The sequence below is a fragment of the Phaenicophaeus curvirostris genome, unplaced genomic scaffold, assembly GCF_032191515.1.
Source record: "Phaenicophaeus curvirostris isolate KB17595 unplaced genomic scaffold, BPBGC_Pcur_1.0 scaffold_73, whole genome shotgun sequence".
Classification (NCBI taxonomy): Eukaryota; Metazoa; Chordata; class Aves; order Cuculiformes; family Cuculidae; genus Phaenicophaeus; species Phaenicophaeus curvirostris.
The window spans coordinates 1-113,536 of NW_027206695.1; the positions used below are offsets into that span (position 1 = coordinate 1).

Consider the following 113,536-nt stretch of genomic DNA (forward strand, 5'->3'; position numbering starts at 1 on the left):
CCCCTCCTCGCGCCCCCCTTTCCCCCCTCCTCGCCCCCTTTCCCCCCCTCCTCGCCCCCCTTTCCCCACCCCCCCTCCTCGCCCTCCTTTCCCCCCCTCCTCGCCCCCATTCCCCCCCCTCCTCGCCCCCCATTTCCCCCCCTCCTCGCCCCCCATTTCCCCCCCTCCTCGCCCCCCATTTCCCCCCCTCCTCGCCCCTCCCCATTTCCCCCCCTCCTCGCCCCCTTTTCCCCCCCTCCTCACCCCTTTCTCCCCCCCTCCAGGCTTACGAAGAAGCCCAGAAACGCCTCAAAATCGCTGAAGAAGACCAAAAATCCATGGTGAGCCCCGAAATCCAGCAAAACCTCCCTCCGGGGGGGCTCTTGTTGCATCCTGAATCCTCCCCTGTGATCTCCCCACCCTTTTTTTTTCTGTTTTTCCCACCTTCCCCGTATCCAGGTCCCGGAACTACGGAAAAAATCGCGGCGCGAGTACCTGGCGAAGCGCGAGCGGGAGAAGCTGGAGGAGCTGGAGGCGGAAATCGCCGACGAGGAGCTGCTCTCGGGAGGAGGCGCTGACGGGCGCCGAGCGCCGCGAGCTCCGCTACAAACGCCGCGTGCGGGACCTGGCGCGCGAGTACAAACGGGCCGGCGAGAAGGAGAAGTTGGAGAAGAGCAACCGCTACCACATCCCCGAGGAGACGCGCGGCAAGGTGGGGACCCCCGAATCCTTCCTGGGGCCTCAAAGCCTTCAACCGCCACCTCCCTGGCCGTTTTATCACCTCTAGAATCCATCCAGCACCCCAAATTCTCCCCCCGGTGCCTTCAAATCCTTCAACAGCACCCTAGTGTTGTCCATCCTATCAGCTCCAGAATCCATCAGCACCCCAAATCCTCCTCCCAGCACCCCAGAAGCTCCCACCAACACCCTAACATCATCCTATCGCCTCAGAATCCATCCAGCACCCCAAATCCTCCTCCCAGCACCCTAGAGCTCCCACCAACGCCCTCATCTCCATCCTATCTCCTCCAGAATCCCATCCAGCACCCCAAATCCTCCCCTGGTTCCTCAAATCCTTCAACCGGCACCCTAACGTCCATCCTATCACCTCCAGAATCCATCTAGCACCCCAAATCCTCCCCCTGGTGCCTCAAATCCTTCAACCAGCACCCCAGTGTCCATCCTGTCACCTCCAGAATCCATCAGCACCCCAAATCCTCCCCCCGGCACCCCAAGACCGAGATAATTACTGCCAAGAGCTACCTTCCAGCCCTCAGATCCCCCCTGTATCCCCCCACGATCCCTCCCATCGCCCCCAGGATCCCCCAAATCCCCCCTTTGTCCCCCCACGATCCTCCCATCGCCCCCAGCATCCCCAAATCCCCCCTTTGTCCCCCCACGATCCCTCCCATCACCCCCAGCATCCCCAAATCCCCCCTTTGTCCCCCCACGATCCCTCCCATCGCCCCCAGCATCCCCCAAATCCCCCCTTTGTCCCCCCAAGATCTCTCCCATCACCCCAGCCCCCCAAATCCCCCCTTTGTCCCCCCAAGATCCCTCCCATCGCCCCAGCATCCCCCAAATCCCCCTTTGTCCCCCCAGGATCCCCGAAATCCCCCCTGTATCCCCCCAAGATCCCTCCATCACCCCCAGCATCCCCCAAATCCTCCCTTTGTCCCCCCAAGATCCCTCCCATCGCCCCCAGCATCCCCCAAATCTCTCATTTATCCCCCCAAGATCCCTCCCATCGCCCCAGCATCCCCCAAATCCCCTTTTTGGGGGTTGTGGGGCCCCCCAGAGCGGTTTCACTGTTCTTGCTGCCTGCCCTTGCCCCCCCGTAGAAGATTCCGGAGCGCGAGGAGGCGACGGGAGGGGAGGAAGAGCGGCTGGCGCCCGCGGGACGAGCAGCGGCGATGGGAGGAGGAGCGCATCGGGGCGGCTTCGCTGCGGTTCGGGGCGCGAGACGCCGCGCGCCGTCAGCCCTCCAAGGAGTACGACTATGTGCTGGAGGAGGACGAGTGATCCAGTTCGTTAGCGCCGTGCAGATGAAGGGCACCGAGCCGGGAGAAGGTTTTTGGGGGGCCGGCTGAGGGGGTGCTGGGGGCGATGGGAGGGATCGTGGGGGGCTGGAGGAGGGAGTTGGGGGGCTGGAGGGGGTCCTGGAGGATGGGGGGGGGATTTAGGGAGGTTGGAGGGGGGTCCTGAGGGGCTGGAGGGGGTTCTGTGGTTGATGGGATTGGATCCTGGGGGGCTGGAGAGGGATTTTGGGGGCTGGTGGAGGGCGTTCTGAGGTGATGGGAGGGATCCTGGGGGCTGGAGGAGGGATTTTGGGGGGCTGGAGGGGGTTCTGGGGGTGATGGGAGGGATTTTGGGGGCTGGAGGGGGTCGTGAGGGTGATGGAGGGATTTTGGGGGCCTGGAGGGGGTTCTGAGGGTGATGGGAGGGATCTTGGGGGGCTGGAGGGGGTTCTGAGGGCGATGGGAGGGATCTTGGGGGGCTGGAGGAGGGAGTTGAGGGGCTGGAGGGGGTTCAGAGGGTGAAGGGAGGATTCTGGGGGTCTAGAGGGGGTCCTGAGGGTGATGAGAGGATCTTGGGGGGCTGGAGGAAGGATTTGGGGGGCTGGAGGAGGTTCTGAGGGGACCTGAGGGGACGATGAGGGCTCAGGGGACATTGAGGGACCTGAGGGGGACAATGACGGCTCGGGGACACTGAGGGGACCTGAGGGGACGATGGGGGCTCAGGGGACACTGAGGGGACCTGAGGGGACGATGAGGGCTCAGGGGACCCTGAGGGGACGATGAGGGCTCTGGGGACACTGAGGGGGCCTGAGGGACGATGAGGGCTCGGGGGACACTGAGGGGGCCCGAGGGGACGATGAGGGCTCGGGGGGACACCGAGGGGGCCTAGAGGGGACGATGAGGGCTCGGGGGACACCGAGGGGGCCTAGAGGGGACGATGATGGCTCGGGGGACACCAGAGGGGGCCCGAGGGGACGATGAGGGGCTCGGGGGACACTGAGGGGACCTGAGGGGACGATGAGGGCTGAAGGGACCTTGAGGGGACAATGAGGCTCTGGGGACACTGAGGGGGCCCGAAGGGACGATGAGGGCTTAGGGGACACTGAGGGGACCTGAGGGGACGATGAGGGCTCTGGGGACACCGAGGGGGCCTGAGGGGACGATGAGGGCTCGGGGGACACCGAGTGGGCCTAGAGGGACGATGAGGGCTCGGGGACACTGAGGGGGCCCGAGGGGACGATGAGGGCTCGGGGGACACTGAGGGGGCCCGAGGGGACGATGAGGGCTCTGGGGACACTGAGGGGACCTGAGGGGACGATGAGGGTTCAAGGGACCCTGAGGGGACGATGAGGGCTCTGGGGACACCGAGGGGGCCTGAGGGACGATGAGGCTCAGGGGACACTGAGGGGACGATGAGAGCTCGGGGGACACTGAGGGGACCTGAGGGGACGATGAGGGCTCGGGGGACACTGAGGGTACCTGAGGGGACGATGAGGGTTCAAGGGACCCTGAGGGGACGATGAGGGCTCAGGGGACACCGAGGGGACGATGAGGGCTCAGGGGACACTGAGGGGACCTGAGAGGACGATGAGGGCTCAGGGGACACTGAGGGTACCTGAGGGACGATGAGGGCTCGGGGGACACTTCTGGGACCTGAGGGGACGATGAGGGCTCGGGGGACACTGAGGGGACCTGAGGGACGATGGGGGCTCAAGGGACACTGAGGGACCTGAGGGGACGATGAGGGCTCAAGGGACCCTGAGGGGACAATGAGGGCTCAGGGGACACTGAGGGGACCTGAGGGGACGATGAGGGTTCTGGGGACACTGAGGGGACCTGAGGGGACGATGAGGGTTCTGGGGACACTGAGGGACCCTGAGGGGACGATGAGGGCTCGGGGGACACTGAGGGGACCTGAGGGGACGATGAGGGTTCTGGGGACACTGAGGGGGCTGAGGGGACGATGAGGGTTCTGGGGACACTGAGGGACCCTGAGGGGACAATGAGGGCTCGGGGGACACTGAGGGGACCTGAGGGGACGATGAGGGCTCAGGGGACCACTGAGGGGACCTGAGGGGAGGATGAGGGCTCTGGGGACACTGAGAGGCCCTGAGGGGACGATGAGGGCTCAGGGGACACTGAGGGTACCTGAGGGGACGATGAGGGTTCAAGGGACCCTGAGGGGACGATGAGGGCTCTGGGGACACCGAGGGGGCTGAGGGGACGATGAGGGCTCAGGGGACACTGAGGGGGCCCGAGGGATGCTGGGGGGCTCTGGGGACCCCTGGGGGGTGACAGGGGGTGCCGGTCCCCGCAGGAGGTGCCGGCGCCGGTGCCCGAGGCGGAGCGGCGGCGTCAGACGGCACAGGAGGTTCGCCGCAGCCTCCCCATCTTCCCGTACCGCGACGAGCTGGTGGCCGCCATCGCCCAGCACCAGATCCTCGTCATCGAGGGCGAAACCGGCTCCGGGAAAACCACCCAGATCCCCCAGTACCTGCACGAGGAGGTGGGGGGGGCAGGGAAAGGGGCGGGGGGGGGGGCAAATGAGGGGGGGCTGGGGGTATTACGGGGCTGATGGGGGTAGGTATGGGGGCTGAGGGCATGGAGGGGGCAGATAAGGGGGCCTGGGGCAGGTAGGGGGGCAAATGAGGGGGTGCTGGGGGTAAATAGGAGGATTAGAGGAGGGTGATGGGGGCAAATATGGGGTCTGAGGGCATGGAGGGGGGCAAATGAGGGGGTGCTGGGGGTAGATAGGGGGGTTAGAGGGCGTGAGGGGGGTGATGGGGGCAGGTAAGGGGGTCTGGGGCAGGTAGGGGGGCAAATGAGGGGGTGCAGGGGGTAGATAGGGGGATTAGAGGTGGGGGATGGGGGCAGATAAGGGGGCTGAGGGCATGGAGGGGGCAGATAAGGGGGCCTGGGGCAGGTAGGGGGGCAAATGAGGGGGGGCTGGGGGTATTAGAGGGCACGAGGGGGGTACTGGGGGCAGGTAAGGGGGTCTGGGGCAGGTAGGGGGGCAAATGAGGGGGTGCAGGGGGTAGTTAGGGGGTCGGGGGGGCAGTTGGCTCAGCGTGCCCCCCCTCTCGCCCCCAGGGGTACACGCGGCAGGGGCTGAAGATCGGGGTGACCCAGCCGCGCCGCGTGGCCGCCATGAGCGTGGCCGCCCGCGTCGCCGTGGAGATGGGCACCAAGCTGGGCAACGAGGTGACGCGGGGGGACACCGGGGGGGACACCGGGGGGGACACGGGGACCCTGGGGTGGAGGGGAACGTGTCCCATGGAGCCCTGAGGAGCTCGGGGACCTTAATGCCACCACCCCCGACCCTGTCGTGGGGACCCTGGGGACACGTCCCCGTCCCAGGACATCAGAGGATAAGCAAATGTGACCTTGGGGACACGTCTCCGTCCCAGGAGACATCAGGGGACAAGCAAAGGTGACCCTGGGGACACGTGCCCACCCCAGGAGACCTCAGGAGGACATCAGGGGACAAGCAAAGGTGACCCTGGGGACACGTGCCCACCCCAGGACACCTCAGGGGGACATCAGGGGACAAGCAAGGGTGACCCTGGGGACACGTCCCCATCCCAGGACATTAGGAGACAAGCAAAAGTGACCCTGGGGACACGTCCCTGTCCCAGGACATCTCAGGGGGACATTAGGGGATGAGCAAGGGTGACCCTGGGGACACGTCCCCACCCCAGGACACCTCAGGGGGACATCAGGGGACAAACAAGGGTGACCCTGGGGACACGTCCCCATCCCAGGACACCTCAGGGGGGGACATCAGGGGACAAGCAAGGGTGACCCTGGGGACACGTCCCCATCCCAGGTCATCTCGGGGGGGGACATCAGGGGACAAGCAAGGGTGACTCTAGAGGGAATGAAGGATCTTGGGGACCACAACAAGGTGGGTTGGGGGGGGTTGGGGGGTTGGGGACCCCGGGGGGTGCCGGGTGACCCCGGGCCGCTCAGGTGACGTGTCCCCTTGTCCCCAGGTCGGGTACAGCATCCGCTTCGAGGACTGCACCTCGGAGCGCACGGTGCTCAAGTACATGACGGACGGGATGCTGCTGCGGGAGTTCCTCACCGAGCCCGACCTCGCCTCCTACAGGTGACACTGGGGACACTGGGGACAGCGGGGGACACCAGGGGGCTCGGGGACATTGGGGATGTTGGGGGACACCAGGGGGTTGGGGACATTGGGGATGTTGGGGGACACCAGGGGGTTGGGGATGATGGAGGTGTTGGGGGACACCAGGGGCTTGGGGACATTGGAGATGTTGGGGGACACCAGGGGGTTGGGGACATTGGGGATGTTGGGGGACACCAGGGGGCTCGGGGACATTGGAGATGTTGGGGGACACCAGGGGGTTGGGGACATTGGGGATGTTGGGGGACACCAGGGGGTTGGGGATGATGGAGACATGGGGGACACCAGGGGGTTGGGGACATTGGGGATGTTGGGGGACACCTGGGGGCTGGGACATTGGGGATGTTGGGGGACACCAGGGGGTTGGGGATGATGGAGACATGGGGGACACCAGGGGGGTTGGGGACAATGGAGATGTTGGGGGACACCAGGGGGGTTGGGGACAATGGAGACATGGGGGACACCAGGGGTTGGGGACAATGGGGACATGGGGGACTCCAGGGGGTTGGGGACATTGGGGATGTTGGGGGACACCAGGGGGTTGGGGATGATGGAGACATGGGGGACACCAGGGGGGTTGGGACAATGGGGATGTTGGGGGACACCAGGGGGTTGGGGATGATGGAGGTGTTGGGGGACACCAGGGGCTTGGGGACATTGGAGATGTTGGGGACACCAGGGGGTTGGGGACATTGGAGATGTTGGGGGACACCAGGGGGTTGGGACATTGGGGATGTTGGGGGACACCAGGGGGTTGGGGATGATGGAGACATGGGGACACCAGGGGGTTGGGGACATTGGGGATGTTGGGGGACACCTGGGGGCTGGGGACATTGGGGATGTTGGGGACTCCAGGGGGTTGGGGACATTGGGGATGTTGGGGGACACCAGGGGTTGGGGACATTGGGATGTTGGGGGACACCAGGGGGCTCGGGGACATTGGGGATGTTGGGGACACCAGGAGGCTTGGGACATTGGGGATGTTGGGGGACACCAGGGGGTTGGGGATGATGGAGACATGGGGGACACCAGGGGGGTTGGGGACAATGGAGACATGGGGGACACCAGGGGGGTTGGGGACAATGGAGATGTTGGGGGACACCAGGGGGGTTGGGGACAATGGAGACATGGGGGACACCAGGGGTTGGGGACAATGGGGACATGGGGGACACCAGGGGGGTTGGGGACAATGGAGACATGGGGGACACCAGGGGTTGGGGACAATGGAGACATGGGGGACACCAGGGGTTGGGGACAATGGGGACATGGGGGACACCAGGGGGGTTGGGGACAATGGAGATGTTGGGGGACACCAGGGGGGTTGGGGACAATGGAGACATGGGGGACACCAGGGGTTGGGGACAATGGGGACATGGGGGACACCAGGGGGGTTGGGGACAATGGAGATGTTGGGGGACACCAGGGGGGTTGGGGACAATGGAGATGTTGGGGGACACCGGGGGTGTTGGGGACATCAGGGACCCCGGGGGTGAGGGGGACTCGGTGGGGAGGGGACAGTGGGGACACAGCGGGGGCTGCGTGTCCCCTGTGCTCCCCTCGTCCTGAGACTCCTTGGTGTCACCTTGATGTCCCCCTGTCTGTCTCCGTGTCCCTGTGTCCCTCCCTGTCCCCATGTCCCTGTGTCACCTGTCCGTCCTCACGTCCGTGTGTCCTTCCCTGTCCCCATATCCCCGTGTCCCCCCTTGTCTCCATGTCCCTGTGTCCCTTGTCTGTCCTCATGTCCCTGTGTCCCTCCTTGTCCCTGTGTCCCCTGCCCATTCTCACGTCCCTGTGTCCTTCCCTGTCCCCGTGTCCCTGTGTCCCCTGTCGGTTCTCACGTCCCCGTGTCCCTCCCTGTCCCCTGTCCATCCCCATGTCCCTGTGTCCCTCCGTGTCCCCTGTCCATCCCTGTGTCCCTCCTTCCCCCTGTCTGTCCCCATGTCCCTGTGTCCCTTGTCCATCCCCGTGTCCCTGTGTCCTCTGTCCATCCCTGGGTCCTTGTGTCCCTCCCTGTCCCCTGTCCATCCCTGTGTCCTCTGTCCATCCCTGTGTCCCTGTGTCCCTCCGTGTCCCCTGACCATCCCCATGTCCCCGTGTCTCTCCCTGTCCCCATGTCCCTCCCTGTCCCTTGTCCATCCCCATGTCCTCGTGTCCCTCCCTGTCCGTCCCCGTGTCCCTCTGTGTCCCCTGACCATCCCCATGTCCCCGTGTCCTTCCCTGTCCCTCCCCGTGTCCCTGTGTCCCTCCCCGTGTCCCTGTGTCCATCCCCGTATCCCCGTGTCCCTCCATGTCCATCCCCGTGTCCCTGTGTCCCTCTGTGTCCCCTGTCTGTCCTCATGTCCCCGTGTCCCTCCCTGTCCCCTGTCCATCCCTGTGTCCCGTGTCCCTCCTTCCCTCTGTCCATCCCCGTGTCCCTGTGTCCCTCCCTGTCCCCTGTCCATCCCCGTGTCCCCTGTCCATCCCCATGTCCCTCTGTCCCTCCGTGTCCCCTGTCCATCCCCATGTCCCTGTGTCCCTCCGTGTCCCCTGTCCATCCCCGTGTCCCTGTGTCCCTCCCTGTCCCCTGTCCATCCCTGTGTCCCCTGTCCATCCCTGTGTCCCCTGTCCATCTCCGTGTCCCTGTGTCCCTCCCTGTCCCTTGTCTGTCCTTGTGTCCCTCTGTGTCCCCTGTCCATCCCCGTGTCCCTGTGTCCCTCTGTGTCCCCTGTCCATCCCTGTGTCCCTCCCTGTCCCTGTGTCCCCTGTCCATCCCCGTGTCCCTGTGTCCCTCCCTGTCCCCTGTCCATCCCCGTGTCCCCTGTCCATCCCCATGTCCCTCTGTCCCTCCGTGTCCCCTGTCCATCCCCATGTCCCTGTGTCCCTCCCTGTCCCTGTGTCCCTCTGTGTCCCCTGTCCCTCCCTGTGTCCCTCCCTGTCCCCATATCCCCGTGTCCTTCCTTGTCACCATGTCCCTGCATGCCCTATCTGTCCTCATGTCCCTGTGTCCCTCTCTGTCCCTGTGTCCCCTGTCCATCCCCGTGTCCCTGTGTCCCCTGTCCCTCCCCGTGTCCCCGTGTCCCCCGGTGTCCCCCGGTGTCCCCTCAGCGTGGTGATGGTGGACGAGGCTCACGAGCGGACGCTGCACACGGACGTGCTCTTCGGGCTCATCAAGGACATCGCGCGGTTCCGGCCGGAGCTGAAGGTGCTGGTGGCCTCGGCCACGCTCGACACCCAGCGCTTCTCGGCCTTCTTCGACCACGCGCCCGTCTTCCGCATCCCCGGGCGCCGCTTCCCCGTCGACATCTACTACACCAAGGTGGGACACGGGGACGCCTCGGGGACATGGGGATAAGGACACGGGGACAGGGACGCCTGAGGGACGTGGGGATAGGGACACGGGGACAGGGACATGGGGACTGGGACGCCTGAGGGGCACGGGACACGGGGATAGGGACGCCTGAGGGACACGGGACACAGGGACAGGGACACCTCAGGGACATGGGGATAGGGACACGGGGACAGGGACATGGGGACACGGGGACAGGGACGCCTGAGGGACATGGGGACAGGGAGGCCTGAGGGACACGGGACACAGGGACAGGGACGCCTGAGGGACATGGTGGCAGGGACATGGGGACAGGGATGCCTGAGGGACACAGGACATGGGGACAGGGACGCCTGAGGGACACGGGACATGGGGACTGGGATGCCTGAGGGACATGGGGACAGGGACACGGGGACAGGGACGCCTGAGGGACACGGGGACAGGGACATGGGGACAGGGAGGCCTGAGGGACATAGGGACAGGGACACGGGGACAGGGACGCCTGAGGGACACGGGACATGGGGACAGGGACACCTGAGGGACACGGGGACAGGGACATGGGGACATGGGGACAGGGAGGCCTGAGGGACATGGGGACAGGGACAGGGGGACAGGGACACGGACACCTGAGGGACACGGGACATGGGGACAGGGACGCCTCAGGGACATGGGGACAGGGATGCCTGAGGGACATGGTGACAGGGACACCTGAGGGCCATGGGGACTGGGATGCCTGAGGTGACAGGGACACGGGATATGGGGACAGAGACACCTGAGGGACACGGGGACAGGGACACGGGGACAGGGACACCTGAGGGACACAGGACATGGGGACAGGGATGCCTGAGGGACATGGGACACGGGGACAGGGACGCCTGAGGGACATGGGACACGGGGACAGGGATGCCTGAGGGACATGGGACACGGGACACAGGGACAGGGACGCCTCAGGGACACGGGACACAGGGACAGGGACGCCTGAGGGACATGGTGGCAGGGACACGGGGACAGGGAGGCCTGAGGGACATGGTGGCAGGGACACGGGGACAGGGACGCCTGAGGGACATGGTGGCAGGGACACGGGGACAGGGACGCCTCAGGGACACGGGGACAGGGACGCCTGAGGGACATGGGACACGGGGACAGGGACACGGGACACAGGGACAGGGACGCCTGAGGGACATAGTGGCAGGGACATGGGGACAGGGACGCCTCAGGGACACGGGGACAGGGACGCCTGAGGGACATGGGGACAGGGACACGGGGACAGGGACGCCTGAGGGACACGGGGACAGGGACACGGGGACAGGGACGCCTGAGGGACACGGGGACAGGGACACGGGGACAGGGACGCCTGAGGGACACGGGGACAGGGACACAGGGACAGGGACGCCTGAGGGACATAGTGGCAGGGACATGGGGACAGGGACGCCTCAGGGACACGGGGACAGGGACGCCTGAGGGACATGGGGACAGGGACACGGGGACAGGGACGCCTGAGGGACACGGGGACAGGGACACGGGGACAGGGACGCCTGAGGGACACGGGGACAGGGACACGGGGACAGGGACGCCTGAGGGACACGGGGACATGGAGACAGGGACATGGGGACAGGGGCACCTGAGGGACACGGGGACAGGGACACGGGGACAGGGACGCCTGAGGGACACGGGGACAGGGACGCCTGAGGGACACAGGACATGGGGACAGGGACGCCTGAGGGACACGGGGACAGGGACAGGGACGCCTGAGGGACACGGGGACAGGGACACGGGGACAGGGACACGGGGACAGGGACGCCTGAGGGACACGGGGACAGGGACACGGGGACAGGGACGCCTGAGGGACACGGGGACATGGAGACAGGGACATGGGGACAGGGACGCCTGAGGGACATGGGACACAGGGACAGGGACGCCTGAGGGACATGGTGGCAGGGACACGGGGACAGGGAGGCCTGAGGGACATGGTGATAGGGTCATGGGGACAGGGACGCCTCAGGGACACAGGACATGGGGACAGGGACGCCTGAGGGACATGGGACACAGGGACAGGGACGCCTGAGGGACATGGTGGCAGGGACACGGGGACAGGGAGGCCTGAGGGACATGGTGATAGGGTCATGGGGACAGGGACGCCTCAGGGACACAGGACATGGGGACAGGGACGCCTGAGGGACATGGGGACAGGGACGCCTGAGGGACATGGGGACTGGGATGCCTGAGGTGACAGGGACACGGGATATGGGGACAGGGACGCCTGAGGGACACGGGGACAGGGACACCTGAGGGACACGGGACATGGGGACAGGGATGCCTGAGGGACGTGGGGACAGGGACGTGGGGACAGGGACACCTGAGGGACATGGGGACAGGGAAAAGCAAGGGGACAGGGACACTTGAGGGACATAGAACAGAGAGACATGGAAGGGCAAGGGGACAGGGCCACCTGAGGGACATGGGGACAGGGGACAGGGACGCCTGAGGGACAGGGGACATGGGGACAGGGGACATGGGGACAGGGGACATGGAAGGGAAGGGGACAGGGCCACCTGAGGGACGCAGGCCATGGGGACAGGGGACATGGAGGACAGGGAGATGGGGACGCTGGGGGGCAAGGGGATGGCAGGGGGACATGGGGACAGAGGGGACGATGTGGGACGCTGCGGGGGGGGCTGGGGGACACTTGGGGACGCCGGGAGCTGATGTCCCCTCTGCTGTCCCCTCTGCTGTCCCCTGGGCAGGCGCCCGAGGCCGATTACCTGGAGGCGTGTGTGGTGTCGGTGCTGCAGATCCACGTCACCCAGCCCCCCGGGGACATCCTCGTCTTCCTCACCGGCCAGGTGGGTGTCCCCTCTGTCCCCTCCCGCCTTCGGGGAACCCCCCCGGTGTCCCCATGTCCCCCCCCCTGCTGTCCCCGTGTCCCCTCTGGGGTCCCCGTGTGCGTCAGGAGGAGATGGAGACGCGTGTGGAGCTTCTGCAGGAGCTGCCTGGGTTCTTGACTGTCCCCGTGTCCCCCGTGTCCCCTGCCTCCTGCCACGTCCCCCCTGCTGTCCCCACGTCCCCTGCTGTCCCTGTGTCCCCTCTGATGTCCCCGTGTCCCTCAGGAGGAGATGGAGGTGCGTGTGGAGCTGCTGCAGGAGTGCTGCTGCTGCCTGGATTCTTGGCTGTCCCCATGTCCCCCCTGTGTCCCCTGCCTCCTGCCACGTGCCCCCTGCTGTCCCTGTGTCCCCTCTGCTGTCCTCATGTTCCCTCTGCTGTCCCCACGTCCCCTCTGGGGTCCCCGTGTGCATCAGGAGGAGATGGAGGCACATGTGGAGCTGCTGCAGGAGCTGCCTGGGTTCTCGCTTGTCCCCGTGTCCCCTCGATGTCCCCACATCCCCTGATGCCCCCGTGTCCCCCCTGCTGTCCCCTAATGTCCCCTGATGTCCCCGTGTGCGTCAGGAGGAGATGGAGGTGCGTGTGGAGCTGCTGCAGGAGCGATGCTGCTGCCTGGGTTCTTGGCTGTCCCTGTGTCCCCCGCGTCCCCTGCTGTCCCCTGACGTCCCCTGATGTCCCAGTGTCCCCCAGGAGGAGATGGAGGCGTGCGTGGAGCTGCTGCAGGAGCGGTGCTGGTGCCTGAGTTTGCAGCTGTCCCTGTGTCCCCCTGTCTCCCCCTGATGTCCCCACGTCCTCTGCTGTCCCTGTGTCCTCCTTGCTGTCCCTGTGTCCCCTGCTGTCCCCTAATGTCCCCTGCTGTCCCCGTGTCCCTGTGTGCGTCAGGAGGAGATGGAGGTGCGTGTGGAGCTGCTGCAGGAGCGATGCTGCTGCCTGGGTTCACGGCTGTCCCCATGTCCCCACGATGTCCCCACATCCCCTGCTGTCCCCTGATGTCCCCGTGTCCCCTCTGATGTCCCCGTGTCCCCCAGGAGGAGATGGAGGTGTGTGTGGAGCTGCTGCAGGAGCGATGCTGCTGCCTGGGTTCTCAGCTGTCCCTGCGTCCCTCTGCGTCCCCCGCGTCCCCTGCCTCCTGCCACGTCCCCTGCTGTCCCCTGCTGTCCCCTAACGTCCCCTGGTGTCCCCCAGGAGGAGATCGAGGCGTGCGTGGAGCTGCTGCAGGAGCGATGCTGCTGCCTGGGTTCTCGGCTGTCCCTGTGTCCCTCTGCGTCCCCTGCGTCCCCTGCCTCCTGCCACGTCCCCTGCTGTCCCCTAACGTCCCCTGCTGTCCCCCGGTGTCCCCCAGGAGGAGATCGAGGCGTGCGTGGAGCTGCTGCAGGAGCGGTGCCGCCGGCTGGGCTCGCGGCTGCCGGAGCTGCTGGTGCTGCCCATCTACGCCAACCTGCCGGCCGACATGCAGGCCCGAATCTTCGAGCCCACGCCGGCCGGCGCCCGCAAGGTGGGCGGGGCCCGAGGGAGGGGGCGGGGCCTGAGGGGGCGGGGCCTGAGGGGATGGGGGCGGGGCCTGAGGGGATGGAGGCGGGGCCTGAGGGGATGGGGGCGGGGCCTGAGGGGATGGGGGCGGGGCCTGAGGGGATGGGGGCGGGGCCTGAGGGGATGGGGGCGGGGCCTGAGGGGATGGGGGCGGGGCCTGAGGGGCTGGGGGCTGGGCCTGAAGGAGGGGGCGGGGCCTGAGGGGGCTGGGGGCGGGGCCTAAGGGGACTGGGGCGGGGCCTGAGGGGCCTGAGGGCGGGGCCTGAGGGATGAGGGGTGGGGCTTGAGGGGGTGAGGCTGAAAGGGGCGGGGCCTAAGGGGCCTATGGGGCCTATGGGGCAGGGGCCTGGGAGCAGGGCTTGAGGGGCCTATAGGGCTAGGGGCGGGGCCTATGGGGCAGGGCTTGAGGGGCCTATAGGGCTAGGGGCGGGGCCTATGGGGCAGGGCTTGAGGGGCCTATAGGGTTGGGGGCAGGGCCTATGGGGGGGGCCTGAGGGGCCTATAGGGCTAGGGGGAGGGCCTGAGGGGCCTATAGGGCTAGGGGCAGGACCTATGGGGCAGGGCTCAGGGCCTGAGGGGTCTATAGGGCTAGGGGCAGGACCTATGGGGCAGAAACTGAGGGGCCTATAGGGCTAGGGGCAGGACCTATGGGGCAGGGCTCAGGGCCTGAGGGGTCTATAGGGTTGGGGGCAGGGCCTATGGGGCAGAAACTGAGGGGCCTATAGGGCTAGGGGCAGGACTTATGGGGCAGGGCTTGAGGGGCCTATAGGGTTGGGGGCAGGGCCTATGGGGGGGGCCTGAGGGGCCTATAGGGTTGGGGGTAGGGCCTATGGAGGGGGCCTGAGGGGCCTATAGGACTAGGGGCAGGACCTATGGGGGGGGCCTGAGGGGCCTATAGGGTTGGGGGCAGGGTCTATGGGGGGGGCCTGAGGGGCCTATAGGGTTGGAGGCGGGGCCTATGGGGGGGGCCTGAGGGGCCTATAGGGTTGGAGGCGGGGCCTATGGGGCAGGGCTTGAGGGGCCTACAGGGTTGGAGGCGGGGCCTGTGGGGCAGGGCCTGAGGGGCCTATAGGGTTGGGGGCAGGGCCTATGGAGGGGGGCCTGAGGGGCCTACAGGGTTGGAGGCGGGGCCTATGGGGCAGGGCCTGAGGGGCCTATAGGGTTGGAGGCGGGGCCTATGGGGGGGGCCTGAGGGGCCTATAGGGTTGGAGGCGGGGCCTATGGGGCAGGGCTTGAGGGGCCTATAGGGTTGGAGGCGGGGCCTATGGGGGGGGCCTGAGGGGCCTATAGGGTTAGGGGTGGGGCCTATGGGGCAGGGCTCAGGGGGCGGGGCCTGAGGGGAGGGGCCAGGGTGCTTGGGGGTGGAGCTTGAGGGGGCTGTGGCTGAAAGGGGCGGGGCCTGAGGGAGGGGGTGGGGCTAAAGTGGGTGTGGCTGAAGGGGCGGGGCCAGAGAGGAGGGGCGGGGCCTGTGGTGGGCGTGGCCTGTACGGAGGGGGCGGGGCTTAGAGGGGATGGAGCCAAATAGGGAAGGGGAGGGGGCTGATGTGGACGTGGCCTGCGAGCTGCCCCTCCCCCAGGTGGTGGTGGCCACCAACATCGCGGAGACGTCGGTGACCATCGACGGCATCGTGTACGTGCTGGACCCCGGCTTCTGCAAGCAGAAGAGCTACAGCGCCCGCACCGGCATGGAGTCCCTCGTCGTCACCCCCTGCTCCCGGGTACCCGCCCCCCCCGGCCCCCCTCGGTCTCCATGGCCCCAGGTCCCTCGGTCTCCATGTCCCCAGGTCCCTCAGTCTCCATGGCCCCAGGTCCCTCTTGCTGTGTCCCCATGTCCCTTGGTCTCCATGTTCTCAGGTCTCCATCATTGTGTCCCCAAGCCCGTTGGTCTCCCTGTCCCCAGGTCCCCATCACTGTGTCCCCAGGTCCTTCAGTCTCCATGTCCCCAAGCCCCTTGGTCTCCATGTCCCCAGGTCCCCATCGCTGTGTCCCCAGGTCCCTTGGTCTCCATGTTCCCATGTCTCCTGGTTTCCATGTTCTCAGGTCTCCATCATTGTGTCCCCAGGTCCCTCGGTCTCCATGTCCCCAGATCTCTTGGTCTCCATGTCCCCAGCTCCCTCAGTCTCCGTGTCCCCAAGCCCCTTGGTCTCCATGTCCCCAGGTCCCCATTGCTGTGTCCCCAGGTCCCTTGGTCTCCATGTTCTCAGGTCTCCATCATTGTGTCCCCAAGCCCCTTGGTCTCCATGTCCCCAGGTCCCCATCACTGTGTCCCCAGGTCTCCATGTCCCCAGGTACCCATCCCTGTGTCCCCAGGTCCCCTGGTCTCCATATTCCCAGGTCCCCATCGCTGTGTCCCCAGGTCCCTTGGTCTCCATGTGCTCAGGTCTCCATCATTGTGTCCCCAGGTCCCCATCCCTGTGTCCCCAGATCCCCATCCCTGTGTCCCCAGGTCTCTTGGTCTCCATGTTCTCAGGTCTCTATTGTTATGTCTCCAGGTCCCTCAGACTCCATGTCCCAAGGTCCCTCAGTCTCCATGTCCCCAGATCTCTTGATCTCCCTGTCCCCATCCCTGTGTCCCCAGGTCCCTCAGTCTCCGTGTCCCCAGGTCCCCATCCCTGTGTCCCCATGTCTCTTGGTCTCCATGTTCTCAGGTCCCCATCCCTGTGTCCCCAGGTCCCCTGGTCTCCATGTCCTCAGATCCCCATCCCTGCGTCCCCACGTCCCTGCATCTCCAGGTCCCCTTGGCCACCGTGTCCTCATGTCCCCCTCCGTGTCCCTTGTCCCCTCCGTGTCCTCGTGTCCCCTGCGCTGTGACCCTGCTGGTGACACGTGGCGGTGCCCCCCCAGGCCTCGGCGAACCAGCGCGCGGGCCGGGCCGGCCGGGTGGCTCCCGGGAAATGTTTCCGCCTCTACACGGCCTGGGCCTTCCAGCACGAGCTGGAGGAGACGCCGGTGCCCGAGATCCAGCGCTCCGACCTGGGCTCCCTCGTCCTGCTCCTCAAGAGCCTCGGTGAGCATCTAGGAGGGCATCTCGGGGAGCTCTGGAGCATCTGGGAGGGCGTTGGAACATCTCAGGAGGCACCTTGAGGGCATCTCGGGGAGCTCTGGAGTATCTGGGAGAGCGTTGGAGCATCTCAGGAGGCACCTTGAGGGCCATGAGGGCGTCTCGGGGAGCTCTGGAGTATCTGGGAGGGCGTTGGAGCATCTCAGGAGGCACCTTGAGGGCCGTTGAGGGTGTCTCGGGGAGCTCTGGAGTATCTAGGAGGGCGTTGGAGCATCTCAGGAGGCACCTTGAGGGCCGTGAGGGCGTCTCGGGGAGCTCTGGAGTATCTAGGAGGGTGTTGGAACATCTCAGGAGGCACCTTGAGGGCATCTCGGGGAGCTCTGGAGCATCTGGGAGGGCATTGGAACATCTCAGGAGGCACCTTGAGGGCTGTGAGGGCATCTTGGGGAGCTCTGGAGTATCTGGGAGGGCATTGGAACATCTCAGGAGACACCTTGAGGGCCATGACGACGTCTCGGGGCGCTCTGGAGTATCTAGGAGGGTGTTGGAACATCTCAGGAGGCACCTTGAGGGCCGTGAGGGTGTCTCGGGGGTGCTTGGGCTTTCTTGGAGGGCACTGGGGGATCTGAAGGGCCCTTGGGGACAGCTTGGGGACATTTTTGGGGTGTCGTCATCTCCCAGGGATCAACGACCTCATCCACTTCGACTTCTTGGACCCCCCGCCCCACGAGACGCTGGTGCTGGCGCTGGAGCAGCTCTACGCGCTGGGGGCCCTCAACCACCTCGGGGAGCTCACCACGGTACTGGGAGCACTGGGAGGGACTGGGGAGGTGGTGGGGGGTGGACCTCTTGGCTGAGCTTCCCGTGGGACTGGGAGCACTGGGGTTACTGGGAGCACCAGGAGGAACTGAGAAGGTGGTGGTGGTGGTGGTGGTGGGGGACTGGACCTCATGATTGAGCTTCCTGGGGGACTGGGAGGGCCTGGGAGGGACTGGAGAGGTGGTGGACCTCATGGTTGAGTTGCCCCCGGGCTTACTGGGAGCACTGGTTTCTGCTCTAGCTGGGCCGGCGCATGGCGGAGCTGCCGGTGGAGCCCATGTTGGCCAAGATGATCCTGGCATCCGAGCAGTGAGTGGCCCCTGGGGGTCCCTGGTGTCCCCTGGGTGTCCCCTGGGTGTCCTTGTGTGTCCTCAAACATCTTCAGCTGTGTCCCCATAGCCCTGGGTGGCCCCCGAGTGTCCCCTGGGTGGCCCCAAGTGTCCCTTGGGTGTCCCTGGTGTCCCCTGGATGGCCCTGGGTGTCCTCGTGTGTCCTCAAACATCTCCAGCTGTGTCCCTGGTGTCCCCTGGATGGCCCTGGATGTCCTCGTGTGTCCTCAACCATCTCCAGCTGTGTCCCCATAGCCCTGGGTGTCCCCAAGTGTCCCCTGGGTGTCCCTGGTGTCCCCTGGGTGTCCCCTGGATGGCCCTGGGTGTCCTCGTGTGTCCTCAAACATCTCCAGCTGTGTCCCTGGGTGTCCCCTGGGTGTCCCCAAGTGTCCCTTGGATGGCCCTGGGTGTCCTCAACCATCTCCAGCTGTGTCCCCATAGCCCTGGGTGGCCCCCGAGTGTCCTTGGATGTCCCCGGGTGTCCCCAGGATGTCCCCAGGTGTCCCCAAGTGTCCCCTGGTGTCCCCTGGATGGCCCTGGGTGTCCTCAACCATCTCCAGCTGTGTCCCCATAGCCCTGGGTGGCCCCCGAGTGTCCTTGGATGTCCCCAGGTGTCCTCAGGTGTCCCTGGTGTCCCCTGGATGGCCCTGGGTGTCCTCAAACATCTCCAGCTGTGTCCCCAAGTGTCCCCTGGGTGTCCCTGGTGTCCCCTGGGTGTCCTCGTGTGTCCCCAAACATCTCCAGCTGTGTCCCCATAGCCCTGGGTGGCCCCCGAGTGTCCTTGGATGGCCCCAGGACGGCCCCGGGTGTCCCCGTGTCCCCAGGTACGGCTGCACGGAGGAGGTGCTGACGGTGGCCGCCATGCTCTCGGTCAACAACGCCGTCTTCTACCGGCCCAAGGACAAGGTTCTGCACGCCGACAGCGCCCGCCTGGGCTTCCACCTGCCGGGGGGCGACCACCTCGTGCTGCTCAACGTCTACAACCAGGTGGGGGGACACGGGGACACGGGGGGGACACGGGGACGTGGGGGGGACACGGGGACACGGGGGCGACCACCTCGTGCTGCTCAACGTCTACAACCAGGTGGGGGGACACGGGGACACGGGGGGGACACGGGGACGTGGGGGGGACACGGGGACACGGGGGCGACCACCTCGTGCTGCTCAACGTCTACAACCAGGTGGGGGGACACGGGGACACGGGGGGGACACGGGGACGTGGGGGGGACACGGGGACACGGGGGCGACCACCTCGTGCTGCTCAACGTCTACAACCAGGTGGGGGGACACGGGGACACGGGGGGGACACGGGGACGTGGGGGGGACACGGGGACATGGGGGGGACCAGCTCGTGCTGCTCAACGTCTACAACCAGGTGGGGGGACACGGGGACACGGGGGGGACACGGGGACGTGGGGGGGACATGGGGGGGACTACCTCGTGCTGCTCAACGTCTGCAAGCAGGTGGGGGGACACGGGGACACGGGGGGGACATGGGGACATGGGGGGGACACGGGGACATCAGGGGGACACGGGGACATGGGGGGGACCACCTCGTGCTGCTCAACGTCTACAAGCAGGTGGGGGGACACGGGGACATCAGGGGGACATGGGGACATGGGGGCGACCACCTCGTGCTGCTCAACGTCTACAAGCAGGTTTGGGGACGGGGGACCAGGAGGGGACAGGGGGCAGGTGCTCAGCGCCAGGCGCTGACTATGTCCCTCCATGTCCCCCTGTCCCTGTGTCCCTTGTCCCCTCGTCTTCCCGTTCTCCCAATGTCCCCGTGCCCCTCATGTCCCCGTGTGCCTCATATCCCATTGTGTCCCCTGTGTCCCTGATGTCCCTGTGTCCCCCTAATGTCCCCATGTCCCTAATATCTTTGTGTCCCTGTGTCCCCCTGCCCCCCTAATGTCCCTGTGTCCCTCCAATGTCCCCTTGTCCCTAATGTCCCCATGTCCTTAATATCTTTGTGTCCTCGTGTCCCTGTGTCCCTCTGATGTCCCCATGTCCCTAATATCTTTGTGTCCCCATGTCCCTCTAATGTCCCCATGTCCCTAATGTCTTTGTGTCCCTCTAATGTCCCCATGTCCCTAATGTCCTTGTGTCCCTCTAATGTCCCCATGTCCGTCCCTAATGTCCCCATGCCCCTCTAATGTCCCCATGTCTCTAATATCTGTGTCCTCGTGTCCCCCTAATGTCCCCGTGTCCCTAATATCTTTGCATTCTCGTGTCCCTTTGTCCTTCTAATGTCCCCCTGTCCCTCTAATGTCCCCATGTCCCTAACATCTTTGTGTCCCCGTGTCCCTCTGATGTCCCCGTGTCCCAATATCTTTGTGTTCTCACGTCCCCGTGTCCCCCTAACGTCCCCATGTCCCTAATATCTGTGTCCTCGTGTCCCCTTGTCCTTCTAATGTCCCCCTGTCCCCCTAATGTCCCCATGTCCCTAATATCTTTGTGTCCCCGTGTCCTCTTGCCCCCCTAATGTTCCTGTGTCCCTAATGTCCTCGTGTCCCTCTAATGTCCCCCTGTCCCTCTAATGTCCCCATGTCCCTAACATCTTTGTGTCCCCGTGTCCCTCTGATGTCCCCGTGTCCCAATATCTTTGTGTTCTCACGTCCCCGTGTCCCCCTAATGTCCCCACATCCCTAATATCTGTGTCCTCGTGTCCCCTTGTCCTTCTAATGTCCCCCTGTCCCTCTAATGTCCCCATGTCCCTAATATCTTTGTGTCCCCGTGTCCTCTTGCCCCCCTAATGTTCCTGTGTCCCTAATGTCCTCGTGTCCCTCTAATGTCCCCCTGTCCCTCTAATGTCCCCATGTCCCTAACATCTTTGTGTCCCCGTGTCCCCCTAATGTCCCCGTGTCCCTAATATCTTTGCATTCTCGTGTCCGTTTGTCCTTCTAATGTCCCCCTGTCCCTCTAATGTCCCCCTGTCCCTCTAATGTCCCCATGTCCCTAACATCTTTGTGTCCCCGTGTCCCTCTGATGTCCCCGTGTCCCAATATCTTTGTGTTCTCACGTCCCCGTGTCCCCCTAATGTCCCCACATCCCTAATATCTGTGTCCTCGTGTCCCCTTGTCCTTCTAACGTCCCCCTGGTGTCCCCGTGTCCCCGTGCCGTGTCCCCGCAGTGGGTGGCGAGCGGGCACTCGGTGCAGTGGTGCTACGAGCACTTCGTGCAGGCTCGCTCGCTGCGGCGGGCGCGGGACGTGCGGGAGCAGCTCGAGGGGCTCCTGGAGCGCGTGGAGGTGACGCCCGCGTCCTGCGCCCCCGACTACGGCCCCGTCCGCAAGGTCGGCCCCCACACACCCCCAAACCACCTCAAACACCCCCGAAACCACCTGAAATACCCCCAAAACCACCTGAAATACCCCCAAACCACCCCAAACACCCCCCAAAACAACCCAAACACCCCCAAAACCACCTGAAATACCCCCCAAACCATCCCAAATACTCCTGAAACCACCCCAAACAGCCCCAAATAACCCCCAAACCACCCCCAAACACCCCCAAACCACCCCAAATAACCCCCAAACACCCCCAAAACCACCTGAAGTATCCCCAAACCACCCCAAATCACCCCCAAACCACCTCAAACACCCCCCAAACCACCCAGAACACCCCCAAAACCACCTGAAATACCCCCAAACCACCCCAAATACCCCCAAATCACCCCAGAAACCACCCCAGAAACCCCCAAACCACCTCAAACACCCCCCAAACCACCCAGAACACCCCCAAAACCACCTGAAATACCCCCAAACCACCCCAAACCACCCCAGAAACCCCCAAACCACCTCAAACACCCCCCAAACCACCCAGAACACCCCCAAAACCACCTGAAATACCCCCAAGCCACCCCAGAAACCCCCAAACCACCTCAAACACCCCCCAACCCCCCCCCCAAACACCCCCAAACTGCCTCAAATACCCCCAAACCGCCTCAAATACCCCCCAAACCAACCCAAATACCCCCCAAACACCCCCCAAACCACCCCAAATAACCCCCAAACCACCCCAAGTAACCCCCAACCCACCCCAAGTAACCCCCAAACCAACCCAAACACCCCCCAAACCACCCTAAACAGCCCCCCAACCACCCCAGCAACCACCCCAAGTAACCCCCAAACCCCCAATCCACCCCAAGTATTCTCAAATACACCCTAAATAACCCCCCAACCGCCCCAAATAGCCTCAAATACCCCCAAATATCCTCAAATACACCCCAAATACCCCCCCAAATTGCCCTAAATACCCCCCAGGCACCCCAAACATCCTGAAATACCCCCCAAACCACCCCCGATACCCTCAAATACACCTCAAATACCCTCCCAACTGTTCTTCCCTCCCCGCCCAGCACCCTCAGAGCCCCCCATTACCCCCCCCAGACCCCCCATTTCACCCCTCAGGACCCATATTTCCCCCCCCAGGACCCCCATTTCACCCCTCAGGACCCATATTTCCCCCCGAGGACCCCCATTTCCCCCCTCGAACACCCCAAAGACTCCTGTTTCCCCCCAGACCGCATATTTCCCCCCTCCAACACCCCCCAGACCCCCATTTCACCCCTCAGGACCCCTATTTCCCCCCCAGGACCCCCATTTCCCCCTCCAACACCCCACAGACCCCCATTTCCCCCCCCGACCCCATATTTCACCCCCCAGACCCCCATTTCCCCCCTCCAACACCCCAAAGACCCCCGTTTCCCCCCCCAGACCCCCCATTTCACCCCTCAGGACCCATATTTCCCCCCTCCAACACCCCAAAGACCCCCGTTTACACCCCCAGACCCCATATTTCACCCCCCAACACCCTCAGAGCCCCCCATTCCCCCTTCCAAGACCCCCGTTTCCCCCCCAGGCCCCCCATTTCCCCCCTCCGACACCCCACAGACCCCCGTTCCCCCCCCAGGCCCCTCCTTTTCCCCCCAAGACCCCCATTTCCCCCCTCCAACACCCCAAAGACCCCCATTTCCCCCCCCAGGCCCCCCATTTCACCCCTCAGGACCCATATTTCCCCCCCAGGCCCCCCATTTCCCCCCTCCAACACCCCACAGAGCCCCGTTTCCCCCCCCCAGGCCCCCCGTTTTCCCCCTCCAACACCCCACAGACCCCCATTTCCCCCCCAGGCCCCCCATTTCCCCCCCCCCCCGGACACCCCACAGACCCCCATTTCCCCCCCGAGGCCCCCCATTTCCCCCCGGACGCCCCACAGAGCCCCGTTTCCCCCCCCCCCAGGCCCCCCATTTCACCCCCTGGGACCCGTATTTCCCCCCACAACACCCTCAGAGCCCCCCATTTCACCCCCCTGACCCCATATTTCCCCCCTAGGTCCCCCATTTTCCCCCTCCAACACCCCACAGACCCCTGTTTCCCCCCCAGGCCCCCCATTTCACCCCGCAGGACCCATATTTCCCCCCTCCAACACCCCGAAGACCCCCGTTTACCCCCCCAGACCCCATATTTCACCCCCCAACACCCTCAGAGCCCCCCATTCCCCCTTCCAAGACCCCCATTTCACCCCCCAGGACTCATATTTCCCCCCCAGGTCCCCCATTTCCCCCCTCCAATACCCCACAGACCCCCATTTCCCCCCTCCAGACCCCCATTTCACCCCTTAGGACTCATATTTCCCCCCAAGACCCCCATTTCCCCCCTCCAACACCCCACAGACCCCTGTTTCCCCCTCCAGGCCCCCCATTTCCCCCCTCCAACCCCCCACAGAGCCCCATTTTCCCCCCCCAGGGCCCCCATTTCACCCCTCAGGACCCATATTTCCCCCCCAGGACCCCCATTTCCTCCCTCCAACACCCCACAGACCCCCATTTCCCCCCCCCGACCCCATATTTCCCCCCCCAGGCCCCCCATTTTACCCCCCGGACACCCCACAGAGCCCCGTTTCCCCCCCCCAGGCCCCCCATTTCCCCCCCAGGCCCCCCATTTCACCCCTCAGAACCCATATTTCCCCCCTCCAACACCCCAAAGACCCCCGTTTACACCCCCAGACCCCATATTTCACCCCCAACACCCTCAGAGTCCCCCATTCCCCCTTCCAAGACCCCTGTTTACCCCCCCAGACCCCATATTTCACCCCCCAACACCCTCAGAGCCCCCCATTCCCCCTTCCAAGACCCCCGTTTCCCCCCCAGGCCCCCCATTTCCCCCCCAGCCCCCCCGTTTTCCCCCCCCGACACCCCACAGACCCCCCTTTCCCCCCCAGGCCATCACCGCCGGGTTCTTCTACCACGCGGCGCGGCTGACGCGGGGCGGGTACCGCACGGTGAAGCACCAGCAGACGGTGTTCGTCCACCCCAACAGCTCCCTCTTCGAGGAGCAGCCGCGCTGGGTGCTCTACCACGAGCTCGTCTTCACCACCAAGGAGTTCATGCGCCAGGTGGGGACGCGGGGACACGGGGACAGAGGGGACACGGGGACAGAGGGGACACGGGGACAGAGAGACAGGGATGTAGTGACATGGGGACAGGGATGTAGGGACACAGGGACAGGGACAGAGGGGGGACAGGGACAGAGGGGACACAGGGATGTGGGGACATGGGGACAGGGACAGAGGGGACAGGGACAGAAGGGACACAGAGACAGATGGGACAGGGACGTAGAGACACAGGGACAGAGAGGACACGGGGACAGGAGGATAGAGGGGACACAGGGATGTGGGGACATGGGGACAGGGACAGAGGGGACAGAGACAGGGACAGAGGGGACACGGGGACAGAGGGGACACGGGGACAGGGATGTAGGGACACGGGTAAGAGGACAGAGGGGACACGGGGACAGAGGGGACACGGGGACAGAGGGGACAGGGGAGACAGGGACAGGGGAGACAGAGGGGACACAGGGACGTGGGGACACGGGGACAGAGGGGACAGGGACGTAGGGACACAGGGACACAGGGACAGAGGAGACATGGGGACAGGGACATGGGGACAGGGACATGGGGACAGGGATGTAGGGATGCAGGGACAGAGGGGACACAGGGGAGATGGGGACAAAGGGACCAAGCTGGGGACGTGGGAAGAGGGACACAGCAGGGACGGGGATGTGGGGACACGGGGGGGATGGGGACACAGGGACATGGAGGACGGGGATGTGGGGACACCGTGGGGACACTGGGGGCACAGCGATGCGGGGAGACGGGAACGAGGGGCCCGGGCTGGGGACATGGGACCCTTATGGCCACATCTTGAGGAGGAGGAGGAGGAGGAGGAGGAGGAGGGGACGGTGGCCCGGGGGTGGCGTCCCCAGGGGTGACGGCGAGTGTCCCCTGTCCCCAGGTGCTGGAGATCGAGAGCGCGTGGCTGCTGGAGGTGGCCCCCCACTACTACCAGGCCAAGGAGCTGGAGGACGCCGGCGCCCGCAAGATGCCCAAGAAGGTCGGGAAGAGCCGCGAGGAGCTGGGCTGAGCGCCCTGGGGACACTTGGGGACACTTGGGGACACTTGGGGACGCGGGGGACACCCCCCCAATACAGCCAGGCGGGACGAGGAGCGGCTCGGGGGGCGCCTGGCGACGCCCTCGGCTCCTTTCTCGCAGCTTCGTCTTCTCGGTTTATTCTGTACATTAAGTTAAGGGGGTCGGGGACACCGCGGGGACATCGCGGGGACACTCAGGTGTCCCCCGAGGTGGCCGGGGGCTTCAGCGCCAGGCGCACGCCCGGCTCGGCCAAGGCCACCACCGTCACCGCAGCCGCCACCAGCAGCTTCTTGGGCTCGGGGAGCGCCGTGGGGGCCGGCATCACCTGGGGGGGGACACGGAGAGGGACACGAGGGGCCCGCGGTGTCCCCCGGTGTCCCCCCCGGTGTCCCCCGGTGTCCCCGGTGTCCCCAGCCTTACCTTGTCCACGCAGTGGCAGCGGATCAGCCCCTGCGAGTTGAGGAAGAAGGTGGAGAAGGCGTCGTAGGACCTGGGGGGGGATGGAATCAGGGGACGTGGGGACACAGGGGACACTGGGGACATGGAGGGGACGTGGGGACACAGGACATTGGGGACATGGTGGGGGGGATGGAATCAGGGGACATGGGGACACAGGGGACACTGGGGACATGGAGGGGACGTGGGGACACAGGGGACATTGGGGACATGGGGGGGGGATGGAATCGGGGGATGTGGGGACACAGGGGACATTGGGGACATGGAGGGGACATGAGGACACGGGGCACTGGGGACATGGAGGTGGGGGATGGAATCGGGGGATGTGGGGACACAGGGGACATTGGGGACATGGAGGGGACGTGGGGACACAGGGGACATTGGGGACATGGAGGGGGATGGCATCAGGGGATGTGGGGACACAGGGGACATTGGGGACATGGAGGGGGGGGATGGAATCAGGGGACGTGGGGACACAGGGGACATTGGGGACATGGGGAGGGGGTGGAATCGGGGGATGTGGGGACACAGGGGACATTGGGGACATGGGGGGGATGTGGGGACACAGGGGACATTGGGGGGGATGGAATCGGGGGATGTGGGGACACGGGACATGGGGGGGACATTGGGGACATGGAGGGGACGTGGGGACATGGAGGGGACGTGGGGACACGGGACATTGGGGACATTGGGGGGGATGTGGGGACACAGGGGACATTGGGGACATGGGGGGGATGGAATCAGGGGACGTGGGGACACAGGGAACATTGGGGACATGGCGGGGGGATGGAATCGGGGGATGTGGGGACACAGGGGACATGGGGGGGACATGGAGGGGACATGGGGACACGGGGCATTGGGGACATGGAGGGGACATGGGGACACGGGACATTGGGGACATGGTGGGGGGGATGGAATCAGGGGACATGGGGACACAGGGGACATTGGGGACATGGAGGGGACGTGGGGACATGGAGGGGACGTGGGGACACGGGACATTGGGGACATTGGGGGGATGGAATCAGGGGACGTGGGGACACAGGGGACATTGGGGACATGGCACAGGGGACATGGAGACGGGGATGGAATCAGGGGATGTGGGGACACAGGGGACATTGGGGGAGATGGAATCAGGGGACGTGGGGAGACAAGGGACATTGGGGACATGGCGCTGGCTTCCCCCCGGGGCAGACTGGGACATTGGGGACATTAAGGACATTGGGGACAAGAGGCTGGCATCGCCCCCAGGGAGGGACAGGGACATTGAGGACACTGGGGACATGGAGCCACCGCCCTTGGCAGGGGGACAGGGACCCTGGGGACACTGGGGACAAGCGGCTGGCATCGCCCTGGGGGGGACGTGGTGACAAAAAGGGGCAGCAGGGGACAAAAGGGACGATGAGGGTGGCAGGGGGTGACAGAGGGGCCAGCGCCGACTGTAGGAGCTGCCTCTTGTCACAGCGAGGGGGGTGACGGAGGGACAGAGGTGCCAGGAGGTGACACAGGGTGACAGGAGGTGACATGGGGGGGGGTGTCTGACTGGAGCAGCTGCCTCTTGTCACGGTGACACTGCTGGGGGGTTGACAGAGGTGACAGAAGGTGACAGTGGGTGACACAGGGTGCCAGGAGGTGACACGGGGGGGAGGTGTCTGACTGGAGCAGCTGCCTCTTGTCATGGTGACATCGTGTAGGGGGGGTGACAGGGACAGAGGTGACACAGGGTGACAGGAGGTGACACGGGGGGGGGTGTCTGACTGGAGCAGCTGCCTCTTGTCATGGTGACATCGTGTAGGGGGGTGACAGAGGTGCCAGGAGGTGACACAGGGGGGGGGTGACAGAGGGACAGAGGTGCCAGGAGGTGACAGGGAGTGACAGTAGGTGACCCGGGGGGGGTGTCTGACCAGAGCAGCTGCCTCTTGTCACGGTGACACCACAGGGAGGGGGTGACAGAGGTGCCAGGAGGTGGCAGTGTGCCAGGAGGTGGCGGGAGGTGACATTGGGGGGGTGACAGAGGGACAGAGGTGCCAGGAGGTGACAGGGGGTGCCAGGAGGTGACTGTTGGTGCCAAAGGCGGGTGTGTGTTTGACCGGAGCAGCTGCCTCTTGTCACGGTGACACTGGGGGGGGTGACAGAGGGACAGAGGTGACACAGGGTGCCAGGGGGTGACAGTAGGTGACCCGGGGGGGGGTGTCTGACCGGAGCAGCTGCCTCTTGTCGCGGCGGTGCCAGCGCAGCAGCAGCTGGTGCAGGGGCAGCCCCGTGAGGCGCCAGCGGGCGCGGATGCTCCAGTCCTCGCGGTGCCGCGTCAGCGCCAGCACCTCCAGCCTCGCGCTCGCAAAGTAACCCCAGGCCAGGGCCCGGCACAGCGCCAGCGCCACCTGGTACTGGGGACGGCCCCTGGGGACAGGGACACCCGCGTCACCCCCCACAGCCACCCGCTGCGGGGACAGGGACACCCCCTGGGGACAGGGACACCCGCGTCACCCCCCACAGCCACCCGCTGCGGGGACAGGGACACCCCCTGGGGACAGGGACACGCGGGTCACCCCAGAGACACCCGCTGTGGGGACAGAGGGGACGGGGCGGTGACCCCAGGGGACAGAGGGGACAGGGCAGTGACCCCAGGGGACGGGGCAGTGACCCCAGGGGACAGAGAGGACAGGGTGGTGACCCCAGGGGACAGGGCTGTGACCCCAGGGGACAGAGAGGACAGGGCGGTGACCCCAGGGGACAGAGGGGACAGGGCTGTGACCCCAGGGGACAGGGCAGTGACCCCAGGGGACAGAGGGGACAGGGCGGTGACCCCATGGGACAGGGCGGTGACCCCAGGGGACACAGGGGACAGCCCGTGTGACACTCACCGCGTGTGCAGGCGCAGGGGCCGGTGGATGAACTCCACGTCGTGGGCGTAAAGCGCGTAGTCGGGGACCTTCAGGAGGAAATTGGGGAGCTGGGGGGACACGAGGGGACAGGAGGGGACAGCGGCCCCCGTCACACCAGGAACCTCCTCCCGCTGCGCCTTCGGCTCCCCCCAGTTCCACCCAGTTCACCCCAATCCTCCCAGCTCCCCCCAGTCCTCCCAGTCCCCACAGCTCCCCCGGTGCCCCCCAGCTCCCCCTGTGCCCCCTAGTCCTAGCTCCTCCCAGTCCTCCCAGTCCCCCCAGTCCTCCCAGTCCCCCCAGCTCCTCCCAGTCCCCCCAGTGCCCCCAGCTCCCCCAGTGCCCCCCAGCTCCTCCCAGTGCCCCCTAGTCCTAGCTCCTCCCAGTTCCCCCCAGCTCCCCCAGTGCCCCCGAGTCCTCCCAGTTCCCCCCATCTCCTCCCAGTCCCCCCCAGCTCCCCCAGTGCCCCCCAGCTCCTCCCAGTGCCCCCTAGTCCTAGCTCCTCCCAGTGCCCCCCATCTCCTCCCAGTGCCCCCCAGTCCTCCCAGTGCCCCCCAGCTCCTCCCAGTTCCATCTCCTCCCAGTTCCCCCCAGTCCTCCCAGTCCCCCTCAGCTCCTCCCAGTCCCCCCAGCTCCCCCAGTTCCTCCCAGTCCCCACAGCTCCCCCAGTGCCCCCATCTCCTCCCAGTCCCCCCAGCTCCTCCCAGTCCCCCCAGCTTCTCCCAGTGCCCCCATCTCCTCCCAGTGCCCCCGAGTCCTCCCAGTGCCCCTCAGCTTCTCCCAGTCCCCCCAGCTCCTCCCAGTCCTCCCAGCTCCTCCCAGTCACCCCAGTGCCCCCCAGCTCCCCCAGTGCCCCCCGGCTCCTACCAGCTCCTCCCAGTCACCCCAGTGCCCACAGCTCCCCCAGTGCCCCCCAGTCCTCACAGCTCCCCTAGTTCCCCCCAGTGCCCCCCAGCTCCTCCCAGTTCCCCCCAGCTCCTCCCAGTGCCCCCGAGTCCTCCCAGTCCCCCCAGCTCCTCCCAGTCCTCCCAGCTCCTCCCAGTCACCCCAGTGCCCCCCAGCTCCCCCAGTGCCCCCCGGCTCCTACCAGCTCCTCCCAGTCACCCCAGTGCCCACAGCTCCCCCAGTGCCCCCCAGTCCTCACAGCTCCCCTAGTTCCCCCCAGTGCCCCCCAGCTCCTCCCAGTCCCCCCAGCTCCTCCCAGTGCCCCCGAGTCCTCCCAGTCCCCCTCAGCTTCTCCCAGTCCCCCCAGCTCCCCCCAGTCCCCACAGCTCCCCCAGTGCCCCCCAGCTCCCCCAGTGCCCCTAGTCCTCGCTCCTCCCAGTCCTCCCAGTCCCCCCAGTCCCCCCCATCTCCCCCGTCCCCCCCACCTCGTGCTGCAGTTTCTGGTGCATGAGGGCGAGGTGCTGCTCCATGGAGGGGGGCGGCGTGTGGGCCGCGGGGGGGGCGGCTCCGTGAGGCGCCGCGGGGCGCAGCAGCAGCAGCGGGGGGGGCCCCGGCGGCTCCCGCACCGCGATGTCGTCCTCCCGCTCCCCGTCCACCGTCGTCACATCCAGCCCCGCCGGGGGGCTCGGCGGCCGCCCCAGAGCGGGGGCTCGGGGGGGCACCGGGTCCTGGGGGGCGCGGGGGGCGGGGGGTGTGGGGGCTGCCCCATGGCGGGGGGGGACAGCGCCATTTGCGTATCCCCGCCCCTATCCCCGCCCTTTCAGCTCCGCCATTTGCGTATCTCCGCCCCTATCCCTCCCTTTCAGCTCCGCCATTTGCGTATCCCCGCCCCTATCCCCTCCCTTTCAGCTCCGCCATTTGCGTATCCCCGCCCCTATCCCTCCCTTTCAGCTCCGCCATTTGCGTATCTCCGCCCCTATCCCTCCCTTTCAGCTCCGCCATTTGCGTATCCCCGCCCCTATCCCCTCCCTATCAGCTCCGCCATTTGCGTATCCCCGCCCCTATCGCTCCCTTTCAGCTCCATTTGCGTATCCCCGCCCCTATTCCTCCCTTTCAGCCCCGCTATTTCCGTATCCCCGCCTCTATTCCCTCCCTATCAGCTCCGCCATTTCCGTATCCCCGCCCCTATCCCCTCCCATTCAGTTCCGCCATTTGCGTATCTCTCCCCCTATCCCCGCCCTTTCAGCTCCGCCATTTGCGTATCCCCGCCCCTATCGCTCCCATCCGGCTCCATTTCCGTATCCCCGCCCCTATCTCCTCCCATTCAGCCCCTCCATTTGCATATCCCCGCCCCATCCCCCCTTTCAGCCCCGCCATTTCTGTATCCCCGCCCCTATCCCTCCCTTTTAGCTCCATTTGCACATCCCCGCCTCTATTCCCTCCCTATCAGCTCCGCCATTTGCGTATCTCCGCCCCCATCCTTCCCTTTCAGCGCCATTTCCGTATCCCCGCCCCCATCCCTCCCTTTCAGCGCCATTTGCGCATCTCCACCCCTCTCCCTCCCATTCAGCTCCGCCATTTGCGTATCTCCACCTCTATCCCCTCCCTTTCAGCTCCTCCATTTCCGTATCCCCGCCCTTATCCCTCCCTTTCAGCTCCATTTCCGTATCCCCACCTCTATCCCTCCCATTCAGCCCCGCCATTTCCGTATCCCCGCCCCTATCGCGCCCTTTCTGCTCCATTTCCGTATCTCCACCCCTCTCCCTCCCATTCAGCCCCGCTATTTGCGTATCTCGCCTCTATCTCCTCCCATTCAGCCCCGCCATTTGCGTATCCCCGCCTCTATCTCCTCCCATTCAGCCCCGCCATTTGCGTATCCCCGCCTCTATCTCCTCCCATTCAGCCCCGCTATTTGCGTATCCCCGCCTCTATCCCCTCCCATTCAGCCCCGCCATTTGCGTAGCCCCGCCCCGCCCCTCACCTGCGGCCGCGCTCGGTAGCGGCGGCGCGGCTCGCCGGCCGCGGCGGCTCCCCGGGCACCGTGCGAGGCCCAGGCGCGGAGCGGGGCGGCGGGGTGGAGGCGGGCGGCGGCGGCGGCGGCGGCGGCCCGGCCGTGCCGGTACATGGCGGAACCCCCCCCACCTGCCCCCCCCGGCTTCGCCTCGCCTCGGGCCGGCGCTCGCTCGCACTGCGCCTGCGCGGCCGCAACGGGGGCGCGGCGGCTCCGCCTACGCGCATGCGCGGAGCGACGCGGCGGAGCCCCGGGAAGGTGACCGGAACACGGCGCAACGCGCATGCGCGGCGCTTTCCCGCCAAGACGGGGAGCGCGGGAAGGGGCGGAGCCGAGGCGCGAGCAGCCAATGGGAGAGCGGCTAGAGCGCTCGGTGGGCGGGGCATAAACGCGAGGGGCGTGGCTTATGCGGTCAAGTATAAACCAATAGGCGCTGAGTGGGCGTGGCTTAGCGGGATGGGCGTGGCTTATGAGGACTCTGATTGGTCTACAGCGCGGAGTGGGCGCGGCTTGCGCACAAGGGGGCGTGGCTAAAGAGCTCCCATCAATCAAGAGCCCGACAGGCCCCGCCCCCGCGATGACGTCACCCCCGCAGGACCCGGAGCCAGAGCGGAGTCATTGATTTTATTGAAATGTACCCAAAAAAGGGGGGTGGGAGGGGATGGGGACCCCTCCCGGGGTTGTGGGGCAGGGAGAGGCACCCACGGGGGCTGTGGGGTAGCGAGAGGCTCCTGTGGGGCAGGGAGAGGCTCCCACGGGGGCTGTGGGGCATGGAGAGGCTCCTGGGGGGCAGGGAGAGGCCCCCACGGGGGCTGTGGGGCAGGGAGAGGCTCCTATGGGGCAGGGAGAGTCTCCCACGGGGGATGTGGGGCAGGGAGAGGCTCCTGGGGGGCAGGGAGAGGCTCCCACGGGGGCTGTGGGGCAGGGAGAGGCCCCCACAGGGGTTGTGGGGCAGGGAGAGGCCCCCACAGGGGTTGTGGGGCAGGGAGAGGCTCCTGTGGGGCAGGGAGAGGCTCCTGTGGGGCAGAGAGAGGCCCCCACGGGAGCTGTGGGGCAGGGAGAGGCTCCTGTGGGGCAGGGAGAGGCCCCCATGGGGGCTGTGGGGCAGGCAGAGGCTCCTGTGGGGCAGGGAGAGGCACCCATGGGGGCTGTGGGGCGGGGAGAGGCTCCTGTGGGGCAGGGAGAGGCTCCTGTGGGGCAGGGAGAGGCCCCCACGGGGGCTGTGGGGCAGGGAGAGGCTCCTATGGGGCAGGGAGAGTCTCCCACGGGGGATGTGGGGCAGGGAGAGGCTCCTGGGGGGCAGGGAGAGGCCCCCACGGGGGCTGTGGGGCAGGGAGAGGCTCCTATGGGGCAAGGAGAGGCCCCCACGGGGGCTGTGGGGCAGGGAGAGGCTCCTATGGGGCAGAGAGAGGCCCCCACAGGGGCTGTGGGGCAGGGAGAGGCTCCTGTGGGGCAGGGAGAGGCTCCTGGGGGGCAGGGAGAGGCACCCATGGGGGCTGTGGGGCAGGGAGAGGCTCCTGTGGAGCAGGGAGAGGCTCCTGGGGGGCAGGGAGAGGCCCCCACGGGGGCTGTGGGGCAGGGAGAGGCTCCTATGGGGCAGAGAGAGGCCCCCACGGGGGCTGTGGGGCAGGGAGAGGCTCCTGTGGGGCAGGGAGACGCTCCTATGGGGCAGGGAGAGGCACCCACGGGGGCTGTGGGGCAGGGAGAGGCTCCTGGGGGGCAGGGAGAGGCCCCCACGGGTGCTCCCCGTGCCCCGAGGCGCCGTGGGGCTCCGCTGCCGTGGGGCTCAGTGCCCGGCGCGCCTCGAGGGAGCTGTTGAGGTGGGGGGGTAAAGGCACCAATTAAGAAAGGTTAATTGCCCCCACCCCCAGAATAAAAATCTGGAATAAAAATTGAGGCCGGACCTGGCTCGGCGCTGCAGTGGGGGGTCCGTCCGTCCTTCCGTCCGTCCTTCCGTCCGTCCGTCCGGCGCGTCGCGGCGCAGCAGGAAGGGTCGGAGGCTGCCGCGCACCGGGGACCCCCCCGCGCGCCCCGGGGTCAGGTTGAAAGGCCAGGGGGGCTCCTGGTCCTCACGCAGGACTGGGAAGGGGCCCCCCCCCAGGCCTCAGTTTCCCTTCCCCTGTCCCCCATTTCCACCTCCCGTGCCTCAGTTTCCCCTCACGGTGCCCCCATTTCCACCCCTCGTGCCTCAGTTTCCCCTCCCTGTCCCAAATTCTATTCCCCTGCCTCAGTTTCCCCTCACGGTGCCCCCATTTCCACCTCTTGTGCCTCAGTTTCCCCCCCAGCCCCTTGTGCCTCAGTTTCCCCTTCACCTCGTGCCTCAGTTTCCCCTCCCTGTCCCAAATTCCTGTTCCCGTGCCTCAGTTTCCCCTCACGGTGCCCCCATTTCCACCCCTCGTGCCTCAGTTTCCCCCCCCGGCCCCTCGTGCCTCAGTTTCCCCTCACATTCCCGGTCGGACAGCGAGTAGGGTTTGATCTCCTCCTCTTGCCTCTTGGGGGGCGGCCGGCGGGGGGGGGCTGGGACGAATCGGAGAAGGGGGGGGGGGGGGGCAGGATTAGAGCTGGGGGGGGGTCACCCCCAGCCCCCCAAGTGCCCCCCCAGGTGCCCCCTCTAAACTCACCTGGGCGGTTGGAGAAGAACCCCTCGAAGATGACAAAGTTGTTTACCTGGGGGGGGGGAGAAAACAAAGGGGGGGGGGGTGAGGGGCTGCTCTACCCCCCCCAGGGGTAAATCCAGGGGGAATTTGCCCCCCTTGGGGCAGATGAAAGCTCCCGGGGGCAAATATTCCTGCCTTTCAGCCCCCCCCCCCCGGGGCAGTTAGTGAGGCTCCCACCCCCTTGGGGCAAATATTTTTCTTCCCCAAGCGACTGGGCCCCCCAGGGAGGAATTTTGGGGTCGTTCACCCCCCCCCGGGGCAGTTTTTAAGGGCAAATATTACCACGGGGCAAGGATTTGGGGTGATTTACACCCCCAGGGACGTTTCTTAAGAGTCTTTATCTCCCTTAAGATGACTTGTTGGGGTGATTTGCCCCCCCCGGGGCGGTTCTTCAAGCCCTGATGCCCTTTGGGGCAAATATTTAAGGGGATTTGCCCCCCCAGGGCAAATTCTGAGACTTTAGGAGGTTCAGGGGGCATTTTGAAGGGGTTGGGGAGCATTTTGAAGGGGTGAGGGGGCATTTTGAAGGGGTGAGGGGGCATTTCAAGGGGTCAGGGGGCGTTTTACGAGGTTCATGGGGCATTTTAGGAGGTTTGGGGGGCATTTTAAGGGGTGAGAAGGCATTTTGAAGGGGTGAGGGGGCATTTTAAGGGGTGAGGGGGCATTTCGAAGGGGTGAGGGGGCATTTCGAAGGGGTGAGGGGGCATTTTAAAGGGTCGGGGAGCATTTTGAAGGGGTGAGGGGGCATTTTAAGGGGTAAGGAGGCATTTTGAAGGGGTGAGGGGGCATTTTAAGGGGTAAGGAGGCATTTTGAAGGGGTGAGGGGGCATTTTAAGGGGTCAGGGGGCGTTTTAGGAGGTTCAAGGGGCATTTTAGGAGGTTTGGGGGGCATTTTAAGGGGTGAGGGGGCATTTTGAAGGGGTCGGGGAGCATTTTGAAGGGGTGAGGAGGCATTTTGAAGGGGTGAGGGGGCATTCTGAAGGGGTGAGGGGGCATTTTAAGGCGTGAGGGGGCATTTTGAAGGGGTGAGAGGGCATTTTAAGGGGTGAGAGGGCATTTTGAAGGGGTCGGAGAGCATTTTGAAGGGGTGAGGAGTCATTTCTAAGGGGTGAAGAGGCATTTTGAACGTCTGGGGGGGCATTTTAAGGGATCAGGGGGCGTTTTAGGAGGTTTGGGGGCATTTTAAGGGGTCAGGGAGCATTTTGAAGGGGCGAGGGGGCATTTTGAAGGGGTCGGTGAGCATTTTAAGGGGTCGGTGAGCATTTTGAAGGGGTGAGGGGGCATTTTGAAGGGATGAGGGGGCATTTTAAGGGGTCAGGGGGCGTTTTACAAGGTTCATGGGGCATTTTAGGAGGTTCAGGGGCATTTTAGGAGGTTCAGGGGCATTTTAAGGGGTGAGGGGGCATTTTGAAGGGGTCGGGGGGTATTTTGAAGGGGTGAGGGAGCATTTTGAAGGGGTGAGGGAGCATTTTAAGGGGTCAGGGGGCGTTTTAGGAGGTTCAAGGGGCATTTTAGGAGGTTTGGGGGGCATTTTAAGGGGTGAGGGGGCATTTTGAAGGGGTCGGGGAGCATTTTGAAGGGGTGAGGGGGCATTTTAAGGGGTCAGGGGGCGTTTTAGGAGTTTCTGGGGATATTTTAGAAGCTTCAGGGGGAATTTTAAGGGGTGACAGGGCATTTTGAAGGGGTGACAGGGCATTTTGAAGGGGTGATGGGGCATTTTGAAGGAGTGAGGGGGCATTTCGAAGGGGTGAGGGAGCATTTTGAAGGGGTGATGGGGCATTTTGAAGGGGTGAGGGGGCATTTTGAAGGGGTGAGGGGGCATTTCGAAGGGGTGGGGGGCACCCCAGGAGCCGCAGTTGCCCCCCACCTGCGGGATGGCGTCAGCGAGGCCGTAGTGCTTGCGGAGAAAAGCCAGGAGTTTCTCGGAGGGCCGATCGACAGCCAAACGCCGCGGCTCGACTCTCTCGCTCTGCGGGGTCGAATTTAAAGCTGGGGGGGGTGGAGTTTTTGTTGGGGTGTCCCCCTCTCTGCTTTTTTTTTACTGTCTCTTTTTGTCACCTGCAGCATGTGCTGGAAGAGCTCGAGGCCGTAACCGTGTCGCTGCAGAGACTCGTGGATGTAAAAATCCAAGACGCAAAGCGGCTCCGCTTCGATGTGGGCGCCGCTGCGGTCCTGGGGGGGGGAAATTAGGAATTAAAAGGGGGAAAACGGGCACCAAAGGGGGGAAAAGGGGTAATAAAGGGGGGGGAAACGAGCACAAAAGGGGGAAAATGGGTATTTGGGGGGGAAACTGGCACGAAAGGGGGGGAAATGGGCATTAAAGGGGGGAAAATGAGCATGAAGGGGGGAAATTTGGCAATAAAGGGGGGGAAATAGACATTGTGGGGGGGAAACCGGCATGAAAGGAGGAAAAATGGGTATTGGGGTGGGGAAAGCTGGCATTAAAGGAGGAAAAAGGGTATTGGGGGGGGGAAACCAGCATGAAACGGGGGAAAATGGGTATTGGGGGGGGGAAATGGGCATTAAAGTGGGGAAAATGGGTATTGGGAGGGGGGAAGCCGGCACGAAAAGAGGGAAAATGGGTACTGGGGGGGGAAACCAGCACAAAATGGGGGAAATGGGCATTAAAGGGGGGAAATGGGCATTAAAGGGGGGAAAATAGGCATTAAAAGGGGGAAACCGGCATGGAAAGGGGGAAAATGGGTATTGGGGAGGGAAAACCAGCACAAAAGGGGGGGAAATGGGCATTGGGAGGGGGAAATGGGCATTAAAGGGGGAAAACGGGTATTGAAAGGGGGAAAATGGGTATTAAAGGGGGGAAAATGGGTATTGGGAGGGGGAAATTGGGCATTAAAGGGAGGAAAATGGGCATTAAAGGGGGGAAAATGGGCATTAAAGCGGGGAAAATGGGCATTAAAGGGGGGAAAATGGGGCAGGAAAAGGGAAGGGAAGAAAAGGGGCATTAATGGAGGGAAACGGGGTACAGAAAGGGGGATAAAACGGCTCCTGAGGACCCCCAGCCCCTCCAGACCCTTACCAGAAGGAACAGTTTTTTGTAGCCAACCTTGATGAAGCCGATGACGGCGCTTTTGGGGGTCCTGGAAGGGTGGAGAAGGGATTTGGGGGGGGGGGGTTCTGGATGCCTGGGCCCCCCAGGGTGGCTGGTTTAGTACGGGGGGTTTCGGGGGTGTCAGGGTTTTGGGGTCCCCGCTCACCCGCGCCCCTCGCCCCGCAGGATGTACAGCACGTGCCGATTGGTCTCCATGCGCGCGGCGCTGGTCACCGGGGCCGGGAGCCCCTGCGCCTGTGGGAACACCCCCCCGTGACTGCCCCCCATTGCCTAATTGCCCCCCCACTGCCCCCCATTCCCCCCCAATTGCCCCTCATGCCCCCCCACTGCCCCTCATTACCCCCCATTCCCCCTCATTACCTGCCCAATTGCCCCCATTCCCCCTCAGTTGCCCCTCAACTGCCCCCATTACACCCCAATTACCACATTACTCCCTCAATTGCCCCTATTACCCCTCAATTGCCCCCGTTACTCCATCAATCGCCCCATTACTCCCTCAATTGCCCCATTACTCCCCAATTACCCCATTACTCCCTCAACTGCCCCCATTACTCCCCAACTGCCCCATTATCAATTGCCCCATTACTCCCTCAATTGCCCCATCACGCCCTCAATTGCCCCATCACTCCCTCAATTGCCCCCATTACCCCTCAATTGCCCCCATTACTCCCTCAATTGCCCCAGTACTCTCTCAATTGCCCCTGTTACGCCCTCAATTGCCCCATTACACCCTCAATTGCCCCTGTTACCCTCCAATTGCCTCATTACCCCCCAATTGCCCCCATTACCACTCAATTGCCCACATTACTCCCTCAATTGCCCCATCACTCCCCCAATTGCCCCCATTACCCCCTCAATTGCCCCCATTACCCCTCAATTGCCCTCATTACCCCCCCAATTGCCTCCATTACCCCTCAATTGCCCCTCCCGGCCCCACCTTGGCGGAGGCGCGGCCCAGCTCATCGATCACGGTCCTCAGCCGCTGCTCCAGGTCCCCCCTGCGCCGCGGGGACACGGGGGGGGGGCAGCATCACCCCTATTGCCCCCCGACCCCCCCCCCATTGCCCCCCATTTCCCACAATGCCCCGGGCCCCCCCCCCCCCCCCCCCATTGACCGGCCCGGCCCGGGGCCTCCAATTTCCCATCATGCCCCGCGCCCCCTTTCCCGTCGTGCCCCGCGCGCGCGCGGCCTAAGCCGGTACCGGTAGGCGGCGCCGGGTCGGCCTGCGGGGCGGAGGTGCTGATCCACCACGCAGACGCGGTCGCCCAGCACCGGGCTCAGATCGAAAGGGAATTCCATGGCCGTTTTTTACCTCCCCCCCCAACCCCGGCCGACGCCGCCGCGGCCCCGGAGGGCGCCAGCCCCGCCCCTGGCAACCGCGCGGCCAATGGCGGCAGCCGCGGCCCCTAGCAACGACACCCCGCCCCCCCCGCGGGGCGCAAGGCATGATGGGATAGACCGGACCGCTAGGGATATAAAGCACTATGGGATATATACACCCCCCCACCACTGCCGCAAAGCACTATGGGATATATAACCCCACTGCCGCAAAGCACTATGGGATATATAGCCCCCCCCCCCAACTGCCGCAAAGCATCACGGGATACACACACGCTCCCCCTCTTTAACCCCTCGGGCCGCCATTTTGTGGGTGTGGCCGCCACTTTGAGGCGGCGCCCGCGGCCATTTTGTGGGTGTGGCCGCCATTTTGAGACGGCGCCCGCGGCCATTTTGTGGGTGTGGCCGCCATTTTGAGGCGGTGCCCGAGGCCATTTTGTGGGTGTGGCCGCCATTTTGAGGCGGTGCCCGCGGCCATTTTGTGGGTGTGGCCGCCATTTTGAGGCGGCACCCGCGGCCAGTTTGTGGGCGCGGCCGCCATTTTGTCCCCGCCCCACCTCCCTCCCTCCCTCTCCGTGCCTCAGTTTCCCCAGGCGAGAAAGGAGACAAACCCCGCGCCTGAGGGCGCTGTCACCGCTTTATTCCGCGCCGCCCTGGCTGGGGGGCGCGGGGGAACCGTCAGCGGTGGCCCCCGCTGCTGCTGGGGCGGCTTCTTCCCTGAGGGAGCCCTTGTAGAGGCGGCGCAGGCGCGCGAGGGCGGCGGGAGGCGGCGGCTGCCGCTCGTACCAGGGGTACCAGAGCCGGCCCGGCGCCAGCGCGGGAGCCGCGGGCGTCCTGCCCACCGCCGCGTGCCTGTTGGAGAAGTCGTCGCGAGGGACAGGGACGTAGGGGACCTGGAGCCACAGCAGCCCTGGGGGTACATGGGGGGCGGGGGGGGAGGGTTAGGGGGGCACCTGAGGCTCTGGGGGGGCTCCCAGAGGGTGAGGGGGGCATGTATGGGTGCTGGGGGGGCTCCCTTGCGTCTAGGGGGCACCTGTGGGTGCTCCCTTGGGTCTTGGGGGCACAGCTATGGGCGTTGGGGGGGCTCCCTTGTGTCTAGGGGGCACCTGTGGGTGCTCCCTTGGATCTGGGGGGCAGCTATGTGTGCTGGGGGGGCTCCCTTGTGTCTAGGGGGGCAGCTATGGGTGCTGGGGGGGCTCCCATGGGTCTGGGGGGGAAGCTATGGGTGCTGGGGGGGCTCCCATAGGGTGAGGAGGGGCTCCCATAGGGTGAGGGGGGGCTCCCAGAGGGCTGTGGGGGCTCCTATAGGGTGAGAGGGGGCTCCCAGGGGGCTGTGGGGGCTCCTATAGGGTGAGAGGGGGCTCCCAGGGGCCTGTGGGGGCTCCTATAGGGTGAGGGGGGGCTCCCAGAGGGCTGTGGGGGCTCCTATAGGGTGAGGGGGGGCTCCCAGAGGGCTGTGGGGGCTCCTATAGGGTGAGAGGGGGCTCCCAGGGGGCTGTGGGGGCTCCTATAGGGTGAGAGGGGGCTCCTAGGGGGCTGTGGGGGCTCCTATGGGGTGAGACGGGGCTCCCAGGGCGCTGTGGGGGCTCCTATAGGGTGAGACGGGGCTCCCAGAGGGCTGTGGGGGCTCCTATAGGGTGAGAGGGGGCTCCCAGGGCGCTGTGGGGGCTCCTATAGGGTGAGAGGGGGCTCCCAGGGGGCTGGGGGGGCTCCTATAGGGTGAGACGGGGCTCCCAGGGGGCTGTGGGGGCTCCTATAGGGTGAGAGGGGGCTCCCAGAGGGCTGTGGGGGCTCCTATAGGGTGAGAGGGGGCTCCCAGAGGGCTGTGGGGGCTCCTATAGGGTGAGAGGGGGCTCCCAGGGGGCTGTGGGGGCTCCTATAGGGTGAGAGGGGGCTCCCAGAGGGCTGTGGGGGCTCCTATAGGGTGAGAGGGGGCTCCCAGGGGGCTGTGGGGGCTCCTATGGGGTGAGAGGGGGCTCCCAGGGGGCTGGGGGGGCTCCTATAGGGTGAGAGGGGGCTCCCAGAGGGCTGTGGGGGCTCCTATAGGGTGAGGGGGGGCTCCCAGGGCGCTGTGGGGGCTCCTATAGGGTGAGAGGGGGCTCCCAGAGGGCTGTGGGGGCTCCTATAGGGTGAGGGGGGGCTCCCAGGGGGCTGTGGGGGCTCCTATAGGGTGAGGGGGGCCCCCCCAGTTGCCACCCGCCTCACCGTGGTCCTGCGCCTGCTCGATGGCTTTGGTCAGGAGCTTGTGCTGCTTCATGCAGACGCCTGGGGGGGGGAAACAGCGTTAACAGCCGAGGGGGGAGCACCCGGGGGAGCCCCCAGGTAACGCCAGGGCCCCCCAAGTGCCCCTAGAGCCCCCCCAGCCCCCCCGGCCGCCTCCTCCTCACCCGTGTGCGTGGGGTGGAAGATGACGCCGGAGTGAGGGCAAATGAACTGGTCCAGGAGCTTCACGTTCTGGAAGAGGAAAAAAAAAAGAGGGTGTGGGAAGAGGAAAAAGGAGGTGGGGAGAGGAAAAGAAAAGGGGGAAGAAGGGAGAGGAAAAGGGAGAGGAAAAGGAAAAGAGAAGAATAGAATAGGAAAAGTGGAGAGGGTAATGTGGGGCACGAAGAGGAAAGGGGGGATGGGAAGAGGAAGATGGGGTGGGAAGATGAAGAAGAACGGGGGAGGAAGAGCGGGAGAAGGAGTAGAAAAAGGAGGAAAAAGGAGAGAGAAGAACAGGAGAAGAGACGAAAAGAAGAACAGGAAAAGTGGAAAGGGAAAAGCAAGGGATGAGGAAAAGAGGGTGCAGGGCCGAGCCCCCCCAGTCTCCCGCTGCGCCCCCAGCTCACCCGGAAGTGCACGTGGAGGTTGCGGTCGCGGCAGATGGGACAGGGGTTTCCCACCGGCTTCCCCTTGCGCTGGGGGAACAGGGGGGGTCAGAGGGAGCCCCCGGCCCCCCAGTAACCCCCCCAGTAACCCCCCAGTTTCCCGCTCCTCACCACGCAGGCCCTGCGGGTGCGCTGGGGCGGGACGGCGCCTTTGTGGTTGCGGCGATAGCCCTCCCAGACGGGTTTGTCGCCGTACGCCGCGCGATACTCTGAGAGGGGAAAGGGGTCGGTTTTGGAGGGCGTCGGGATCCCTCAGCCCCTCCCGGCCCCCCCAAATCTCTCCCCGACTCCGCACCTTCGCTCTCCAGGTACTCCCAGGGTCGCTCCTGGTAGGGGGACGGGGGCGCTGGGGGAGGTTTGGATGCCGTTTCAGAGCCGCAGAGCCGCGGGGCTTCCTGGAAGGAAGAGAAGCAGCAAATTTGAAGTTAGTATGTCTTCTAGCATCTCAAAAAATGTTTCCTTTCCTAAAGGGGGGACCGATGAGTGGCAAATCTACGATTCTGCGATTCTAGGAAACGTTTGAATTTGTGTCTCGACCTCTAACAACTATCTAAGCTTCTATATCCCACAGCGTCTGGAAGAAGGTTTATCTAAAGGGGGGCCAGCTGCGAAAGGAAAAGGCATCCCAGGCACGTGGCAAGATAAGATAAGGAAGCCTGGAATCCGCACCACCACACCAGCAGAAAAGAGCTGTTTTCCTCAAAATTCGGGCTGTGCCGCCCCCCCTTACTTCTAATCTTCATCTTTGGGCCTCAGGACGGGGTCCTCGGGCCACCCAGTGGACTCTCTGCACGTATAAACACCGTGTGGAGATAAGTTAATGACTCCTTGAAAAGGAATTAATACTTTTTTGGAGATGGGGTGATGAAAAATGCATAGACCTGAACTATAAAAGACACGGTTTTCTTGCTTGGCACGTGTGTTTTTTGAGGATTGATTCCCCGACACGTCCGGCACTGCTAACGAAGAGTCCCTGCTCAATAACGACTCGCTAATTATTGAGTTGTTATATCGGGATCCTCGCCCAACTGCACCTAGCCTCCCACTTTGGTGAGAAAGCAAGGGGGTTTGGAAACTCCGTCCTTCGAATCAAAGAAGGAATGTGGGAATTAATTGATAAGTTTTGCTGCAGCTGGTTTGTATGTTTAGTTATCTTGTCACATAAACCTGTCTTGTATCAACAGACAACGCGCAGACAACCTCCAGGCATGAATGAATAACCTGAAAGAATAAACACTCTCTTAGAGCTGCAAGAATTTACTGATATAGAATCATAGAATCACCAAGTTGGAAAAGACCCCCAGGATCATGGAGTCCAACCATCCCCATCGATCACTGACCCGTGTCCCTCAGCGCCTCGTCCTCCCGGCCCTTAAACTCCTCAGGGAATGGGACTCAACCCCTTCCCTCTTCCAGCTCCCAACGACCCTTTCTGTGAAATATTTTTTCCTAATGTCCATCCTGAGGCTCCCCTGGTGGAGCTTGAGGCCGTTCCCTCTCGTCCTGTCCCCTGGCCCTTGGGAGAAGAGCCCAGCTCCCTCCTCTCCACAACCTCCTCTCAGGGAGTTGGAGAGAGCAACGAGGTCTCCCCTCAGCCTCCTCTTCTCCAGGATGAACCATCCCAGGTCCCTCAGACGTGTCCTCCAGCCCCTTCCCCAGCTCCGTTCCCTTCTCTGGCCTCGCTCCAGCCCCTCCACATCCTCCTTGTGGGGAGGGGCCCAGCGCTGACCCCAGGACTCGAGGTTGGGTCTCCCCAGAGGGAGAAGAACCTCCCTGGCCCTGCTGGCCACGCCGGGGCTGCTCCAAGCCAAGATGCCCTTGGCCTCCTTGGCCCCCTGGGCCCCTGCTGGCTCCTGGTCAACCAACCCCCCCAGCTCCTTCTCCTCCAGGCACTTTCCAGCTCCTTTTCTCCTGGTCTGGAGCTGCTCGGGGTTGTTGTGCCCCAAGTGCCTGGTTGAACCTCCTGCCATTGGTCTCAGCCCATGGATCCAGCCTGTTCCGATCCCTTTGGAGCCTCCCGACCCTCCAGCAGATCCACACTTAGCTCAGTGTCACCTCCAAACTCGCTCAGGGTGCGTTCGATGCCTTCATCCAGATCATTGATAAAGACATCGAAGAGGACCCAACCCTGAGCCCTGGGGACACCACTTGTCACTGGCCTCCAGCTGGAGTTAACTCCATCTCCCACCACCCTCTGGGCCCTCCAGCCAACCAGTTTCCCACCCAGGAGCGTGCACTGAAGACCTGAAGGAAATCTCTAGACGTGGTTGGATAATCAAAAAAAAAAAATAATGACTATTCTTTGAAGATTTACGTGGTTCTTTGTCTAAGAGTAGTCCCTACACTGACTGCTTTTCTAAGAGGTCCTGCCTTTTTTAGAAGGGCATCCAACTCAGTTCTAAGAGTAAAACAAAAATATTACTGCCTTTCCTTTGAAGATTTTGTCTTTTTAAATATATTTATTAATATTTTAATATTTAATAATAATATTTTAGTATTTCTCACAGGGATACGGGGGGGGTGGTGTTTGACCTCACGAAAGCGGCACACGATGTCACTGGCCTCATCCTCGCACCGCACGGAGATGCCCCCCCCCCCAATCGAGGTTATTCACCCCAAAGCGCCCCCCCCTCCCTCGGTGCCCCCCCAGATCCCTCACGCTCCTTGGCTCCCCCCACCCCCATCCCTCACGCTCCTTGCCCCCCCTCCTCCATCGCCGCCCCCCACGCCGCCACATCGCCCCCTTATCCACCTCCCACGCCCCCCACCCCCGTCCCCCCCAGACCCCCTCAAGCCTTACCCTGGCCCAGAGCCGCCGCCCCGCGCCCCTCAGCAGCGCCGCCCCCAGCCTCAGCGCCATCTTGGCTTCACACATGAGGGGGAGGGGGGGAAGCCGCCATCTTGTGATCCGGCGCCTCTCCCCACTGCGCATGCGCGCCGCCTCCCCCACTGCGCACGCGCACGCGCCGTCCCCAATAAAAACTGCGCCACGCGGGCTGCCCATAGACAATAGCGGGCGGCGACCGCGCATGCGCAGGGAGGCCCGGGGTGGGGGGGGGCAGCCACGCAAAGTGACGCACGAGGGAGGGGGGCGGGCCCGGGTATAAAAGACGGCGGCGCGAGCCACAGGCGCCATTCTCAGGGCTGGTGGAGGTGAGTAGAGGCCGGCGGCTCCGGCGTGGGGCTGGGTGGGGGGGGTTGGGCTCCCGAAAAAACCTTTTTCTCCACAAAAACCCCCTTTTTTCCACAAGAAAAACCATTTTCTCCCTCTTTTAACCCTTTGAGAGGGGTTTAGTAGCTCTAAGCCCTCTCTTTTACCCTCCCCGCTGCCGGGGGGGGCCGCGCCCTGCCCTTTCTCCTCAGCGTTGAGGAGAAAACACCCCCCCACCCCCCCGCCAGAAGATTTATTGGCTTTTTATCCTCCCCCTCCCCCTTTAAAACCTCAAATCTCACCGGGGATCACGATTGTTAATCATTTCGTGTCTTTTCTTCTTTGCTTCTGATTTTTTTTTATTCCATTATTTTAATTTATTTATTGTGCCCCCCCCTCCCACCCCGAACCCTCTTTTATTTTATTTTATTTTTGTTCTTTTTTTTTTTTTATTCCTTTTCCCCGCTCCAGGTTTGTGGTCGCTCTTTTCGAGAGAGACGCCGTCGCCTTGGCCACGAGAAAATAACAAAGCAAACAAAACAAAACAATACAAAAACAATACAAAACAAAAAACAATACAAAAATATACAAAAAAAAAAAAAAGAGGGGGAAGGAGACGTTTTCTTCCCCCCCTTTCCCGGTGCCGTGGAAGAGCCGCCAGCGCAGCCTCCGTCCTTTGGACCGTCCTTGCGAAGCCGTTCCAAACTCGAAGGAAACTGCCACTCTCAAAACATATTCTCCCTCTTCTTTTCCCCCCAGAAAACAAAGGCAAAAATCCCTTTTTTTAAAAAAAACAAGCAACTTTTTTTTTTATTCTTTTTTTTCCATCCTTTAGCTCGACAAAAAACACCCTTTTAGGGCAAAAAAAACCAAGCCAACAGAGCCCCTTTAAAAAAAAAAACAAGCCATCAAGCTGCAAAACAAACAAAAAAAAAAGTTGCTGCCTTTTTTTTAAAGCCATGACCAAAAACAAAGCAATTTTTTCGCTCTGACACCACCACCAATGCCAAAATCCAAACCTTGAAGCGCTGTCGGCGAGAAAAATTATTGGATAGTAAGTGTTGAATTTTCAACCAGCTGAATTCCCCTCAAAAAAACAAACCCAACCCCCCCAAAAAAACCCCTTTATTTGTACTCAAAAGAGCAAAAAATGGGAGGAAGAGCCCCGAGTGTGCTTGAGGAGGACGTAGGCTTTGCTGCAAGGTGGTTAAACCGTCGCATTGGGGGGTATTTTGTTCCAAAAAAAGGCGTGGGAGCCGGTGGGCTCGTGAGCTCCCATGCAAAACCCAGAAGGGACCCACAAACAGATCAACAAAATACCCAAAATCGCTTGGTTTTTCGCGGGGAGGGGGGAAGATGGAAAATTTGGGGGTGAGGGCTGGTTTGAGGGGGGTTGTTTGGGGGGGGAGAGAAACCCGAGCGAGCAATCTGTACATAAAGATTGCGGGGCGGCTCTCGAGAAGCAGTGGATCCGGGGCGGTTCGGGGCGATTCGATGTTCAAACAATGATTTATTTTATATTTTTATTTTTTAGGTTTTAGGTGCCATTTTAGGATTGTTTTGCGCAGAGGAAATGCTGGGGAGGGTTGGGGAGTGGGGGGGGGGGGGGGCCTGAAAGGTGGTGGGGTGGGTTAGCAATAAAGCCTGCGAGGCAGGCTTGGCTTTACTCAAAAACCTGCTTTTTTCAAGCAGAAAAAACAGGGTTGGCTTGAAAAGAAACCCCAATTTCCCCCCCCAACCCCTCAAAAAAATAAACCGGACGCGAGAGCTCCGGAGGCCAAGATGGCGCAGCCGCTTGCTGGCGCTTTGTCTTCTATTTTTACGCCTTTAAAACTCATTTTTCTCTCTTCTTTCCCCCCCCAACCCAATTTTTTATGTTTTTTATTTCATTGCAGGTTGGGGAGGGGGGGGCGCAGCCCCTTTTGTGTTTTGTGAGGTTGAAATTTGAGGGGGGGTGTGTGGAATCTTGAATCCCGTCGGATTTAATCGATGTTAATTGGCGTCGAGGTTGCGTGGTGGTGGTGGCGGGGGGGGGTTGTTTGATTTCTCTTTTATGTGTGACCCCCCCCCAATATCATAAAAAAACCCCATTTTGGTTGATTTTTTTTGTTGGCTTCTAAGATGGCGCCGGGGCCTCGCGCCGCAGGCTGATGCAACCGGCAAACCCCTCCCACCGCGCCTCGCTGGGGTCCCCCCCGAACCCCCCGTCCTCATCCCCACGACCCCCCCGAACCCCGCTTTAACCCCCCCCCAAATTGCCTTTCATCCGCAGGCTCCCGCTGCCGGAGAGCGACCCCGCCGCTTCCTTTGGTTCTACCACAAAAATCCCCTTTTTCTCCTCAAAACCCCCACGATTCGCTTGAATTTTGAATTTTGATTAATTTTTCCCCCTTTTCTTTCCCTTTTTCTCTTTTTATTATTTTTTTTCGGGGGGGGGGGGTTTGGTTTGGGCTTAAAAACTCAACATCCGCAAGGAATTTAATCTTGAATTTATCGTGACAGGGCAATGCTATCACTGGGCTTCCCCCCCCCAAAAATCCTCAGCTTTTTGGAGGGGGCACACCCCAAACGCTCGCTATTTAATTTTTTTTTTTACCGATTCACCCTGAATTTGCCCCGTTTTGGCAGTGCGGAGGTGCAGGCTTAGGAAGCGAAGGGAACTTGCTTTTACCTCAGCAAAAGGGAGGGGAACAGCCGCAACCCGCCCGGTAAGCAACAAAACCTTTCTGGTCTTAATTACATTTCACAACCTTCATTTCGATCGGCTTTTTTAATTACCAAAAACCCCCAAAAAACCAAAAAAAACTCCCTTTTTTTTTTTTTTTCTGTTCCCATCCATCTTCCCGGTGCATGCGGAGGCTGCGCTGGGTGGGGAGCCGGGTTATTTTTATCCCCCCCCCACAAGCCTTGTCCTCGCTCCGGCCAACCACTCCACATCCAAATCCGAAGGATTTTGGTTAAAAGCGAAGGAATTCAATCAAAATGATGAATTAGCCATACAATGATTCGGTTTTTAATGAATCCCCCCCCCCCCAATTAAGCCCTTTTGCTTCCCAGCGCTGTGCCCAGTGGTAGCATTTCCCCTTTTTGGGGGGGACACGAGGTGGAGCCCCCCCCTCGGCTGCGGTTTCGGGGTCAGTGACACCCCCCCCTTTGCTGAAAATGGGATTCTCTCCCTAAAAAAGCTGGTTTTGAGGGGGGGGGAATGAGCAAAACTGGTGTCCGAAGGTGTTGGGGGGGGGTCAGGCCTTGCTGGGCCATCGCTGGCAAGGCCGGGCAAGGCTGGGGTGACCCCCCCCTCAAAATTGGGGGTGAGATTTGCTCCCCAGCCCCTCCCAGGTGGTGATTTACCCCCCGGGGGGCTTTATGGCCCCCCCGACACCCCTTTAATCACCCCCCCGTGTGGTATTTGAGCGGCATCACCCCCGCCGTGGGGCTCTTGGGTCGGTGTTTGCTTCTCCGTGAGCCCGGAAAGGGAGGGGAGACCCCAAAAAAGGGGGGGGGACCCTCAAATTTGGGGTGGGGCAGGAGCCCCCCCCCCCCCCTTTCATAGCCAGGTCAGGGTCCCCCCCCAGTGTCCCCCATCAGCCACCAGGCTCATTGCACGGGGGGGTCAAAGGTGACAGGGGACTTTGTGCTTCAGAAAAGGCAGTTGGGGGGTAAAATATTGCCCCCCCTGCTTTTAATTGTGGGTTTTTTTTGGGGAGGGGGGTATTTTTTGGAGGGCTCATGCTGGAATTAACTTGCTCTTGTGTCGTTTCAGAGGGGCGGCTGCTGCCTGGCTCGCTGAACCCCCCCCTCCCCCCAAAAAATACCCCCCCCCCCCGAAAACGGGAGGGGGGGAGGTTGCAGCCTGTATCCTTTACTCGACCTTGAAGGGGGAACTTAACGAAGTCTTGGCTCGTTAAATCTTCACCGTGAGGAGAAAATGGGGGCGGAGTGCTGCCCCCCCCTCAAAAAAAATTGGGTGTTTTAGGGTGGTTTTTCACCCTTCTTCCCCAGAACGGGGTCATTTCAGGGCTGGTTTTATCCCCCACAAAGAAAAAGCAGCTCAGCTTCTCGAAGCCGCCTTCGTTAGCAAAACTGGGGCGTAATTAAGGAGGAGAAGCTTCTAATTAGTAGTAACTAAGAAGCTGATTGACGTCAGGAGGATGAAATCCTCCTTGGCCGGTCAGGCTGGATCAGGGTCAAGGACCTGATGGGTGTCAGGTCGTTAGTGGGCGGTGCCTTTAATTATTAGTCAGCTAATTAATAAGCAATGGTGATTAATTCATGGCTTTAATTGCAGCGTGTACTGGGGTGAGGGGGTTGACACCCCTGAGTCTTGCGCCGTCACCACTGTCCCCCTTGTCCTTGCTCCGCCGGCCTCGCGTTCCTCGTCTCGTTAAGCGCTGACTGGTTAATTAACCCGTGAGGTAGAATTGTGTGTGGTGAAATATGGGGGTGCCGGCCCCCCCACCCCCCCGACCCTCATGCTGCGTCTCCGATGTCACCCAAATCCCTCTCCTTGTCTCCCTAAACACGAGCTGCTTTGTCACCTCGGCTCGGGGAGGGGGGTGACCCCCCCGCTAGTGCCCCTTGGGGGTCCCTGGACCCCCCGTCATGGTGACAGCTGCGTTTTTGGGGTGGTTTCTCCCATTTTGGGGGTCGCAAACGCTCGTGGGGCTGGGTTTGGCGCCGTCGGCCTTCGGAAAGGGCTGGGAATTGGGGGCTGGTGGGGACACGGGGGGATTTGGGGGGGGTGGCAGGGGGATTTGAGGGGGCACAGGGTGTGGTTCTCACAGTCCTAACCCCCCCCTTCTCCTTTTTCCCCCCCCTCCAAGGGCTTTTCTGCCATGGGCTCCGGCCCCATTGACCCCAAGGAGCTCCTGAAGGGCCTGGATTGCTTCCTGGGCCGCGATGGCGAGGTCAAGAACATGGACAGCATCTCCAAAATCTTCAAGTGAGTCCCCAACACGTCCCCTGTGTCACATATTCCACCCCCCTTGCCCTCTCCCGAGCCACCGTGGTGGTCTGGGGGGCGGCTCTGATGCCTCGTTTCTCGTTAACCAGCTTAATGAAAGACTCGCAGAAGCTCGTGAGCCGCTGCATCTACCTGAACATCCTCCTGCAGACGCGGGCGCACGACATCCTGGCCAAGTACGAGCGGGGCGCGCGAGGAAAAGAAAATCCCCCCCCTCCTTCCCCGGGCCTGGCCGCATCCTGATGGCTTTTCCCTCTCTTCTCCCCTCAGATTTATCCGGATCGGAGGCTACAAGCTGCTCAACACCTGGCTCACTGCTTCCAAAGCCTCCAACAACGTCCCCTTCCTGCAGCAGATCCTCCTCACCCTGCAGCACTTGCCCCTCACTGTCGACCACCTCAAACAGGTCGGGGTGGCCTCCCTGTCCCCCCTCGACTGCGCCTTTTGGGTCCCCAGGGGCTCTTGTGTTCGCCTAGATGGGGTTTTGGGCCCCCCCAAGGCCGCTTTTGGATCCTCAGGCTGCTTTTTGAGGCCCTTTGGGTGATTTTTCTCTTCCACCAAGTGGTTTTCGTGTCTTTGAAGTGGCTTTTGTGTCCCTCGAGGGGTTTTTGATCCCCTGAGGGAGCTTTTGGGTCTCCCTGAGGTGGCTTTTGTGTCCCCAGAGGGGCTTTTGGCTCCCCCTGGGTGATTTTTATGTCCTCAGGAGTGGCTTTTGTGTCCCCAACTTGGCTTTTGCCACTTGGTGGCTTTTTGTCTCCGCACCCAGATTGTCTTTGAGTCCCTTTGAGTGATTTTTGTACCTTTCCGCGTGGCGTTTGTGCCCCACAAGATGGCTTTTGGGTCACGTGGGAGCCTTCTCTGTCTGCGCGAGGTGGCTTTTGTGTCCTCGAGGGGGCTTGTGGGTCACTTGGAGCAGCTTTGGCTTCCCTTGGGTGATTTTTGTGTCCTCCCAGCGTGGCTTTTGGGTTTCCAGCAGGGCTGTTGTGTCCCCGAAGGCGGCTTTTGAGTCCCTGGGCCGGCTCGAGTCCCTCCCGAGTAGCTTTTGGGTCCCCTCGGGTGTTTCTTGTGTCCTCCTGGGTGGTTTTTGGATCGTGTGGGGGCCTTTTGTCGCCATGAAGCGGCTTTCGGGTCCTCGTGAGTGGCTTTAAGTCATCTTTGTGTCCTCCCAGGGTGGCTTTTGTCTCCCTGGGATGGTTTTTATGTCCCCTAAGGTGACTCTTGGGTCACCTTGGGTGCTTTCGTCTCCTGGCGGGGCTTTTTATGTCCCCCAGAGTGGCTTTTTAGTCCCTCGTGGGTGGCTTGTGTCCCCACCAGGGTGGCTTCCTCGGTGTTTTTGCGTCCCCAGACTGACTTTTGGGTCCTCTTGGATGACACTCGTGTCCCCCACGATGGCTTTTGGGCCACCCAGGTGGATTTTATGTCCCCTCAAATACCTTTTGGCCTGTCCCCACATCACCCTCACCCGCCTCATCTCTCCCTTTTCCAGAACAACACAGCCAAGCTGGTGAAACAGCTCAGCAAATCGAGCGACGATGAAGGTGAGCACCCCAAAAAAAACCCCTCAGCCCCCCAAAACCCCGCGAAAAAACCTCTCAGCCCCCTTCTTTAACCCCTTCTCTCCCACAGAGCTGCGCCGCCTCGCCTCCATCCTCGTTAGCGACTGGATGGGTGTCATCCGCTCCCAGAGCAGCGCCCAGCCCGCCGGTGAGCCCCCCGCCGCGCCTCTTCTTCTCCCCCACCTCCATCCTCCAGCACCATCTCACCCTCTTCCCTTTTCTTTTTTATCCCCCTGCAGAACGGGACAAAAAGAAACGGAAAGAGGAAAACAAAAGCAAAACCGTCGTCCAAGAGAAACCCCAAGAAGCCAAAGCTGAGGCGAAAACCGAGGAGGTGCCGGAGAAAAAGAGGGAGAAACCCAAATCTCTGCGCACCACCGCGCCCAGCCACGCCAAATTCCGCTCCACTGGTAAGTCCCCCGCGGGGTTTGGGGGGTTTGGGGGAAATCGAGGGGCGCAGTCGCTCCTGGGATGCTGCGAGGGGACAGGCCGACAGCGATTTCCCCCCTCGCAACAGGGCTGGAGATGGAGACGCCTTCGTTAGCGCCCGTGAAGAAAATGAACTCTGCCGCGGGCGCCGATAAATACAGCCTGAAACCGATGCCCATCAAGAGGCAAAAGTGAGTTGGGGGAGGAGATGGGGGGCCTTGAGCTGCTCTTGAGGGGCTTGGAGACTCTTTCGGGGGGCTGGAGGTGGCTTTTGAGGGGCTGGGGGCAGCTTGTTTAGGGCCTTGGAGGCGATTTTGAGGGCTTGACCGCGCTCCTGGGTCATTGAAGCCGCTTTGGGGGGTCTTGGAGCCAATTTTGGGGGCTTGAACACACTCTTGGGCCCTTGGAGCCACTTTTGGGGAGCTGGAGGGAGCTTTGGGGGGCTTCAGAGCAGCTCTTGGGGGCCTTAGAGGTGCCTTTTGGGGGCCTTAGAGGTGTTTTAGGGGATTTGGGGGCTGCTTTTATGGATTTTGGGGTGGCTTTGAGGCATCTTGGAGCCAATTTGGGGGGCTTGACTGCACTCCTGGGTCATTGAAGCCACTTTGGGGGGTCTTGGAGCCAATTTTGGGGGCTTGAACCCACTCTGGGGTCCTTGGAGCCGCTTTTGGGGAGCTGGAGGGAGCTTTGGGGGGCTTCAGAGCAGCTCTTATGGGTCCGGAGGTGCCTTTTGGGGGCCTTAGAGCTGTTTTGTGGGTTTGGGGGCTGCTTTTGTGTGTCTTGGGGTGGCTTTGAGGCATCTTGGAGCCAATTTGGGGGGCTTGACCGCACTCTTGGGTCATTGAAGCCACTTTGGGGGATCTTGGAGCCAATTTTGGGGGCTTTACTGCACTCCTGGGTCATTGAAGCCGGTTTGGGGGGGTCTTGGAGCCAATTTTGGGGGCTTGAACACACTCTCGGGCCCTTGGAGCCACTTTTGGGGAGCTGGAGGGAGCTTTGAGGGGCTTCAGAGCAGCTCTTAGGGGTCCAGAGGTGCCTTTTGGGGGCCTTAGAGCTGTTTTGTGGGTTTGGGGGCTGCTTTTGTGTATCTCGGGGTGGCTTTGAGGCATCTCGGAGCCAATTTTGGGGGCTTGACCACACTCCTGGGTCATTGAAGCTGCTTTGGGGGGTCTTGGAGCCAATTTTGGGGGCTTGACCGCACTCCTGGGTCATTGAAGCCGCTTTGGGGGGTCTTAGAGCCAATTTTGGGGGCTTGACCACACTCTGGGGTCCTTGGAGCCACTTTTGGGGCGCTGGAGGGAGCTTTGGGGCGCTTCAGAGCAGCTCTTAGGGGTCTAGAGGTGCCTTTTGGGGGCCTGCGAGCTGTTTTGTGGGATTTGGGGGCCACTTTTGTTCTTTGGGGGCTGCCTTTCTGGATCTTGAGGTGGCTTTGAGGCATCTTGGAGCCAATCTGGGGGGCTTGACCACACTCTTGGGTCATTGAAGCCGCTTTGGGTGATCTTGGAGCCAATTCTGGGGGCTTGACCACACTCTGGGGTCCTTGGAGCCGCTTTTGGGGAGCTGGAAGGAGCTTTGCGGGGCTTCAGAGCAGCTCTTAGGGGTCCAGAGGTGCCTTTTGGGGGCTTGACCACGCTCTCGGGTCCTTGGAGCCACTTTTGGGGTGCTGGAGGGAGCTTTGAGGGGCTTCGGAGCAGCTCTTAGGGGTCCAGAGGTGCCTTTTGGGGGCTTGACCACACTCTCGGGTCCTTGGAGCCACTTTTGGGGCGCTGGAGGGAGCTTTGGGGCGCTTCAGAGCAGCTCTTAGGGGTCCAGAGGTGCCTTTTGGGGGCTTGACCACGCTCTCGGGTCCTTGGAGCCACTTTTGGGGTGCTGGAGGGAGCTTTGAGGGGCTTCGGAGCAGCTCTTAGGGGTCCAGAGGTGCCTTTTGGGGGCTTGACCACACTCTCGGGTCCTTGGAGCCACTTTTGGGGCGCTGGAGGGAGCTTTGGGGCGCTTCAGAGCAGCTCTTAGGGGTCCAGAGGTGCCTTTTGGGGGCTTGAACCCATTCTCGGGTCCTTGGAGCCACTTTTGGGGCGCTGGAGGGAGCTTTGAGGGGCTTCAGAGCAGCTCTTAGGGGTCTAGAGGTGCCTTTTGGGGGCCTTAGAGCTGTTTTGTGGGATTTGGGGGCCGCTTTTGTTCTTTGGGGGCTGCCTTTGTGGATCTTGAGGTGGCTTTGAGGCATCTTGGAGCCAATTTGGGGGGCTTGACCACACTCTTGGGTCATTGAAGCCACTTTGGGGGGTCTTGGAGCTAATTTTGGGGGCTTGAACCCACTCTGGGGTCCTTGGAGCCGCTTTTGGGGAGCTGGAGGGAGCTTTGGGGGGCTTCAGAGCAGCTCTTAGGGGTCCGGAGGTGCCTTTTGGGGGTTTGGGGGCCCCTTTTCTGGATCTCCAGGTGGCTTTGAGGCATCTCGGAGCCGTTTTGGGGGTCTGGGGGCTGCTTTTGTGGAACTCCGAGCCCCGTTTTGGGGGTGTGGGGTCTGGTTTCGGGGTCCCTCTGACGTGTTCGTGCTCCGCAGCGTCTCGGCGCTGTCCGGGGAGGCTCCTCCGGCCGAGAAGAAATACAAACCGCTCAACACGGCGCCCAACGCCGCCAAGGAGATCAAAGTGAAGATCATCCCCCCGCAGCGTGAGTCGGGCCGTGAGGGGCCTTGGGGACGATTTGGGTGGGTTTGGAGGCCGCGTTGGGGTCGATCTTGGGGGGGTTTTGGTGACGCCTCCCCCGTTCCCGCAGCCATGGAAGGCCTCGGCTTCCTGGACGCCCTCAACTCCGCTCCCATCCCCGGCATCAAGATCAAGAAGAAGAAGAAGGTGCTGTCCCCGACGGCCACCAAGGTGAGGGAGGCGCCTCTCGGGGCGGCGGGGGCCCCACCTCGGGCCTCCGGCGGCCTCCAACAGCCTCTCCTCGCCCTCCAGCCCAGCCCTTTCGAGGAGAAAGCGCCCCCCGAAGCCGCTTCGGCCAAGCCGTCCTCCCCGGAGCCCAGCGCGGCCGCCGAGCCCATGGAGACGGAGCGTCCCGGCACGCCGGTGCCGGCCGTGGAGGTGCCGGAGCCGATGGAGAGCTGTGAGTTTGGGGCGAGGACGAAGAGGGAGGGGGGGAAAACCACGGCGGGGAGGGGGGTTACGGTGGGAGCTGAGCCCTCCGCTTCCTCCCGCAGGCTCCGCCGAGGGCAGCGGGGACTCCAAAACCCCGGAAAACCTATCGGAGAGCGGGCAGCTCACCAAGAAAGGCCGGAAGAAGAAGACGGTGAGCTGGCCCGAAGAGGGGAAGCTGCGCGAGTACTTCTACTTCGAGCTGGATGAGACGGAACGAGGTGAGCCCCTCGCTCCCTTTTCCCCCCGCTCCGTGCCGCCTTCCCGGGATCCGGGGCTGACGCCGCTGCTTCTCCCGGCAGTGAACGTCAACAAGATCAAGGATTTCGGCGAAGCGGCCAAGCGGGAGATGCTGAAGGACCGGGAGGCGTTCGAGACGGCCCGGCGCCTCAGCCACGACGCCATGGAGGAGAAGGTGCCCTGGGTTTATCCCAAGCTCCTGGAGCTCCCCGCGCCCCTCGTGGTGCCGGGCAGCGGCAGCCGCGAGCGCTTCACCCAGGCCGAGCGCGAGAAGGGGATCCTGCAGGAGATCTTCTTGTCCAAGGAGAGGTGAGCGGATCCCGCGGGATTCCCCACCCCGGGGAGAGGGCGATCTCAGTGCTGGATTTGGGAGTCGTAGAGCACCCCCCCCTTGCCTTGCAAGGAGAGGCAGATCCCTCCCGCTTCAGATCCCACTGGGGAGATCCCTTGGAGCAGGGATTGGGGTCCTTAGGGATCCCTTGGATCAGGATGGGAGCTCCTAATGATCTCTTGGGGACCCCTTGGATCAGGGATTGGGGTCCCTTGCATCAGGATTGGGGCCCCTTGGGATCCCTTGGATCAGGGTGGGAGTTCCTAGGGATCCCTTGGGATCCCTTGGATCAGGGATTGGGGTCCCTAGTGATCCCTTGGATCAGGGATTGGGGTCCCTAGGGATCCCTCGGATCAGGATGGGAGTTCCTAGGGATCCCTTGGGGACCCCTTGGATCAGGGATTGGGGTCCCTAGGGATCCCTTGGATCAAGGTGGGAGTTCCTAGTGATCCCCTGGGATCCCTTGGATCAGGGATTGGGGTCCCTAGGGATCCCTTGGATCAAGGTGGGAGTTCCTAGTGATCCCCTGGGGATCCCTAGGATCAGGGATTGGGGCCCCTTGGGATCCCTTGGATCAGGGATTGGGGTCCCTAGTGATCCGTTGGATCAGGGATTGGGGTCCCTAGGGATCCCTCGGATCAGGATGGGAGTTCCTAGGGATCCCTTGGGGACCCCTTGGATCAGGGATTGGGGTCCCTAGGGATCCCTTGGGGGTCCCTTGGATCAGGGATTGGGGTCCCTTGGATCAGGGATTGGGGTCCCTAGGGATCCCTTGGATCAGGGATTGGGGTCCCTAGTGATCCCTTGGGGGTCCTTTGGATCAGGGATTGGGGTCCCTTGGATCAGAGATTGGGGTCCCTTGGGATCCCTTGGATCAGGGTGGGAGTTCCTAGTGATCCCCAGGGATCCCTTGGATCTGGGGGACACACTGATCCGCTTTCCAAGGATCTACGAGGTTGATCCTCCCCGGTGTGAGGTTCCGCAGGGGTGTCCTGGGTGGGCAGCTGGGATCCCCGAGGATCCAGAGCTTCTGGATCCACTCAGCGGGGTCAGGGGGTTCCCTCGGATCAGGGACAGGTGATCCTCGGGCTGAGGGATGAGTCCGGAGCCCGGATCCTCTGGGATCTTGGGAGGTTGGAAAGGGGGGAGCTGATCCCTGAGGATTTGGAGGAGGAGTTCAGGGATCCCCTGAGATCACTATGGATCCAGAAATAGGGCAGGAGGTTTCCGAAGCCCGGATCTCCTGGGATCTTTGAGAATCCAGAGCTGAGGGGGGGAATTTCGGGAGCCAGCTCCCCCTCGCATCCAGAGTCGAGTGTGTGGAGCGGATCGCTGGGGCCCAAGCCCCCTGGGATCCGTAAGGATCTGGAGGCAGTGGGATCCCTAGGGATCCAGAGAGCACACCCAGGATCCTCAGGGAGTTTTGGGGGGAGCGAATGCTCAGGCTTCGAAGATCTAGAGTTGGCGGAGGTCGCTGCTTGGGCTCCCTAAGGATCCCCTGGAAGAAGGCACCAGATCCTAGGGATCCACTGAGCCCCCCCCTTTTTCTCTTTGCCCCGCAACAGCGTTCCTGACAGCCCCCACGAACCCGATCCAGAATCCTACGAGCCTCTGCCTCCCAAACTGATCCCCTTGGATGAGGTAAGTGCCGTTCCGGGGCCTTCGGAGGCCATCCCGGAGCCTTTTGGGGCCGTTGCGAGCCGCTCTGCCCCCACCAACCCCCCTAAATCACCTCCCCGTGCCCCCCCCCACCCCAGGATTGCTCGTCCGAGGAGGTGCCGTACCCCGATGCGCTGGAGGCCGGAGCCGCCTCTCCCGCGCCCGACGCCGGGGCCGGGGCCAAGCTGCCGCCCGTGCTCGCCAACCTCATGGGCAGCGTCGGGGCCGGCAAGAGCCCGCAGGGCCCCGCGCCCGCCACCCCCATCAACGTCCAGGAGATCCTCACCTCCATCATGGTAACGGACACCCCGCAACGGGGATCTTGCCCCCCCAAACCCCGGAACTGGGGACCCCCACCCCCCCCCCCCCCCCAATCCAGAGAACCCGAAATGGGGACCCTCTACCTCCCCCAGAGACTCTGGGACTAGGGAACCCCCCGACGCCTCCCCCAGACACCCCAGAACTGGAGACCCCCCCCTGCCCAGAGACCCCAAAATATGGGGACCCTCCACCTCCCCCAGAGACCCTGGGAGTCAGGGACCCCAGAACTGGGGAACCCCCCCCCACCTCACCCAAGAGACCCCGGAAATGGGGAACCCTCTCGCCTAGAGACCCCAAAATGGGGACCCTCCACCTCCCCCAGGGACCTTGGGAATGGGGAACCCTCCTCCAGAGACCCCAGAACTGGGGAACCCCCCCCACCTCACCCAAGAGACCCCGAAACGGGGCCCCCCCCTTCCCAGAGACCCTAGAACTGGGGAACCCCTGTTACTCCCAGAGATCCTGGGACTGGGGAACCCCCCCACCTCACCCAGAGACCCCAAAACTGGGGAACCTCCCTACCCAGAGACCCCGAAACGGGGACCCCACCTGCCCAGAGACCCCAGAACTGGGGAACCCTCCCCCAGGGACCCCGAAACGGGAACTTCCCTTCCTAGAGACCCTAGAACTGGGGAACCCCTGTCACTCCCAGAGAACCCAGGACCCCCCCCCCCCCACCTCACCCAAGAGACCCCAAAACCGGGGAACCCCACTGCCCAGGGACCCCAAAACGGGGACCCCTCTGCCTAGAGACCCCAGAACTGGGGAACCCCCCTGCCCAGAGACCCCAAAACGGGGACTCCCCTTCCCAGAGACCCCCAGAACTGGGGAACCCCCCCCACCTCACCCAAGAGACCCCAAAACCGGGGAACCCCCCTGCCCAGAGACCCCAAGAACCGGGAAACACCCCCCAGGGACCTTGGAATGGGGGAGATCCCGACCTAGAGACCCCAGAACTGGGGACCCCCCACTTCCTGCCTCCCCCAGAGACCCTGGAATGGGGGAACCCCCCCAGAGACCCCAGAACCGGGGACCCCCCCCTTCCTGCCTCCCCCAGAGACCCTGGAATGGGGGAACCCCCCACCAGAGACCCCAGAATCGGGAAGACACGACACCCCCCCCCCGTTCCAACCTCCCAACGCGACTGGAACTGGGGACCCTCCACCCGGGGAGCCCAGACCCTTCCCCCATGGGGTCCCCCCCTGTCCCCGGTGTCCCCCCCTGACCGCTGTCGCTGTCCCCAGGGCGGGCCCAGCCCCCACAAGGCCGAGGAGCTGCTCAAACAACCCGATTATTCGGATAAAATCAAGCACCTGCTGGGGAACCTGCAGGCGCAGCCCCCGGGGCCCAGCGGAGGTGAGCAGGGGACCCCGGGGGGGGATACCGGGGGGGCTTGGGGACCGTGTCCCCTGCCCCGTGGGGACGTGGAGGCGCTCAGGGCGTGGGGACAGAGCGGTGACACCATCCTTAGCACGAGTGTCCTGGTCGTGGCTCGGGGACAGCTCAGGGGGACGCTTGGGGACAACGGTGCGGAGCTCTGGGTGCTCACAGCATGGAGGGGACACGCGGGGACACTGTCCCCTGCCCCATGGCACCCAGGGGGGGCAGCTCCCGGCTTGGGGACGGGTCAGGGGACACGGGGACGCTGGCCTGTGGCCTCGCAGGGACGGGGTGGGGGTGTTTGGGGCTTGGGGACACCCTGGGGACAGTGTCGCCTGCCCTAGCAGGGACCGTCCCTTGTCCCACGGGGACCTGGGACACGATTGGGGACACTGGGGACACCGTCCCTTGTCCCACAGGGACACGATCAGGGGACACTGTCCCTTGTCCCACGGGGACACGATCAGGGGACACTGGGGACACGGTCCCTTGTCCCACGGGGACACGATCAGGGGACACTGTCCCTTATCCCACGGGGACACGATCAGGCTGGTGACACTGTCCTTGTCCCACAGGGACAGGATTAGGGGACGTGGGTGACACTGTCCCTTGTCCCACAGGGACACGATCAGGGGACACTGGGGACACTGTCCCTTGTCCCACAGGGACACAATCAGGGGACATGGGTGACACTGTCCCTTGTCCCACAGGGACACGATCATGCTAGTGACACGGTCCCTTGTCCCACGGGGACACGATCAGGGGCCGTGGGTGACACCACCCCGTGTCCCCAACTCCTTGTGTCCCTTTAGAAGAGGGGACACGGGGGACATGCAGTGGGGGGAGCAGTGGGGTTTGGGGACACTTGGGGACCCCCAGGGTGGGGGAGGGGGGGCTGTGGGTCCCTTTGAGCTGGGGCCAGGGTGGGGACGCAGTGTCCCCTGTTGTCCCCTCTTTGGTGACCCCCCCCGTCTCCCCCCAGTGCCCCACGGCCTGCTGGGCCCCGGCCCCATGGCCAACGGCTTCCCGCCCGGCCCCAAGGGCATCCAGCACTTCCCCCCGGGGGGGCCCATGCCTGGTGAGTGACACGGGGACAGCGAGGGGGGGGGACACGGGGACAAGGAGAGAGATGGGGACAAAGAGACATGGGGGGACATGGGGACAGAGTGATGGGGGGTCACAGGGGCAAAGAGATGGGGGCAAAGAGACATGGGGGGTCATGGGGCAAAGAGAGAGATGGGGGGGACACGGGGACAGAGAGAGAGATGGGGGGACACGGGGACAGAGAGAGAGATGGGGGGACACGGGGACAAAGAGAGAGATGGGGACAAAGAGACATGGGGGGTCACGGGGACAAAGAGAGATGGGGGGACAGAGAGAGAGATGGGGGGACAGAGAGAGAGAGATGGGGGGACACGGGGACACAGAGAGAGATGGGGGGACACGGGGACAGAGAGAGATGGGGGGACACGAGGACACAGAGAGAGATGGGGGGACATGGGGACAAAGAGAGAGATGGGGGGTCACGGGGCAAAGAGAGGGATGGGGGGACACGGGGACAGAGAGAGAGATGGGGACAAAGAGACATGGGGGGTCACGGGGACACAGAGAGAGATGGGGGGACACGGGGACAAAGAGAGATGGGGGGACACGGGGACAAAGAGACAGAGATGGGGGGACAGAGAGAGAGAGATGGGGGGACACGGGGACAAAATGAGAGTGGGGGGGGTCATGGGGACAGAGAGAGAGATGGGGGGACATGGGGACAGAGAGAGAGATGGGGGGTCACGGGGACAAAGAGAGATGGGGGGGTCACAGGGCAAAGAGAGAGATGGGGACAAAGAGACATGGGGGGGACACTGGGACAAAGAGGGAGGGTCACGGGGACAGAGAGAGATGGGGGGGACATGGGGACAAAATGAGAGTTGGGGGGGGTCATGGGGCAAAGAGAGAGATGGGGGGACAGGGACAAAGAGTTGGGGGGGCCACAGGGCCAAAGAGCAGGCCCTGGGGGCGAAGGGGGCGTGAGGACAAGGGGGGGCTGGAGGGCTGGGGTCAAACTGGGGGGGTCGCAGTCGCTCACGCTCTCTCTGTTCCCCCCCCCCCCTCCCTCCAGGACCCCACGGTGGCGGCGGCGGCGGGGGGGGGCCCCGGGCTCCCTCCAGGCCCGGGGATGCCGGGGGGCCCTCGGCTGATGGGGCCGCCCCCCCCGCAGCGCGGAGGCAACGACTTCTGGGATGCGCCGGACGGGGGTGGGGGGGGTTCCCTGCGAGGGGGGGGGCCCCCACGGCGGCGGCGGGGGGATGCGAGGTGGGGGGGGGGGGCCCCTTTCACCGCCCCCGCGGCCGGAGCGGCGCCGAACCCCCTTACCGGTGCCGGGGCGGGGGCCGTAACGGGGGCCCCCCGAACGGCGGCGCGAGGGGGGGGCCCCCCGCTAGCCACGGCGAGCACGGCAGAGGCCACCCCGGCGAGCACCCCCGCAGCCACGGAGGAGGAGGAGGTAAATGTGGGGGGGGGGGGCGGCGGGGGCTGCGGGGCTTGGGCTTGGGGGGGCCCCGGCCCCGGCTGGGAAGGGCCCGTGGGCGCCCCCTCCCCGCCCCCGCCCCCCCCCGCCCTTCCTGCCCCGCTGGCGGGGGGGCGGGGAGCCCCCCCCGCACCCCCTGCCCCCCCTCGAGCCCCCCGGGCCCTGGGGACGGGGACCCGACTGGCGGCGGCCCCCCATGGGGCTGTGAGGGGGTTGGGGGGGGCACACAGGGGAGACCCCCCCCCCACTTCATCCCTCCCTCCTCCTCCTCCAGGGGCGGCTGGAGCGCAAGGACCCCCCCCCCCTTGGCTGCGGGACGGCCCGGGGCAGGGGTTAAATACGGCTGAGGGGGGCAAATCTGGCTCTTGAGGGGTTAAACATGGCTGGGGGGGGGCAAATCCGGCTCTTGAGGGGTTAAACCCGGCTGGGGGGGGGGCAAATCTGGCTCTTGAGGGGTTAAACCCGGCTTGGGGGGGGCAAATCTGGCTCTTAAGGGGTTAAACCTGGCTGGGGGGGGGCTCTATGGGGTGGGGGTGCCCCTGACTCTTACCCCCCCCCCCCCCCCAGGCCCCTGCTGCCTCTATGGCTTCTGTGAGGCCTCAGGCACAAATACCCCCCCTCAGGGGTGCAAATACCCCCCCCAGGGGCAGAATTACCCCCCCCGGGTGCAAATACCCCCCCCCCCAGGACACAAATACCCCCCTCAGGGGTGCAAATCCTCCTGTCATGGGTAGAGTTACCCCCTCAGGGGTGTAAATAGCCCCCCCCAGGGGCAGTATTACCCCCCCCGGACTGCAAATAGGCCTCTCAGGGGCAGAATTACCCCCCCGGGGCTGCAAATACCCCCCCCATGGAGCAGTTTTACCCTCCCCAGGCCTGCAATTGCCCCCCCACTAGCCATCAATGACCCCCCAGGGCTGTAATTGCCCCCCCACTAGCCACAACGAGCCCCCCCAGGGCTGTAATTGCCCCCCCACTAGCCACCAATGACCCCCCAGGGCTGCAATTGCCCCCCCCCTGCGGGCCAGAAATAGCCCCCCTCAGCAAAATATTTGGGGGGGGGGGTGTAAGACCCCCTAAATATTTGCCCCCCCCCCCCCCAAGGCTGCAACAACACGGTTCTGGGTCAAAAAATGCCCCTGGGGGGGGCAGATCTGCTCCCCCAATTACCCCCCCCACTCATTAATTACCCCCCTGCACTAATTCTACCCCCCTTGTGCCGCTCGCCGCTGCCTGGGGGGGGGGTTAAAGGGGGGGGGGGGGGGAGGGGAGGGGAGGGGGAAGGGGCTGTGCCGGATGCTGTTTTCTGTGAAAACTCGGCTGGGGGGGGGGGGCCCCCGCGCCCGCCCCTCCCCCCCTTTTGTATATTTTGTACATTATTAATAAATGGTGGAAAAACCAATTGCGTTCACTCTGGAACCTACTGATGGTGCTGAGATTAACCTCGTTCACTCTGGAACCTACTGATGACACTGAGATTAACCCCATTGATGATGCTCAGATTAACCTTGTTCACTCTGGAACCTACTGATGATGCTCAGATTGACCCCGTTCACTCTGGAACCTACTGACGACGCTCAGATTAACCCCATTGATGATGCTCAGATTAACCTTGTTCACTCTGGAACCTACTGAGGACCCTGAGATTAACCCTGTTCACTCTGGAACCTACTGAGGACGCTCAGATTAACCTCGTTCACTCTGGAACCTACTGATAATGCTGAGATTAACCCCATTGATGATGCTCAGATTAACCCCGTTCACTCTGGAACCTACTGAGGACGCTCAGATTAACCCTGTAGATGATGCTCAGATTAACCTTGTTCACTCTGGAACCTACTGACGACCCTCAGATCAACCCCGTTCACTCGGGAACCTACTGATGATGCTCAGATTAACCCTGTTCACTCTGGAACCTACTGATAACGCTGAGATTAACCCTGTAGATGATGCTCAGATTAACCCCGTTCACTCTGGAACCTACTGATAACGCTGAGATTAACCCCATTGACGATGCTCAGATTAACCTTGTTCACTCTGGAACCTACTGAGGACACTGAGATTAACCCCATTGATGATGCTCAGATTAACCTTGTTCACTCTGGAACCTACTGATGACGCTGAGATTAACCCTGTTCACTCTGGAACCTACTGATGACGCTGAGATTAACCCTGTTCACTCTGGAACCTACTGATAACGCTGAGATTAACCCCATTGATGATGCTCAGATTAACCCTGTTCACTCTGGAACCTACTGACGACCCTCAGATCGACCCCGTTCACTCTGGAACCTACCGATGCCGCCGCGGCTGCTGTCGGGAGCGGTTTTATTGGGGTTTTTTTTTTTTTTGGGGGGGGGGTGGGGGGTGGGATTCATTCGCGGGGCCGGGCGACCACGGCCTCTCCCAGGGCCTCGAGCACCTCGCGCTTGTAGTCGTCGAAGTCGCCGTCGATGTGGCTGAGGCCGCGCTCCTCCACCACCCAGAGCTGGCAGCTCGTCTCCGTGATGAGGCGGGCGTCGTGGCTGACCACGATGACGGCTGCGGGGACGAGGAGGGGGGTGTCAGCGTGGGGGGCCCCCCCCTCCCGGACACCCCCAGGACCCCCCCCCCCCCCAAAAAACTCACCTCCCCGATAGTCGTTGATGGCGTCGGCCAAGGCGTCGATGGATTCGATGTCCAGGTTGTTGGTGGGTTCGTCCTGGGGGGGGAATTGGGGGGGTTAAGGGGGGGATTGGGGGTACGGGGGGAGGTTTGGGGGGGCAAGGAGGAATGGGGGGGGACTTTGGAGGGGAAAAAGAGGGAATTAGGGGGTAAGGGGGTTAATGGGGGGACTAGGAGGGGTTTGGGGGGCAATGAGGAATGAGGGGGGACTTAGGAGGGGGAATGGGGGGGAGTTGGGGGGGTTAAGGGGGGAAATGGGGGCACAGGGGAGGTTTAGGGGGGGAAGGAGGAATGAGGGGGGACTTAGGGGGGGAATTGGGGGGGTTAAGGGGGGGAATGGGGGCACAGGAGGAGGTTTAGGGGGGACTTAGGGGGGGAAAAGGGGGAATTGGGGGGGTTAAGGGGGTTAATGGGGGACTAGGAGGGGTTGGGGGGGAAGGAGGAATGAGGGGGGACTTAGGAGGGGAAAAAGAGGAATTGGGGGGTTAAGGGGGGGAATGGGGGGACTAGGAGGGGTTTTGGGGGGCTACTGGGGGGGGAAAAGGGGGAATTGGGGGGGTTAATGGGGGAATGGGGGGACTAGGAGGGGTTTGGGGGGTGCTACTAGGGGGAGGGGGATGCCTGGGGAATTGGGGGGGGGGGGTCCGTGAGGCGGGGGGAAGGGTTTTGGGGGGCAAATAGGGGGCTGTTAGGTGGGGGGGACCCTGGCGGGGGGGGGTCTCACCAGGATGAGGACGTCGGGCTCGCGACAGGCCAGCTCCGCGAACACCACCCGCGCCTTCTGCCCGCCTGGGGGGGACGGGGGCGCTTAGGGGGGGTCCCTGTGCCCCCCCATGTCCCTGTGTCCCCCCCATGTCCCTGTCCCCCCCTCCATGTCCCTGTGTCCCCCCCATGTCCCTGTCCCCCCCAAACCACCTCAGGGCTCTCTACGTCTGCGTGTCCCCCATGTCCCTGTCCCCCCCATGTCCCTGTCCCCCTCTCCATGTCCCTATCCCCCGCCATGTCCCTGTTCCCCCCCCATGTCCTTGTCCCCCCCCATGTCCCTGTCCCCCAAAGCCAGCTCAGCACTCTCTAGGGCCACCAGGCTGTGTGTCCCCCATGTCCCTTTCCCCCTCCATGTCCCTGTGTCCCCCCCATGTCCCTGTCCCCCCCAAACCAGCTCAGGGCTCTCTAGGGCTGCGTGTCCCCCATGTCCCTGTCCCCCCCATGTCCCTGTCCCCCTCCATGTCCCTGTGTCCCCCACCATGTCCCTGTCCCCCCCAGCCAGCTCAGCGCTCTCTAGGGCCACAGGGCTGCATGTCCCCTATGTCCCTGTGTCCCCCAAACCAGCTCAGGGCTCTCTAGGCTGCGTGTCCCCCATGTCCCTGTCCCCCCACCATGTCCCTTTCCCCTCCCATGTCCCTGTGCCCCGCCAATCTCCCTTTCCCCCCATATCCCTGTCCCCCCCCATGTCCCTGTCCCCCCCAAACCAGCTCAGGGCTCTCTAGGGCTGCGTGTCCCCCATGTCCCTGTCCCCCGCCATGTCCCTGTCCCCCCCCATGTCCCTGTCCCCCCCCCATGTCCCTCTACCCCCCATGTCCCTGTCCCCCAAAGCCAGCTCAGTGCTCTCTAGGGCCACCAGGCTGCGTGTCCCCCACGTCCCTTTCCCCCCCCATGTCCCTGTCCCCCCCAATCTCCCTGTCCCCCCCATGTCCCTGTCCCCCTCTCCATGTCCCTATCCCCCCACCATGTCCCTATCCCCCCACCATGTCCCTGTCCCCCCCAGCCAGCTCAGCGCTCTCTAGGGCTGCGTGTCCCCCATGTCCCTTTCACCCGCCCATGTCCCTGTGTCCCCCCCATGTCCCTGTCCCCCCCCATGTCCCTTTCCCCTCCCATGTCCCTGTGCCCCGCCAATCTCCCTTTCCCCCCCATATCCCTGTCCCCCCCATGTCCCTGTCCCCCCTAAACCTGTTCAGGGCTCTCTAGGGCTGCGTGTCCCCCATGTCCCTGTCCCCCCATGTCCCTGTGTCCCCCCCCATGTCCCTGTCCCCCCACAGCCAACTCAGCGCTCTCTAGGGCCACAGGGCTGCATGTCCCCTATGTCCCTGTCCCCCCCATGTCCCTGTCCCCCCCAAACCAGCTCAGGGCTCTCTAGGGCTGCGTGTCCCCCATGTCCCTGTCCCCCCCAATCTCCCTGTCCCCCCCATGTCCCTGTCCCCCTCTCCATGTCCCTATCCCCCCACCATGTCCCTGTCCCCCCCCATGTCCCTGTGTCCCCCAAACCAGCTCAGGGCTCTCTAGGGCTGCGTGTCCCCCATGTCCCTGTCCCCCGCCATGTCCCTGTCCCCCCCCATGTCCCTCTACCCCCCATGTCCCTGTCCCCCAAAGCCAGCTCAGCGCTCTCTAGGGCCACCAGGCTGCGTGTCCCCCACGTCCCTTTCCCCCCCCATGTCCCTGTCCCCCCCAATCTCCCTGTCCCCCCCATGTCCCTGTCCCCCTCTCCCTGTCCCTATCCCCCCACCATGTCCCTGTCCCCCCCAGCCAGCTCAGCGCTCTCTAGGGCTGCGTGTCCCCCATATCCCTGTCCCCCCCCATGTCCCTGTCCCCCCCAATCTCCCTGTCCCCCCCATGTCCCTGTCCCCCTCTCCATGTCCCTATCCCCCCACCATGTCCCTGTCCCCCCCCATGTCCCTGTCCCCCCCAAACCAGCTCAGGGCTCTCTAGGGCTGCGTGTCCCCCATATCCCTGTCCCCCCCAATCTCCCTGTCCCCCCCATGTCCCTGTCCCCCTCTCCATGTCCCTATCCCCCCACCATGTCCCTGTCCCCCCCAGCCAGCTCAGGGCTCTCTAGGGCTGCGTGTCCCCCATGTCCCTGTCCCCCCATGTCCCTGTGTCCCCCCCCATGTCCCTGTCCCCCCACAGCCAGCTCAGCGCTCTCTAGGGCCACAGGGCTGCATGTCCCCTATGTCCCTGTCCCCCCCATGTCCCTGTCCCCCCCAAACCAGCTCAGGGCTCTCTAGGGCTGCGTGTCCCCCATGTCCCTGTCCCCCCCAATCTCCCTGTCCCCCCCATGTCCCTGTCCCCCTCTCCATGTCCCTATCCCCCCACCATGTCCCTGTCCCCCCCCATGTCCCTGTGTCCCCCAAACCAGCTCAGGGCTCTCTAGGGCTGCGTGTCCCCCATGTCCCTGTCCCCCGCCATGTCCCTGTCCCCCACCATGTCCCTGTCCCCCCCCATGTCCCTGTCCCCCCCAAACCAGCTCAGGGCTCTCTAGGGCTGCGTGTCCCCCATGTCCCTGTCCCCCCCAATCTCCCTGTCCCCCCATGTCCCTGTCCCCCTCTCCATGTCCCTATCCCCCCACCATGTCCCTGTTCCCCCCCCATGTCCCTGTTCCCCCCCCATGTCCCTGTCCCCCACAGCCAGCTCAGGGCTCTCTAGGGCTGCGTGTCCCCCATGTCCCTGTCCCCCCCCAATCTCCCTGTCCCCCCATGTCCCTGTCCCCCTCTCCATGTCCCTATCCCCCCCCCATGTCCCTGTTCCCCCTCCATGTCCCTGTGTCCCCCCCATGTCCCTGTCCCCCACAGCCAGCTCAGCGCTCTCTAGGGCCACAGGGCTGCATGTCCCCTATGTCCCTGTGTCCCCCAAACCAGCTCAGGGCTCTCTAGGGCTGCGTGTCCCCCATGTCCCTGTCCCCCCACCATGTCCCTTTCCCCTCCCATGTCCCTGTGCCCCGCCAATCTCCCTTTCCCCCCCATATCCCTGTCCCCCCCCCATGTCCCTGTCCCCCCCCATGTCCCTGTCCCCCCCAAACCAGCTCAGGGCTCTCTAGGGCGGCGTGTCCCCCATGTCCCTGTCCCCCGCCATGTCCCTGTCCCCCCCCATGTCCCTGTCCCCCCCCCATGTCCCTCTACCCCCCATGTCCCTGTCCCCCAAAGCCAGCTCAGCGCTCTCTAGGGCCACCAGGCTGCGTGTCCCCCACGTCCCTTTCCCCCCCCATGTCCCTGTCCCCCCCAATCTCCCTGTCCCCCCCATGTCCCTGTCCCCCTCTCCATGTCCCTATCCCCCCACCATGTCCCTGTCCCCCCCAGCCAGCTCAGCGCTCTCTAGGGCTGCGTGTCCCCCATATCCCTGTCCCCCCCCCATGTCCCTGTCCCCCCCAATCTCCCTGTCCCCGCCATGTCCCTGTCCCCCTCTCCATGTCCCTATCCCCCCCCCATGTCCCTGTCCCCCCACAGCCAGCTCAGCGCTCTCTAGGGCCACAGGGCTGCATGTCCCCTATGTCCCTGTCCCCCCCATGTCCCTGTCCCCCCCAAACCAGCTCAGGGCTCTCTAGGGCTGCGTGTCCCCCATGTCCCTGTCCCCCCCAATCTCCCTGTCCCCCCCATGTCCCTGTCCCCCTCTCCATGTCCCTATCCCCCGCCATGTCCCTGTTCCCCCCCCATGTCCTTGTCCCCCCCCATGTCCCTGTCCCCCAAAGCCAGCTCAGCACTCTCTAGGGCCACCAGGCTGTGTGTCCCCCACATCCCTTTCCCCCTCCATGTCCCTGTGTCCCCCCCATGTCCCTGTCCCCCCCAAACCAGCTCAGGGCTCTCTAGGGCTGCGTGTCCCCCATGTCCCTTTCACCCGCCCATGTCCCTGTGTCCCCCCCATGTCCCTGTCCCCCACCATGTCCCTTTCCCCTCCCATGTCCCTGTGCCCCGCCAATCTCCCTTTCCCCCCCATATCCCTGTCCCCCCCATGTCCCTGTCCCCCCTAAACCTGTTCAGGGCTCTCTAGGGCTGCGTGTCCCCCATATCCCTGTCCCCCCCCCCATGTCCCTGTCCCCCCCCAATCTCCCTGTCCCCCCCCCACCGGAGAGCTTGGCGATCTGCAGGGTGTGCGCGTGGCCCTCGAGGCCGAAGCGGCCGAGGCACTTGCGGGCGTCCTGGTGGGGCAGGTTGAAGCTGCGCTGCAGGTACTCGGCCGCCGTCTCCTCCAGCCGCAGCTGCTCCGCCGCCTGCTGGTTGAAGAACCCCACTTTCTGCGGGAAAAACGGGGTACGGGGGGCGGGGTCAGGGCTACCCACAGCACCGGGGGGGCTAGCGAAACCTCCATGGGATTGGGGCCCTATGGGGCTTGTCTATAGGGGCTGAGCCAGCCCCAGAGAAGCAGCCACCCCCCTATGGGGCTCTAGGACAGGGCTCGGGGCCCTATGGGGCTCGTCTATAGGCTCTGAGCCAGCCCTATAGAAGCAGCCACCCCCCTATAGGGCTCTAGGACAGGGCTCGGGGCCCTATGGGGCTCATCTATAGGGGCTGAGCCAGCCCCACAGAAGCAGCCACCCCCCTATGGGGCTCTAGGACAGGGCTCGGGGCCCTATGGGGCTCGTCTATAGGCTCTGAGCCCGCCCCATAGCAGCAGCCGCACCCCCTATGGGGCTCTAGGACAGGGCTCGGGGCCCTATGGGGCTCGTCTATAGGCTCTGAGCCAGCCCCATAGAAGCAGCCACCCCCCTATGGGGCTCTAGGACAGGGCTCGGGGTCCTATAGGGCTCGTCTATAGGGGCTGAGCCAGCCCCATAGCAGCAGCCACCCCCTATGGGGCTCTAGGACAGGGCTCGGGGTCCTATGGGGCTCATCTATAGGGGCTGAGCCAGCCCCAGAGAAGCAGCCGCCCCCCTATGGGGCTCTAGGACAGGCTAAGCCCCGCCCCCAGGCTTAAGCCCCGCCCCCTTCCCCAGGCCCCGCCCCCTTCCCCAGGCCCCGCCCCCTTCCCCAGGCCCCGCCCCCTTCCCCAGGCCCCGCCCCCTTCCCCAGGCCCCGCCCCCTTCCCCAGGCCCCGCCCCCTTCCCCAGGCCCCGCCCCCTTCCCCAGGCCCCGCCCCCTTCCCCAGGCCCCGCCCCCTTTCCCCAGGCCCCGCCCCCTTCCCCAGGCCCCGCCCCCTCACCAGCCGGTGGTTCCTGCGCATCTGCCCCCTCAGCTGCAATAGAGACTCATTTTTAGGGGGGGGGGCACCCCAAAACCACCCTCTGTGAGCCCTAAACCCCCCCCCAACCCACCCAAACGCCATGAGGACACCCACCCCCTCCCCCCCTCCCTTTTTTCGGGGTGCCCCCCCCAATCCATGCCCCCCCCCCTCCCTCCCCACCCTCCTTTTTGGGGTGCCCCCCCAAATCCACACCCCCCTCCCCTTCTCCCTGCACCTTCACCCCCCTTTTTTTGGGGTGCCCCCCCCAATCCATGCCCCACCGCTTTTTTTGGGGTGCCCCCCCAAATCCACACCCCCTCCCTTCCTCCCTGCACCCCCTCCCCCCTTTTTTTGGGGTGCCCCCGCCAAATCCATGCCCCCCCCCTCCCTCCCTGCACCCCCACCCCCCCTTTTTTTGGGGTCCCCCCCCCCATCATTTTTGGGGTTCCCTACCGGCGTGAGCTTCCCGGTGAGCAGCTGCAGCAGCGTGCTCTTCCCGACACCGTTGGGACCCACGATGCAAACTAAGCGAGGGGAACGGAGCTGAAAAACGGGGGGGCCCCTCCAGCACCCCAAGTTACTAGGGGGGGGCTCCAGGGGTTCCCCCGTTTCCGTAGGGCCCCCCCAGTTCCTCACCCCGCGACTCCATGTCGATGCCGAAGTCGAGGTTCTTGAAGAGCAGCTCCTGCCCCTCGTAGCCGAAGTCGACGCCTGCAGAAAGCGGGGGGCTGAGCTGGGGGGGGGGGCTCCGAGCCCCCCAAATCCACCCTGAGACCCCCCCAAAACCCTCATGGCACCCCGAGCGTTCCCTGAGCCCCCCCCGCAATGAACCCCAGTCCCTCTAAATCTCCCCTGAACCCCCCTCAATCCACCCCCCGGTGCCCCCCAAATCCACCCCAGGCCCCAATAAAGCCCCCCAGCCCCCCCAAATCCCCTCCAAAGACCCCTAAATCCACACCCAGTGCCCCCCAGGCCCTCGACAACACCCCCAAACCCACCCCAGGCCCCAATAAAGCCCCCCAGCCCCCCCAAATCCCCTCCAAAGACCCCTAAATCCACACCCAGTGCCCCCCAGACCCTCGAGAACACCCCCAAACCCCTTCCCAGGCCCCAATAAAGTCCCCCAGCCCCCCCAAAATGCCCCACATCCCCTCCAAAGACCCCCAAATCCACACCCAGTGCCCCCCAGAACACCCCCAAACCCACCCCACGCCCCAATAAAGCCCCCCAGCCCCCCCCAAAGACCCCTAAATCCACACCCAGTGCCCCCCAGGCCCTCGAGAACACCCCCAAACCCACCCCAGGCCCCAATAAAGCCCCCCAGCCCCCCCAAATCCCCTCCAAAGACCCCTAAATCCACACCCAGTGCCCCCCAGACCCTCGAGAACACCCCCAAACCCCTTCCCAGGCCCCAATAAAGCCCCCCAGCCCCCCCAAATGCCCCACATCCCCTCCAAAGACCCCCAAATCCACACCCAGTGCCCCCCAGAACACCCCCAAACCCACTCCAGGCCCCCATAAAGCCCCCCAAATGCCCCCCAGCCCCCCTCCAGGGCTCCATAACCCCCCCGTTGCCCCCCAAATCCACCCCCAGTGCCCCCCAGGCCCTCAAGAACACCCCCAAAACCCACCCCAGGCCCCAATAACGCCCCCCAGCCCCCCCAAATACCCCAAATCCCCTCCAAAGACCCCTAAATCCACACCCAGTGTCCCCCAGGCCCTCGAGAACACCCCCAAATACCCCAAATCCCCTCCAAAGACCCCTAAATCCACACCCTGTGCCCCCCAGACCCTCGAGAACACCCCCAAACCCCTTCCCAGGCCCCAATAAAGCCCCCCAGCCCCCCCCAAATGCCCCACATCCCCTCCAAAGACCCCCAAATCCACACCCAGTGCCCCCCAGAACACCCCCAAACCCACCCCATGCCCCAATAAAGCCCCCCAGCCCCCCCCAAAGACCCCTAAATCCACACCCAGTGTCCCCCAGGCCCTCGAGAACACCCCCAAACCCACTCCAGGCCCCCATAAAGCCCCCCAAGTGCCCCCCAGCCCCCCTCCAGGGCTCCATAACCCCCCTATTGCCCCCCAAATCCACACCCAGTGCCCCCCAGGCCCTCGAGAACACCCCGAAATCTAACCCACACCCCAATAAAGCCCCCCAGCCCCCCCCCAAGACCCCTAAATCCACACCCAGTGTCCCCCAGGCCCTCAAGAACACCCCCAAACCCACTCCAGGCCCCCATAAAGCCCCCCAAATGCCCCCTAGCTCCCCCCCCCAGTGCCCCATATCCCCCCCCCATCGCCCCCAGCCCCCCCAATCCCCCCGTTACCGTGGAGGCCGAGGATGGGGGGGCTGAGGGGGGGCGGGTTGGGGAAGGTGAAGCGCACGGTGTATTCCCGCGGGCGCTTGAGCAGCTCGGGAGCCTCGGCCGCCTCCTCGGCCGCCGTGCGGCGCCGGCACTTCTGCTGCTTCCTCGTCAGCGCCTCCTTCGTTTGCTTCTCCTGCAGGGGGGGATCCGCTCGGGGATCCACTCAGCGACACCCCCAAGCTCAGTGACCCCCCCCCAACCCAGCGCTGGATCCTTCTGAGGACTGATGAGATCCCAAAGAAGGGAGTGGATCCCGAAGGATTGGATTGCAAAGGAGGGAGAGAGGGGATCCTGAAGGACTGGATCCCAAAGGAGAGAAGGGATCCTGAAGGATTAGAGCCCAAAGGAGAGAGAAAGGGGATCCTGAAGGATTGGATTCCAAAGGAGAGAGAGAGGAGATCCTGAAGGGTTAGATCCCAAAGGAGAAAGAGGATTCTGAAGGATTAGATCCCAAAGGAGAAAGAGGATCCTGAAAGATTAGATCCCAAAGAAGAGAGAGAGGGGATCCTAAAGGATTAGATTCCAAAGGAGAGAGAAAGCGGATCCTGAAGGACTGGATCCCAAAGGAGAGAGAGAGGGGATCCTGAAGGATTGGATTCCAAAGGAAAGAGGGGATCCTGAAGGATTGGATCCCAAAGAACAGAGACAGTGGGAATCCTGAAGGACTGGATCCCAAAGAAGAGAGGGGATCCTGAAGGATTAGATCCCAAAGGAGGGAGAAAGGGGATCCGGAAGGATTAGATCCCACAGGAGAGAGAGAGGGGATCCTGAAGGATTGGATCCCAAAGAAGAGAGGGGGGGGATCCTGAAGGACTGGATCCCAAAGAAGAGAGAGAGGAGATCCTGAAAGATTAGATTCCAAAGGAAAGAGGGGATCCTGAAGGACTGGATCCCAAAGGACAGAAAGAGGGGATCCTGAAAGATTAGATTCCAAAGGAAAGAGGAGACCCTGAAGGATTAGATCCCACTGGAGAGAGAGAGGGGATCTTGAAGGATTAGATTACAAAGGAAAGAGGAGATCCTAAACTATTAGATTCCAAAAGAAAGAGGAAATTCTGAAGGATTAGATCCCAAAGGAGAGACAGACAGGGGATCCTGAAGGACTGGATCCCACAGGAGGGAGGGAGAGGATCCTGAAGGACTGGATCCCAAAGGAGAGAGGGGATTCTGAAAGACTGGATCCCACAGGAGGGAGGGAGGGGATCCTGAAGGACTGGATCCCAAAGGAGGGAGGGAGAGAGGCCCAGAGGAAATGGATCCCAAGGATTGGAGAAGATCCCAAGGGAACAGATCCCAAAGGAAGGAGACGATGGATCCCAGGGGGAGAGAGCGAGCAGATCCTGAGAGAACGGATCCCACGGGAACAGCTCCCACGGGAGGCGGTGGATCCCAGCGGGACGGATCCCAGAGGGAGAAGGGAGTGGATTCCAAAGGGAGGAGGGGACGGATCCCAGAGGGAGGAGGGAGTGGATCCCAGAGGGAGGAGGGAGTGGATCCCAAAGGGAGGAGGGACGGGACCCTCAGGGCTCACCGCCTGCTTGGTGGATTTGCCGCCGGCCTTGAGGTCACGAAGCTTCTTCTCCTGCTTCTCGAACTGCTTGAGCAGCTCCTTCTGCTTCTGCTGATACATCTTCTTGAAGGTCACTGCGCAGAGGGGGTAATTAATGGCTGCTAATTGCCCCGGGCCCCCCAGATTTGCCCCCCCCCCCCCAAAACGCACTGTAGTTGCCCCGGTAGTAGAAGAGCCGCTGGGTGTCGAGGTGGATGATGTCGGTGCAGACGTCGTCCAGGAAGCCCTGGTCGTGCGACACCACCAGCAGCGTCTTCTTCCACGTCTGGAGGTAACTGGGAAGGGGGGACACCCCAGAATAAAGGGGACACCCCAGAATAAAGGGGACACCCCAGAATAGAGGGGACACCCCGGAGCAAGGTGGGGGGTGTGGGGGAATGACACCCCTCCCAAGGGGAACCGCGCTGGGGGACGGCTCAGCCCGCAGTGACCCTCCTCCCCTCTCCTACCCTCACCCCCTCTTTGGCCCCGCTGCCCCCCACCTTGTCCCTTGGCCTCCCCCTGTCCCCCCTCTTTGTCCCCTGCCTCCCCTCTTTGTCCCCTCTCCCCTCCCTTTACCCCCTGCCCCCCCTCTTTGTCCCCTGTCCCCTCCCTTTACCCCCTGTCCCCCCTTTGCCCCCTGCCCCCCATCTTTGCCCCATCCCCCCTCTTTGCCCCGTCTCCCCCCTTTGCCCCCTGCCCCCCCTTTGTCCCCTGTCCCCCTTCTTTACCCCCTGTCCCCTCTCTTTGTCTCCTGTCCCCCCTCTTTGTCCCCTGCCCCCCCCTTTGTCCCCTGCCCCCCTCTTTGTCTCCTGTCCCCCCTCTTTGTCCCCTCTCTTTCTCCCCTGCCCCCCTCTTTATCCCCTCTTATCTCTTCTTTGTCCCCTGCCCCCCCTCTTTGCCCCCTGTCCCCCCTCTTTGTCCCCTACCCCCCTCTCTTTGCCCCCTACCCCCCCCCTTTGCCCCCTGTCCCCTCTCTTTGCCCCCCGCCCCCCCTCTTTGCCCCCTGTCCCCCCTCTTTGTCCCCTGTCCCCTCTTTGTCCCCTGTCCCCTCTTTGTCCCCTGCCCCCCCCCTTTGTCCCCGTCCCCCCCTCTGTCCCCACTTGTTGAGCCAGATGACCGCGTTCAGGTCGAGGTGGTTGGTGGGTTCGTCCAACATCAGCAGCGTCGGCTCCATGAACAGGGCCCTGGGGGGACACCCCTGTCACCCCCCCTGCCTGTGTCCCCCCCCAGCCACCCTCCCGGCCCCTCCGGTGTCACCAGCGGCCCCCCCCCCCCATGTCCCCCTGGTGTCCCCACTGTCCCCCTCGTATTCCTCCCATGTCCTCAGTGTCCCCCCCATTCCCAGTGCCCCCCCATCCCCCCTGTCCCCCCACGTCCTTACTGTCACCCTCCTGCGTCCCCCCGTGTCCCCACTGCCCCGTGTCCCCCCCATGTCCCCCTAGTTGCCACTGTCCCCCCGTGTCCCCACTGTCCCCCTCGTATCCCTCCCCTGTCCCCCCACTTCCTCACTGTCCCGTGTCCCCTTGTGTCCCATGTCCCCAGTGTCCCCCTCAGATCCCTCCCACGTCCCCCCACGTCCTCAATGTCCCTTGTGTCCCTCCCATCCTCTTGTGTCCCATGTCCCCAGTGTCCCCCACGTCCTTATTGTCCCGTGTCCCCTTGTGTCCCATGTCCCCACTGTCCCCCACGTGCTCACTGTCCCGTGTCCCCCCCTTGTCCCCTTGTGTCCCATGTCCCCAGTGTCCTCCTCGTATCCCTCCTATGTCCCCCCTCTGTCCCCTTGTGTCCCATGTCCCCAGTGTCCCCCTCAGATCCCTCCCACGTCCCCCCACATCCTCACTGTCCCCTGTGTCCCCCCCTTGTCCCCTTGTGTCCCACGTCCCCAGTGTCCCCCACGTCCTCACTGTCCCCTGTGTCCCCCCCTGTCCCCTTGTGTTCCATGTCCCCCCTGTCCCCCACGTCCTCACTGTCCCGTGTGTCCCCCCTGTCCCCTTGTGTCCCACGTCCCCAGTGTCCCCCATGTCCTTATTGTCCCCTGTGTCCCCTTGTGTCCCACGTCCCCTGTGTCCCCCACATCCTCACTGTCCCCTGTGTCCCCTTGTGTCCCATGTCCCCTGTGTCCCCCCCTGCTCCCGTGTGTCCCACGTCCCCAGTGTCCCCCACGTCCTTATTGTCCCCTGTGTCCCCTTGTGTCCCCCGTCCCCACTGTCCCCCACGTCCTCACTGTCCCCTGTGTCCCCCCCGTCCCCTTGTCCCCCATGTCCCCAATGTCCCCCACATCCTCGCTGTCCCCCGTGTCTCCTTGTGTCCCATGTCCCCGGTGTCCCCCTCGTGTCCCCGACCTGGCCAGGGACACCCTCATCCTCCAGCCTCCGGAGAATTTGCGGGTCGCCCTGTTCTGCATCTCGGGGTTGAAGCCCAAACCCGCCAGGATCCTCCTGGCCTTGGCCTCGGCGGCGGCCGCCCCGATGGCTCGGAGCTCCTCGTACACCTAACGAGGAGGGGGGAGCCGGGGGTGAGGAGAACGAAAGTGGGTGGGTCCCGGGAGGGGTCCCCGCTGTCCCCTCCCGTCCCCAAACCTTCTCCAGGCGCTCGCCGGCCGCGTCGTCGCCTCCTTCCAGCAGCGCCTGCAGCTTCTTCTCCTCCTCCAGCAGCCGCAGCCGCTTGGTGTCGGCGCGCAGCACGGCCTGCACCGCCGGCGTCTCGTCCGCCACCACCTCTGCCCCGAGAGAGAGGAAGGGGGGGGGGAATTGGGGGGGGGTCGGGGGCCAGTTGGGGCCGTTTGGGGCGACTTTGGGGCAATTTCGGGCAGTCGGGGGCAGTTGGGGGCATTTAGGGGCCATTTCCAGCAGTTTGGGGCAATTGTGGGGTGATTTGGGGCAATTGTGAGGTGATTTGGGGCAGTTGTGGGGTGATTTGGGGCAATTGTGGGGTGATTTGGGGCAGTCTGGGCCAACGCTGGGGCAGTTGGGGGCATTTAGGAGCCATTTCCAGCAGTTTGGGGCAATTGTGGGGTGATTTGGGGCAGTTTGGGGCATTTAGGGGCCATTTCCAGCAGTTTGGGGCAATTGTGGGGTGATTTGGGGCAATTGTGAGGTGATTTGGGGCAGTTGTGGGGTGATTTGGGGCAATTGTGGGGTGATTTGGGGCAGTTGGGGGGTGATCTGGGGCAGTTTGGGGCAATTGTGGGGTGATTTAGGGCAATTATGGGGTGATTTGGGGCAATTGTGGGGTGATTTGGGGCAGTTGCGGGGTGATTTGGGGCAGGTTGGGGTGATTTCCAGCAGCCTGGGGCAATTGTGGGGTGATTTGGGGCAGTTGTGGGGTGATTTGGGGCAATTTCCAGCAGTTTGGGGCAATTGTGGGGTGATTTGGGGCAGTTGGCAATTGTGGGGTGATTTGGGGCAGTTGGGGGGTGATTTGGGGCAGTTGGGGGGTGATTTGGGGCAGGCTAGGGTGATTTCCAGCAGTTTGGGGCAATTGAGGGGTGATTTGGGGCAGTTGGGGGCATTTAGGGGCCATTTCCAGCAGTTTGGGGCAATTGTGGGGTGATTTGGGGCAATTATAGGATGATTTGGGGCAATTGTGGGGTGATTTGGGGCAGTTTGGGGCATTTATGGGCCATTTCCAGCAGTTTGGGGCAATTGTGGAGTGATTTGGGGCAATTTCCAGCAGTTTGGGGCAATTGTGGGGTGATTTGGGGCAGTTGTGGGGTGATTTGGGGGCAATTTTGAGCAGAAAGGGCAAATTCCAATCAGTTTGGGGCAATTTTGGGGCAATTTCAAGCAGTCTGGGCCAACGTGGGGGCAGTTAGAGGCAGTTTGGGGCATTTAGGGGCAATTTCCAGCAGTTTGGGGCAATTGTGGGGTGATTTGGGGCAGTTGTGGGGTGATTTGGGGCAATTTCCAGCAGTTTGGGGCAATTGTGGGGTGATTTGGGGCAATTGTGGGGTGATTTGGGGGCAATTTCGAGCAGAAAGAGCAAATTCCAATCAGTTTGGGGCAATTTTGGGGCAATTTCAAGCAGTCTGGGCCAACGTGGGGGCAGTTAGAGGCAGTTTGGGGCATTTAGGGGCAATTTCCAGCAGTTTGGGGCAATTGTGGGGTGATTTGGGGCAATTGTGGGGTGATTTGGGGGCAATTTCAAGCAGAAAGGGCAAATTCCAATCAGTTTGGGGCAATTTTGGGGCAATTTCAAGCAGTCTGGGCCAACGTTGGGGCAGTTAGAGGCAGTTTGGGGCATTTAGGGGCCATTTCCAGCAGTTTGAGGCAATTGTGGGGGGATTTGAGGAGTTTGAGGGAGAATCACAGGAGTTTTGGGGGGACCTCAAGTGTTTCTCAGAGAAATTTGAGGAGTTTGGGGGAGAATCATGAGTCTTCGGGGAGTTTTGGGGGAACTCAAAGAGTTTTTGGGGGAGATTTGAGGAGTTTGGAGGAGAATCACGGGAGTTTTGGAGGCACCTCAAGTGTTTTTGGGGGATATTTGAGGAGTTTTAGTGGAGAATCACAAGTCTTCGGGGAGTTTTGGGGGAACTCAAGAGTTTTTGGGGGAGATTTGAGGAGTTTGGAGAAGAATCATGGGAGTTTTGGGGGCACCTCAAGTGTTTCTCAGAGAAATTTGAGGAGTTTGGGGGAGAATCACGAGTCTTGGGGGAGTTCTGGGGGGACCTCAAGTGTTTTTGGGTGAGATTTGAGGAGTTTGGGGGACAATCATGGGAGTTTTGGGGAGACCTCAAGTATTTTTGGGGGATATTTGAGGAGTTTTAGTGGAGAATCACAAGTCTTCGGGGAGTTTTGGGGGAACTCAAAGAGTTTTCGAGGGAGATTTGAGGAGTTTGGGGGAGAATCACGAGTCTTTGGGGGAGTTCTGGGGGGACCCCAAGTGTTTTTGGGGTACGTGGCCCTCCCCAAACCCACCTTGCTCGCAGAGCAGGACGTCGATGTTGGGGGGGATGCTCAGGGCCCGGTTCGCGATGTGTTTGAGCAGCGTCGTCTTCCCTTTCCTGCCGGGGAAGCGAAGCTCGAACCCCGCGGAGAGCGGGGGTCGTAACGACCCCCCCCCCCCCACCCCCGGCACCCCCAAAGTTGGGGGGCTGGGGACACCCACCCGTTGGGCCCCACGAGGCCGTAGCGGCGCCCGGCCACGATGTAGAGGTCGGCGTTGACGAAGAGCTCCTTCCCGTGAGCCGAGATGCTGAACTTCTCCAGCTGCTCCAGGAACAGAGTGGGGGGTCACGGACACCACCCCCGTGGCCCCCAAAACCCCTTCATGGCCCCCAGACCCCCCCCCCCCACCCCATGGCCCAAAGAACCCACCCCGTGGCTCCAAGAACCCCCCATAGACCCCAGCACCCCGCTCTGTGGACCCCAGAACCCCCTCAATGACCCCCAGAACCACCCCCATGGCCCCCAAAAACCCACCGTGGCCCCCAGAACCTCCCCTATGAACCCCAAAAACCCCTCCATGGCTCCCAGAACCACCCCAATGACCCCAAAACCCCACCATGGCCTCCAGAACCTCCCCCATGAACCCCAAAACCCCTCTATGACCCCCAGAACCACCCCAATGGCCCCCAAAAAAACCCCACGGCCCCCAGAACCACCCCAATGGCACCAAAAAACCCCTCCAAGGCTCCCAGAACCACCCTCATGAACCCCAAAACCCCTCAATGACCCCCAGAACCACCCCAATGGCCCCAAAAAACCCACCGTGGCCCCCAGAACCTCCCCCATGAACCCCAAAACCCCTCAATGACCCCCAGAACCACCCCAATGTCCCCAAAAAACCCACCATGGCCCCCAGACCCTCCCTCATGAACCCCAAAACCCCTCAATGACCCCCAGAACCACCCCCATGGCCCCAAAAAAACTCCCACGGCCCCCAGAACCACCCCAATGGCCCCAAAAAACCCACCGTGGCCCCCAGAACCTCCCCTATGAACCCCAAAAACCCCTCCATGGCTCCCAGAACCACCCCCATGGCCCCAAAACCCCACCATGGCCCCCAGAACCACCCCCATGGCCCCAAAAAACCCACCATGGCCCCCAGAACCTCCCCCATGAACCCCAAAACCCCTCAATGACCCCCAGAACCACCCCCATGGCCCCAAAAAAACTCCCACGGCCCCCAGAACCACCCCAATGGCCCCAAAAAACCCACCATGGCCCCCAGAACCACCCCCACGGCCCCCAGAACCCCCCTACGGCCCCCCAAAACCCTCCATGGCCCCAAGAACCATCCCCCCAATCCCCAGACGTCCCCCCCTCATGGTTCCAAGAGCCCCCTCCACGTCCCCCACATCCCCCTAACACCCCCCCTCACACCGCCAAGGTGCAACCCCCCTTCTCCTGACACAGTGGTACAGCCCAGGCCCCCCCTTTCCAAGCATGGAAATGGGATGGAAGGTACCACCTTCACATCGGAGGGGGGGGGCATGGGAAAGACCCCCTTTCCAAGGCAAGGGGGTGGCAGGTACCCCCTGAGTGGGGTTAGGGGGAAGGAAGGGGGTGATTAAGTGAGGTTTTGGGGTCCCCAGAGAGGATTTGGGGTGATTCAGGGGGTCACAGGGGCGATTTAGGGGGTTTTGGGATCCCCAGCGAGGATTCGATGTGGTTGAAGGAGCCATGAGGGTAACTCGGGGGGGGGTTTTGGGGTCCCCAGGGGGAATTCGGTGCGGCTGAGGGGGTAATTGAGGGGGTTTTGGGGTCCCCGGGGAGGCTTTGGGGTTCACCTTGATGTCAGAGGCGTTCTCCAGCATGGCCTGTCGCGAGGACAGCTCGGCCTGCGACACCGAGAAGTCGTTCTCGCCCGCGGCCGCTGCCGCCTTGATGGTGGCAACTTGGCGCTCGTACTCCATCTTTGGGGTGAAAAGAAAGAAAAAAGGGGCTGGGGTTGGGGGTATCAGCACAACCCCCCCCCCCAGGGCCCTGCCCCTCAGCCTCAGGCCTCCGTTTCTTTACCTGCTTCTTCATCTTCTTCTTCTCCTTCTTGCTGACGCGGGCGTCGGGCTCGCCCTTCCTCCCGGGCTCCTCCTCCTCCTCCTGCAGCAGAGAGACCCCCCCCTCTGTGAGCCCCCACCACCCCGCCTGCCCCCCACTTCTCCTCCTCACCCCGCGCGACTCACGGGCTCGTTGTCTTTCCGTGGCTCTTCGGCCTCGTCTTCCTCCTCCTCCTCGTTGTTCAGAGCCGCAAACTTGTTCTGTGATGGGGGATGAAGACATAAGGCTGAGTGGGGTGGGGGTTCAGCCCCCCCAGCTGCAACGAAGGGGGATTTGGGGTCCCCCTCCCCCTCTCACCTTCCCTTTGGGTCGCGTGTCCTCATCGGAGCCTTCGGCCTCGTCCTCGCTGGGAGCTTTTCCCTGAGGAATTAGCAGCGAAATAGGTGAGACCTCAAAATGTGGGGGTGAGACCCCAAAATGTGGGGGTGAGACCCCAAAATGTGGGGTTCCTCCAACTCCGAGGTGTCCCCCCTTGGCTCCCTCACCTGCCGCTTCCCCTTGAGCTTCTCATTTTTCTTGCTCTTCTTCTTCTTCTCGCTCTCCTCTTCCTCCTGGGCCATCGGAAAGGGGGGACCCCTCTAGGACACCACAGCCCTTTTGGGGTGCCCCCGAGCCCCCCAGGCAGCCGGGTACGGCCTCACCTTGTTGGTTTTGCCCTTGCCAGCCCGTGAGCCTTCATCCTTCTTCTTCTTCTCGTCCTCCTCCTCCTCTTCCTCCTCCTCGCTCTGCCCCTGGCTCAGCGCTGCGAAGACGTTGCCGCCCTGCGAGGGGGCAGCCGGACAGCGTCAGGGGGAGCTTTTCCTTCCCCCCCCGCCCTATTTCGGGGTCCCCTCTTGCATTCAGACCCCCCCACCAGGCGCTCACCTTCCTCCTCCTCCCTCCTTTCCTGGGGGCCGGGGCTGTAAAAGGGGGTTAGCAAAGGATCATAGAGCTGCGCTCCTCCACGGCCTAGAGCGGCCCCTTGCCACCACTTCCTGGTGGGGACGCTCTGGCTCAGGGACTCGCTGCTCTGGGCTTGGGGGTGGTATTTAAAGCCCCCCCCCCCAGCATTTCAAACCTCACCTTCCTCCTCCTCCTCCTCGCTGCCCGCGGCCGCCAGCTCCTGCAGGCGCCGGCTGAGCTCTTCCTCCTCCTCGTCCTCCTCCTCAGGCTTCGGCCCCGGCCGCTGACGCTCTTTCCGCCGATCTCGTTTCCGCCGGGAAGCCTGGGAGAGAAGAAAACCTCGTTGAACCCCTCGTTAATTACATAAAATCATAGAATCACCAAGTTGGAAGACCTCCTAAATCAACAAATCCATCCATTGCCCTCATTTACCACTAAACCACGTCTCTGAGCATCTCATCTACCAGTCTGTTAAACTTTTCTAGGGATGCGGACTCCATCCCTGCTCTGAACAGCAATTCCAGGACCTGAGAACCTTTCCAGAAAACAAATTCCTCCTCGTGTCCAACCTAAATACCCCAACACAGCTTGAGACCTTCAAAAGTCTTGATGCCTTCATCCAGGTCATTGACGATGAACAGCACCCAGCACCGAGCCCTGGAGACACCACTGGTGCTCTGGAGCCACCTACAATCCCTCTAGGACCCCTCAAGAGCCCCCTGAGACCCCTCAAATGCCTTCCAGGACCCCTCTAGGACACCCAGGACCCCTCGAGAACCCTCTGCGGCCCCTTGAAGGCTTTCCAGGACCCCTCAGGAGCCACCCAGAACCTCTCAAGGGCCCCCAGAGACCCCTCTAGGGCCCCCAGAGACCCCTTGAAGGCCTTCCAGGACCCCTCTAGGACACCCAGGACCCCTCTAGGACACCCAGGACCCCTCTAGGACACCCAGGACCCCTCAGGAGCCACCCAGAACCCCTCGAGAACCCCCTGTGACCCCTTGAAGGCCTTCCAGAACCCCTCTAGGGCCCCCTGAGACCCCTTGAAGGCCTTCCAGGACCCCTGAGGAGCCACCCAGAACCCCTCTAGGACACCCAGAACCCCTTGAGAACCCCCTGAGACCCCTTGAAGGCCTTTCAGGACCCCTCAGGAGCCACTCAGAACCCCTCTAGGACACCCAGAACCCCTCGAGAACCCCCTAAGACCCCTTGAAGGCCTTTCAGGACTCCTCAGGAGCCACCCAGAACCCCTCTAGGACACCCAGAACCCCTCTAGGGCCCCCAGAGACCCCTTGAAGGCCTTCCAGAACCCCTCAAGAGCCACCCAGAACCCCTCTAGGACACCCAGGACCCCTCAAGAACCCCCTGAGACCCCCTGAAGCCCTTCCAGGACCCCTTGTGACGGGTCTCCAGCTGGAATTAAATCTCCAAGTCCTTGTCACCCCAATGTCCCCAAACCCCATTTTCAGCCCCTCCCAACCCCCCCCCCCCCCCATTTCAGCTCCTCCTCCAGCCCCACCCTGCCGCTCATTAGGGCTTCCCCTCCCTAATTAACTCAGCCTTAATAAACCTGCTGGGGCGGCGCCTCCTTCTCCGGGGGCTCTGGAACTTCTGCAGGTGCTGGTTTCTCCTCCGCCAGCTCCTCGAAGAACTGGGGGGGGGGGCGCAAAGAAAAGAGATTGAGGGGGGTCAGAGCAGCGGGTGGGGGTTGGGATGGGGGGGCTTGAGGATGGGGGGACAGGACAAGGTGGGGTCAAAATTAGGGGGGGAGAATCCTCACCGATTTCTTGCCTCGTCGATCCTTCCGGCCCTTCCTCACTGGTTGCTCTGAGGAAGATGAGGGGGGGGGGCACCGTGTTTTCCCCCCCTCCACACTTCGAGAGGGACACCAGCGCCCCTCCTGCCCCCCAGGGACCCTCTGGGGGGTTCCAGCTCCCCCCTTTCCCCCATAGATTCCCCCCCTTTCCCCCTTCCACAGGGACATGAGCCCCTTTTCTTCCCACAGACCCCTCCTACCCCCCCCCAAATCACCCTCCCTGGCTGTTTGCCCCCCCTGTTCTCCCCACAGCCTCCCCCAAACCCCCTCCCCAGGGTATCCAGCCCCTCCCTGACTCCTTCCCTCATATGAAGCTCCCCAGCCCCCCCATCGCTTCCCCCCAGCTCCCCCCCTCGAATAAACGCCTCCTCCTGGAGGCTCCATCCCCCCCAAACCTCTCTCCTGCCTTCCTAGACCCCTACCCAAGGGTCCAACCCCCCCAAAACCCCCTCACCCGGGGGGTCCAGTCCCCCCCAAACCCCTCCTCTGCCTCCACAAACTCTCCCTAAGGGGTCCAACTCCCCCTGACCCCCCCAGGGGGCTCCAGACCCCCCCCAGTCCCCATAGACCCCTCCCCACCCCATAGCCACCCCCTCCTCTGTCTCCAGACCCCCCCAAATCCCCATAGACCCCTCCCCACCCCATAGCAGCCCCCTCCCCTGTCTCCAGACCCCTCCCCACCCCATAGCAGCCCCCTCCCCTGTCTCCAGACCCCCCCCAATCCCCACAGACCCCTCCCCACCCCATAGCAGCCCCCTCCCCTGACTCGACCCCCCCAATCCCCATAAACCCCTCCCCACCCCATAAGCACCCCCTCCCCTGTCTCCAGACACCCCCAATACCCATAAACCCCTCCCCTGTCTCCAGACTCCTCACCCCCTCCCCTACTCTCCAGCCCCCTCCCCTGCCTCCAGACCCCCCCAATCCCCATAGACCCCTCCCCATCCCATAGCAGCCCCCTCCCCAATCCCCACAGACCCCTCCTTACCCCATAGTAGCCCCCTCCCCCCAGGCCCCTCCCCTCTCAGCCCCCTCCCCTCCCCCCTCAGGGCTCCCCCCCTCCCCCCCCTTCCCCCCACCAACTCCCCACGCCCCCCCATTCCGAGGCTCCGGAGCCCTCCCTACCCACGGTCCCCCCTCACCTCGCTGCTGCTGCTCCTCCTCCTCGTCGTCCCCCCCCCGCCATTCCTCCTGCCGCCCCGCGGGCCTCGCTCCCCTCGGCATGGCCGGCGCGACCACAGAGACGCGGCCCAGAGAGTCTCGACCCGCCGCTTCCGGTCCTCCAGGGCCCCGACTCCACGCCCATTGGCCGCCGCGCCTTGGCCACGCCCCCTTCCCGCTCTCCCCTCCTCCCATTGGGCCTTCGCGCCTTGGCCACGCCCCCTCCTTCTTTCCCGCCCATTCGCCCTCGCGCCTTGGCCACGCCCCCTCCCGCTCTCCCCGCCTCCCGCGCTGAGGCAACTCGCTCTCCCATTGGGTGCCCCTCCTCTTAGCCCCGCCCCCTCGCCGGCCTGCCCTCCAATCCCATTGGCCGAGGGGTCGCCACGCCCCCCGTCACGTGACTTCCCGCCATGCCCCGCAAGCGGCCGTTCAGCGCCAAGCGCAAGAAGCAGCAACTGCGGGACCGGGAGAGGAAGAGGGGGGGTGAGGGGGGGGCTGGGGGAGCAGGGGGAGGGGGGGTGAGGCGGGAGAGGGGGGTGTGAGGTGGAGGAGGAGGGGTGTGAGGCGGAGAGGGGGGGTGTGTGAGGCGGGAGAGGGGGGTGTGTGAGGCGGGAGAGGGGGGTGTGTGAGGCGGGAGAGGGGGGTGTGTGAGGCGGGAGAGGGGGGTGTGAGGCGGAGGGGGGGGGGTGTGAGGCGGAGGGGGGGTCATCGCTTGCCCCCCAGCAGCCCCCTCCTCTCCCCGCAGAAGCCCCCCCGGGCCCCGGCAGCCGCAGCCAGAGCCGGGAGCGCGACAGCAGCGATGCAGCCGCCCCCGAGCCCGCCGAGCCCCCCTCCCGCCGCCACGACCCCGGCCGGTACGGGGGGCTGGGGGGGAGGGGGACACGAAATGGGGTGTCGGGGTGGGGCGGGAGGGACTAGGGAAGGTGAGGGGTACGCGGTGCGAGGCAGAGGGACTGGGGACGATCTGTGTGGGGGGAGGGGAACTGGGTGGGCAGAGGCTCTCGCTGTGGGGCAGGGGGTCAGGGCTCTTGCCGTGGGGCAGGGGGTCAGGGCTCTCGCCGTGGGGCAGGGTCTCTTGCCATGGGGCAGGGTCTCTCGCCGTGAGGCAGTGGGTCAGGGGCTCTCGCCGTGGGTCACGGTCTCTCGCCGTGGGGCAGTGGGTCAGGGGCTCTCGCCGTGGGTCAGGGTCTCTTGCCGTGGGGCAGTGGGTCAGGGGCTCTCGCCGTGGGGCAGGGGCAGTGGGGTCAGGGGGTCTCGCCGTGGGTCAGGGGCTCTCGCCGTGGGGCAGGGGCTCTCACCATGGGTCAGGAGGTCAGGGGCTCTCGCTGTGGGTCAGGGTCTCTTGCTGTGGGGCAGGGGGTCAGGGGCTCTCGCTGTGGGTCAGGGGCTCTCGCTGTGGGGCACGGGGTCAGGGGCTCTCACCGTGGGTCAGGGGCTCTCACCGTGGGTTCAGGGGCTCTCGCTGTGGGTCAGGGCTCTCTCTGTGGGTTCAGGGGCTCTCGCCGTGGGGCAGTGGGTCAGGGGCTGTCACTGTGGGTCAGGGGCTCTCGCCGTGGGGCAGTGGGTCAGGGGCTCTCGCCGTGGGTCAGGGGCTCTCGCCGTGGAGCAGGGGCTCAGGGGCTCTCGCCATGGGGCGGGGGCTCTCACCATGGTTCAGGAGGTCAGGAGCTCTCGCTGTGGGTCAGGGTCTCTTGCCGTGGGGCAGTGGGGCAGGGGCTCTCACTGTGGGTTCAGGGGCTCTCGCTGTGGGGCCGTGGGTCAGGGGCTCTCGCCGTGGGGCAGGGTCTCTCGCCATGGGGCTGGGGGTCAGGGGCTGTCGCCGTGGGTCAGGGCTCTCACTGTGGGTTCAGGGGCTCTCGCTGTGGGTCAGGGCTCTCACTGTGGGTTCAGGGGCTCTCGCCGTGGGGCAGTGGGTCAGGGGCTCTCACCATGGGTCAGGAGGTCAGGGGCTCTCGCCGTGGGTCAGGGGCTCTCGCCGTGGGGCAGTGGGTCAGGGTCTCTCACCGTGGGGCAGGGTCTCTCGGGCTCTCGCCGTGGGTCCGGGTCTCTTGCTGTGGGGCAGTGGGTCAGGGGCTCTCGCTGTGGGGCAGGGGCTCTCGCTGTGGGGCAGGGGCTCTCGCTGTGGGGCAGTGGGTCAGGGGCTCTCGCCGTGGGTCAGGGTCTCTTGCTGTGGGGCAGTGGGTCAGGGGCTCTCGCCGTGGGTCAGGGGCTCTCGCCGTGGGTCCGGGTCTCTTGCTGTGGGGCAGTGGGTCAGGGGCTCTCGCCGTGGGTCCGGGTCTCTTGCTGTGGGGCAGTGGGTCAGGGGCTCTCGCCGTGGGTCAGGGTCTCTCGCCGTGGGGCAGGGGGTCAGGGGTTCTCGCCGTGGGGCAGGTTCCGGCTGCAGCTGGGTGCGGCGCGGGCCGAGGAGCTGGCGCGGCGGCGCCGTCGGGCGCAGGAGGAGCTGCTGGAGCCGCTGCCCGAGAGCGCCCTGGAGATCGACCCCGACAGCCTCTACGGCCCCGGTGAGCCCGCGGCTAGTGCCCCGCGGAGGGGGCAACCAGCCCAGGGAGGGGGGAGTGGCCATAGGGAGGGATTAAGTTGCCTCTTATGGTGTTTAGTGGCCCCAGGGAGGGGTTAAGTTGCTTCTTATGTTGTTTAGCTGCCCTTAGAAGGGGCTAAGTTGCCCTTTATGGTGTTTAGTGGCCACGTGGAAGGGTTAAGTTGCTCCTTATGGTGTTTAGTGGCCACAGGGAAGGGTTAAGTTGCCCCTTATGGTGTTTAGTGGCCACAGGGAAGGGTTAAGTTGCCCCTTATGGTGTTTAGTGGCCACGGGAAAGGGTTAAGTTGCCCCTTATGGTGTTTAGTGGCCACGGGGAGGGGTTAAGTTGCCCCTTATGGTGTTTAGTGGCCACGGGGAGGGGTTAAGTTGCCCCTTATGGTGTTTAGTGGTCCTAGGGAAGGGTTAAGTTGCCCTTTATGGTGTTTAGTGGCCCTAGGGAGGGGTTAAGTTGCCCCTTATGGTGTTTAGTGGCCACGGGGAAGGGTTAAATTGCCCCTTATGGTGTTTAGTGGCCACGGGGAGGGGTTAAGTTGCCCCTTATGGTGTTTAGTGGCCACAGGGAAGGGTTAAGTTGCCCTTTATGTTGTTTAGTGGCTCTAGGAAGGGGTTAAGTTGCCCCTTATGGCGTTTGGTGGCCACGGGGAAGGGTTAAGTTGACCCTTATGGCCTTTAGTGGCCCTAGGGAGGAGTTAAGTTGCCCCTTATGGTGTTCAGCGGCCACGTGGAAGGGTTAAGTTGCCCGTTATGGTGTTTAGTGGCCACAGAGAAGGGTTAAGTTGTCCCTGATGGTGTTTAGTGGCCACAGGGAGGAGGTCAGTGGTCCCTTGATGGGGTCAGTGGCCTCTTGCCAGGGTCAGTGGCCCCAGGGAGGGGTTAAGTTGCCCCTTATGGTGTTTAGTGGCCATAGGGAGGAGGGCAGTGGTCCCTTGATGGGGTCAGTGGCCCCAGGGAGGGGTTAAGTTGCCCCTTACGGTGTTTAAGGGGCAATAAGGAGGAGGTCAGTGGCCTCTTGATGGGGTCAGTGGCCTCAGAAAGGGGTTAAGTTGCCTCTTGAGAAGGTTAGTGGTCCAGGAAGGGAAGTAGTTGCCCATTGAGGAAATCAGTGGCCCCAGGAGGCGGATAAGTTGCCCTACATGGGGGTCAGTGGCCCCAGGGAGGGGGCAGGTTGCCCCTTATGGTGTTTAGTGGCCCCAGGGAGGGGTCAGTAGCCCCGGGTGGGGGCCGGGGGCCGGTGGTAGCCGCGGTTTGGCTCCCAGGGCTGGATTTCCCGCGGCGGCCGCCCTGGAGCTTCGCCATGAGCCCCGAGGAGCTGCGGGCGCGCGAGGAGGCGGCCTTCGCGGCCTTCCTGGGGACGCTGAGGGACAGCGGGGACGTGGCCCCCTTCGAGCACAACCTGGAGGTGGGGGGGGGACAGGGGATGGGGGGACATAGGGGGTCGGGGGGACAGGGGACGGGGGGGACATAGGGGATGGGAGGACATAGGGGACATAGGAGATGGGAGGACATAGGGGACACAGGGGATGGGGGGACACAGGGGATGGGGGGACACAGGGGACACAGGGGATGGGAGGACATAGGGGATGGGAGGACATAGGGGATGGGGGGACACAGGGGACACAGGGAGGACACAGGGGATGGGAGGACACAGGGGATGGGGGGGACATAGGGGATGGGGGGGACAAAGCAGGCGGGGGGACAGGGGACACGGGGGGGACAGGGGGTGGGAGGGACATAGGGGACACGAGGGGGACACGGGGGGGGACAGGGGACACGGGGGGACACAGGGGATGGGGGGACACAGGGGATGGGGGGACACAGGGGACATGGGGGGGACACAGGGGATGGGGGGACACAGGGGATGGGGGGACAAAGCGGGCGGGGGGGGACAGGGGACACGGGAGGGACATAGGGGACACGAGGGGGGACACGGGATGGGGGGACATAGGGGACACGGAGGGGACATAGGGGATGGGGGGACATGGGGGGGACAGGGGACATAGGGGACACAGGGGATGGGGGGACATAGGGGACACGGGGGGGACACAGGGGATGGGGGGACACGGGGACACAAGGAGGACATAGTGGACACGGGGGGACAGGGGGGACATAGGGGACAGGGGGAACATAGGGGGTGGGGGGGACAGAGGACATGGAGGGGGATGGGGGGGACATAGCGGGGACATAGTGGACATGGGGGGGACAGAGGGGGGGACAGGGGATGGGGGGACATAGGGGATGGGGGGACACAGGGGGGACATAGGGGATGGGGGAGACAAAGCGGGCGGGGGGGACAGGGGACACAGGGGGAACAGGGGGTGGGAGGGACATAGGGGACACGGGGGGGACACAGGATGGGGGGGACATAGGGGACACGGGGGGGACATAGGGGATGGGGGGACATGGGGGGGACAGGGGACACGGGGGGGGACAGGGGATGGGGGGACATAGGGGACATGGGGGGGACACAGGGGATGGGGGGACATGGGACACAAGGAGGGCATAGTGGACACGGGGGGGACAGAGGGGGGACAGGGGATGGGGGGGACATAGGGGGTGAGGGGGACAGGGGACACGGGGTGGGGAACAAGAAAGACAGAGGGGACAGGGGACATATGGGGGAGACACAAGGGACATGGGGGAGGCACAGGGGGACACAGGGGATGGGAGGGGACACAGGGGATGGAGAGGGACATAGGGGACACGGGATGGGGGGACATGTTGGGGATGGGGCGGGGAGGAAAGGGAGATGGGGGGACAGGGAGATGGGGGACATAGGGGGCGCGGGGGGAGGCCGGGGACACAGGGGACAGGGGGTGACGGTGTCCCCCTCGGCAGACGTGGCGGCAGCTGTGGCGGGTGCTGGAGATGTCGGACGTCATCCTGCTCATCACCGACGCCCGACACCCCGTGAGTGGCTGGGGGACAGCGGGGGGCTGGAATCCAGGGCTGGGGGGTGCTGCTGACCCCCCCCCCCCCCCCAAATCGGTGCCCCCCGCAGGCGCTGAGCGTGCCCCCCGCGCTGGCCGCCCACGTCACGCGGGAGCTGGGCAAGGGCCTCGTCCTCATCCTCAACAAAGTGGACCTGACGGCTCCGGCCGTGGCCACCGCCTGGAGCCACCTCCTGCGCCGCCGCTTCCCCTCCGCACGCGTCGTCCCCTTCAGCTCGGCCCCGCGACGCAGCCCCACGGCCGGTACGGAACCTTCTAGAGGGCTCGGGGGGGGGGGGGTGGGGGGCCCCCAGGTTTTCTGACACCCCATTTTTTTATTTTGTGTCCCCTGGGCCAGGGCTGCAGCGGCGGCAGAGGAGAGCGGGAGGCTGGAGCCGCGCTCTGGGGCCCCGGCAGCTGCTGGAGGCCTGCGAGAGCATCGTGGGGGGAGAGGGTGAGCTGGGGGGGGGCACCTGTGGGTGCTAGGGGTGTCTCTGGGGTGCTGGGAGGGGGAATCTGGGGTGATGGGGGGGATGCACGCAGGTTGGGGCCTCCCATCCCCTTCCCTGGGCAGGGCAGACCTTGCTCAGCTTCAGGATGGGGCCTGGGAGGTGGTTTGGGGGACCCAGGGGGGTTGAGGGGTGTCCTTGGGTCCCCTGGGTGCTGGGAGGGGGTTCTTAGGTCCCTTTGGGTGCTTGGGGGGGTGTCCTTGGGTCCCCTGGGTGCTGGTTCTTAGGTCCCTTGGGTGCTGGGGGGTGTCCTTGGGTCCCCTGGGTGCTGGTTCTTAGGTCCCTTGGGTGCTGGGGGATGTCCTTGGGTCCCCTGGGTGCTGGTTCTTAGGTCCCTTGGGTGCTGGGGGGTGTCCTTGGGTCCCCTGGGTGCTGGTTCTTAGGTCTCTTGGGTGCTGGGGGGTGTCCTTGGGTCCCCTGGGTGCTGGTTCTTAGGTCTCTTGGGTGCTGGGGGGTGTCCTTGGGTCCCCTGGGTGCTGGTTCTTAGGTCCCTTGGGTGCTTGAGGGGGTGTCCTTGGGTCCCCTGGGTGCTGGTGGGGGGGTTCTTAGGTCCCTTGGGTGCTTGGGGGGGTGTCCTTGGGTCTCCTGGGTGCTGGGGGGGTGTCCTTAGGTCCCCTGGGTGCTGGTGGGGGGGTTCTTAGGTTCCTTGGGTGCATGAGGGGGTGTCCTTGGGTCCCCTGGGTGCTAGTAGGGGGTTGTTTTGGGTCCCCTGGGTGCTGGTGGGGGGGTTCTTAGGTCCCTTGGGTGCTTGGGGGGGTGTCCTTGGGTCCCCTGGGTGCTGGGGGGTGTCCTTAGATCCCCTGGGTGCTTGTGGGGGGGTTCTTAGGTCCCTTGAGTGCTTGGGGGGCTGTTCTTGGGTCTCCTGGGTGCTGGGGGGTGTCCTTAGGTCCCCTGGGTGCTAGTAGGGGGTTCTTAGGTCCCTTGGGTGCTTGGGGGGGTTGTCCTTGGGTCCCCTGGGTGCTGGGGGGGGGCGGTTCTTAGGTCCCTGGGGTGCTGGGGGGTGTTCTCGGGTCCCCTTGGGTGCCCTGGGGGGTGCCCCATCGCCCCCCTATTTTTTGCAGTGGATCTGAGCAGCTGGCGTGCGCGCCTGGAGAAGGCGGAGGAGGAGGAGGAGGAGGAAGAGCCAGCGGAGGAGCTGGGGGACAAGGACGGTGACGAGGACGGCGAGGAGGATGGCGCCGCGGGGGCCCCCCGGCAGTGGGAGCGCTACCGCCACGGGGTCCTCACCCTGGGCTGTGTCGGTGAGGGGGCTCTGACTGGGAGCACTGGGGCCAAACTGGGAGGAGCGGAGCCAGCCGCCAAGCGGGGTTTGCCCCACGCAGAGGGGCAGGAGCTCTGGGACGGCTCCCGGAGGAGCCGTATCCCGACTTTCCTCCTTCCAGGCCTTCCGAACGCCGGGAAGTCGTCGGTGCTGAACGCTCTGCTGGGCCGCAGCGCCGTCAGCGTCTCCCGCGCCCCCGGCCGCACCCGCTACTTCCAGACCCACTTCCTCACCCCTTCCGTCCGCCTCTGCGACTGCCCCGGCCTCGTCTTCCCCTCCCGCGCGCCCCCGGCCCTCCAGGTGGGTCCCGGCCCCCTCCCCGCCCCACACAGCGCCCCAAAACCCCCCGCTGAACCCCCACCTCTGCGCCCCCCAGGTGCTGGCCGGCGTCTACCCCATCTCCCAGCTGCAGGAGCCCTACTCGGCCGTGGGCTACCTGGCGGCTCGCTTGCCGTTGCCCTCGCTGCTGCAGCTGCGGCCGCCCAGCGCCGCCGCCGGCTGGACCGCGTGGGACGTTTGCGAGGGTACGGCGCTCCCCGGGGCGGATTAACCTCCAATCAGGTTGGTTTTTCAGCTCGTTGATGATTTTTTTTTTTTTACGTTGGCTCCAGCTTGGGCCGAAAAACGAGGCTACAAGACGGCCAAAGCGGCTCGGAACGACGTCTACCGCGCGGCCAACAGCATCCTGCGACTGGCGGCCGACGGCCGGCTGCGCCTCTGCCTGCGCCCGCCCGGCTACGCTGCCCACCGCGGTGAGCCCCCTCCCCGTTTATCCTCTCCCCCAGGGCCTGAGGAGGGCTTCACGCCCCCCCAGATCACCCCACCCACCAGGGTGAGCCCCCTCCCCGTTTATCCTCTCCCCCAGGGCCTGAGGAGGGCCTCACGCCCCCCTGTGCCCCCCCAGATCACCCCACCCACCGGGGTGAGCCCCCTCCCCGTTTATCCTCTCCCCCAGGGCCTGAGGAGGGCTTCATGCCCCCCCAGATCACCCCACCCACCGGGGTGAGCCCCCTCCCCGTTTATCCTCTCCCCCAAGGCCTGAGGAGGGCTTCACGCCCCCCCTCACGCCCCCCCAGATCACCCCACCCACCAGGGTGAGCCCCCTCCCCGTTTATCCTCTCCCCCAGGGCCTGAGGAGGGCTTCACGCCCCCCCAGATCACCCCACCAACCAGGGTGAGCCCCCTCCCCGTTTATCCTCTCCCCCCGGGCCTGAGGAGGGCTTCACGCCCCCCCAGATCACCCCACCCACCAGGGTGAGCCCCCTCCCCGTTTATCCTCTCCCCCAGGGCCTGAGGAGGGCTTCACGCCCCCCCTCACGCCCCCCCAGATCACCCCACCAACCAGGGTGAGCCCCCTCCCCGTTTATCCTCTACCCCAGGGCCTGAGGAGGGCTTCACGCCCCCCCAGATCACCCCACCAACCAGGGTGAGCCCCCCTCCCCGTTTATCCTCTCCCCCAGGGCCTGAGGAGGGCCTCTAGCCCCCCCTCACGCCCCCCTGTGCCCCCCCAGACCTGTGGGAGCAGCACCCGGAGGCGGCAGCGCTGGCCGCGCTGCAGGAACGAGGGGACCCCGAGACCCCCGGGGAGGGGGCGACTTCGGAGGAGGAGGACGAGGAGGACAGCGAGGAGGGGGCGGAGCCTGTGGAGGCCACGCCCCCTCCTGGCCACGCCCCCAACCCCTTCGCGCTGCTGGGGGAGGATGAGTGTTAGCCCCGCCCACCACATGCCATATATGGAATAAGGCGGCCCTTGTTGTGAATGGGTGAGCGCTGGCCACGCCCACCACATTCCATATATGGAATTGGTTTCCCGCCTCCTGCTGCTGGGGCGGGTGGGTGGGCGTTGGCCCCGCCCACCCCGGCCTGGCCACGCCCACCTCACACCATATATGGAATAAAGGGAGTTTATTTCCGCAGTGGAAAGGACCAATCGCGATGCTGTTGCCGGGTAGAGTTCACGCGGGGCTGGTCTCGGGGGCGGGGCCTGGGGGGGAGAGAGCAGTGTTACCTGGGAGCCCCCCCTGCCTCTTTTAATTAATCTCTTGAGAGATTGACTCTCATTTACCCCCCCACTCCCTGCTTCCTGCCCCATATACCCCCCCAGCCCCTGCTTTCTGCCCCATATACCCCCCACTCCCTGCTTTCTGCCCCATATACCCCCCCAGCCCTGCTTTCTGCCCATATACCCCCCACTCCCTGCTTTCTGCCCCATTTACCCCCCCAGCCCCTGCTTTCTGCCCCATATACCCCCCAATCCGTGCTTTCTGCCCCATATACCCCCCAGCCCCTGCTTTCTGCCCCATATACCCCCAATCGTGCTTTCTGCCCTCATTTACCCCCCCACTCCCTGCTTTCTGCCCCATATACCCCCCCAGCCCCTGCTTTCTGCCCCATATACCCCCCCAGGCCCCTGCTTTCTGCCCCATATACCCCCCTGCTTTCTGCCCATATACCCCCCACTCCCTGCTTTCTGCCCCATTTACCCCCCCACTCCCTGCTTTCTGCCCATTTACCCCCCCAGCCCCTGCTTTCTGCCCCATTTACCCCCCCAGCCCCTGCTTCTCTGCCCCATTTACCCCCCCCCCCCCCCCGACTCACCGGGCCGGCTCTGACCCGCAGAGGAAGCGGCGGCAGCGCCCGCAGTTCTGGGCACCGCAGGACGGTTCGGGGCTGCCCCCCCCTGCAAAGGGACCTGGATCAGCACCCCCCCCCCCCCACTTCATGTGGGCCCCCCCCCCCCCTTTGGCGTGCCCCCTTCTCACTGGATGCCCCCCAACTCCCCCTTTGGGTGCCCGCCCTCCCCCTTTGGGTGCCCCCCACTCCCCTGGATGCCCCCCCTGTCCCAAATTAGGTGCCCCCCCCTCCCAGCATTAGGTGCCCCCCCTCCCCCTGGATGCCCCCCCCCCCATTAGGTGCCCCCCCCCCATCCCCTGGATACCCCCCCTCCCCCTTTGGTGCCCCCCCCTCCTCTGGATGCCCCCCCTCCCACATTAGGTGCCCCCCACTCCCCTGGAGTGCCCCCCCGTCCCACATTAGGTGCCCCTCCCCTGGATACCCCCCCCCTCCCCCTTTGGGTGCCCCCCCCCTCCTCTGGATGCCCCCCCGTTCCACATTAGGTGCCCCCCCTCCCCCTGGATGCCCCCCCTCTCCCCCTTTGGGTGCCCCCCCCCCCCCCACATTAGGTGCCCCCCCTCCCTGGATACCCCCCCTCCCCCTTTGGGTGCCCCCCCCTCCTCTGGATGCCCCCCCCTCCCACATTAGGTGCCCCCAGTCCCCTGGATGCCCCCCCATCCCCCTTCGGGTGCACCCCTCCCCTGAATGCCCCCCCTCCTCCTTTGAGTGCCCCCCCTCCCCTTTGGGTGCCCCCCTCCCACAATAGGTGCCTCCCATCCCCTTTGAGGGGTGCCCCCCCTCCCACATTAGGTGCCCCCACTCCCTGGATGCACCCCCCATCCCCCTCTGGGTGCCCCCCCTCCCCCTGAATGCCCCCCCTCCTCCTTTGAGTGCCCCCCCTCCCCCTTTGGGTGCCCCCCTCCCACATTAGGTGCCTCCCATCCCCTTTGGGTGTCCCCCCTCCCCTTTGTGTGTCCCCCTCCCACATTAGGTGCCCCCCCCTCCCCTGGATGCCCCCCTACCCCCTTTGGGGTGCCCCCCTCCCTGGGTGCCCCCCTCACCCCGCAGGCGCTGGCCGCCCCCCCTCCCCGGCAGCAGGAGGGAGCAGCAGCGACGGCACACGACGCGCTTACACGAGGGCGCCCTGGGTCGGGGGACACAGATGCGATTTGGGGGGGTCGGGACCTTGCCCCGTGTCCATTTTCACCCCCCCCCAAAAGCCCCCCCCCCAGCTCACAGGCGCAGGACGAGGCGGCGGGCGGCCCCCTCGCTGGGTCCCGCAGTAGAAGCGGGCGAGGGCCGGGCTGTGCGGCAGCACCCAGTGCGCGGCTAAGGGGACGGAAACAGGAGTGAGACCCCCCCAGCCCCAAAAACCCCACGGAGCCCCCCCCAACCCTATAATGACCCTTATAGCCCCCCCCAGTACCTATAACCACCCTATAATGATTCCTACAGCTCCCCCCCAACCCTATATGGACCCTTATAGAACCCCTGGAACATCTAACTACCCCCATAATAATCTCTATAGCCCCACCCCGATCCCTATATTGACTCTTATAGACTCTTCCAGCATCTATAACCACCCTATAATGATCCCTATAGCCCCCCCGACCCCTATAATGACCCTTATAGCCCCCCCACTACCTATAACCACCGTATAATGATTCCTACAGCTCTCCCCTGACCCCTATATTGACCCTTATAGAACCCCTGGAATGCCTAACCACCCATAATGATCGCTATAGCCTCCCCGGACCCCTATATTGACCCCTATAGACCCCCCAGGCACCTCTAACCACCCTATAATGATCCCTATAGGCCCCCCGACCCCTATACTGACCCTTATAGCCCCCCTGGACCCCTATAATCTCTCCTGTAGTCCCCCCCAGACTGCTACATCTCACTCAGACCCCTATAGCCCCTTCCAAAGCCCCTCTAGACCCCTAAACCCCACCCAGCCCCCCTCCGACCCTTATATACCCCCTATACTCCCCCCAGACCCCTATAATCTCCCCCTATAGCCCCCCCACCCCACCTGGAAGAGGAAGCTGAGCCGCTGCAGCGCCTCGCGGTCCTTCACGGCCGCCGCCATCGCGCGCTCCCATTGGCCGCGCCACGCTGGTGGGCGGGGCCTGCGCTCCATTGGCCGCTCTCGGCTGTGGGCGGGGCTTAGCTTCCCATTGACAGCACAGGGAAGGGGCGTGGCCTGCGCTCCCATTGGCCGCTCTCGGCTGTGGGCGGGGCTTAGCTTCCCATTGACCGCACAGGGAAGGGGCGTGGCCTGCGCTCCCATTGGCCGCTCTCGGCTGTGGGCGGGGCTTAGCTTCCCATTGACCGCACAGGGAGGGGGCGTGGCCTGCGCTCCCATTGGCCGCTCTCGGCTGGGTGGGCGGGGCTTAGCCTCCCATTGACAGCAACCGGAAGAGGCGTGGTCTGCGCGTCCATTTCCCGTGTTCGACTGCGCCGACGTGACGTCACTTCCGGCGGCTGGGGCGGCGGCGAGAGCAGCGGTGAGAGGGGGTGAGGGGGGCCGCGCGTGGGACCCCGATAGAGCCAACCCACCCCCTTTAGCGGCTCCCTATAGATGTCCCCTTATAGATCCCAGCCTATAGGGACCTCCCATAGGGGCCCTCGCTATAGAGCCCGCCTATAGGGGCCTGCTTATCCATCTCGGCCTATAGGGAGCCTATATAAGGACTGCCGCCCCCCCCCATGGGGACCCCTTTATAGAATAAGGGCTGCTCCTATAGATCCACCCCTTATAGATCTCCCTTATAGAGCCTTTCCCTATAGGTCCTTCCCTATAGGACCTTATAGTTCCTTATAGATCTTTATAGGACCTTGTAGATCCTTATAGATCCTTATAGATCCCAGGCTATAGGGACTCCCCCCAATAGATCCGGTCTATACGGTCTGCTCGCTATAGAGCGTCCCCTATAGGGCCACTCCTTATGGATCCCCCCCTATAGAGACCTCCCCTTTTAGATCCCTTTCTATAGGGATCCCGTATAGAGCCCCTCCCTATAAAACCTTCCCTATAGCGCCCCCCCCCAATAGTTCCTTGCTTATAGGGACCCCCTATAGGAATGCCCTATTGAAATCCCATATAGGGACCCCCCTGTATAGAGCCCTCCCTATAGAACCCTTCCAGTTGAGTCCCCCTGTAACTACCCCTGTGCATCCCCTCCGTATGGGAGATCCCCTATAGGATCCTTCCTGTAGGTGCCACGCTATAGGGACCCCCTTGCTGACCCCTTTCTATAGGGACTGTGCTATACGGGCCCTAACATGGCCTTATTCCTTTGGGGTCTCCCTTGTAGGCACCCCTATAGCGACCCAGAACATCCCCCCCCCAGCTGGGACTCTTCCTATAGATCTTGCCCCACCGAGCCCCCTAGAGCCTCTATAGGGCCCCCATCCCTATGGAGAATCCCTCCCCCTGCCCTATAAGTCCCGTAGGGAGCCCCTCAGGTGCAGAATCCCCTATAGGGCATCTCCTATAGGGGCTGCTATGGGTTGGGGGAGGGGGCTATAGGCAGCTCCTGCCCTCTGGGTTCTCGATTTCACTGAATTCACCTCATTTCTCCCCAAAACCAGCCCCCGGGAGCCGCGCTGGTGCCTCGGCCTCACTTCCTGCCACGATGATGTTGTTGCCTCCATCAAATTGAGGTGTTTTCACCCCAAAAGCTCCTCAAATCCACACTGTTTCCCTTCAGCCTCGCTTCGTGCTGAGACGTCATCATCGCCGTGGTGGAATTGAGGTGTTTTCACCCCAAAAGCTCCTCAAACCCGCGCCGTCTCCCTTCAGCCTCGCTTCGTGCTGAGACGACATCGTCGCCGTGGTGGAATTGAGGTGTTTTCACCCCAAAAGCTCCTCAAATCCGCGCCGTCTCCCTTCAGCCTCGCTTCGTGCTGAGACGACATCGTCGCCGTGGTGGAATTGAGGTGTTTTTACCCCAAAAGCTCCTCAGATCCACACCGTCTCCCTTCAGCCTCGCTTCGTGCTGAGATGACATCGTTACTTTGATGAAATCGAGGTGTTTTCACCCCAAAAGCTCCTCAAATCCACACCGTCTCCCTTCAGCCTCGCTTCGTGCTGAGACGTCATCGTCGCCGTGGTGGAATTGAGGTATTTTCACCCCAAAACGTCTCAGAAGCTGTGTCGCCGCCGTTTCTTCTCGCGCTTTTCCTCCACCTGCCCCTTCCCCTTGGCGTCTCCGAGCTCTTTTCCCCCCGGCCAGGCCTTTTCCGGGGCCGCCATGGCGGGCGCCGACCCCCTGGAGACGCTGCAGGTGGAAGCGAGCTGCTCGGTCTGCCTGGAGTATCTTCAGGACCCGGTGATCATCGAGTGCGGCCACAACTTCTGCCGCCGCTGCATCACGCGCTGGTGGGCCGAGCTGGCCCGCGATTTCCCCTGCCCCGTCTGCCGCAAAACCTCGCGGCACCGCAGCTTCCGCCCCAACCGGCAGCTCGGCAACATGGTGGAGGCCGCCCGGCAGCTCCGCGGCGCCAAACGCAAGAACCGCGAGGAGAACTCCTGCCGCCGGCACGGCCAGGCCCTGGCGCGCTTCTGCCGCGACGACCAGGCCCTCGTCTGCCTCCTCTGCGAGATCTCCAGCGACCACCGCGCCCACGACCTGCTGCCGCTCGACGAGGCCGCCCTCGAGTACAAGGTGCGGCCCCACGCTGCGGCTTTGCCGCCCCGAAGTCCGCTCCAAAGGTGTTTCTGGAGACTTTTTCAGCCATGATTGGTCTCCATCTCCATTTTCTACCCCAAATTCCACTCCCAGACTGTTTCTGAAGGTTTTTTCAACCATGATTGGTCTCCATCTCTGTTTTCTACCCCAAATTCCACTCCCAGACTGTTTCTGGAGCTTTTTTTCAGCCATGATTGGTCTCCATCTCCGTTTTCTACCCCAAATTCCACTCCAGGACTGTTTCTGGAGGTTCTTTTCAACCATGATTAGTCTCCATCTCCGTTTTCTGCCCCAAATTCCACTCCAGGAGTGTTTCTGGAGCTTTCTTTCAGCTACGATTAGTCTCCATCTCCATTTTCAACCCCAAATTCCACTCCAGAGCTGTTCCTGGAGGTTTTTTCAACCATGATTGGTCTCCATCTCTGTTTTCTACCCCAAATTCTACTCCCAGACTGTTTCTGGAGGTTTTTTTCAGTCATGATTGGTCTCCATCTCCGTTTTCTACCCCAAATTCCACTCCAGGACTGTTTCTGGAGCTTTTTTCCAGCCACGATTGGTCTCCATCTCCATTTTCTGCCCCAAATTCCACTCCAGGACTGTTTCTGGAGCTTTTTTTCCAGCTACAATTAGCCTCCATCTCTGTTTTCTGCCCCAAATTCCACTCCAGAGCTGTTCCTGGAGGTTTTTTCAACCATGATTGGTCTCCATCTCTGTTTTCTGCCCCAAATTCCACTCCAGGACTGTTTCTGGAGGTTTTTTCAACCGTGCTTAGTCTCCATTTCCATTTTCCGCTCCAAATTCCACTCCTAGGGTGTTTCTGGAGATTTTTTCCAGCCATGATTGGTCTCCATCTCCATTTTCTGCCCCAAATCCCACTCCAGAGCTGTTCCTGGAGGTTTTTTCAACCATGATTAGTCTCCATCTCTGTTTTCTACCCCAAATTCTACTCCCAGACTGTTTCTGGAGGTTTTTTTCAGTCATGATTGGTCTCCATCTCCGTTTTCTGCCCCAAATTCCTCTCCTGAGCTGTTTCTGGAGGTTTTTTTAGCTACAATTAGTCTCCACTTCCATTTTCAACCCCAAATTCCACTCCAGAGCTGTTCCTGGAGCTTTTTTTCAGCCATGATTGGTCTCCATCTCCATTTTCTGCCCCGAATTCCACTCCAAGAGTGTTCCTAGAGATTTTTTCAACCATGATTGGTCTCCATCTCTGTTTTCTACCCCAAATTCCACTCCAGGAGTGTTTCTGGAGCTTTCTTTCAGCTACGATTAGTCTCCATCTCCATTTTCTACCCCAAATCCCACTCCAGAGCTATTCCTGGAGGTTTTTTCAGCCATGATTGGTCTCCATCTCTGTTTTCTGCCCCAAATTCCACTCCAGAGCTATTCCTGGAGGTTTTTTCAACCATGATTAGTCTCCATTTCCATTTTCCGCTCCAAATTCCACTCCTAGGGTGTTTCTGGAGATTTTTTCCAGCCACGATTGGTCTCCACTTTCATTTTCTGCCCCAAATTCCACTCCTGAGCTGTTCCTGGAGGTTTTTTTAGCTACAATTAGTCTCTACTTCCATTTTCTGTCCCAAATTCCACTCCAGAGCTGTTCCTGGAGGTTTTTTTAGCTACAATTAGTCTCCACTTCCATTTTCTGCCCCAAATTCCACTCCAGAGCTGTTCCTGGAGGTTTTTTTCAACCATGCTTAGTCTCCATTTCCATTGTTTGCCCCAAATTCCACTCCAAGAGTGTTTCTAGAGATTTTTTCCGGTCATGATTGGTCTCCATCTCCATTTTCTGCCCCAAATTCTACTCCCAGACTGTTTCTGGAGGTTTTTTTCAGCCATGATTGGTCTCCATCTCTGTTTTCTACCCCTAAATCCCACTCCAGAGCTGTTTCTGGAGCTTTTTTTCAGCCATGATTGGTCTCCATCTCTGTTTTCTACCCCAAATTCCACTCCAGGAGTGTTTCTGGAGCTTTTTTTCAACCATGATTGGTCTCCATCTCCATTTTCTGCCCCAAATTCCTCTCCTGAGCTGTTCCTGGAGGTTTTTTTTAGCTACAATTAGTCTCCACTTCCATTTTCAGCCCCAAATTCCACTCCAGGACTGTTTCTGGAGGCTTTTTCAACCATGATTAGTCTCCATCTCCGTTTTCTACCCCAAATTCCACTCCCAGACTGTTTCTGGAGGTTTTTTTCAACCATGCTTAGTCTCCATTTCCATTGTTTGCCCCAAATTCCACTCCAAGAGTGTTTCTAGAGATTTTTTCCGGTCATGATTGGTCTCCATCTCCATTTTCTGCCCCAAATTCCACTCCAAGAGTGTTTCTAGAGATTTTTTCCGGTCATGATTGGTCTCCATCTCCATTTTCTGCCCCAAATTCTACTCCCAGACTGTTTCTGGAGGTTTTTTTCTGCCATGATTGGTCTCCATCTCTGTTTTCTACCCCTAAATTCCACTCCAGAGCTGTTTCTGGAGGTTTTTTCCAGCCATGATTGGTCTCCATCTCCATTTTCTGCCCCAAATTCCTCTCCAGAGCTGTTCCTGGAGGTTTTTTTAGCTACAATTAGTCTCCCCTTCCATTTTCAACCCCAAATTCCACGCCAGGGCTGTTTCTGGAGACTTTTTCAGCCATGATTAGTCTCCATCTCTGTTTTCTACCCCAAATTCCACTCCAAGAGTGTTCCTAGAGATTTTTTCAACCATGCTTGGTCTCCATCTCTGTTTTCTACCCCAAATTCCACTCCCAGACTGTTTCTGGAGCTTTTTTTCAGCTACGATTAGTCTCCATCTCCATTTTCTACCCCAAATTCCACTCCAGAGCTATTCCTGGAGGTTTTTTCAACCATGATTGGTCTCCATCTCCGTTTTCTACCCCAAATCCCACTCCAGAGCTATTCCTGGAGGTTTTTTCAACCATGATTGGTCTCCATCTCCGTTTTCTGCCCCAAATTCCACTCCAGGGCTGTTTCTAGAGGGATTCAGGGATGGAGGGAGGGATTTGGGGTCAAAGGAAGGATCCAGGGATGGAGGACGGAGGGATTTGGGGTCAAAGGAAGGATCCAGGGATGGAGGAGGGAGGGATTTGAGGATGGAGAGGGGGATTTGGGGTCAAAAGAAGGATTCAGGGATGGAGGAAGAAGGGATTTGGGGATGGAGGGAGGGATTTGGGTGCCAAGGAAGGATCCAGGGATGGAGGAGGGAGGGGTTCGGGGATGGAGGGAGGGTTTTGGGGTCAAAGGAAGGATTCAGGGCAGGGGTCCCCCACCCTGTGTCCCACCCTCTTCCCTTCCCCGCTGGCAGGAGAAGCTGCAGCGCTGCCTGGAGCCTCTGGAGCGGCAGCTGGAGTTGGTCGCCAAGCGCCGCGCGCGAGAGGAGAAGAAGCCGAGCCAGCTGAAGGCAGGTTGGGTGCTTTGGGAGGGGGGATATCGGTTGATCCGGGGGGCTCCCGGCGCTCACCGCTGCCTTCTCCCGTCCTCTGGCCTCAGAGGAACGTGGCCCTGCAGCGGGAACGCATCGCGCGGGAGTTCGAGGAGCTGCACCAGCTGCTGGCGGCCGAGGAGCAGCTGCTGCTGCGGCAAGTGGCCGAGGAGGAGCAGGAGATCCTGCAGCGGCTCCAGGCCAACGTGGCTCGGCTCTCGGAGCAGCGCCGGGCCCTGGCTGCCCTCGTGGCCGGGCTGGAGGAGAAGTGCCTGCAGCCCCACGCCGAGATGCTCAAGGTGGGGTCGGCACCGCGAACGGGATCCTGGGAATGGGGCCCAGAGGTCAGGATCGGGGGACGACCTGGCACACCTAACCTGCCTTTTTCCCTGCTTCTCCCTCCCGTTTTGCCCTGCTTTCTTTCCCCGTTTTTCCCTTGCTTTCTTTCTCTCCTTCTCCCCCGTTTTGCCTCCTTCTCCCCCCCATTTTCCCTGTTCTCCCCCCATTTTCCCTTTTCTCCCCCCATTTTTCCTACTCTCCTTCCCATTTTCCCTCCTTCTCCCTCCCCTTTTCCCTCCTTCTCCCCCGTTTTCCCTCCTTCTCCCCCCCCATTTTCCCTTTTCTCCCCCCATTTTCCCTGTTATCCCCCCATTTTTCCTACTCTCCTTCCCGTTTTCCTTCCTTCTCCCCCCATTTTCCCTCCTTCTCCCTCCCCATTTTCCCTCCTTCTCCCCCCATTTTCCCTCCTTCTCCCCCCATTTTCCCTCCTTCTCTCCATTTTTCCTGTTCTCCCCCCATTTTTCCTACTCTCCCCCTCGTTTTTCCTTCCTTCTCCCTCCCCTTTTCCCTCCTTCTCCCTCCCCTTTTCCCTCCTTCTCCCCCCGTTTTCCCTCCTTCTCCCCCCATTTTCCCTCCTTCTCCCCCCATTTTCCCTCCTTCTCCCTCCCCATTTTCCCTCCTTCTCCCCCCATTTTCCCTCCTTCTCCCTCTCCATTTTCCCTCCTTCTCCCCCCATTTTCCCTCCTTCTCCCCCCCATTTTCCCTCCTTCTCCCCCCATTTTCCCTCCTTCTCCCCTCCATTTTCCCTCCTTCTCCCCCATTTTCCCTCCTTCTCCCCTCCATTTTCCCTCCTCCTCCCCCCCATTTTCCCTCCTCCTCCCCCCCATTTTCCCTCCTTCTCCCCCCATTTTCCCTCCTTCTCCCCCCCCATTTTCCCTCCTTCTCCCCCCCATTTTCCCTCCTCCTCCCCCCCCATTTTCCCTCCTTCTCCCCCCCATTTTCCCTGTTCTCCCCCCCATTTTCCCTGTTATCCTCCCGTTTTCCTTCATTCTCCCCCCCATTTTCCCTCCTTCTCCCTCTCCATTTCCCCTCCTTCTCCCCCCGTTTTCCCCTCCTTCTCCCCTCGTTTTCCCTCCCTTCCCCCCTCGTTTTCCCTCCTTCTCCCCTCCCATTTTCCCTCCTTCTCCCTCCCATTTTCCCTGTTCTCCCCCATTTTCCCTGTTCTCCCCCCATTTTTCCTACTCTCCTTTCTGTTTTCCCCTCCTTCTCCCCCCGTTTTCCCCTCCTTCTCCCCCCGTTTTCCCCTCCTTTTCCCCCCGTTTTCCCCTCCTTTTCCCCTCGTTTTCCCCTCCTTCTCCTCTCGTTTTCCCCTCCTTCTCCCCCCGTTTTCCCCTCCTTCTCCCCCCGTTTTCCCCCCCTTCTCCCCTCGTTTTCCCCCCCCTTCTGCCCCCGTTTTCCCCCCCTTCTCCCCCCGTTTTCCCCCCTTCTCCCCCCGTTTTCCCCTCCTTCTCCCCTCGTTTTCCCCCCCTTCTCCCCCCATTTTTCCCCTTTCCCCCCCCTTTCAGGACATCAAGGACACCCTGGCCAGGTAAGCTCCTCGCGGCTCCTCGCGGCTGCTCTCCAGGCTCCATTTTGGGGCCGAACGCGGGGATTTGGGGGCTGCTCCCCCCTCAAAGCACGTCCCACCTCCCCCCCCCCCCGGGGGCTGCCGGCAGGTACGAGGCGGCGGCGGAGGCGGCTCCCGCGGATGATCCGGCTTCCGTGGCCATCGAGCTGGAGAAGAACTTCAGCAGCTTCCCCCGACAATACTTCACCCTCCGCAAGATCTCCCGGCGCCTCCTGGGTGAGGAATCCCGCTCCCTAAAGCCCTAAATCCTCGTCACCTCCGGGAGGTTCCACCAGGCCGAGGTCCTACAGCGGGATTGGGAGCGTCTCCGGTTTCAATCCAGCCTGGGAGGTGATGGGATTGAGAGCAGCTCTGAGGAGAAGGGCTCGAGGAGGGTGTGGAGAGGAGGGAGCTGGGCTCTTCTCCTAAAAACAGGGGAAAGGATGATGGGGAACGTCCCCAAGCTCCACCAGGGGAGGGTCAGGCTGGATATGAGGAAAAAATTCTTCATGGAAAGGGTCGTTGGGTGCTGGAAGAGGGAGGGGGTTGAGTTCCCATCCCTGGAGGGTTCAAGGGACGGGTGGACGAGGCGCTGAGGGTCAGTGATCGATGGGGATGGTTGGACTCCATGATCCAGAGGGTCTCTCCCAACCTGGTGATTCCATGAGCATGATTCTCCGATCCCTGGAGGCGTTCCAGGCCGGCTCAGCTGGGCCTCGGAGCCCCAGATCCCGTGGCGGGGTTGGAACTGGATCGCCTTCAAGGTTCCCTTCCAACCCCGACGCTTCAACCCTTCTCTGCATCCCCTCCCCGCGCAGCCGAGGTGACGCTGGATCCCGCCACGGCGCATCCCAACCTGCTCCTGTCGGACGACCGCAAGAGCGTGCGTTTCGTGGAGGCGCGGCTGCCGGATTTGCCGGAGACGCCGCAGCGTTTCACCGTCTACCCCTGCGTCCTCGCCGCCCAGGGCTTCACCTCCGGCCGCCACTACTGGGAGGTGGAAGTGGGCGACAAAACCCACTGGGCGCTCGGCGTCTGCAAGGATTCCGTCAACCGGAAAGGGGAGGCCATGCCGCTGCCGGAGACGGGATATTGGCGCGTCCGGCTCTGGAACGGGGACAAGTACGCGGCCACCACCACGCCCTTCACGCCGTTGACGCTGCGGGTCAAACCCAAGCGCGTCGGGATCTTCCTGGACTACGAAGCCGGCAAGGTGGCGTTCTATAACGTGACGGATCGCTCGCACATCTTCACCTTCACCGACACCTTCACCGAGAAGGTCTGGCCGCTCTTCTACCCCGGCATCCGCGCTGGCAGGAAAAACGCCGCGCCGCTCGTCATCCGTTCGCCAACGGATTGGGAGTGAGGGGACAGCGGCAACGCCGGGGGGTGGCTCCGGGGTGTCCGGCAGCGCCGGGATCCGGAGTTTGGGGCTCTAAGATGGTACCAGGATCAAATGCTTTGGCACTGCCGGGATCTGGAGTTTGGGGCTCGGAAGTGCTAATGGGATCCAGTGCTCTGGCACTGCCGGGATCTGGAGTTTGGGGCTCTAAGATGGAATCAGGACCTGGTGATTTGGCACTGCCGGGATCTGGAGTTTGGGGCTCGGAAGTGCTAATGGGATCCGGTGCTCTGGCACTGCCGGGATCTGGAGTTTGGGGCTCGGAAGTGCTAATGGGATCCAGTGCTCTGGCACTGCCGGGATCTGGAGTTTGGGGCTCTAAGATGGAATCAGGACCTGGTGATTTGGCACTGCCGGGATCTGGAATTCAGGATTCTGAAGTGATTCCAGGATCTGGTGATTTGGCACTGCCGGGATCTGGAGTTTGGGACTCGGAAGTGCTAATGGGATCCAGTGCTCTGGCACTGCTGGGATCTGGAGCTTGGGGCTCTAAGATGGAATCAGGATCTGGTGCTCTGGCACTGCCAGGATCTGGACTTTGGGGCTCTAAGATGGAATCAGGACCTGGTGATTTGGCACTGCCGGGATCTGGAATTCAGGATTCTGAAGCGCTTCCAGGATCCAGTGCTCTGGCAGTGCCAGGATCTGGAGCTTGGGGCTCTAAGACGGAATCAGGATCTGGTGATTTGGCACTGCCGGGATCTGGAATTCAGGATTCTGAAGTGATTCCAGGATCTGGTGCTCTGGCACTGCTGGGATCTGGAGTTTGGGGCTCTAAGATGGAATCAGGATCGGGTGCTCTGGCACTGCCGGGATCTGGAGTTTGGGACTCGGAAGTTCTAATGGGATCTGGCGTTTGGGGCTCTAAGATGGAACCAGGATCCGGTGCTCTGGCACTGCCAGGATCTGGAATTCGGGATTCTGAAGTGCTTCCAGGATCGGGTGCTCTGGCAGTGCCGGGATCTGGAGTTTGGGGCTCTAAGACTGAATCAGGATCTGGTGATTTGGCAGTGCCGGGATCTGGAGTTTGGGACTCGGAAGTGCTAATGGGATCGGGTGCTCTGGCAGTGCCGGGATCTGGACTTTGGGGCTCTAAGATGGAATCAGGATCTGGTGCTCTGGCACTGCCGGGATCTGGAATTCAGGATTCTGAAGTGCTTCCAGGATCGGGTGCTCTGGCAGTGCCGGGATCTGGAGTTTGGGGCTCTAAAACGGAATCAGGATCTGGTGATTTGGCACTGCCGGGATCTGGAATTTGGGATTCTGAAGCGCTTCCAGCATCTGGTGCTCTGGCAGTGCCGGGATCTGGAGTTTGGGGCTCTAAGATGGAATCAGGATCTGGAGTTTGGGGCTCTAAGACGGAACCAGGATCCGGTGCTCTGGCAGTGCCGGGATCTGGAGTTTGGGACTCGGAAGTTCTAATGGGATCTGGCGTTTGGGGCTCTAAGATGGAACCAGGACCCGGTGCTCTGGCACTGCCGGGATCTGGAATTCGGGATTCTGAAGCGCCTCCAGGACCCGGTGCTCTGGCACTGCCGAGGTTCGTGTCTGTGCCATCAGGCAGCGCCGGCACCCGGTGCTCCGGCCCCCCGAGGATTTGTCCGTGTGCCGTCCGGTGTCGCCGGGGTTCCATGCTCCGATATCTGGCACCGCCGGGATCTGGTGCTCGGGCACAGACGACGTTTGGCTTCCTGACTGCCGGCACCACCGGCATCCCGCGATTTGGCGTCCCGGACGGGGTCTGGCACCGCGGGGATCCGGTGCTCTGCGCGGACGGCGTTCGGCTCCAACGTGACCTGGGGTGGACGCTCCGATGGTTGGTGCCGGCGGGATTTGTCTCCGGCGCGGAGAGGGGTGACCCCCCAGGGGTCTGTGCTGGGACCGGAGCCCGTTAATCTCTTCGTTAATGGTCTGGAGAGCGAGATGGAGGGCGACCTCCGCTAATTTGGAGGTGACGCCGAGCTGAGCGGGGCGGTTGTCGCACCGGGAGGATGGTGGCGTCCAGAGGGACCTGGACGCGATGGAGACGTGGGGCTGGGAGAACCTCAGGAGGTTCAACAAGGTCCTACGGCTGGTGGGGGCGATTCCCGGTTCCAATCCAAGCTGTGGATGATGAGATGGAGGAGGATTTGGGATGCTGGGGGAGGAGAACCTCAACAGGAGCCGGCAACGAGGTTTTTGCGGCCCTGAAACCCCCCGTGTCCTGGGCTGCGTCCCCTCTGCTCCTCTCTCCGAGACCTCGGATGGTGTCCAGGGCTGGAATCCTCACCATCAGAAGGAGATGGAGCTGTTGGAACGAGCCCAGAGGCGGCTCCGAGGATGATCCAAGGGCTGGAGAACCTCCCGTCGGAGGCTGAGAGGGTTGGGGTTGTTCAGCCTGGAGAAGAGAAGGCTCCCAGGAGACCTTAGAAGGACCCGAAGGGGCTCCAGGAAAGCTGGAGAGGGTCCTCCCGAAGGCTCGGAGCGACGGGACGAGGGGGAACGGGGATAAACTGGAGAGGGGCAGGTTTAGACTGGACCCCAGGAGGAATTTCTGCCCCGGGAGGGGGGCGAGGAGCAGGGTCCCCGAGGAATCGGGGGCTGCCCCGTCCCTGGAGGGGTTGAGGACCAGGTTGGATGGAGCTCGGAGCCCCCGATCCCGCGGGAGGGGGCCCTGCTTGGAGGTTCCTGCCAATATCCGAATCGTTCTGTGTCTTCCCGTGGCCTTCCGTGTCCCTCTTTCCAGGTGTCCCCATGTCCTTCCGTGTCCCTCTGTCCGAGTGACCCCATGTCCTTCCATGCCCATCCCTGTCCCTGTGTCCTTCCATGTCTGAGTGTCCCCATGTCCTTCCCTGTGTCTGAGTGTCCCCATATCCTTTCATGTCCCTGTGTCCTTCCATGTCCCTGTGTCCCTGTCCCTCTGAGTGTCCCCATGTCCTTCCATGTCCCTGCATCTGAGTGTCCCCATGTCCTCCCATGTCCCTGTGTCCAAGTCTCCCTGTGTCCTTCCATGTCCCTCTGAGCGTCCCCACGTCCTTCCCTGTGTCCGAGTGTCCCCACGTCCTTCCATGTCCCTCTATCCGAGTGTCCCCGTGTCCTCCCATGTCCATCCCTGTCCCTGTGTCCTTCCATGTCCCTCTGAGTGTCCCCATGTCCTTCCATTTCCCTGTGTCCAGGTGTCCCTGTGTCCTTCCATGTCCCTCTGAGTGTCCCCACGTCCTTCCATATCCCTGTGTCCAGGTGTCCCTGTGTCCTTCTGTGTCCCTCTGAGCGTGTCCCCACGTCCTTCCATGTCCCTCTATCCGAGTGTCCCCGTGTCCTCCCATGTCCATCCCTGTCCCTGTGTCCTTCCATGTCCCTCTGAGTGTCCCCATGTCCTTCCATTTCCCTCTGTCCAGGTGTCCCTGTGTCCTTCCATGTCCCTCTGAGTGTCCCCACGTCCTTCCATATCCCTGTGTCCAGGTGTCCCTGTGTCCTTCTGTGTCCCTCTGAGCGTGTCCCCACGTCCTTCCATGTCCCTCTATCCAAGTGTCCCTGTGTCCTCCCATGTCCATCCCTGTCCCTGTGTCCTTCCATGTCCCTCTGAGTGTCCCCATGTCCTTCCCTGTGTCTGTGTCCCCATGTCCTTCCATTTCCCTGTGTCCAAGTGTCCCTGTGTCCTTCCACGTCCCTCTGAGTGTCCCCCATGTCCTTCCATGTCCCTGTGTCCAGGTGTCCCTGTGTCCTTCCATGTCCCTCTGAGCGTGTCCCCACATCCTTCCATGTCCCTCTATCCGAGTGTCCCCGTGTCCTCCCATGTCCATCCCTGTCCCTGTGTCCTTCCCTGTGTCCAAGTGTCCCTGTGTCCTTCCATGTCCCTGTGTCGAAGTGTCCCCACGTCCTTCCCTGTGTCCGAGTGTCCCCACGTCCTTCCATGTCCCTCTATCCGAGTGTCCCCGTGTCCTCCCATGTCCATCCCTGTCCCTGTGTCCTTCCATGTCCCTCTGAGTGTCCCCATGTCCTTCCATTTCCCTCTGTCCAAGTGTCCCTGTGTCCTTCCACGTCCCTCTGAGTGTCCCCATGTCCTTCCATGTCCCTGTGTCCAAATGTCCCCATGTCCATCCCTGTCCCTGTGTCCTTCTACATCCCTCTGAGTATCCCCATGTCCTTCCATGTCCCTGTGTCCAGGTGTCCCTGTGTCCTCCCATGTCCCTCTGAGCGTGTCCCCACGTCCTTCCATGTCCCTCTATCCGAGTGTCCCCGTGTCCTCCCATGTCCCTCTGAGTGTCCCCATGTCCTTCCCTGTGTCCGAGTGTCCCCACGTCCTTCCATGTCCCTCTATCCGAGTGTCCCCATGTCTTCCCATGTCCATCCCTGTCCCTGTGTCCTTCCATGTCCCTCTGAGTGTCCCCATGTCCTTCCATTTCCCTCTGTCCAAGTGTCCCTGTGTCCTTCCACGTCCCTCTGAGTGTCCCCCATGTCCTTCCATGTCCCTGTGTCCAAGTGTCCCCATGTCCATCCCTGTCCCTGTGTCCTTCTACATCCCTCTGAGTGTCCTCATGTCCTTCCATGTCCCTGTGTCCAGGTGTCCCTGTGTCCTTCCATGTCCCTCTGAGCGTGTCCCCACATCCTTCCATGTCCCTCTATCCGAGTGTCCCCGTGTCCTCCCATGTCCATCCCTGTCCCTGTGTCCTTTCCTGTGTCCAAGTGTCCCTGTGTCCTTCCATGTCCCTGTGTCCAAGTGTCCCCATGTCCTTCCATTTTCCTCTGTCCAAGTGTCCCTGTGTCCTTCCACGTCCCTCTGAGTGTCCCCATGTCCTTCCATGTCCCTGTGTCCAAGTCTCCCTGTGTCCTCCCATGTCCCTCTGAGCGTGTCCCCACGTCCTTCCATGTCCCTCTATCTGAGCGTCCCCATGTCCTGCTGTGTCCATCCCTGTCCCTGTGTCCTCCCATGTCCCTCTGAGTGTCCCCGTGTCCCTCCCTGTGTCTGAGTGTCCCCATGTCCTTCCATGTCCCTGTGTCCAAGTCTCCCTGTGTCCTTCCACGTCCCTCTGAGTGTCCCCACGTCCTCCCATGTCCCTGTATCCGAGTGTCCCCATGTCCATCCCTGTCCCCATGTCCCTCCACGTCCCTCTGAGTGTCCCCATATCCTTCCATGTCCCTCTGTCCAAGCCTCCCCATGTCCTTCCACGTCCCTCCGAGTGTCCCCGTGTCCCTCCCCGTGTCTGAGTGTCCGTGTGTCCCCGTGTCCTTCCCCTCGGCCTGTCCCTCCCCGTCACCGTCCCTCCCTCCCTCCCTCCCGCTTCCCTCGCACACGCCTCGCACACGCCTCGCACACGCCATGGCCCCCCTCGGGGCTGCCGCGGGGGGGTTCCCCGGCTCGGGGGGGTCCCCCAACTCCTCAGGGGGGTCCCCCTGCCCCTCAGGGGGGTCCCCCTACCCCTCAGCGGGGTCCCCTGGCGCGGCTGGCGCGGGACACGTCGTGCGTGGGCTGCGGGCAGCGGCTGCGGGACCCGGTGCTGCTGGCGTGCGAGCACAGCTGCTGCCGCCGCTGCCTGCGCCCCGAAAAGCTTGGGGGGCCCCCCCGAAAAGCTTGGGGGGCCCCCCGAGGAGCCACCCCCCGGCCTCATCGTCCGGTGCCCGCGCTGCCGCCTGCCCTGCGCCCCCGGCCGCCTGCGCACCCCGCGAGCCCTCGCCGTCGAGAGCCGCATCGCCCAGCGCCTCGCGGGGACCCCCGCGCCCCAACGCCGCCCGCGCCCCTGCGGGTAACGGGGGGACCGGGGGGGGATTGGGGGGATCCAGGGATTGGGGAGCACAGGGGGGAATTGGGGGGGATCCAGGCATTAAGGGGATTGGGGGGGAATTGGGGGGGGACAGGGGGGAATTGGGGGGCACAGGGGGGATCCAAGGATTGGGGGGGATAGGGGGGAATTGGGGGGATCCAGGGATTGGGGAGCACAGGGGGGAATTGGGGGGGACAGAGGGGATCCAGGCATTAAGGGGATTGGGGGGGAATTGGGGGGATCCAGGGATTAGGGGGGCACAGGGGGGAATTGGGGGGGATCCAGGGACTGGGGGGGGACAGGTATTAGGGGGGAAAGGGGGGAATTGGGGGGATTCAGGGATTGGGGGGGATCCAGGGATGGGGGGGAACAGGGGGGATTGAGGGGATCCAGGCATTAACGGGACTGGGGGGGAATGGGAGGGATCCAGGGATTGGGGGGGGATCCAGGGATTGGGGGGGGACAGGGGGTATTGGGGGGTATCCAGGGATTAGGGGGGACAGGGGGCGTTTGGGGGGATCCAGGCATTAAGGGGACTGGGGGGGGAATTGGGGGGATCCAGGGATTGGGGAGCACAGGAGGGGATCTAGGTATTAGGGGGCAATTGGGGGGATCCAGGGATTGGGGGGGATCCAGGTATTAGGGGGGACAGGGGGCGATTGGGGGGGATCCAGGTATCAGGGGGGATTGGGGGGGACAGGGGGGAATTGGGGGGATCCAGGTATTGGGGGGGATTGGGGATCCATGTATTAGGGGGTAATTGGGGGGATCCAGGGATTGGGGGGGACAGGGAGGAATTGGGGGGACCCAGGTATTAGGGGGGACGGGGGGGATCCAGGCATCAGGGGGATTGGGGGGGACAGAGGGGATCAAGGTATTAGGGGGAACAGGGGGGATTGGGGGGGATCCAGGGATTGGGGGGACGGGGGGGACAGGAGGGATCCAGGCATTAAGGGGATTGGGGGGAACAGAGGGGATCCAGGGGGAATTGGGGGGATCCAGGATTGGGGAGGATTGGGGGGGACAGGGGGGATCCGGGTACCCAGGGGGATCGGGGGATCCAGGTATTGGGGGGGGCAGGGGGGAATTGGGGGGGATCCAGGGATTGGGGGGGACAGGGGGGAATTGGGGGGATCCAGGCATTAAGGGGATTGGGGGGGAACAGGGGGGATCGAGGTATTTTGGAGGGGGACAGGGGGGAATTGGGGAGGATCCAGGTATTGGGGGGACAGGGGGAATTGGGGGGGATCCAGGGATTGGGGGACAGGAGGGATCCAGGCATTAAGGGGATTGGGGGGGAACAGGGGGGATCGAGGTATTTTGGGGGGGACAGGGGGGGAATTGGGGGGATCCAGGTATTGGGGGGACAGGAGAGATCCAGGCATTAAGGGGATTGGGGGGGAACAGGGGGGATCGAGGTATTTTGGGGGGACAGGGGGATTGGGGGGATCCAGGTATCAGGGGGATTCGGGGCTGGAAGAACTTGGCGGGGGGGGGGAGGGAGGAAGAATCTTGGGGTGCGGCGACACCCCCCCCGGGGCACCAGGCGCCCCAAAACATCCGGGGTGCGGCTGTTTGGGCGCCGCCGCGGCCTCACGTGTGCGGCTGCCCCGGGGGGGGGGACAGCACCGGCACCCCGAGTCACCGCACCCCGAGTCACCGCGTGGCCCCACTGCCCCCCCACATCCCCCCAAGTCCCCGTTCCCCCCAGGGTCCCCATTGCCCCCCATGTCCCCAAGGGTCCCCAAGTGTCCCCATTGCCCCCCCCATGCCACTAAGTGTCCCCACTGCCCCCCCATGTCCCCAAGGTCACCAAGTGTCCCCAAGTGTCCCCATTACCCCCCCCCCATGTCTCCACTGCCCCCCAAGTCCCCATTCCCCCCCATGTCCCCAAGGTCC

The 113,536-nt window shown here is 63.0% G+C and overlaps 9 protein-coding genes across 15 annotated transcripts; 5 read left to right on the forward strand and 4 right to left on the reverse strand.

Annotated features, from left to right (window-relative positions):
• Positions 1-257: 257 nt before the first annotated feature.
• LOC138734321 (pre-mRNA-splicing factor ATP-dependent RNA helicase DHX16-like) lies at positions 258-2,069 on the forward strand (the record flags this gene model as incomplete). Its single annotated transcript, XM_069881929.1, is given in 6 exon segments — positions 258-320; positions 439-545; positions 547-691; positions 1,821-1,871; positions 1,873-1,996; positions 1,999-2,069. Coding segments are annotated over 6 exon segments (561 nt in total), but the record flags the coding sequence as incomplete, so codon positions are not given.
• A 2,299-nt stretch (positions 2,070-4,368) lies between these two features.
• Positions 4,369-25,565, forward strand: LOC138734351 (pre-mRNA-splicing factor ATP-dependent RNA helicase DHX16-like). Its single transcript, XM_069881962.1, has 14 exons — positions 4,369-4,503; positions 5,088-5,198; positions 5,990-6,105; positions 9,229-9,439; positions 12,193-12,291; positions 13,671-13,823; positions 15,436-15,576; positions 16,703-16,865; positions 17,541-17,659; positions 17,920-17,987; positions 18,832-18,994; positions 21,141-21,302; positions 24,229-24,402; positions 25,301-25,565. Exons 2-14 carry the CDS (start codon positions 5,145-5,147, stop codon positions 25,427-25,429), a joined length of 1,752 nt encoding a protein of 583 aa, XP_069738063.1. The 5' UTR covers positions 4,369-4,503; positions 5,088-5,144; the 3' UTR covers positions 25,430-25,565.
• Positions 25,303-31,954, reverse strand: CUNH6orf136 (chromosome unknown C6orf136 homolog). Its single transcript, XM_069881930.1, has 6 exons — positions 31,640-31,954; positions 30,144-30,386; positions 28,756-28,844; positions 28,091-28,291; positions 25,859-25,928; positions 25,303-25,763 (listed from the first exon to the last, which is right to left on the reverse strand). The coding sequence occupies exons 1-6, from the start codon at positions 31,952-31,954 to the stop codon at positions 25,632-25,634; spliced, it is 1,050 nt and encodes a 349-aa protein (XP_069738031.1). The 3' UTR covers positions 25,303-25,631.
• A 326-nt stretch (positions 31,955-32,280) lies between these two features.
• ATAT1 (alpha tubulin acetyltransferase 1) lies at positions 32,281-38,744 on the reverse strand. Of its 4 annotated transcripts, none has more exons than XR_011339566.1 (10): positions 38,599-38,744; positions 38,334-38,394; positions 37,542-37,630; positions 37,364-37,424; positions 36,385-36,498; positions 36,194-36,295; positions 34,291-34,336; positions 34,115-34,186; positions 33,352-33,748; positions 32,281-33,186 (listed from the first exon to the last, which is right to left on the reverse strand). XR_011339566.1 is itself a non-coding variant. In XM_069881994.1 (9 exons), the coding sequence occupies exons 1-9, from the start codon at positions 38,694-38,696 to the stop codon at positions 33,456-33,458; spliced, it is 936 nt and encodes a 311-aa protein (XP_069738095.1). In that variant the 5' UTR covers positions 38,697-38,744; the 3' UTR covers positions 32,281-33,455. The 4 variants fall into 4 exon arrangements, 1 of the variants encoding a protein (XP_069738095.1); XR_011339565.1 differs by having other exon boundaries at positions 32,281-33,258; XR_011339564.1 differs by having other exon boundaries at positions 32,281-33,309.
• Positions 38,745-39,354: 610 nt separating this feature from the next.
• Positions 39,355-44,542, reverse strand: MRPS18B (mitochondrial ribosomal protein S18B). 2 transcript variants are annotated; one of them, XM_069882011.1, is made up of 7 exons: positions 44,403-44,542; positions 41,898-41,997; positions 41,714-41,811; positions 41,564-41,632; positions 41,123-41,189; positions 40,941-41,000; positions 39,355-39,645 (listed from the first exon to the last, which is right to left on the reverse strand). In XM_069882011.1, exons 1-7 carry the CDS (start codon positions 44,532-44,534, stop codon positions 39,374-39,376), a joined length of 798 nt encoding a protein of 265 aa, XP_069738112.1. In that variant the 5' UTR covers positions 44,535-44,542; the 3' UTR covers positions 39,355-39,373. The 2 variants fall into 2 exon arrangements, with proteins under 2 accessions (XP_069738112.1, XP_069738113.1); XM_069882012.1 differs by lacking the exon at positions 41,714-41,811 and having other exon boundaries at positions 44,403-44,541.
• A 174-nt stretch (positions 44,543-44,716) lies between these two features.
• On the forward strand, positions 44,717-61,662 carry PPP1R10 (protein phosphatase 1 regulatory subunit 10). The gene is given in 21 exon segments (XM_069882020.1): positions 44,717-44,755; positions 45,225-45,807; positions 49,577-49,695; positions 49,806-49,892; positions 49,987-50,122; positions 51,203-51,254; positions 51,343-51,420; positions 51,512-51,682; positions 51,790-51,892; positions 54,256-54,365; positions 54,471-54,571; positions 54,653-54,800; positions 54,895-55,050; positions 55,132-55,378; positions 56,966-57,041; positions 57,158-57,355; positions 58,625-58,736; positions 59,743-59,838; positions 60,877-60,893; positions 60,895-61,043; positions 61,076-61,662. Coding segments are annotated over 19 exon segments (2,700 nt in total). The 5' UTR covers positions 44,717-44,755; positions 45,225-45,807; positions 49,577-49,588; the 3' UTR covers positions 61,632-61,662.
• Positions 61,663-63,595: 1,933 nt separating this feature from the next.
• ABCF1 (ATP binding cassette subfamily F member 1) lies at positions 63,596-84,741 on the reverse strand. Of its 2 annotated transcripts, none has more exons than XM_069881949.1 (26): positions 84,630-84,741; positions 83,452-83,498; positions 83,242-83,322; positions 81,863-81,996; positions 81,657-81,693; positions 81,434-81,553; positions 81,278-81,343; positions 81,090-81,152; positions 80,918-80,992; positions 80,754-80,834; positions 80,525-80,650; positions 78,901-79,001; positions 78,711-78,796; positions 76,374-76,513; positions 76,137-76,285; positions 74,895-74,978; positions 73,963-74,087; positions 73,774-73,886; positions 72,204-72,375; positions 70,510-70,584; positions 70,327-70,397; positions 69,853-69,885; positions 68,779-68,947; positions 64,673-64,737; positions 63,913-63,985; positions 63,596-63,825 (listed from the first exon to the last, which is right to left on the reverse strand). In XM_069881949.1, exons 1-26 carry the CDS (start codon positions 84,709-84,711, stop codon positions 63,659-63,661), a joined length of 2,535 nt encoding a protein of 844 aa, XP_069738050.1. In that variant the 5' UTR covers positions 84,712-84,741; the 3' UTR covers positions 63,596-63,658. The 2 variants fall into 2 exon arrangements, with proteins under 2 accessions (XP_069738050.1, XP_069738049.1); XM_069881948.1 differs by having other exon boundaries at positions 81,657-81,691; positions 81,855-81,996.
• Positions 84,742-85,058: 317 nt separating this feature from the next.
• Positions 85,059-93,800, forward strand: GNL1 (G protein nucleolar 1 (putative)). Its single transcript, XM_069881931.1, has 12 exons — positions 85,059-85,131; positions 85,394-85,502; positions 87,019-87,149; positions 88,444-88,586; positions 90,023-90,094; positions 90,186-90,378; positions 90,473-90,568; positions 91,685-91,864; positions 92,006-92,184; positions 92,261-92,408; positions 92,496-92,636; positions 93,396-93,800. The coding sequence occupies exons 1-12, from the start codon at positions 85,059-85,061 to the stop codon at positions 93,593-93,595; spliced, it is 1,665 nt and encodes a 554-aa protein (XP_069738032.1). The 3' UTR covers positions 93,596-93,800.
• Positions 93,801-96,903: 3,103 nt separating this feature from the next.
• TRIM39 (tripartite motif containing 39) lies at positions 96,904-108,070 on the forward strand. Of its 2 annotated transcripts, none has more exons than XM_069881968.1 (7): positions 96,904-97,007; positions 98,095-99,170; positions 102,493-102,588; positions 102,678-102,908; positions 104,454-104,476; positions 104,604-104,731; positions 105,313-108,070. In XM_069881968.1, exons 2-7 carry the CDS (start codon positions 98,757-98,759, stop codon positions 105,858-105,860), a joined length of 1,440 nt encoding a protein of 479 aa, XP_069738069.1. In that variant the 5' UTR covers positions 96,904-97,007; positions 98,095-98,756; the 3' UTR covers positions 105,861-108,070. The 2 variants fall into 2 exon arrangements, with proteins under 2 accessions (XP_069738069.1, XP_069738070.1); XM_069881969.1 differs by having other exon boundaries at positions 96,928-97,007; positions 98,214-99,170.
• The last annotated feature ends 5,466 nt before the right edge of the window (positions 108,071-113,536 follow it).

Coding starts and splice junctions, on each gene's coding strand:
- LOC138734351 (XM_069881962.1), top strand. CDS start 5,145: ATGAGCGTGGCCGCCCGCGTCGCCGTGGAGATGGGCACCAAGCTGGGC. Junction 5,199..5,989: donor GCACCAAGCTGGGCAACGAG/GTGACGCGGGGG, acceptor CCTTGTCCCCAG/GTCGGGTACAGCATCCGCTT. Junction 12,292..13,670: donor TCGTCTTCCTCACCGGCCAG/GTGGGTGTCCCC, acceptor GGTGTCCCCCAG/GAGGAGATCGAGGCGTGCGT.
- CUNH6orf136 (XM_069881930.1), bottom strand. CDS start 31,954: ATGCGCGTTGCGCCGTGTTCCGGTCACCTTCCCGGGGCTCCGCCGCGT. Junction 28,292..28,755: donor CCCCTGCGCCTGCACACGCG/GTGAGTGTCACA, acceptor CCCTGTCCCCAG/GGGCCGTCCCCAGTACCAGG. Junction 25,764..25,858: donor GCTGCCACTGCGTGGACAAG/GTAAGGCTGGGG, acceptor GTCCCCCCCCAG/GTGATGCCGGCCCCCACGGC.
- ATAT1 (XM_069881994.1), bottom strand. CDS start 38,696: ATGGAATTCCCTTTCGATCTGAGCCCGGTGCTGGGCGACCGCGTCTGC. Junction 36,499..37,363: donor ACAAAAAACTGTTCCTTCTG/GTAAGGGTCTGG, acceptor TCCCCCCCCCAG/GACCGCAGCGGCGCCCACAT. Junction 33,749..34,114: donor CTCGCTGTCCGACCGGGAAT/GTGAGGGGAAAC, acceptor GCCCCTTCCCAG/TCCTGCGTGAGGACCAGGAG.
- MRPS18B (XM_069882011.1), bottom strand. CDS start 44,534: ATGCGCAGTGGGGAGAGGCGCCGGATCACAAGATGGCGGCTTCCCCCC. Junction 41,812..41,897: donor GGAGTACCTGGAGAGCGAAG/GTGCGGAGTCGG, acceptor TTCCCCTCTCAG/AGTATCGCGCGGCGTACGGC. Junction 41,190..41,563: donor ACCTCCACGTGCACTTCCGG/GTGAGCTGGGGG, acceptor TTCCTCTTCCAG/AACGTGAAGCTCCTGGACCA.
- ABCF1 (XM_069881948.1), bottom strand. CDS start 84,711: ATGCCGAGGGGAGCGAGGCCCGCGGGGCGGCAGGAGGAATGGCGGGGG. Junction 81,997..83,241: donor AGGAGGCGCCGCCCCAGCAG/GTTTATTAAGGC, acceptor CTTCTCTCCCAG/GCTTCCCGGCGGAAACGAGA. Junction 74,979..76,136: donor ATGAGGGTGTCCCTGGCCAG/GTCGGGGACACG, acceptor GTGTCCCCCCAG/GGCCCTGTTCATGGAGCCGA.
- GNL1 (XM_069881931.1), top strand. CDS start 85,059: ATGCCCCGCAAGCGGCCGTTCAGCGCCAAGCGCAAGAAGCAGCAACTG. Junction 90,379..90,472: donor GCGACGCAGCCCCACGGCCG/GTACGGAACCTT, acceptor CCCCTGGGCCAG/GGCTGCAGCGGCGGCAGAGG. Junction 90,569..91,684: donor GAGCATCGTGGGGGGAGAGG/GTGAGCTGGGGG, acceptor TATTTTTTGCAG/TGGATCTGAGCAGCTGGCGT.
- TRIM39 (XM_069881968.1), top strand. CDS start 98,757: ATGGCGGGCGCCGACCCCCTGGAGACGCTGCAGGTGGAAGCGAGCTGC. Junction 102,909..104,453: donor CCCACGCCGAGATGCTCAAG/GTGGGGTCGGCA, acceptor CCCCCCTTTCAG/GACATCAAGGACACCCTGGC. Junction 104,732..105,312: donor GATCTCCCGGCGCCTCCTGG/GTGAGGAATCCC, acceptor CTCCCCGCGCAG/CCGAGGTGACGCTGGATCCC.